Source organism: Calliphora vicina, chromosome 5, assembly GCF_958450345.1.
Source record: "Calliphora vicina chromosome 5, idCalVici1.1, whole genome shotgun sequence".
NCBI lineage: Eukaryota > Metazoa > Arthropoda > Insecta > Diptera > Calliphoridae > Calliphora > Calliphora vicina.
The window spans coordinates 23,197,133-23,319,028 of record NC_088784.1 but is presented as its reverse complement, the minus strand read 5'-3'; the positions used below and the strand labels follow the sequence as shown (position 1 = coordinate 23,319,028).

At 28.1% G+C, this 121,896-nt stretch overlaps 2 protein-coding genes across 2 annotated transcripts; both read right to left on the bottom strand.

The window, feature by feature from the left end:
* Positions 1-7,504: 7,504 nt before the first annotated feature.
* LOC135960732 (mucin-5AC-like) lies at positions 7,505-9,735 on the bottom strand. Its single transcript, XM_065512098.1, has 2 exons — positions 9,602-9,735; positions 7,505-9,542 (listed from the first exon to the last, which is right to left on the bottom strand). The coding sequence occupies exon 2, from the start codon at positions 9,522-9,524 to the stop codon at positions 7,710-7,712; it is 1,815 nt and encodes a 604-aa protein (XP_065368170.1). The 5' UTR covers positions 9,525-9,542; positions 9,602-9,735; the 3' UTR covers positions 7,505-7,709.
* GlyT (Glycine transporter) lies at positions 9,735-109,547 on the bottom strand. The gene is made up of 11 exons (XM_065512097.1): positions 109,067-109,547; positions 53,199-54,013; positions 49,506-49,854; positions 49,149-49,427; positions 17,718-17,871; positions 16,456-16,723; positions 12,204-12,307; positions 11,903-12,140; positions 11,709-11,837; positions 11,425-11,634; positions 9,735-10,132 (listed from the first exon to the last, which is right to left on the bottom strand). Exons 2-11 carry the CDS (start codon positions 53,304-53,306, stop codon positions 9,737-9,739), a joined length of 2,235 nt encoding a protein of 744 aa, XP_065368169.1. The 5' UTR covers positions 53,307-54,013; positions 109,067-109,547; the 3' UTR covers positions 9,735-9,736.
* Positions 109,548-121,896: the final 12,349 nt, after the last annotated feature.

The window sequence follows — 121,896 nt, the reverse complement described above, 5'->3', positions numbered from 1 at the left end:
TGATTTATAGCTACATATAAATAACTATTTTAACTAATTATTTTCTTTTTATTATATTTTATTTATTTAACAGTTTATAAACATTTTTTTTTTTATAAAAAAAACTTAATATTTTTCCAACTTATATTATTATTAACAGAAAACATTTTATAAAATAAACAAAATATCACAATATATTTAATTTTTTTTTTTTTTCTTTTCTTTTAAGTAATTATTTTCAGGGTTGTATTTTTATTTATTTTGTTTTTTTTTTTTAATATGTCTCTAACTATCTCTAAAACACTTATAAAACATATATATATATTTTTTAATATAAATTTTATTATTTACATTTAATTTTTTATAATTAATATTGTAATATTTATGCAAACTTATATAAATTATTAAGCAACCAAACTTTATTTTAAGGTACTTATTTGTTGTTAGTTTTTTTTATTATTAGTAATTTATTTATGCTAAATATTTATATTTTTCTGTTTAAAATATATAAAAAAATACAAAAAAACAAATTATATATAATTTCAATCCCTGACTAAACTTGCTGTATAAATCAATTAACAAACAATTCCAAAATTTTGAATAGAAATTTAAGTGTGGTTTAACGGGCTATTAATGAATTTAGTTTAGTTGGTATTTAATTTCTTTTTAATCCTTTTTATCCCGTTATTTCATATAGATTTTTAGCTATTGATTGTGAAAGCACTTTTCTTTGTAAACTTTGAGACAATATGCAAACATTGTACAACAAACAACTAAAATATGGCAACATCCTAATAATTGCATTCCTTTGCTTGTTTCTTTTCTTCTTCTCTTCCTGTCTGTTCATTATTTTAATACCGCCATATTGCAAAAGAGAGAGAGAGTGTGACGCAAAGCGAATTTATATAACAGTTGGTGTCTATGGCGAATTCAGTCAAATACGAGCGAATTCATTAATTTGTAACGAAAACAGAGTTAGTACTATTTACCAGGAAATATAGGGTAGGGACTTTATCAGAGGGTACCAAGTAATTAGGGCCTTCCTTGATAACAAATTATCATGGAAGAATACTCAGGAAAGGCTTAAAAGGCGTATCAATGCCTACAACACATGCAGGAATTCTATGACTCCGACTCGGCATGGAAAACTGGATTTACACATCGGTTGTAAGGACCATTATTACTTATGGTTGCACGGTTTGGTAGGAGGAAATCAGAAAAAATAGTTATAGGAAGTTAGTCAGTAAAGTTCAAAGATGTGCTTACTTTGGCATAACTGGTGGCATCAGTAGCACACCTCAGGCTGCATTGGATGTAATCCTTAACTTACTGGCAATTGAGGACTATGTGGCATACTTAGAATCTTTGAGCCTTCTCTGGTAAGATCAAAGCGGGTAGGTCACATACACATTTTGTACGAGGTAGTAGTAATTGGTCAGGCTAGTTTCCTTACTGGGATTTCGGACTATGGGGTAACGATTTTTGACTTCGATATTTTACCCCTAATTGTGTTTCCAAGTAGGGACGAGTGGGTTGGATCTGGACAGCAATGTGAAGGGGCTGCAGTTTTCACTGATGGGTCCAAGATGGAATCTGTCACTGGAGCCGGAGTTTATGTAGTAGATAAGGCAGGCGTGTATCCAGAGGGGGTGATATAGGAAATCCCACCCCCCCGAAATTTGTTCATATAAAAAAGGAGTAAATAGAAAAATGTAGAACAAATTTTAATTTAAAAAAAGGGTTGAACTGGATCCGCGCCTGAGATAAGAACATCAAAGTGTAATACAGATACCCAGACAAATGCAGCGACTTTAAGGCAGATATCCTAGCGATCTGAAAAGCCACGTCACAGAGGGGTCTGTAGTGACAATTTATGTAGATAGTCAGGCAGCACTGAAAGCTTTGAAATTTCTCATGTCGCAGATCTTTAGTAGGAGTGTCTTTATTGGTAAATGGGATATGGCGCACAGGACTTTTGTGCGAGGATATTATGGAACTAGAAACAGTGCAACATATTCTGTATAACTGTCATAGATTACAGGATCTCAGGCAAAAATGGCTAGGGGAAAGATTCCATGATGAACATTGATCCCAGTGAGTACTTATTTCCCCTCCAGTCTTATTTTTTGGACTGGATTTTCATTGTTCTTCTCTTTATACCATCTTACGAAATTTCTTTTCTTTTCTTCTCTTCACATATAGCTCTATTTCTAAAGGGTATCACAATGGATCCTATGGGTCTCCGAGTGAAAGGTTACTTCTTATAGTACGACGTACGATTTTACGAAGAGAAAATTTAATGAAAGTCTTTGGCTGTTGCTTTTTACTTTTGCATGATACGTATGAAGTAAGATGACAAGAGCTGTTAGTGTTTTTTTGCTTTGTTTACATACAAATGCAACCCTGATTTAATGACGACTGACACATTTTCATCCATATTTACTCTCAATACCAAATGGTTTCATTACATATTACGTCCACCCCTCGCTGCGTCAACGGTTCTTATTTCTTTGAGAACGACGTTAGCCAACCCTAATTTATGTTTTGTTTTTTTGGTTTTTAGCTCCGATTAGGAAAAACTAAGCTTTAAAGTCAGTTGTTGTCAACAGGTACATCAAGATTTCAAAGAGAAGTGTATTTTTTGTGTGACTTTGGTTTATGATTAAAAAGGCTACGGTGATTTGATGGTCATCTCAAGTGGAGGTGATGTGAACTGGACACCAAGATCGTGCAGGTCTATGCGAATAAGCCACAAAACACAGCGGCCGTCAAAGCTAACATAACCCATGCCATCGGTCAAATTCAGCCTGATTTATCCGCCAGAGTCATGGAAAATTTGACATTTCGGATGAGCGCCATCCAGCGCACATCAATATGCCTTTCAAATTAATAAAAAATGTCGATGATATCTCACACACACTTAGTTTTATTTAAATTTGATGATAGGAAGCGCTTAATGAAACACCCTTTATATGAAACAAAAAATAAGATATTTTTAAAAACAAACAGGAACCATTTCCATAACTTAACGTTTTTCTCCACAAAATAAAAGGGATCAATTTATGAAACTCGGTGCGTATGAGTGTTATTCATTGATGAATTAAATATTGTTCATACGCCTATGTTTAGTGAAGAATCACATCTAATCACAATAAAAACGATAGTGGCACACAGTGGAATCAATCGCAAAAAATAATGTGAGCGTAATAAATCTGAATCTTTTAAACTGCTGGTCCGATTGCCGGCTGTCTCTTAATGAGATGGAGAAACATTCTAAACTGGAGTTATTCTGGGTGCCGGGTGATTTTGGTGTACTCGTCTACTATACTATCGCGGATGAATTCATATACAAACTTAGTGTTATAATCATCATATATAGAACTTCGTAGTAATTAATTCAATTTGAGCTTAATTCACTAAAATCTTAATCCGTAATTAAAAAATGTCAGGCTTTCATTTCATAAATCCATTCCCAATATCTAATTCTTTAGCTTCCTTCAAAAGCTTCATTTAAATTGAATTAATTTTGAAGTTAATTAATAACAGAATTTATTCAAAATTTGAATGATTAAATTTTTGTTGATTCAAATCTACTACAAATTGAGTTAGAATGTTTTTCCTTCATTCTGTTTTATTTAACTTTTAAACATTTTCAAAATGAATTGAAAAACATTTCTTAATCATTTTAGTAAAAGGAATGAATTCAATACATTTAACTGAATAGTTAAAAGATAAAATTTATGTTGATCTCGAAAATTTCCAAATTATTGGATTCAAAGGTGAATTTTTATAATACAACATCTGAAAATATCAGATATTTCACACTCATTATAAAGCTGACATTGTTACCAAGGACTATTGCTGTGTTTCCTTTCAAGGCCAAAATCAATTCTATACAATTCTGTAAAAAAAACTTTTCACTTTTTTTTTTTTTTTTTTTTAAAATAGAGTTCTAACATATTTTCTTTGTAGTTTCGTCAGTTTTTAATTATCGGGAATCCCAACTAAAAATCCCGGGAATCGGGTAGTGAAAAATTGGCAAAATTCCCGGGATAAAAATCCTAATTGTTAGTGAAACTTCAGGAATCCCTGTAAGTTATTCTAAACAAAGTGAAAAAAAATTTGTTTTCCTATTTTTTTTTTCTTTCAAAAAAGGACACGAAAAAGCAATTTTTTGGCAAAAAATATTAAAAAAATTAGTTTGGTGGACTCTTAGCTATATTATTGCCATATATAGTTAAGCGGTATAACTTAGTCTAAATTAGCTGTTTGCCAAAAACTAATGACACCTTTTTTTGAGGGCTTACTGATTTTCAGAAACTTTGGAGGCCCATAAAATCGCCGAACTGAGTATAGGATTTTACTATCCTTTGGTAGTACAGTCGAACCTATACTGTCTTCATTTGTTGCACAGTGTAATGACTTCTGTAGAAGTTGTCATGACGAAGAGAAGGAGGAAACGCATAGTTGCGCCCGTAGAACAAGTGAGGTTGCAAAAATCAAAACTTCATGTGTCCCTAAAAAATATTGAATAAACCTATTTTACAGTAAATTGTCCAACGATTTCAAAAATTCTACTCTTATTACAATCAGATGTTTGGTTCAGATGGCCTTTCAAAGATGACTGATTTTCAGTTTTCAAAAAAAACAGCAAATTTTTAGGTAATTTGGTTCACTTTCAGATACAATATATCGAAAACTATGTAACTGATCGTCATTATTTTTGATTCTTTTAATAGATATATTTATTAAGAAAAGAATAAACAAAAATTTTACTGTTTGCTTTGTATTTGTCCAGGTAAATCGATATTTACCAACTAACCATTTTTTCAATATTTCTCAACTTTAAAGGAAAATAAAAAAACTTCAATTTCTATATTTGCATATTTGTCATATTTTCAAAATAAGTTCTTTGATTATTCCTTTACCTAATGTAAAAATTTCCAGCTGCCCGTTCTTGCCCCATTTTTTGCTAGAGGTAAAATTTTGAAAAAAATACATGGTTTCAAAAATGACATATCGAGCCCTTAGCGCCAAATTATCGTAAGCGACAAACACAAATTATACAGGAGAAGGTTTTTTCGATTATTTTGAAATTTATACATAAAATTAAAAATGTTATGATGCGATATAATATAATTTCGTTCAAGCTATTTGTCTATTTCTCAAAAATATTTATAAATTTGACAATTAAAAATTCATGGAATACTTTATTGAAAAATATGACAAAAAAATGTTTTTTTTATTGAATTTTTGCATAGATACAAATTTTTCGAATTGAAATAAAATTGTTATTTATAAATAGTTTTTAATGAAATTTCACAGTTATGTAAAATTTTCTATTTAAAATGGAAAAATAAAAACAAATTTTGAAATTTATTATCAGCAATTCCGCAATTCCCAAAAAGTGTTGAAAAATTCCAAAAATGGTAATTTTTAGTTTTTTGGCTATAATATCCATACCAAGGTCGGAGTTATCGGAACCCTTTACAAAATAATTAAAAGCATATTGGGCCATCTAAAATCGGTTACTATATTTTGATATCGAATATGTGATTTGAGAATTTTTGCCCTAAATTTTAATTTTACATAAAAAATAAGTGTTTTTTTAATGGACCTGGTCCCCTCGGTAAGAAAAATTTTTAATTTTTTTTTCAATTAAAATATTTTATGAGAACTTAGCTTTCAGAAAGTATAAATCCCTTTACATCCTTTTAGAAATTTTTTGCGATAACTTAAAAAGTAAAAAAGTTCTTTTTTCCCAAAAAATTAGCGAAAAATCGGCTTTTTAAAATTTTTTAAATTAAAATGCATATAACTTTGGACTTAGTCATTATTTTTAAACAGTTCTTTTTCTATTTGACACATACATATGTCGTTATTCTAATGAAGGAAAACTGGAGAAAATCGGAAAATATTTGGATACGCGTGTTATCAAAAAACTGGAGTAGAATATCGAATGCGAATATCTCATCAGATAATTGATAGCTACGAATAGGACTTTTGTAGCGCTCGATGAAAAGATTTTATATATGTAATTTTTTTGAAATCGGAACACAAACGAAGAAATAGGATCGTTTTAAAATTGTAACATAGCCGAGGTGTCCTACTTTGAGGAGCCTTGGTAGCGCCCATGAGGTGCACCTTCAGAACTTAAACTCGACAACACTTCTTCCTTGCGCATGTGAAATTTCATTCAAACCAATCCAACCATTTAGAAGTTACAGATTTATTTCCCCCTTTCTTTTCTATACCACTATGTGTCGCTTACGATAAAATTCGTTTACTGTAAAATGTAAACATTGACTTACGATAATATCTTACCCCCTATAATTTTGAAGTTATTAACAATTTTGATATTCTGTGAACGCTAAAACATCAGTCGGTCCATAACATTTTAATTTTTGCAATAAAAAAAAAATTTGCAAATGTCGCTTACGATAATTTGGCGCTAAGGGCTCGATATGACCGTGAAAAACCAACCAAAACAATTTTTTTTAATCTTTTCTGGAATAATTTTAAACCATAAAAGCCTTTAAAAAGAAACATAAAAGATTCAAAAATTTTAAAAAATATTTTATTTTACTTCCCATAAAATTGATTTGTCCACAAATTTCAACTTTGCTAACCCATAAGTATGCAACTGAAAGGCGTAGAACCATTTTCGAACACTCATTTCATAGGCTGATCAATTATGTATCATATGAATTTTAAATTTTTTGATTATCTCATTTGGTTCAAAAGTTATGACTTTTGCAACGAAAAAACTCAAGTGGCACCACTGTGAAACGGGGATCCGGACTACCACAATGGGTAGTCCTTTTATGCACGGTTTAGCGGATTTCCGACATGTGAAGGTCCTTTTGAGAACCTGAACATGATATTTTAGGGTATCACAAAGGGACCAATTCATGGACCCAACTGCCTTTATAACCTAACTTATCTTGTAATAAAGTGGGAAGGTATAGAAATTCTTTTTTATTTCACTTTTACTTTTTAAGTTACAGTTTAAAAGATATTTAAATTCAAATTTTGAAATCTTCTCCATTTATTAGTATTATTGTTTCGTTATGTCAAAATTGTTAGTCAAATTTGTCTTGACAGCAAACGTCATTAATTGTTATGATAAATATTTGTCAAGTATAGACAGGGGGTAACTGATTTAGTTTTACTGTAGAAGTACTTATTGTTTTAAAAATTAGAGAGATCAAGTTAAGTTTATACTATTAAAATGTTAATGCTAGATTCCATTTTATAGCTCAAGGTTTATTAACTAATGTCACTTCACTTACATTTAGTTTAAAAATTTAAATTAAAGTCAGTTTTTAAAAAAAAAAAAAATATTGCAAAATGTTCTCTTTTTGACAACTAAACTTCTGGAAGAACATTTAAACAAAGTTCCCTCAAAACATTTTCTCTTCAATAATTAAAAAAAGTATTATAAATTATTGGAACTGAAAGTAAAAAAAAACTCTTTTTGATTGCACTTTTATTTTTAATTAAGTACTAATATTTAACGCATAATTCTTATTACATAATTTTAATTTAATTTAGGTTTAAACTCAAATACTCACGTGTTGAAATGTTGATTTATTTCATATATTTTTTTAAAAAACAAACTTATATAAACTTACTTTTAAACGTTTAAAATTGCAACCGCTTTCGTTATGTGTCGAATATTTGTTGTCAGCTACAGTAAAGTAATTATTAAATTTCAACTAGTTACAAAACTACTTTGTAGTTTTGGGTATTGTTGTTGTGGATGACGTTGAGGTTTTTGTTGTTGTTGCTGTTGTGGTGGTGATAGGTGGTGGTATTTGTTTTGTAGTAGCTGCTGTTGCCGTTGTGGCTGAGGATGATGTTGCCAAGGAAGTTATTGTAGTGGCTGGTTGCTGGTTAATAGCTAATGTTGTTGGTTTTTGTATTGTTGTGGTGCTAATGGGTTTCTCATTAGCTGTAACAACTGTAGTTTTGGCAATTTTTGTTGGCACATTGGAAGCTTTTGTAGCTGTAGTGGATGATGTGGTGACAGTGGTTGATGATGATGCAGCCGTTGTAGCGCTTGCTGTAGTTACAGCTTTTTGTTGTTGTTGTTGTATTGAAGACGTTAAGGTTTTTGCTGTGGAAGTTGTTGGAGATTTTGCATTATTTTGTGTAGTTGTTGCTAAAGTAACACTTGTGCTTAATGTGGTAGTACTAGGTTTTGTTACTTGTGCAGCAATTTGTGGTTTTGTGGTTGCTGCTGTGGTAATTTTTGCTGCTGATATTGTTTGTGGTTTAGCTCCAGAAGTTGTCATAATTGTGGCTGCTATTGTTGTCTTAGCCGCTAAGCTTGCGGCAGTCGTTGGAGTTTGTGGTTTGGTGGTGTGAGTTTTTGTAGTAGTGAGTGGGACTGTTGTTGGAGTTTGTGGTTTGGTGCTGGAAGTTGTAGTGTCAGCTTTTGTAGCTGCCTGTGTAGTTGCTGTTGTTTTACCTAATGAAGTTGTGCTTACTACAGTTTGTGGTTTTGCCGCTGAGGCTGCTGTTGTTGCTGTAGTTGTAGTTTGTGGTTTTGTTAAAACCGTTGTTTTTGCTAATGATATAGAGCTTAATACAGTTTGTGGCTTAACTGCTGTAGTTGTGGTTTGATTTGTCACTGCTGCTGCTGCTGCTGTTGTAGCCGATGCTGTGGTATAAGCTTTAACGTTTATACTAGTTGCAGGCAATTTATTATTATTACTATTCACTACAATTGCTGTAGTAGTAGGTTTCATATTTGCCGTAGCTAATGTAGCTGAAGTTGTAGTTTTAATGGCAGCACTTGTTTTATTTATAATTTGATCATTTGATTTTGTTGATACAGCTGTTGTAGCTGTAGTCGTCATCGTCGTCGTGGAAGTTGGAGGTTTCGTTATACAGTTGGCTACTGTAGCCACTGTTGTGGTTTGTGTTTTTGTAGCTAGTGTTGCAGCTAGAGTTGTAGGTGTTGTTGTGGTTTTACTTATCATGGCTGTGGGTTTTGTAGCCGTTGTGGTGACCGAAGGCAACATTGTAACCGCAAATGTGGTTGTAGTGGGTGGTACATTACTGCTTGCGGCAATGCTGGCCATGGTGGTGCTAACAGCTGGTTTTGTACTTACTATATCGGTAATGGTAGGTTTAGTTGTGGTGGTAGCAAAGGTGGTTAAGCTTTTAAGTTCTCGTCCACTTTCAGCTGTGCCAGCAACTACTCGCTTTGTCGCCGCTGTCGTTGTGGTTGTGGTTGTTAGAGTTTTAGATTGTGTTGTAGTTGTTGTAGTGGTGGTGGGCCCTGTTGTGGTGGGCAACACTATTGTGGCAGTTACTTTGGTTATTTTATCATTAAAATCTTTGGATTTTAAAGTCGAGGTCTTTTCATTTAGAAATGAGACCACACTATCATTGGGTCTTAGCTCCGCTTGTATTAAAGGCTGTTTGCTGGGGCTTTTCTCCGGCGGAGGCTTGCCATTGTCGGCTGTTTTACTAGCCTTTAATATGCTGGGACCCGGCAAGCGTGAAGAGACTGTGGCGGTTTTTATGGCCACCATAGAGGTGTAATCATTCTTCTATTAAAATAAGTATTATAATAAGTATTAAAAATAATATAAATTCAATTAAAACTTACGCTAGCTACTGCTGTTGCTGGCGCCTTAGCTTCTGCTGAATTTTTGCCATTTATATTGGAAGTAGTAGTAGCAGTAACAGTGTTATCACCACATTGTTTGGGCGCAAATGTAGACGTCGATGGCGTAACTCGCTCTCAGAGCTGCATCATGTCTTTTTGGGTTTCCCCACCACCACTACCGCCATTACTACCTCTCACATAAGTATCGGCATTATCATCATACGGTATTACCTCCGTAGTTATGCCCTCCATTAAACTATGCATATTCTCATTTTGATAACGTTCTGGATAGAGATTACAACAGGGTCGGCCGGCGGGACCCCATTCCTCGGTGGGCTTTAGCAAATGAACAATACGATCTTTGATACCTAAATGCGAAGGTCCACTATAAATTTGCTTAAATGCCACCAAGAATATAACCAAAACTGGCAATAAACCAATTATCCAGCCCACAGCATCGGCCCACAAAGGATACACATAGGGGCCATAAGTGGCGGGCTTGTATTCCACCCAATTGAAGAATAATATAAACTGTAATAATTACAATATAATAAATATTATAGAAATAAGCTTGAATTTATTCTAATAAGCAATTTTACGGGAATTCAAGTGGAAAACAAGTGTAATTCAAGCCTTGAATTATAGTCAAGCAATTGATTTACAGTTGTATTATATTTTATTTCAATAGCATTCTCCAGTAAAAAAGGAAACAGAAATTCAAGCCATATGTTGTTTTTTGCAAAATATTTTTCATTTGAATTCAAGTCAAATTTCAACAAAATTTTCAAGTGCTTGAAATTTATTTGAATATAAATTATAGAAATAAGCTTGAATTTATTCTAAGAAGCAATTTTACGTAAATTCAAGTGGAAAGCAAGTGTAATTCAAGCCTTGAATTATAGTCAAGCAATTTATTTATTTCTCTAGTAAAAAAGGAAACAGCCATATATTTTTTTTCAAAATAATTTTCAGTTGAATTCAAGTCAAATTCCAAAAAAAATTTTCAAGAGCTTGAAATTTTTTTGAATATAAAATCACAACGTAATAAAACTTATAGAAATAAGCTTTAATTTATACTAATAAGCAATTTTATGGAAATTCAAGTGGAAAGCAAGTGCAATTCAAGCCTAGAATTCAAGTGAAGCAATTGATTTATTTCTCTAGTAAAAAAGGAAACAGAAATTCAAGCCATATATTTTTTTTAGCAAAATATTTTTCATTTGAATTCCAGGCAAATTCCAACAAAATTTTCAAGTGCTTGAAATGTTTTTGAATATAAACTGTAATAATTACAATATTATAAATATTATAGAAATAAGCTTGAATTTATTCTAATAAGCAATTTTAGGGGAATTCAAGTGGAAAGTAAGTGTAATTCAAGCCTTGAATTATAGTCAAGCAATTGATTTAAAGTTGTATTACATTTTATTTCATTGGCATTCTTCAGTAAAAAAGGAAACAGAAATTCAAGCCATATGTTTTTTTTTGCAAAATATTTTTCATTTGAATTCAAGTCAAATTCCAACAAAATTGGAATTTATAATAATCACAACGTAATAAATATTATAGAAATAAGCTTGAATTTATTCTAATAAGCAATTTTACGGGAATTCAAGTCGAAAGCAAGTGCAATTCAAGCCTTGAATTATAGTCAAGCAATTGATTTATTTCCGCAGTAAAAAAGGAAACAGAAATTCAAGTTATATGTTTTTTTTGCAAAATATTTTTCAAGTTTAACATTTGAATTCAAGTCAAAATTTCAACAACATTTTCAAGTGCTTGAAATTTTTGGCTTTGAACCTATTTATTAATCTAATACTTACCAATAAAGTAGCTGGTGTTATATAACGCCACATAACGGACCAAAAGCAGATCCAAGTTTTTGATTTTTTGCCTATCATGCCCTGTATATCGTTCAAAAAACGTTGCGAGCCATAGATCCAAGCAATCAAAACACACTCTGATATGGCTATTAATAAAACAGACCAATTGGCAGCATATTTATCCATTAATTGCAGCCAATACATGCCACTCTATTAAACAAAATATAATACAAATTAGGAATAAATATATCCAAATTATTAAAATATATTTTTAAAATGCTTACATTTGTTGTAAAACCCAGTCCTCCTATATAACCAAAAATACCCACAAAAAGCACAACCCATGTTTTATATTGTCTTAAATTCGGAAATTTATCCAAAATGGCAGTAGTAACGGTTTCCATTAAAGCAAACTATAAAGAAATTGATTCAAGATTCAAAAATTATGAATTAAATTTAAAAATAAAAAAACACCCACCTGGGAGTCCAAGCCTAAAGTTAAGAGCATAACAAAAAATAATACCGACCAAACGGGTGATACCGGCAAACGTGTTACCACCTCAGGATACACTATAAAGGCTAAGCCAGCACCTTGATCCACCACCTTTTTCACCTCCACATCTAGCTCATGGGCCAGAAAACCAATTATGGAAAATATAACCAAGCCGGCAAAGAACGAAGTGGCTATATTGCAAAAAGCCACTATTAAAGAATCTCTGCAAGGATAATTATAAAGATTTTAGTTTCTGGTTACAGCAATTAATGTAAAAAAAACCTACTTATAACAATTATTGGAAAATTTATTGTACGAAGACAAGGTTATTAAACCTCCCCAGGCTGGACTTAAGGCAAAAAATATTTGTACTGCAGCATCACCCCAAACCTAATAGAAAAAAATGGAAATAGATTTTAATATAAATATTATGATGGTAATGAAAAATCAATATATTTGGGCAGAATATTGTGCCACTTGATATAAAGCTCACATGCTGAAAATTTTAACAAAATCAGATAACTCTAAGCCTTGAGGTCAACGAGGTCAAAGTTCAAATATGTATATTTACCTAAAATTTGATTAAAATAAAACAGTGCAACACGAAAAAAAAAATAACCATATACGGACACCACGACGTGATAAAATAAAAAAAGTCATGCACTTTTTTCTATGGGCCCCCAAAGATTTGAGGCCTCGGTGTAATTTTTGCATAAAAGTGATCATTTTCTCATGCTCATATCTTGCAAACATTTCGAAATTTTGATTTACTCTCTGAGGCAAAGTTGTAGCCCTTGGCATAAAGAACAAAAATTGTGAACATATAAAATCAAAAAAACTTAATTTTCAAGCTCAAAATCGCAAAAAAAAAATAAAAAAAATCGAATATTTTTCTCCCCTAGAGGGTTAGAATTTCAAAAAAGTAGGAAACATATTTCTACCAATTTGTATAATTTTTACCCCATAAAACTTCAAATTTAAAAAAAAAACAAGTAAGAGTGCTATATTCGGCTGTGCCGAATCTTATATACCCTTCACCAAATTATACTTTAAAATAAAAATTTTAAATATTTTTAGGTAAACAAAATTTTTTTTTATTGTTTTTAAAATTTTTTTTTTTTAATTTTTTTTTTTTTTTGGAAAAAAATGTATGACAAAAAAAATTTTTTGATGAAAAAAAAAATTCGGGTTAAAAAATATTTTTCCCGATTTTGACCCATTGTAGGTCCAACTTACTTACTATAGCCTTATATATATCGTTGCAATGGACTTTGAAATATCTATCATTAGATATACATATTGTCTATATTAATGACTTAGTAATCCAGATATAGATGAAAAATATGCCAAAAATCGGAATTATCCCGGTTTTTTCCTTATATCTCAGCCATTTGTGGGCCGATTTTGTCGGCAATTTTCGGAAAAAATGCAGATTCTTGAAGTTTAACTGACAATAAAATATATAGTTTTTAATTTAATAATCAAAGTAGAAAACAAGTAAGAGAGCTATATTCGGCTGTGCCGAATCTTAGATACCCACCAAATAATTTTTTCAGAAATAATTTTTTTTTATATATTTTTAGGTAAACAAAATTTAATTTTTTCTTTTCGTAATTGTTTTTAAACATTTTTTTAATTTTTTAAAAAAAATTTTTGAAAAATAATTTAGACAAAAAAAAAAATTCGGTTTATAAAATATTTTTCCCGATTTTGACCCATTGTAGGTCCAACTTACTTACTATAGCCTTATATACATCGTTGCAATGGACTTTGAAATATCTATAATTAGATATCCATATTGCCTATATTAATGACTTAGTAATCCAGTACCGCAATTCCGCAATTCCGTAACTTTTTATACTTTCCTACCGATGTCGTTAAGAAACGAAAAATATAGGTTGCTTTAACGAATTTAATATTCACTATTTGAAATTAACGATATCTCTCGGTAATACATTTTAAAGACGAATATAGTTAAAAATATAAATGTCAGTATTTTTAAAATTAAAAAAAATCATAAAAATATTCACTATTTTTTCGCGTTTGCAGATAAATTCGCACTCTTGTGAATAAATAATCGCATTTATATATAAAAATCAAGCATCAGCTCACCCAAATATGTTCGCGAAACCTACTGAAAACAAAAGAACAAGAGTTTTTTTCTAAAAATAAAAGTAACCCAGTGTAATCCATATGTATATGCCACCACAAGTGATCATTGATTTAGAATTTAGATATATGTTGTTATAAGGACAGTCGACAAATTCCGATGAATTTCCTTCTTAGAATACTTATATAAGTTTATACTCTTATCACATCGCCAAATATGGTTTAAAATGCTCACTAGGAAATTTGAATATAGGTTTAAACATTATAAACTCCAGAAATGTGTTAAATATGGATATTATGCCCCAAATAAAAGTTGCTCTTAATATTCGAATACTATTTTCTAAAATTAATATAATTGGTCAATTCACAAGGTCATATTGTCATAATGTCCTAATATTTCACAATGGTTTTTATTGCTTTTCAAGCAAACAATATCCTAAAATAATACTACTATGCTATGTTTATTGTGTTATCGTAACCAACCAGCAGAGACCTGCGCCGAATGCCTAAGAGTCGGTTATGCCGACGAGTCGGGATATATTTGGTCATTATGACAATATGACTGATAAGAGACCTTGTGAATTGACCAAATATATGTCCAAATTTATTTTAAAAAGATAATTAAAACATGTTAATTTTGATATTTAAAACTCAAATCAGTCCGTATATAACAAATACAAAATAGTTTACCAATCGTACTTTCAAAGAACAACTAATTTCGAATATTTATGTTACAAAACTAACTCCTAAACAATTATCGTTATGTCTTAACTAGAACATTTTATTTGTCGTTAACCGACCGACAAATTTCGTCATCTACCGACTATTTTTAACGAAAATAATCGGTAAAATTTAATTCGGAATATCTCTTAACGATAAATATTGTTAACTAACGAATTTTGATTACTTAACGACAAAATTTTGTTATTAAAAGGTTACAGAATTGCGGTACAGATATAGATAAAAAATAGGCTAAAAATCGAGGTTGTCCCGGTTTTTTCCTTATATCTCAGCCATTTGTGGGCCGATTTTGTTGATTTTAAATAGCAATCGAGTCGGAAATCCGAAATATTGATGTATGAATCATGTATTTATGTAAGTTATTTGGGGGCTACGGAAAGTTGATTTCAACATACAGACGGACAGACGGACATGGCTTCGACTTCGCTATCTGTAATGATCCAGAATATATATACTTTGTGAGATCGCTAATGAAAAATGTAGAAATTTCAAACGGAATGACAAACTTATATATACCCTTGCTACTCATGGTGAAGGGTATAAAAATAGATACATATTAGAATATATAGATTTTAGCAAGAGGTTCGTTTCAATAAAGGGTTACAAATTCTGAAAATATGTCCCAATGATTTGCAAGAAATTTAAAACATCGTTATTATACCCTCCACCTTCGTGAGAAGTTTGTCATTCCGTTTGTAATTTCCACAATATAATTTTCCTACCCCATAAAGTATATGTATATATTCGGGATCATTGTAGATAGTGGAGTCGATTAAGCCATGTCCGTCTGTCTGTCTGTTGAAATCAATTTTCTGAAGATCCCATATATCTTCGGGATCCAAATCTTCAATAATTCTGTCAGACATGCTTTCGAGAAGTTTCCCATTTAAAATCAGCAAAATCGGTGCATAAATGGCTGAGATATCAGGAAAAAACCAGGACAACCTAGATTTTTGACCTACATATATCTGGATTACTAAGTCATTAATATAAACAATATGGATATCTAATGATAGATATTTCAAAGACCTTTGAAACGACTTATATAAGACCATAGTAAGTTGGACCTACAATGGGTCAAAATCGGAAAAAAATTGAATTGTTTTTTTCACCCAAAAAAAATTTTAAAAAACCAAAAATTTAATTTTTTAAATTTTAAAAATTTAAAAAAAAAATTTTAATTAAAAAAAATAAAAATTCGACAAAAAAAAATTTTCCAAAAATGAAAAAACAACTTTGGGAAAAAAAATAAAATTTGTTTACTTAAAAATATTTAAAATTTGTATTTTGAAGTATAATTTGGTGAAGGGTATATAAGATTCAGCATAGCCGAATATAGCTATCTTACTTGTTCACCAAAAAATAAAAAATTTAAAAAACCAAAATTTTTTTTAATTAAAAAAAAAAAATTTAAAGTAAAAAAATAAAAATTCGAAAAAATTTTTTTCCAAAAAATTTAAAAAAAAACAACTTTGATTTTTACATTTAAAAAATATATGTATATTTTTTTCTCAATTAAAGTTCAAGAATCTGCATTTTTTCCGAAAAATTTAACTATGACCTCTAGAGTTTACAGATTTTGCTCAAATTTTCAGCCTACAAATTGTATAAATTGAAAAAAAATCATCATCATCTCATTGCCACCCTATTAAACATATTTAATTCTTAAGAATATCATAAAATATTACCTGGGCATTGCCTAATTGCTTCCAATCTGGCGTAAGATAAAACAAAATGCCTGTACCGGCTCCCGGTAAAGTGACACCTCTAAAAAACAGTATAACTAATACCACATACGGAAATAGAGCTGTGAAATAAACAACTTTGCCCGAAGATTGAACACCCTTGCACAGACACAAGAAAACGATGATCCAGGCGCAGAGAAGACAGACGGCCAGGGATAGTTTTATGCCACCAGTTTCCTCAATACCAGAAGATAAGCCTAAAACATAATTGCTGGAAAAAAATGAGAAAAGAAACAAGGTGCACAAGTTATTAAATTAATTAGAATATAAATTTGAGATATAAGAGAAAAGAGACTGTTTGAAACCACCAAAAATCTGAAAAATTTTATGACAATTGTTCTGCCAACATTGTTCGAACCAAAACATAACATCAACAAGAGTTGTCCACACGAGACAAATACATGTGCGGGTAAGAGATTGTTCGCTGCTTGAACATATTGATGTCTTGTCAAGACCAGGGGTTATGACATAAATATTTACTATCTTATACAACTATTTACTTAAGAACTAATTAATGTTTTCTATAAAAAATTAGTCTGCTTTTACACACAGCAAGTTTACTTGAAGCAAGTCTCTTCGATTCCCTTTTAAACTTGCTCGACTGTTTACACAAAGCAAGTCTGTGTTCAATTTTGTATGTCAAAACCTAAAAGACGCCATAGTGAAAATCATAAAACAAAAGAGAATTGAAGAGACTTGTCAGTACAAGTAAGTGTGTACCTCTCTTCTTTCTTCTTGTCTCTCTCTCCTATAAACTCTAGACTTGCGCAAGAAAACTTGCCCCGTGTAAAAGCAGACACAGTTATCTTTGTAATTTTTAAAAATTACATTTGATGACATAACATCAACAAGAGTTGTCCACACGAGACAAATACATGTGGGGGTAAAGCTACGTATACACGGTTGTCATATTCTTACAAAATTGTCAGAAAATGTTCAATAAATGGTTAAGAACCATATGTTTCAACATAAGTTCTCCATTCTTCATTTTCTGACAATCTGACAACCTTTTATACGTAGCATAAGACATTGTTCGCTGCTTGAACATATTGATGTCTTGTCAAGACCACAGATTATGACAGAAATATTTACTAACTTATACAACTAATGTTTTCTATAAAAAATTAAATTTTTCAATATTAATTTGACCTTGAAGACAAATTGAAGCAAAAAAAAAAGAAAAAAAAATCCTTAAAAAAACTTACGTAAAATACTCTTCCGCTGGCGGCTTCTTTAAAGCGTGTAATGCCATTTCCGTTATATTGTGTTCATCAGCATAAGTGGCATTGTAGCAGGTTCTCAGATAATAAGTTCCATTTATGGAAATGCATTCATCACTCAGTTCATAGGAAAAACAATCTGCAACAAAATAAAAAAAATAATGTTAAATGTTCTTTTTTATATAATAATTTAAAACATTTTAAAGCAAAATATCCTTGGAAACTTCTGGAAAATATAAAAATATGAATAACTTTTTTAATAACTAATTAATGTTGATTTCGTTTAAAAATTCACTATTTTAGAAAAAAACACAGAAATAATTAAATCATAATTTTCTCTTTCTAACTTTTCATCTTTCTGCCCTCATTAAACTCAAAAAATACTTAAGTTATTTTACCTACAAATATCAATTCCGCCATTTTGTTTTGTAATAGAAAGATTGGGTAACACTACACTGGGAATTTGTTATGGCCCAGATTAAATTTCCCAATTTAAGTAAATCTCATTATTATTTCATTACATATTAACACAAGTAACATAATTTAATTAATTTGCAGTAATTTAAAATAAAAATTTCAAATATAATGAGCTATAATTTACAAATGAGTTGTTTGTGTAGGTTGAAGGGTTATTCTTTGGTTGAAGAGATGGATGGATGGGTCAATTGTGGGGTGGTTTTATTTACAATATTTAAAAAAAAAAATATTTATTTATTAAGCCATAAAGTTAATTTAATGGTTTAACCTTAAGTACATGTGTATGTAACTTTAAATGTGTTTTTATAAATATTTATGTACCCGGTAGGTTTAAAATTAGCAACTGTCAATTACTGCATCTACTGTCACAAAACTATTTAGCTACTTATTTAGGTAATGCAAAAGCTGTCAATTTAGGTTAGGTTCCATGGGCAGCCACTCTTCAAGCAGCTCACTTGGGTCCATTCATAACTGATCCCAATGTGATACCCAATGGGTAAAGAGCGGGGTATTTATTATACGTCCGTTGTCTCCAACCAGATTCCCTGATGAAGGAGTAGATTCTTCTAAGACTCATCCTTGATAGCTCATCGAAGCATGATAGGAATGGGATTCCGAAGATGCGTTCCCTCATTTTTATCAGAGACGGGCATTGGCAGAATAGGTGAGCTACAGTCTCCTCCTCTTCTTTATTATGACAGCTCCTACAGTAGTCGTTGTACCCAGTCTTCTACCATGTGTCCCAATTATACAGTCTCCTGTAATGGCCTTACTTGTTCACGACGAAACTACATAAGTAGATTCGTTCTGCTGGCATCATATACGGAAGAAGTAGACCTCGTTTTGTGCAGTCTCATATAGTTTCTGCTGTACAGCCATCTTGCATCTAACAAGGGAAATACCAGAAAAGGGTTCGAGGGTTCACCTCATCATTCATCATCGCACCCCTTTTGGCCAATTCATCTGCTATACAATTACCCTGATTTCAATATAAGCATTATCCTTGAATGTCTCGCTATCTTATTAAGAGATACCCGGCATTCCTCAGCTAACCTAGATGTCATGAATTCCATAAATATACATATATCACCAGACACTCGATAAAACCTCAGTCAATTGGATGCACGTTTAATGGCAGTAACTTCCGTTTGAAGAGCCGTACAAAAGTTAGGTAGCCTGAAGTTGGATTTTATCCCAAAGTTATCAATAAGGAAACCTACCTAAGAGTCCGCGCTGCCATAAATCCCTATTCGGCATTATAATATGGAAATACCTATCGAAAAAAGGTTTTGCGATGCAGTAATCAACATTACCATGTATGTGTCCATACTAATTCAGTATCTTACAGTGCCCATGGTCCTTACCAGACCACGAACAGCCTGCATTCAGTCTCACAGAAGAATTGAGGGTCATTTGTATTACCATCAAATTAACTGGTAAGTAGTTTAAAATAGTAAAAAGTACCTTAGAGGGGTAGACTTATGGCGCCTGTAATCAGTATCGCCACAGCCCTTAGAACTCGTTCAACGGCCTTCCGGTGAGTAGCATTACCCAAGGAGTGCCACCACACCAATACTCCATAGCACAATATAGGTTTAACAACTGCTTTGAATATCCAATTGATACCCTTCGGCATAATACACCAGTTAGTACTCATAATCCTGTTTTTAATGTTTAGATTCCAGGATAATCTTTTATCTAGAATGATGCCAAAGTAATCAGTCTAGGTGGTCGAAAGTCATCGATCTTGTACCTCCTAGTGAAGACAACTAATTCCGTTTTTATGGGGTTCACACTAAGTCCTCTCGAAACACTCCACGCACTCAATGTACTTAATGCCGATGTCGATTCCATACAACTAGATATTGTATCCAGAAATTTACCAGATTTTAATACCCAAAAACGTCAGAAAACGCGACTGTTTTGATCCTTCTGCTATCCATCTTGACCAACAGGGTATTCATAGCCACTTTCCACAAAAGAGGCGATTTTTGAAGCACTCATGCCACCTAAGGTAGCAATTTCTAAGTTTTTTATTTGCGATCCCATAGCGGAGTCATTTTTAAAATCAACTTTGATTTATACATCAATTGGTATCGGAGGATGAAGTTCCACGGACGAAACTTTTTTTGTAGGATTTATTCCTGAAGCGCATGAAACACCTACCAACAGTATTCAATTACTCATTGAAGGTCAGAATGTTGACCTAACGTTAGAATACTGGAAGGTCTTGAATCGGGTCAGCAAGAACAACATTGATGAAATTACATTTGCAATTGACGCTAAGTCCAAACTGAAGGCATATTATGCCTACAAATCACCAACACGGAGACAGAGAGCGTCTAGCACAGAGGACATTAAGTGTCCTAAAATGCTAATAGACCAACCTTCTTATACTGATGCAATCACCAAGCCCGATATTCAATAGAAAGACGTACCCAACTGAACGGAAACTAAAAGGACAATATTGCCAACAAAAGGTCCTCTGATGAACCAGCGAGTTCTAGGAAAGGTATAAAATCTCCAGCAACCAAGCGAAACTCCGCAAATATGAAAAGAAGCTTTGGAAATAGGCCACAAAAGAGCTTTGGAAATAGGCCACTGGGGCTAGTATTTATGGGCCCAATTTTCAATCTATATTTCAGGCGGAAATTTCCGACATTCTATGAAATAAGCTTATTTCATATGCCCTGAACCATTCTTTGGTTTTGTGAACTTCAAGCTGAAACCTCTGAACAAGTTCTATGCGACTGCCCACTGCTGCCAATACCCAGAACAAAATGGCTCGGAAGGGCTTTTATGGCACCGGAGGATTGATCTCTCATCAAATAGAATAAATGGCTTAATACGAAGCCTAAATCTGTTATGATGAAACTTTAAGGCTGCTCAAAAGATCCTATGGATCGTATTGCATAAAGCCTCGCTAGTAATAATAATAATAATACATCAATATAGTCCCAGTTTAGTTGCTATTTAAATTCAGGAAAATCGGATCACAAATGCCTGAGATATAAGCAGAAAACCACGACTATCTCCAAACCATGTTACAAGTAATCTTGTCGTCGGCTGAGGTCGAGTCCATAACGATAAAACGTTCGGATGCAGTCGTTTTAGGTGATGCGTATCTCTAATTCTTCGGGACTTCAATAATCGTAGGCGGTACGATTATCTATAGCGGTAGTTATGGATTTGTTGCGCAGGTACAGGATCGGGTGATTATTAACACTATAATTCCTTAGGAGGGGGGGGGGGTTGTTAGTTAGCCGATACTACTGTGTTAAAAAGTTAGACGAAACCTTGTATGTTTTTAACAGTTGACCGAAGTCACTGTATTGAACAGTCGATTGAAGTCTCTGTCTTGAACAGTTGGCCGTGAAACAGTGCTCCGAAGTCTCTGTCTTGAAAAGTTGATCGAAGTCTCTGTCTCTGTCTGATCAGAGGACCAAAGTCTGCATTGAACGGTTAACCGTAGTCTCTGTATTGAATAGTTGGCCGTATCCCATGTTGGTCGAAGCCTCGGTCTTGAACAGTTGACCGAAGTCTTTGTATTGAACAGTCTGCAGAAGTCCCTGTTTTGAATAGTTGGCCGAAGTATCTGTCTTGAACAATCGACCAAAATCTCTGTATTGAACAGTCAACTCAAGAACCTGTACTGAACAAACGACCGAAGTCTATGTATTGCACATTGCCTAAGTCTGAAGTTGGTGAAGGATATATAAGAATTATATTGAATTTATCTAGAATTTATAAATCTCGATTATAAAACCAATCAAGTTCTCTAGATTTAGCTCAAAGTTCTTTGTTAAACACATAGAAAAACTATATTATTAAAGTCTTTAAGTAGCATTTCATTGTAAACCAAACATAATGTTTGGAATACACTCTAAATGATGAATCATCTTAAACATCATAACGAAGATTATAATGAAAAAGAGGATTTATCTGCAGCCAAGTAATTTAATATTAGACCCGAAAACAAAAAAACTCATTTTTAGTTAATGAAAGGGTTAAAATGTAAAAACAATGAAATATAAATGAGTTGAAATATGAAAAATGCATAAAACAACAACAAAACGGAAATTAAAGACAAAAAGGATGAATAGAAACACACAAAAGCACTTTAACTAAGATTCAGATAATGATGTTAAATGTAGATAATTATGAAAAGATATCAAATGTGTTGCTGTTTTGTGAAATATTTATGGTTTCTTTTCACAAAAATTTTTGCGTTTTTTTTGCTGGCTCATGTTGCCTTCATTTGGTGTTTGGCTTTTTTTTTTTCTTAATTTTTAGCTGCAAATTAAAATCTCATTAAATAAAAAGTTAAAAAAAAAAATGTTTTAATTGGCGATGTTAAAGGGGAAAGTAGGTTTTCTCTTAAGTCTTAAGATAATTAAAATTGTTAAAATTTAAAGTTATAAACAATTTTTTTAAATAAAATAGAATATCACAACGAAATTTTTAATGAAAAAAATGTCTATACTTCAAAAGTCTTGCGAAAACTGGATCAAGGTCTTTATGATTTTTCCTTGCTCTTCAGGGAGTATTTAAATAGCTCCAGAGAGAAATTAGATTTTCTATGCACTGTCCAAATATTGAAGAAATATTTTAGGTTTTCCATAAATATTCACTCCTATCGTGAAAAACATTTGAAATTTTCCCTTGAAGGGTAAATTGATATTCCCATGAACTTTTCATTCACAATAGTTGATTTTGTTCGTAACAGCTGTTTATTGTTTACAAAATTCCATCTAAAAATTTCACAACATTGGGAATTTTTTTACGTGATTTTTAGTTCATGAACGAAAAATGGGAAAAGGAAACATATGTCATGTGGAATATTTGATTCGCGATAGGGGTGATTACTTTTTAACAATAAATAATGGGGTTTTTGTTAATTTCCCTAAGAAAAATTGTAAATTTCCAAATTTTTTAAAAAATATTTTTCCCGATTTTAACCCATTTTCTGTCCAAATTTTTATGACTCTTTAGACATTATTGGAAAGGTCTTTGAAATATCTTTCATTTGATATCCATAGTATTTATGTACATTACTTAGTAACCGAGATATATCAGTTCAAAAATAGGACAAATAAGCGAGGTAGTCATGGTTTTTTGTTTATATCTCAGTTATTTGTGTACCGATTTTCCCGATTTTAAAAAGCAACTGAACCAGACCTATAACCGATATATTGATATAGCAATCATGTTTGTAAGTTGTTTGGGGGTTTTTGAAATTGGATTTCAACAGACACATAGGGCATATTTCTTTGAGAACATCGCGATGTTGGCCTACTCTACTCTGGTAGATTCTATATATTGTTACGAAATTGTACTTGAATTCTAATATAACTATTTGAAAGCAGTGCCTCTCAAACTGCAACATATCTGTGGGCATTATTAACATTAAATAAAAGCTTTGATTTGATCATTGATCGTAAGTATGGCAATGCTGAATGTTTGCTGCGACTCGTATATTCAAATTCGAATATTCGAGTTTTGACAGTTAAAGAACATTGTAGAAAGTTCACCAGAGATGGCGTGTGTATTCGAAAACTCTAGGCTTCGAATATACGAGCTTTGACAGTTAAAGAACAATCTAGAGTGCAGATGGCAGTGTTATAAATAGTGGCAGAGGTTGCAGTCGTTAGTGAATTTATCAGAGACGCTATTCGAATAAACATCAACTGAGTGCCTTAAAGTGTGCTGTATTTTCAAGTGAATTCGTGTACATTATAAAGTGTGTCTGTATTTCTGCGAATTTATAAACGTGTAAAATTCTGTTTTTTTTTTTAAAACAAACACAAACTGCGAAGCGTTTTGCTTGTCTGCAGCTACACCCAGAGTCTCTGGCGGGAATCGAACCCGCAAACCTCAGATTAATAGTCCAGCACACTATCGACTAGTCTATCAGGGCACCCAATAAAGAGTTGTTACAATTTTTAAACTACTAAACGGTTTTTATTTGCAATCATAAGTATCCGGTTTATTTAAAGGAAATAAACCAACGTTTTGAAAAGGTTAAAACGTAACAATATGTTAAGATGTATACATGTTATACATCAATGGTTAGGGAATTTTATCTATTTTTCAAATAAATATAAAAAATTTGAGAATTCAAAAAGTCATTGAATACTTTTTTGAAAAATATGACAAAAAATGCTTTTTTTGGATTTTTTGCGAAAATTCAAATTTTTCAAATTGAAATTAAATTTTTATTTATGAATATTTTTTAATGAAATTTTACAGTTATATAGATTATGCTATTGAAAATAAAAAAATAAAAACAAGTTTTGAAATTTATAATCAGGAATCCCGTAATTCCCAAAAAAGTGTTGAAAAATCCAAAAAATGGGATTTCTTAGTTTTTTGGCTATAATATCCATATCAGTGGCGGGGTTATCGGAACCCTTTACAAAATAATTAAAAACATATTGGGCCATCTAAAATGGGTTACCATATTTTGATATCGACTATGAGATTTGAGAATTTATGCCCTAAATTTGTATTTTACATAAAAAATTGTCGTTTTTTCGATGGACCTGGTCCCCTCGATATCAACAATTTTGAAATTTGTTTTCATTTAAAATATTAAATGTAAAGTTAGCTTTTCAAAAAGTATAAATTCTTAATACATCTTCTTAGAAATTATTTAGATAATTTAAAAAGAAAAAAAGTACTTTTTTCCAAAAACTACCGAAATTTAATTTTTAAATTCAAACGCATATAACTTTTCAGCCAATAACGATTTTTAAACAATTCTTTCTTTGTTTGACATATACATTAGTTTAATAAAATAAAAATGGAGAAAATCGGAAAATATTTGGATCCACTGTTATCAAAAAACTGGAGTAGGGTGGTTAAAAATTTTTAAAATTTCATTTTCAAATGCGAATATCTCCTAAGCTATAAGAGATAATTGATAGCTACAACTAGGTTTTTTGTAGTGATCGAAGAGGAGATTCTACATATGAACGACGAAGAAATAGGATCGTTTTAAAAATTGAACATACCCGAGGTGTCCTACTTTGGGGACCCCTGGCCACACTCATGGAGGGCCCAAGCGGTCGAAATTAAAAAATTGGACTAACCGTTCAGAAGTTACAGATTTATTTCCCTAATTTTTCTTTCTATACCACTGTGCATCGTCAAGGTCGAGCTGTATAGGTCGCTGATTACAAACTTGTTTTGGCCTGAATTGTAACTTTTGACATGTGATTTAAACGTGTGACATTTGATATTCTGCACGAGGGATTTGAGGGCATGATCATCTCATGTGGAGGCGATATGAACAGGGTTTTCTTAAGTCGCAGCTCTAAGAGAATAAGCAACAACACACAGCGGCCCTCAAAGCCTGAAGGAGGAGGTTACCCAATGTAAATTTAAAGTATAAAAGGAATTACAAATGCAGCCGCAATTAAAGTATAAAAGGAACAACGATTGAAGCCTAATTTAAAGTATAAAAGGAACTACAGATGAAACCTAATTTAAAGAATAAAGGGAAATACGATTGAAGCCAAATTTTAATTATAATAGGAACTACGAATGAAGCCTAATTTAAAGTATAAAAGGAACTACAAATGAAGCCTAATTTAAAGTGTAAAAGGAACTACAGATGAAGCCTAATTTAGAGAATAAAAGGAAATACGATTAAAGTATAATTTAAAGTATAAAAGGAACTACAGATGAAGCCCAATTTAATGTATAAAAGCAACTGCAAAAGAAGCCTAATTTAAAGTATAAAAGGAAAAGCAAATGAAGCCAAATTTTAAGTATAAAAGGAACTACAAATGAAGCCTAATTTAAAGTATAAAAGGAACTACAAATGCAGCCTAATTTAAAGTATAAAAGAAACTACGTATGAATCCTAATTTAAAGTATAAAAGGAACTACAAATAAAGTATAAAAGGTACTACAAATGAAACCTCAATTAAAGTATAAAAGGAACAATAATTTTAGCCTAATTTAAAGTATAAAGGAACTAAAATTTAAGCCTGATTTAAAGTATAAAAGGAACTACAAATAAAGTCACATTTGACGAGGGATTTGAGGGCATGGTCATCTCATGTGGAGGCGAAATGAATAGGGTTTTCTTAAGTCGCAGGTCTAAGCGAATAAGCAACAACACACAGCGGCCCCAAAGCCAATATAACCTGGTAAATTTCAGCCTAATTTATGCGAAGTCGCATAAATTGATAGGCCTTTCAAACGAATAAAATGTTGATGTTATCTCAGACACACTTTGTGTTATTTAAATTTATAATTAGGAAGACCTTAATGAAAGACCCTTATATTCTGAGTCCATAATATTGGTGTTGGCTATGTAAAATTTGTCATAAATTGTTGTTGCCTTTTATTGTTTTCTTTGTTTTAATTTTAAAAATAAAAAATATATTTAATCAATTTTCCTATTCTTTACTAGCTCTACCTCTACCCACAATAATTTCTAGCTGAATTTTGTTATTATTATAAAATTTAGGTCACATTTTATAGTCAACAAAATAAATATAATTGTTACATCCCAACCTTGTTAAGGTTTTTATCTCATTTTTATGATCCTTGTGTGGCTACGAAATAAAATTTTTGCAAAACCAATACAGACACATAAATATGGGAGGTATGTACATTAGGAAAGTCCCAACTAAATTGTGAAAGTTAAATTAAATCTCGCTTTCTCATGATACCAAAGTCCTATATTATTACTTTCATACAAATATGACAACAAATTAGAAAATCCTTAAAATATTTTTTTTAAAATTTAGTTGGGACAATTGACCACAGTTTGAAGTCCACACTAATGTTTCAATGAATATGTACACAAATAAACTATAAAAATTAATATAGGTAGGTGAGCGAGAGTCTGTATACTCTCGAGCCTTCAAAAACTTTTATTGATAATCATGTGGTTTATTTACTACAGACATTTATATTATTTACTTAACACACTTGCTCTAGAGGGATACTAACACTCATATTCATATCTATACGTAAACACCAATACTTTCCTAACTACCCTAACTGTACATCACACATATTCTCATTTAGTTTTGTTTACTATATAACTGTAGTTCTTCATGGCTCTCTGTCTCCTTACCCCTTACTCACTCTCACTCACTACATGTTTGTTTTCATAACTGTATGTATTTACTTTTGTTATTGTATTTAAGGTGTCAGTTGACTTTTTTGTTGTTTTTGTTAAATACAAAACCACATACTTTCTCTTCTAATACTAATAATAATGTCTCAATTGTTTAGAGGTCCTTTTGTACTATTTGTCTGTCTGCTTGAACTATGTATTTTATCACATTTGTTCGCCTATACTTGAAATTATTTTATTTAGCTGTAAAAACATAAAACAATTTAGATAAACTCGTACTTATTTAGTACATAATTAAAACGCATAAGAATATTTGGGTCAATTTAAATTGATTTAAATAGATTAGATTAAAATCTTAATTTGTGCAAAAACCGAATGTGTGAAATTGACAGGTTATTTAAATGTTGTTGTAAAAACCAACTAAAAAAAATTAAATTGAATTTTTAAATTTAATCGCTATAATTTTTAACTTATTTTAAAAGTTTTTGAATAAAAGATTATGAAAATAGTTTTTTCTGTGAACAAATTATTGCAAGAACGATGATTGAAGCTTAATTTACAGTATAAAAGGAACTACGATTGGAACCTAATTTAAAGTATAAAAGGAACTACAAATGCAGCCTAATTTAAAGTATAAAAGGAACTACAGATAAAGCCTAATTTAAAGAATAAAAGGAACTACAGATGAAGCCTAACTTAACGTAAAAAAGGAACTACAGATGAAGCCTAATTTAAAGAATAAAAGGAACTACAGATGAAGCCCAATTTAAAGTATAAAAGCAACTGCAAATGAAGCCATATTTAAAGTATAAAAGGAAATGCAAATGAAGCCTCATTTAAAGTATAAAAGCAACTGCAAATGAAGCCATATAAGTATAAAAGGAACTACAAATGAAGCCATATTTAAAGTATAAAATGAACTACAAATGAAGTCATATTTAAAGTATAAAAGGAACTACAAATGAAGCCTAATTTAAAGTATAAAAGGAAAAGCAAATGAAGCCAAATTTAAATATAAAAGGAACTACGAATGAAGCCTAATTTAAAGTATAAAAGGAACTACAAATGAATCTTAATTTAAAGTATAAAAGGAAAGCTAATTTTTGCCTAATTTAAAGTATAAAAGGAACTAAATTTAAGCCTAATTTAAAGTATAAAAGGAAAGAAAACTGAAGCCTAATCTACAGCATAAAAGGAACTACGATTTAAGACTAATTTAAAGTATAAAAGGAACTACAAATGAAACCTAATTTAAAGTATAAAAGAAACTACAAATTAAGTCAAATTTAAAGTATAAAAGGAAGTACAAATGAAACCTAAATTAAAGTATAAAAGGAACTACAAACTTAGTCTAATTTAAAGTAAAATAGGAACTACAAATTAAGCCTAATATAAAGCATAAAATGTACCTCGATTGAAGCCTAATTTAAAGTATAAAAGAAACTACAAATGAAACCTAAATTAAAGTATAAAAGGAACTACAAATGGAGTCTAATTTAAAGTAAAATAGGAACTACAAATTAAGCCTAATATAAAGCATAAAATGTACCTCGATTGAAGCCTAATTTAAAGTATAAAAGAAACTACAAATGAAACCTAAATTAAAGTATAAAAGGAACTACAAATGAAACCTAAATTAAAGTATAAAAGGAACTACAAGTGAAGCCTAATTTAAAGTATAAAAGGAACTACAAATGAAACCTAAATTAAAGTATAAAAGGAACTACGATTGTAGCCCAATTTACAGTTGTATTTTTTGATGAATCATGTCGGCGTATGCGTAGTATTAACCTAACATAGCAAGTATACGCACTAGAGTATGTGAATTTTCAAACGGTTTATTCTACTTGACAGCTGTTGAAATTTTCTGATATTTCGAGCAGCGCACAACACGTTTCCTGTTAAGAAACCCCGGTTTTTTGTACATATTTTCAATTGTTCCTTAAAATAAAATACCAGTCCTAGAGCAAATCTTAGCAATACCAATATGAATTGCCAAAGTTTGTCAAATTAACTTTCCCACGTTTACTTTCAATAACAAAACTTTATATTAAATAACTTCAATAAGTAAATAAAAACATATTTCCCACCTTAAATAAACTTCTTTCTGACTTGCCAAGTTAAAGGGCTCTTTCACTGTCAATAAACGTTTTGTTTTATCTAAACACACATGTTAAATTTGATTATAAGTATACGAAATGAAACGTATTTAATCTTAAGAGATTATGAAACTAATTTCCAATTCACAACACAACAAACTCTCAATTCTATTCTGTATATTTTATCTTCAATCACTTGCTATTTATTTTCCCCCAGCTCTTTAATCAGTTAACCTTCGTGTTCATCTTCTTCGTCTTGCGTTCCTTAATTAAACTAAACCAATAATTAAATATTTATTTAACTTTCTTTTAACAATCCTAATAAATCGATAATATTTATTTACAACTGGTTAAATATGACTTTGATGTCTTAAATATCAATTTGTAACTTGTAACGCAACGAGAATGATACCCAATAGATGGGTGGTGGATGGGTGGTGTTCACTAGCTGTAAATTATATTCCCCTTTAAACCTCGACATTTTCTAGATACAAGAAAAACGAAAAGAGAACACAGCAACAAAAAATTAATACTGATTAACATCTGTTTGTGTTTTGAAGACGACAACCCAAATAAAGTTAACTACCTCCTTCCTTAAGAGCAAAGAGAAGAAGAAAGTCTTAGCAAAATATGTAGAAGATGCGAGAGCATAAATAAAATACAAACAAAGACAAACGCTAACACAAATATGTACATAAAGGAATACAACAACAAAAACCAATGATGTCAGCTATTTCTGAGCAAAAAACACGAGAATTACCTTCAAAAATATGCAACATTTTTCATTGTTTGACAAAAAGTAGTATTTTAAATACTATTTTAAATAAATTTAAAATTTGAAAATTATTTTTTTAAGATGTAGTATTTCTACTACTATTTTCAAATTTTGTATCTGATTTAAATTTGTTTAATTGAATAAACAAGTTTGCCTTATTTTTTCAATACTTTTTCCATAATTTAGGAATTTTTTTGCGTTTTACATCTTTATTAAAAAAGTAGTATTTCTACTACTATTTTCAAAAGCTTTTAAATTGAAATTTTTTATCTGATTTGAATTTGTTTAATTGAATAAAAATGTTTGCCTTGTTTTTTCAATATTTTTTTTAATAATTAAGTAATTTTTATACAAAAAAGTAGTATTTTTAGTACTAATTTGAAAGTAACTTAAATAAAAAAATTTTATATTTTTCATTATAAATCAATTAAAATCATTATTTAGTACGTTTTTTTTATTTCTTTGACAAAAGTAGTATTTCTACTACTATTTTTAAAAGCTTTTAATTTGGAAAATTTTATCTGATTTAAATTTGTTTAATTGAATAATAATGTTTGCCTTATTTGTTCAATACTTTTTTCCATAATTTTGGAATTTTTACACAAAAAGTAGTATTTTTAGTACTATTTTGAAAGTAGCTAAAATTACGAAATTTATTATTTGTCAGTATAAATCAGTTTAAATTATTATTCAGTGGGTTTTTGAAATTTTTTATGAAAAGTAGTATTTCTACTACTATTTTTAAAAGCTTTTAAATTGGAAATTTTTACCTGGTTTAAATTTGAATAAAATTGAATAAAATAGTTTGCCTTATTTTTTCAATATTTTTATACCCTTCAGCTTCGTGAGAAGGGTATATATAAGTTTGTCATTCCGTTTGTAATTTCTACATTTTTCATTTCCGACCCTATAAAGTATATATATTCTGGATCCTTATAGATAGCGGAGTCGATTAAGCCATGTCCGTCTGTCTGTCTGTCTGTCTGTCTGTCTGTCTGTCTGTCTGTCTGTCTGTCTGTCTGTCTGTCTGTCTGTCTGTCTGTCTGTCTGTCTGTCTGTCTGTCTGTCTGTCTGTCTGTCTGTCTGTCTGTCTGTCTGTCTGTCTGTCTGTCTGTCTGTCTGTCTGTCTGTCTGTCTGTCTGTCTGTCTGTCTGTCTGTCTGTCTGTCTGTCTGTCTGTCTGTCTGTCTGTCTGTCTGTCTGTCTGTCTGTCTGTCTGTCTGTCTGTCTGTCTGTCTGTCTGTCTGTCTGTCTGTCTGTCTGTCTGTCTGTCTGTCTGTCTGTCTGTCTGTCTGTCTGTCTGTCTGTCTGTCTGTCTGTCTGTCTGTCTGTCTGTCTGTCTGTCTGTCTGTCTGTCTGTCTGTCTGTCTGTCTGTCTGTCTGTCTGTCTGTCTGTCTGTCTGTCTGTCTGTCTGTCCGTCTGTCTGTCTGTCTGTCTGTTGAAATCAGTTTTCTGAAGACCCCAGATATCTTCGGGATCCAAATCTTCAATAATTCTGTCAGACATGCTTTCGAGAATTTTGCTATTTAAAATCAGCAAAATCGGTCAACAAATGGCTGAGATATGAGGAAAAAACCAAGACAACCTCGATTTTTGACCAATTTTTGACCTATATCTGGATTACTAAGACATTAATATAGACAATATGGATATCTAATGATAGATATTTCAAAGACATTTGCAACGACGTATATAAGACCATATTAAGTTGGACCTACAATGGGTCAAAATCGGGAAAAAAATTTTTAACCCGAATTTTTTTTTTCAAAAAAAAAATTTTTAAAAACCAAAAAAATTTTTTAAAATTTAAAAAAAAAAAATTTTAAATTTAAAAAAAAAAAAATTTAAATTTAAAAAAAAAAAATTTAAAATAAATTTTTTCCAAAAAATGAAAAAAAAAACTAAAAAAAAATTAAATTTTGTTTACCTAAAAATATTTAAAATTTTGAAGTATAATTTGGTGAAGGGTATATAAGATTCGGCACAGCCGAATATAGCACTCTTACTTGTTTTCCCTAATTTAGGAATTTTTACACAAAAACTAGTATTTTTAGTACTATTTTGAAAGTAGCTTAAAATACGAAATTTCTTATTTTTCATTACAAATCCGTAAACATTATCATTTAGTACTTTTTTGGAATTTTTTAACAAAAGTAGTATTTCTACTACTATTTTCAAAAGTTTTTAAATTGGAAAATTTTAATTGATTTAAATATGTTTAAATGAATAATCAAGTTTGTTTTTTTTTTCAATATTTTTTTCCATAATTTAGGAATTTTTATCCAAAAAGTAGTATTTTTAATACCATTTTGAAAGTAGCCTAAATTTCAAAATTTATTATTTTATAAATCAGTTAAAATTGTTATTTAGTACGTTTTACATCTTTAATAAAAAAGTAGTATTTCTACTACTATTTTCAAAAGCTGTTAAATTGGAAATTTTTACTTGATTTTAATTTGTTTAATTGAATAAAAATGTTTGCCTTATTTTTTCAATATTTTTTTTCCCTAATTTAGGAATTTTTACACAAAAATTAGAATTTTTAGTACTATTTTGAAAGTAGCTTAAAATACGAAATTTCTTATTTTTCATTACAAATCAGTAAACATTATCATTTAGTACTTTTTTGGAATTTTTTAACAAAAGTAGTATTTCTACTACTATTTTCAAATGCTTTTAAATTGGAAAATTTTAATTGATTTAAATTTGTTTAATTGAATAAAAATTGTTGCCTTATTTTTTCAATACTTTTTTTTCATAATTTAGGAATTTTTATACAAAAAGTAGTATTTTTAATACTAATTTGAAAGTAACTTAAATTCAAAAATTTTATATTTTTCATTATAAATCAATTAAAATCATTATTTAGTACGTTTTTTTATTTCTTTGACAAAAGTAGTATTTCTACTACTATTTTTAAAAGCTTTTAATTTGGAAAATTTTATCTGATTTAAATTTGTTTAATTGAATAATAATATTTGCCTTCTTTTTTGATACTTTTTTCCATAATTTAGGAAATTTTACACAAAAAGTAGTATTTTTAGTACTATTTTGAAAGTAGCCTAAATTACAAAATTTATTATTTTTCATTATAAATCAGTTAAAATTATTATTTAATACGTTTTTTTAATTCTTTAACAAAAGTAGTATTTCTACTACTATTTTCAAAAGCTGTTAAATTGGAAATTTTTACTTGATTTAAATTTGTTTAATTGAATAAAAATGTTTGCCTTATTTTTTAAATATTTTTTTCCCTAATTTAGGAATTTTTACACAAAAAGTTGTATATTTAGTACTATTTTGAAAGTAGCTTAAATTATGAAATTTATTATTTTTCATTATAAATCAGTTAAAATTATTATTTAGTACGTTTTTTTATTTCTTTGACAAAAGTAGTATTTCTACTACTATTTTTAAAAGCTTCTAATATGGAAAATTTTATCTAATTAAAATTTGTTTAATTGAAAAAAAATGTTTGCCTTATTTTTTCAATACTTTTTTCCATAATTTAGAAATTTTTACACAAAAATTAGTATTTTTAGTACTAATTTGAAAATAATTTAAATTAAAAAATTTATTATTTTTCATTATAAATCAGATACAATTATTGTTTACTACTTTTTTTAAATTTTTTAACAAAAGTTTTTCTTAGATGTGAAAAAAAACGATTCAATTTAAAACATATCTGGCGTGAATTTTGGTATCTAGTATGAGCTGTTTGTTTGAAAAACTACAAATATAACCCGTACACGTGTTCCCCCCACTCACCAGAACAATTGAAGATTTCACGCCAACCAAAATAAGAAAAGGTTAAATTTGTTTGTCTGTATTTTAACAGATTTTCTTTTCAACGTTTCCTTTTTTTACAGCTTCTAGGCAAAGAAAAGTGCTGTTTAGCAATAAAGCATAAGGAAAATAACAAATACATACACATTTATTAACATTAGGAGGGCTGCAATAAAAAAAAATATTAACAAAGTTTACAAACAAAATGATTTGATGAAAATCTTGAAATAGTTAAGAAGTTTTCTAAAATCCATATAAACCTGACCCCTACTAATTTCCATATATAGATAATAAGTGCGTTTGTATATGTTTACAAACTAATACACACAAAAAGCAAAACAAAAATGGAAAGTGTTTCCTTCCTTAAACGTAAGAATGAAAAAAACACAATAAATAAGATAATAATGATATATACTCTGTGTCAAACGCACTCCAAAAGACAGACAGTCTTAAACAGAACAGACAATGACGATAAAACTGAAATTTAAACATTAGCGCACATATTCATACATACCCAGCGGGATAAAATGAAAGGTCTTCAGTTTGTAGGCCTTATAAAAGACCTTCATGAAGAACATTTTCACTAATAACCCTCTTAAAAGGCTTGCTTCAACAGTCCTTCAATTATGCTTTCATTTTGAAGCCTTTCAATAGTGAATCTTATGTAGACATTCTATGAGGCATTGCGCGTTAGTTCTTTTTACAGGACTTCAACGGAAAACCTTTTAATATGACTTCTAAAGTAGGCCTTATTTCAGCGCTTTAACAGAAGCGAATATGAAAGGCCTTGTCTCCCAATGACGATTTTGCAATACAGCTGGCTATCCTTGAGTCTGCAAAATAAGGCCTTTATGAAGGCCTATTTACTTCATCTTTTTCCCGCTGGATATAAATAACGTTTTTTTGTATTTAAATGTATGTGTGTAATCATGGCTGTCTTTTAAAGAGAGTGTGAGAGGAGTTTGTTGTTTTTTTTATTGAATAATCAAATTGTGTAGGAAAAGCCAAGTCAGCATTTCGAAAACGAAGAAAAAAATAACAATAATTTTAACTAAAAATTATAGAGGAGTTTCTATATAACTGTTCTCATGTTTAAAAAACGTAACAAATAAATGACTGACTCTGAAAATGATAAGTGGACCACTCACTAACATTCGCTCTCTCAAACAAAGCACAGTATTTTAGAAACATTTTATATTGGAAATGTAGTATTTTTAGTACTGTTTTGAATGTACATATCTTAAATTACAAAACTTATTATTTTTCATTATAAATCGGTTAAAATTATTATTTAGTACATTTTTTAAATTGTTTAACAAATGTAGTATTTCTACTACTATTTTCTAATGCTTTTAAATTAGAAGTTTTTACCTGTTTTAAATTTCTTTAATTGAATAAAAATGTTTGCCTTATTTTTTTTCCATAATTTAGGTAGTTTTACACATAAAGTAGTATTTTTAGTACTATTTTAAAAGTAGCTTAAATTAAAAAAAAATATTTTTTTATAACCTTCACCTTCGTGAGAAGGGTATATATAAGTTTGTCATTCCGTTTGTAATTTCTACACTTTTCATTTCCGACCCTATAAATTATATATATTCTGGATCCTTATAGATAGCGGAGTCGATTAAGCCATGTCCGTCTGTCTGTCTGTCTGTCCGTCTGTTGAAATCAATTTTCTGAAGACCCCAGATATCTTCAGGATCCAAATCTTCAATAATTCTGTCAGACATGCTTTCGAGAAGTTTGCTATTTAAAATCAGCAAAATCGGTCCATAAATAACAGAGATATGAGCAAAAAACCGGGACAACATCGATTTTTGACCTATTTTTGATCTATATCTGGATTACTGAGTCATTAATATAGACAATATGGATATCTAATGATAGATATTTCAAAGTCCATTGCAACGATGTAGATAAGGCTATATATAGTAAGTTGGACCTACAATGGGTCCAAATCGGGAAAAATATTTTTTAACCCGAATTTTTTTTTCATCAAACATTTTTTTTTTCAGTTTTTTTCCAAAACAAAAAATTTAAAAACTAAAAAAAAAATTTTTTAAAAAAATTTTGAAAAAACTCTAAAAAACAATTTAAAAAAAATTTTTTTTTGAAAACAATTTAAAAAAAAATTAATTTTGTTTACCTAAAAATATTTAAAAAAATTTATTTTAAAGTATAATTTGGTGAAGGGTATATAAGATTCGGCACAGCCGAATATAGCTCTCTTACTTGTTTCATTATAAATCAGTAAATATTATTATTTAGCACGTTTTTTGTAATTGTTTACCAAAATTAGTAACTTGAGAACTACTTGAGATATTTAAAACAGGTAGAGCTGAGGTTATTTGAAACAGGGGATAGTGGGTGGGATGTTGCTCTCCTCGGGCCTACAAAAATGTTAAAAAATCAACAAATTCTTCTCCGAATGTTAAGAATTTCGTGCATGTAAATACAAATCAATCCAGAAATTTCATTAATATATTTCCTATCGTTCACGAGCTGAATTATTTCTAAAATAAAAAGTTTCTTAACCACTGTACGATGTTAATATGTTTAACGGGTGGTATGAGTTATTTTTTTACTCTGTATAATAAAATATCACTCATACCACCCGTACTCCATATTTACCAATTACGAATAGAAACACAAGCTAGCGAATAGTAGGAATTCTAACTGATCAAATATTAATCCATTGTCTGTTCCAATGTTCAAGGTTATATATTGTTGTAACCCTCTTGATATAGTTAACGAAGTAATGCGTTTTTGGTGAAAAGTAAAGTAGAGGGTATCAATAACCATAGATAAATACACTTTGATTGCAAACTCTCCTGTCAAAGACCTAACTCAGTTGTCAAAAACCAAAGTGGTTAGGATGAATTATAAAAAAAGTTATGTTTGTTATTAAAAGTTTGACGAGAAGATCTTCTCATAGATAAATACACATAGATCGGAAACTCTCATGTCAAAAACCTAACTCAGTTGCCAAAAACCAAAGTGGTGAGAATGAAGATCTTATCATAGATAAATACACATAGATCGGAAACTCTCATGTCAAAGACCTAACTCAGTTGCCAAAACCTTAGTAGTGAGAATGAATTATTATTTACCAATTACGAATAAAAACACAAGCTAGCGAATTTGTATGCGGCTTCCGCTTTTCAGAGAAAATGCTAATATAACATAGAGACGAGACGTAATTGTCAAAAACCTAACTCTTGCAACAACAAAATACATGATAGCCAATATATCTTGTTGGTGTATCAGGCATATGATTTGGTGTATATTTCTTTGACAACTCTTAGTGTATCGTTTCGATGTAAATTTGACCGATTAGATATTTTGGCAGCCCTGATCTTGAGCTTATTTTTCTACTAGAGATAGAAAATTATTACAATCGTGTGCACACATGTGCAGTTTCCACGGCAAAAATCTATGAATTAGGCTACGAATTGCTCCCTCATCCGTCCAATTATCCGGATTTAGATCCGAATGACTATTTCTTGTTTTCAAACCTGAAGAAGTGGCTGGGCGAAAAGACACCTACAATGAAATCATCATAAAAAAACATATATTTCTGACCTCTACCAATCTTGTTTTTTAGAAGGTATAACAAAATTGGGGAAACGTTGGACAAAGTGTATAAAATTAATTTTTATTAAAAAAAACTGTGTTTCATTCAAAAAGACAAGGGCGGGTCAATAGCCCTCGAGTATAATTTTGTGTAAAGCTATTTTTTTTATAAAAAAATTGTGTATAACAGTTAGTTTTTTTTAGTTTAGTTTTTTACTGAAATATTGTGCGTATAATAGGGTGATCGATTCTTCGACATTTTTTAGAAACCGGTTTTCGGTTTCTTCGAAAAATTGCAATTTAATATAAACCGGTTTCGATTTTTTAATAATAACCGGTTAACCGGTTTTTTGACAAAATATTAAAACGCATAGAAATAAGAAGAAAAAAAGTTTTTCAATTTATTTTTTAGAAAAATAAATTGACAAAAAAATATCTATAAAATTTTTTGCACTTAGGTCTTGGAGTCATATTTGACCTGGAGAAAAATCTTGAATATTTGTTTCGCAAAATTAAGTTAAATGTTTTCGGAGCTTTGGTAACAATAATCTAAATATATCAGTCTCTTTTCAGCATATCATACCTGAACATTTTACTTCTATGAAAACTGGGTTTCCCCTGGTAAATACCAAAGCTACATATGTATGTTTTTCTTATCCTTCTTCGGGTCATATTTGACTCATTTTGAAATTAAAATTGAATTTTTTCAAAAAGTTGGTGGTTGATATTTTTAATAAATTAAGACTTTTATTTAATTTCAAATGTCAAAAACTACGTTAGCTTTTTTAAAAAATATATATGGGGCATTTCATGTCAAGTGAACCAACTTTTGAAATCGATGTCTTCCGATCGGGATGAAATTTGCACCAAGGTTAGCTCTATTGGATAGTAACTCAGACACAATTTTTCAACAACATCGGTCGAGAACTCTCTGAGTTATAGGGGGTAAAATTTTGACAATTTGGTCAAACAGGGGTTTTTTCTTATCCATGTAACTTATTACCTATTGTTCTTAGCAAAATGTGTCCCAAATAGTATAGATAGCTATTTCTTCAATCTTTCGAAAAAAAATATTTAAAAAAAAAAAAAAAAAATTTTTAATATTTTTTTTCCGAAATCAAAAACTTTTTTGACTTTTTTTTAAAATACGCTATTTTTTTTTATTTTTTTTTTTTTCTTAAAATAAAGTTTAGATATTTTTCTTGAACACCTACTTGGTCGCTTAGTGGGATGCGAGTGGGATATCTATCAAAATAAATATTTTGTAACTCAAAACATAAAATTTTTGACTTTTTTTGCAAAATCAAAAACTTTGTTGACTTTTTTTTTTCAAAATGGACCCTTTTTTAATCTTTTTTTTTAGGTCAAACAAAAGCTTAGATATTATCCTTGAAGACCCTTTTGGTCGCTTAGTGGGATGCGAGTGGGATATCTATCAAAATAAATATTTTTTAACTCAAGACTTACAATTTTTGACTTTTTTTTTTGCAAATACGATTTTTTTTTCAAATGGGCCCTTTTTTTAAAATTTTTTTTGTAGTCAAAAGAAAGCTTAGGTCCATTCCTTTAAGATATTTTTAGTCCCTTAGTGGGATGCGAGTGGGATATCTATCAAAATAAATATTTTGTAACGCAAGACATACAATTTTTTAATTTTTTTTTGCAAAATCAAAATTTTTTCCAATATGGGCCCTTTTTTAATTTTTTTTTTGCTCAAAAGAAAGCCTAGGTCCATTCCTTTAAGATATTTTTAGTCCCTTAGTGGGATGCGAGTGGGATATCTATCAAAATAAATGTTTTAACACAAAAATTGTATGTCTTGAGTTACAAAACATTTATTTTGATATATATCCCACTCGCATCCCACTAAGCGATCAAAACCATCTTAAAGGAATAGGCCTAAGCTTTCTTTATAGCAAAAAAAAAAATTACAAAAAGGGCCCATTTTAAAAAAAAGTCAAAAAAGTTTTTGATTTTGCCAAAAAATCAAAAATTGTATATCTTGAGTTACAAAATATTTATTTTGATAGATATCCCACTCGTATCCCACTAAGGGACCTAAAATATCTTAAAGGAATGGACCTAAGCTTTCTTTTGACTAAAAAAAAAATTTTAAAAAAGGGCCCATTTTGAAAAAAAATTCGAATTTGCAAAAAAAAGTCAATAATTGAATGTCTTGAGTTACAACATTTTTATTTTAATAGATATCCTACTCACATCTTCCTAAGTGACAAAATAGGTCTTAAAGGAAAAGACCTAAGCTTTCTTTTGAGCAAAAAAAAAAAAAAGTCCCATATTGGAAAAAAATTTCGATTTTGCAAAAAAAAATTAAAAAATTGTTACAAAATATTTATTTTGATAGATATCCCACTCGCATCCCACTAAGGGACTAAAAATATCTTAAAGGAATGGACCTAGGCTTTCTTTTGAGCAAAAAAAAAAATTAAAAAAGGGCCCATATTGGAAAAAAATTTTGATTTTGCAAAAAAAAATTAAAAAATTGTATGTCTTGCGTTACAAAATATTTATTTTGATAGATATCCCACTCGCATCCCACTAAGGGACTAAAAATATCTTAAAGGAATGGACCTAAGCTTTCTTTTGACTACAAAAAAAATTTTAAAAAAAGGGCCCATTTGGAAAAAAAATCGTATTTGCAAAAAAAAAAGTCAAAAATTGTAAGTCTTGAGTTAAAAAATATTTATTTTGATAGATATCCCACTCGCATCCCACTAAGCGACCAAAAGGGTCTTCAAGGATAATATCTAAGCTTTTGTTTGACCTAAAAAAAAAGATTAAAAAAGGGTCCATTTTGAAAAAAAAAGTCAACAAAGTTTTTGATTTTGCAAAAAAAGTCAAAAATTTTATGTTTTGAGTTACAAAATATTTATTTTGATAGATATCCCACTCGCATCCCACTAAGCGACCAAGTAGGTGTTCAAGGAAAATATCTAAACTTTATTTTAAGAAAAAAAAAAAAAAAAAAAAAAGAGAAAAAATTTAAAAAAAAAGTCAAAAAAGTTTTTGATTTCGGAAAAAAATATTAAAAATTTTTTATTTTTTTTTTTAAATATTTTTTTTCGAAAGATCGAAGAAATAGCTATCTATACTATTTGGGACACATTTTGCTAAGAACAATAGGTAATAAGTTACATGGATAAGAAAAAACCCCTGTTTGACCAAATTGTCAAAATTTTACCCCCTATAACTCAGAGAGTTCTCGACCGATGTTGTTGAAAAATTGTGTCTGAGTTACTATCCAATAGAGCTAACCTTGGTGCAAATTTCATCCCGATCGGAAGACATCGATTTCAAAAGTTGGTTCACTTGACATGAAATTCCCCATATATATTCTATTATTAAAAGCCGGGTCGATATAGTGTATAACAATTTATTTTATAAAACATTTTTGTATAATAGTTTTTCTAGAGAAAATGTTGTGTATAACAGTTTGTTCTACGTTATATTGACTGTATTATAGTTTTTTCTATGAAGAATTGCATCTATAACAGAAAAAATTTGTGTATAAAATATTTTTCTATAGAACACTTTGTGTATAACTGTTTTTTTATATAAAATGCTGTGTGTAACAGTATTTTCAATTGTGTGTATAACAGTTTTTTGTATAGAAAATTTTCAATTTTGTGTATAACTGCTTTTATATAGAATATTTGGTGTATAAAAGTTTAGTCTATAGAAAATTGTGTGTATATCAGTTTTTTATACAGAACATTTTGAGTATCAATGTTTTGTTCTATAGTAAATTTTTTGTATAGCTATATTTTTTATAAAAATAAGCTGTGTATAACAGTTTTCATATAGAACATTTTGTTTATAACTATGAACTATTTTGTGTATAACAGTTTTTTCTATAGAATATTTTCTGTATTTCTAGAGAAGGTTTTTTTTATAACAGTTTCTTTTACGAAATGTTGCTTGTATAACACTTTTTTATGAAAAATTTTGTATTTAAGTTTTTTTTATCAAACGTTTTGTGTGTAATAAAATAATATTTTTCTATAGAAAATGATGTTTACAACAGTAATTTCTATACAAAATTCTGTGTATTACTGTATTTTATATATACAATTTTGAGTAGCAGTTTTTTTTCTGTATAAAAAGTTGTGTGTAACAGTATTATGTATTGTGTGTATAACTGTTTTTTTCTATAGAACATTTTCTATGGACAATTTTGTGTATAACAGTTTAGTCTATAGAACATTGTCTGTATATCTGTTTTTTATATAGAAAATTTTGTGTTCTATAGTAAATTTTCAATAGAAAATTTTTTGTTTTTGTGTATAGCTATATTTTTTATATAAAAAAACTGTGTATAACAGTTTTCCTATAAAACATTTTGTTTATAACAGTATTTTATACTGAACTATTTTGTGTATAACAGTTTTTTGTATAGAATATTTTCTGTATAATAGTTTTTTCTAGAGAAAATGTTTTGTATAACAGTTTCTTCTACGAAATGTTTCTTGTATAACAGTTTTTGTTTATGGAAAATTGCATATTTAACAGTTTTCAAACGCTTTGAGTATAATATTTTTTTCTATAGAACAGTTTGTGTATAACAGTTTTTTCTATATAAAATGTTGTGTATACCAGTATTATCTATACATAAATTTGTGTATAAATGTTTGTTTCTATAGAACATTTTTATATAAAATTTTTATCTATAGAAAATATTGTGTATAACAGTTTTTTCTATAGACAATATTGTGTATAACAGTAGTTTCTATAGAAAACTCATACAAAATTCTCTATATAATAGTATTTTCTATAGAAAGTATTGTGCATAACATTATTTCTATAGACTTTTTAGCATATAACAGATTTTTATATCGACAATTTTGTGTATAACAAATTTGTAATCAAGAATTTTGTATATAACTGTTTTTTCTAACAACAATTTTATGTGCAACAGTTTTTTCTGTAGAAAATTTTCTGTATAACAGTTTCACTTATGAAAAACTGTCTATATACAAGTTTTAAGGGAATCATAATGGGAGGTATTGGAAGCTATGGAACCCACGTCATCCTTATAAATTAACCTAAGAAGTTTTTTATTAAAAAAAATGTGTATAATAGTTTGTATATCAAACATTTTGCATATAACGGTTTATTTTATAGAATTTTTTGTGTTGTGTATAACAGATTTTTCAATGTATAACAATTTTTTCTATAGAATATAATCTGTATAACAGCATAACTCTAAATTAAAATTTTTATAATCTGAGGTTGAACACTGTACTGTTTGAATATTATTTTGATACAAAACAAAAATTTAATTTATGAATTACGGGTGGTATGAGTGATTTTTTATTAAATTAAATATCACTCATACCTCAAGTAAACCATATTTACAGCTTATTAGAGAGCAAAAGCAAATGTCTCTCTTTGATGCCATGTAGCTCAATCAGATTCCAAATTTGATATCTCTGTAATAATCAGAAACCTTAACTCTTCCTCTAAAACTATGGATCGCATTAGTAATTTCTTTATTTACAATAATTTATTTTTTATTTTCTAATATTTCTCTTATACAGCTTCCTAAGCTATTGAGTTGAGCAGTGTAACAATGAAACACAAAGTTCAATTCTATATTGTTGTTTTTGTTGTTGTTATTTTATTGTTATGTGGCGTAAACATCTTTATCACAAACTATTTATCCGTCTACATATTTAGGGTATTATGAAGAGATGGTTGGTTTTACTTATTATATTTTTGTAAGAGAATAGCTGAGTGTACAATGTCAAATGATTAGACATTTCAATGGCATTTTTATGTAGCCATTATTATAAAAACATAAACAAATACATATGTATAGAAAAAACAAATATATAAACATACATAATTATGCCAGGCAGGAACGAGGACCAAGTTCTGGCTAGAAGAAAATGAACAATAGTAACTCATCAACCATCAAAACGAACAATAGTTACTTACCATCCTAATAGTAGGAACTCTAACTGATCAGATATTAATTCATTAGCTGTTCCAATGTTCGAGGTTCTATATTGTTGTAACCCTTTTGATATAGTTAATGAACTATTACTTTTTTGGTGAAAAGTAGTGCAGAGTAAATCAATCGACACTTTTTAATTGAAATTGAATTACTAGTTTGTTATAAAAAGTTTGACAAGCAGAAATTACCATAGATAAATACACATAGATCGGAAACTCTCCCGTCAAAGACCTAACTCAGTTGCCAAAAACCTTAGTAGTGAGAATGAATTATTAAAAAATGATGTGGAAAGAAATACAACACTCGAGTTTCACAATCAGGTCCTAAGCAGCACTAAAACTATTGCCTAGTAGTTTAATGCTACCTTTAAAACTGCAGGGTTCTTCAAGTTTTTCTCCTTTTTTTGTCTGTATATATAAAAGTCTGTCTGTGTGTGTGTGAGAGAGCATATCTCATTCATATCAATCACAATCATAATCAAGTCTTTTCTTTCCTTCGTTCTTTTTTTTTACAGTTTTTCATTCTATGCCTTCTTTATTCATTCAATCATTTGTTCATCTACTACTGTCGCTTTCATTTAACTTTCGATACTGAAGTTTACAGCAGAAGCAGCAGGAGTCGGAGAAGATGTTGAAGGAGGTTACAAGTACAACAATTTTCTAGTCATGAATTTACAATAACGCAACTCAAGTGTATCTTTTTTTGTCTACGTTTAATGATTGTGTATGTAATACAGGGATGATAATTTTACTTTAATGGTACTTTTTTGTTGTTTTGGTACTATTTGGGAAGATTTAAAGATTTATTTGAAGGAGTTTTGTGGAATTTGCCATTGAAAACAAATCGAATGTCATCCATTTGATGCTTTGGAAGATTTGTTATTTAGTTACTTGTGATTTTTACAACTGAGTTAGGTATTTGACAGCAGAGTTTCCGATCAATGTGAATTTATTTATGGACTAGAAGCAAATAAACTTGGATCAACTAGAATATTGCTTTTACGCCCATTGATAGGCCCTTTAAGAGGCCGTTTATATGTTACTGAAATTACATATTGTTGAATTGGAACAAGTAGGATGATCAGGGCTTAAGCCAAAACAAACATACTTACAAATGCTATTTTAAAACTAATTAAAGTTCAAATTTAGTAGCATATATTAAGGCTTTTTTGGCTCTTTTCAAATGAGGACTTCCAAATGTATGTACATCATTGTAAAGTGTGTTTAGAATTCTTGTAGTTCCTTCACATTTCCCACACCCTCCCTCTCATCATTTGTATGTTCATGTGTTCCTGTGTTTTAGCATTTCATTTCATCAAGCTGTATTAATTTTTTGCTATTCATTAAATTTGTTCCTTTTGTTTTGTGTCGCATGTAGAATTAAACTAAACATTTTTTGTTTTATTTGAATTGTATTGTTATTATTTCCGAAAATGACAGGCGGGAATAGAGAGTAAAAAAAACAAATTTAATTAGACAATGGGGACCAAGATTCTTATGAAGCATTTTACAAAAGAAGGGGAAAGAACGATAATTTAAACTAATTCTAAATCTTAGAGACAATTTACTTGGGAAATAATTTAAAATTTTAGTTCCTTTTATACTTTAAATTAGGCTTTAATCGTAGTTAGTTTTATACTTTAAATTAGGCTTCATTTGTAGTTCCTTTTATTCTTTAATTGAGGCATCCATTGTAGTTCCTTTTATACTTTAATTGAAGCTTCATTGGTAGTTCTTTTTATACTTTAAATTAGGCTTGAATCGTAGTTCATTTTATACTTTAAATTAGACTTCAGTTGTAGTTCCTTTTGTACTTTAAATTAGGCTTCATTTGAAGTTCATTTTATACTTTAATTGAGGCTTCATTGGTAGTTGCTTTTATACTTTAATTGAGTCTTCAATTGTAGTTTCTTTTATACTTTAAATTAGGCTTCAATAGTAGTTCCTTTTATACTTTAAATTAGGCTTCATTGGTAGTTAATTTTACTTTAATTCAGGCTTCAATTGTAGTTCCTTTTATACTCTAAATTAGGCTTGAATTGTAGTTCCTTTTATACCTTAAATTAGGCTTCAATCGTAGTTCCTTTTATACTTTAATTTAGTCTTCAAATGTAGTTTCTTTTATATTTTGTATTAGGCTTCAATCATAGTTCCTTTTATACTTTAAATTAGGCTTCATTGGTAGTTCCTTTTATACTTTAATTGAGTCTTCAATTGTAGTTTCTTTTATACTTTAATTGAGGCTTCAATCGTAGTTCCTTTTATACTTTAAATTAGGCTTCAATGGTAGTTAACTTTACTTTAATTCAGGCTTCAATTGTAGTTCCTTTTATACTCTAAATTAGGCTTCAATCGTAGTTCCTTTTATACTTTAATTGAGTCTTCAAATGTAGTTTCTTTTATATTTTAAATTAGGCTTCAATCGTAGTTCCTTTTATACTCTAAATTAGGCTTCAATTGTAGTTCATGTTATACTTTAATTTAGGCTTCAATCGTAGTTCCTTTTATACTTTAAATTAGGCTACATTGGTAGTTCCTTTTTTTACTTTAAATTGGGCTTCGTTTGTAGTTCCTTTTATACTTTACATTAGGCTTCAATCGTAGTTCCTTTTATACTTTAAATTAGGCTTCAATCGTAGTTCATTTTATACTTCAAATTAGGTTTGAATCGTAGTTCCTTTTACACTTTTAATTAGGCTTCATTGGTAGTTCATTTTATTCTTTAAATTAGGCTTCAATCGTAGTTCCTTTTATACTCTAAATTAGGCTTGAATCGTAGTTCCTTTTATACTTTAAATTAGGCTTCATTGGTAGTTCCTTTTTTTACTTTAAATTGGGCTTCATTTGTAGTTCCTTTTATACTTTAAATTAGCCTTCAATCGTAGTTTATTTTATACTTTAAATTAGGCTTGAATCGCAGTTCCTTTTATACTTTAAATCAGGCTTGAATCGCAGTTCCTTTTATACTTTAAATTAGGCTTCAATTGTAGTTCCTTTTATACTTTAATTAAGACTTCAATTGTTGTTCCTTTTATACTTTAAATTAGGCTTCAATCATAGCTAATTTTATGCTTTAATTGAGACTTCAATGTAGTTCCTTTTATACTTTAAATTAGGCTTCAATCGTTGTTCCTTTTATACTATAAATTAGGCTTCATTGGTAGTTCCTTTTATACTTTAAATTAGCCTTCAATCGTAGTTTATTTTATACTTTAAATTAGGCTTCAATCGTAGTTCCTTTTATACTTTAATTAGGCTTCATTGGTAGTAAATTTTATATTTTTTTCTTTTATACTTTAATTGAAGTTTCAATCATATTTTTATAATTTTAATTAGTTAGAAAGCTTGCTTCCTACCCTCAGAATATCTAGTAATTTTCTATGCCTTAAATTAGAAAATTTGTCGTCATGTGTTATGTCAACAAACCTTTCCTAAAAAATAGTAATTCATATTTTAACAAATCTCTGACTTAATCCCATTTGCATTTTATATCCAAAATTTATTACTTTCTCTTTAACACTTTTATGAAGCCAAAAAAAAAAAATTATTACTAAAAAAATATTAAAATGTCTGAAATACTACATGTTTCTGCCCATAAAAGTCTGTTACTTGTAATTTATATGGTTATTTGCCTAAATGTATGCTGTAGTTGTGATATATAGCTGGTTGTTATTGTTTGGAATGTGATTTAAAAGCAATTGATGACAAAATTATTTCCACGAATATGTTTTTAAACCATAAACATAAATGCAAACTCATATACATAGACAAATATTTATTTATTTTTGTTTTGTTTTGTTTTGTTGAAAAATATGTTTATATGACCTAATTTATCACACTCTAACCCATATATACATATGCAGCAGTATTAGGGTGGATCCTTTTAAAGAGAGTTATTGAAAAATGACACATGTTTAGACTTCAAGATTAAATTTCTCGAAATGTTTTTTCCAGATAAAATTACAAAAATATTCAGATCATTTTAGACATGTTTAGTCATGCAGGGAAATTGTGTTCAATCAGCGTGAGGATAACTAACTAACTTCGATCATATTTACAAAATTCTCTGAGACAAAACCTTTCATTTTAGTTAATTTTTGCAAATGTGTCTCTATTAATGAATCGAAACACAAGCCACTTAAAAAGTAATTGTTGTTGGTGGCAAAATATTGGCAGAATATGGATGACAGACACATCTACATACATTTGCATACAGTGCCAAACATGACTGTGCATGTAGACAAACAGAATTTAAAGAGAATTCTTTAATTGAATTTACAAAATTTTCTATAGAAACAAAACCAAGTTAATGATAATAAAAAATTCTATAGAAAGCTCAATTAACGAGGAACAAAGTTTTCTATCGATAGCTGGGTTTTCTTAGAAAATATTGTTATCGATAACTGGGTTTCTATAGAAAACGTTGTTGTCATTAACTGGGTTTTCATAGAACACTTTATTATCGTTAACTTTGTTATCAATAACTGGGTTTCTGTAGAAAACTTTGATATCAATAATTTGGTTTTTATAGAAAACATTTTTATCGATAACTGGATTTCTATAGAAAACTTTGTTATCGGTAACTGAGTTTTCATGGAAAACTTTGTTATCGATAACTGGGTTTCCATAGAAAACTTTGTTATCGATAACTGGGTTTTCATAGAAAACTTTGTTATCGATAACTGGGTTTTCATAGAAAACTTTGTTATCGTTTACTGGGTTTTCATAGAAAACTTTGTTATCGATAACTGGAGTTTCATAGTAAACTTTGTTATCGATAACTGAGTTGTCATAGAAAACATTATTATCGATAACTGGGTTTTCATAGAAAACTTTGTTATCGATAACTGGGTTTTCATAGAAAACTTTGTTATCGATAACTGGGTTTTCATAGAAAACTTTGTTATCGATAACTGAGTTTTCATAGAAAACTTTGTTATCGATAACTGGGTTTTCATAGAAAACTTTGTTATCGATAACTGGGTTTTCAAAGAAGACTTTGTTATCGATAACTGGGTTTTCATAGAAAACTTTGTTATCGATAACTAGGATTTCATAGAAAACTTTGTTATCGATAACTGGGTTTTCATAGACAACTTTGTTATCGATAACTGGGTTTTCATAGACAACTTTGTTATCGATAACTGGGTTTTCATAGAAAACTTTGTTATCGATAACTGGCTTTTCATAGAAAACTTTGTTATCGATAACTGGGTTTTCCCAAAAATCTTTGTAATCGATAACTGGGGTTTCCCAAAAATCTTTGTAATCGATAACTGGGTTTCAATACAAAATTTTGTTATCGATTTTCATGAAAACCTTGTTATCGATAACTGGATTTTTTATTGAAATCTTTGTTATCGATAACTGGGTTTTCATAGAAAACTTTGTTATCGAAACTGGATTTTCCCATAAAACGCTGTGTCCTCTCCGATGAACCAATCACGTCGCTAGTTCTTTATGAATAACAATGTGTTAAAAATTAATTATCTTTAATACAAACTTAGTGCTATAATTATCGATATTTAAATTGTTATCTACTAATCTCGCTATTATTACCTACAATTGCTATTACAATTGTTAGCTTATAAAACGTTTAATAATCTTTTTAAAAAAATGCTAATTAAACTCACTTTCTGTACTCCATTCTTTTTCGCAATTCTGCCACGGCAGCTCTGTGGTAAACGAGGCAAACATGTAGAATATTGTCCAGGCAATAATGAGATTATAGTAGAGCATGACAATGGCCGAAACAATTATCATGCCAGTGCCCAAACCGCAAAGTAATGGACAGAAACGTTGATAGATGGCAACGGGACCCAATGCGGCATATTGACCAAACGATAATTCCATAAACATTAAGGGCAGACCAGCAATGCACAGCATAATGCTAAAGGGTATAAGAAAAGCACCTGGCACAAACGAAATTAAAAACACAATATGAACATTAAGAGTAAATTACTATGTATGTAATGCTTAGGACAACTTACCTCCGCCATTATTGTAACATAAATAGGGAAAACGCCATACATTACCCAAACCCACCGAATAACCTAAGAGTGATAGCAAGAAATCAAAACGTCCCGTCCAATTGCCTCTTTCGGGCTCATTTGGATCACCTTGTGCCGTTACATCGAGCGTTAGTAGAGCAGCATGCGAATCAACGTCACGCAGTGTGGCCACCGTTGGTATGGAGGTCAATTGTTCCTTGCTGGGTGTATGTTTGTCCACCTTGGCGGGTTTGGGAGTGGGCGGTGCAGGCGCTGGTGGTGGTGCATTAATGTAGGGCATTTTTTGACCCGGTGGCAATTCGATGGAAGTAAAACGATCCTCATTTTGCTGGGAATTAATAAGAGAGAAAAAAATATTTAAAGAAAATTAAATTATATGAAATTATGTTATTAAGATTAAATACAAATTAAAGTAAATTAAAACATGTACGCTCTAATGACAAAACTCTATAGATGAGGAGACTGTAGGCTCCTCTATTAACGAGACTCTATACTCCTCTAGTAAAGAAACCGTAGTCTCCTATATAGAGGAGACCGTAGTCTCCTTGAAGAGACTGTAGTCAACTATATATAGGAGACCGTAGTCTCCTATATTGAATTGACTGTAGTCTCCTCTATCGAAGAGACTGTAGTATCCTCTATTGACATGTCTTAGTCTCCTATATTGACGAGACTGTAGTCTCCTCTATTGACGAGACTCTAGTCTCCTCTATTGACGAGACTCTAGTCTCCTCTATTGACGAAACTATTGTCTCCTCTATTGACGAGACTATTGTCTCCTCTATTGACGAGACTCTAGTCTCCTCTATTGACGAGACTCTAGTCTCCTCTAGTCTCCTCTATTGACGAGACTCTAGTCTCCTCTAGTCTCCTCTATTGACGAGACTCTAGTCTCCTCTATTGACGAGACTCTAGTCTCCTCTATTGACGAGACTCTAGTCTCCTCTATTGATGAGACTCTGGTCTCAGCTATTGACGTGACTCTAGTCTCCTCTATTGACGAGACTCTAGTCTCCTCTATTGACGAGACTCTAGTCTCCTCTATTGACGAGACTCTAGTCTCCTCTATTGACGAGACTCTAGTCTCCTCTATTGACGAGACTCTAGTCTCCTCTATTGACGAGACTCTAGTACCCTCTATTGACGAGACTCTAGTCTCCTCTATTGACGAGACTCTAGTATCCTCTATTGACGAGACTCTAGTCTCCTCTATTGACGAGACTCTAGTCTCCTCTATTGACGAGACTCTAGTCTCCTCTATTGACGAGACTCTAGTCTCCTCTATTCACGAGACTCTAGTCTCCTCTATTGACGAGACTCTAGTCTCCTCTAGTCTCCTCTATTGACGAGACTCTAGTCTCCTCTAGTCTCCTCTGTTGACGAGACTCTAGTCTCCTCTATTGACGAGACTCTAGTCTCCTCTATTGACGAGACTCTAGTCTCCTCTATTGATGAGACTCTAGTCTCTCTATTGACAAGACTCTAGTCTCCTCTATTGACGAGACTCTAGTCTCCTCTATTGACGAGACTCTAGTCTCCTCTATTGACGAGACTCTAGTCTCCTCTATTGACGAAACTCTAGTCTCCCCTATTGACGAAACTCTAGTCTCCTCTATTGACGAGACTCTAGTCTCCTCTATTGACGAGACTCTAGTCTCCTCTATTGACGAGACTCTAGTCTCCTCTATTGACGAGACTCTAGTCTCCTCTATTGACGAGACTCTAGTCTCCTCTATTGACGAGACTCTAGTCTCCTCTATTGACGAGACTCTTCTCTATTGACGAGACTCTAGTTTCCTCTGTTGACGAGACTCTAGTCTCCTCTATTGACGAGACTCTAGTCTCCTCTGTTGACGAGACTCTAGTCTCCTCTATTGACGAGACTCTAGTCTCCTCTATTGACGAGACTCTAGTCCTCTATTGACGAGACTCTAGTCTCCTCTATTGACGAAACTATTGTCTCCTCTATTGAAGAGACTATTGTCTCCTCTTATGAGGCTTAGTCTCCTCTATTGACGAGACTCTAGTCTCCTCTATTGACGAGACTCTAGTCTCCTCTATTGACGAGACTCTAGTCTCCTCTATTGACGAGACTCTAGTCTCCTCTATTGACGAGACTCTAGTCTCCTCTATTGACGAGACTATAGTCTCCTCTATTGACGAGACTATAGTCTCCTCTATTGACGAGACTATAGTCTCCTCTATTGACGAGACTATAGTCTCCTCTATTGACGAGACTCTAGTCTCCTCTATTGACGAGACTCTAGTCTCCTCTATTGACGAGACTCTAGTCTCCTCTATTGACGAGACTCTAGTCTCCTCTATTGACGAAACTATTGTCTCCTCTATTGACGAGACTATTGTCTCCTCTTATGAGACTCAGTCTCCTCTATTGACAAAGGTTGTGGCTGATCATAATAAACCTTACCTTGAGCAGGTTTCTAAAATTTTCTGAATTCTTTAAAAATTTATACAATAAATGATATGGAATCCAAGACATTGATTTCTTTAGGAAATATTTAAAAAATCTCATTGAACTTAAGTGTTGACATTAGTAAACACATTAAAATTTATGCACAAAACTAATAAATGTTAGAGAAAAGAATTCGTTAATTTAGAAAGCAACTTTGAGGCGCTAATATTTTATTAATACGATTATTTTTTTTTTGTATAATTTATGATTAAATTAATATGCTGCCACTTGAAATACGACCATGGCCTCCACAGCCTCAATTGTAGGTTACTAAAAAAATGAATATGTATGTTTGATCTAACAGTAATTAGCAAAAGTAGGCAGACACCAATGTATAACTAAATTTTTAAAGTTATTTGAAATTTGGTTGAATACTTTTAAGGCATAGTGTAATTGTAGTGGATGTAAGTAACCTTGCTTTGATTATTTATACCAAAATTGCCAACAATTGACGTTGACACTTTTTCTCTTTGTTATTGTGGCAGCAGCAGTATCAGCAGTAGCAGCAACATTCATGTTCTGTTCTATTCTGTAATTCATCCTGCCTCTTTATTTTCAACGAATTTGTATGAAATTGTATAAGTATGCCTGACTGCCTGCTGCCTGGCTGCCTTTTTGTGTCTGTGTCTATAGGTCTCATTTTTTATTACGGGTGTAAAGCCGAAGGTGGCGAAGGAGGCCATCTCAAATGCATACATATAAATCTTTGTCAATTTCTGTTATTTTTTTTTGTTGTATTTTTAAATGCTAGTTTTGTGGAAAAAATATTGTACACCACGTCAACAACAATTTGGCCAACAGCCAATTCAAACATTTGATATTTTATAACTAGGTTGTTGTATTTTTGTGTGACAAAAATACTTTAATTTTTTCGTTATTATTTTTATATTTAAATAGCTGCAGGGAAATTTTCTACATATGCTGTAAATAGTTGCCAGAGTTCTTTAATAAATGAGTATTAGATATTTGTAAATAAATAAGCAAATAATTGATAAATTAAATTAAAATTTTCTTTGATAATTTTAAAGATTTTGTTGTTAGGCAACAGCTGAGGTTAACAGATATTAATGGGAAAATACAATATTTGAAAAGCGTTTTTTTTTGCAAGGACACAAATAAAGGCAAACATAATAAAAATGTATTAAAACTGAGAATTTTTCAAAAATTAGTTTTTCTTGTGATTTTTAATAATTACTTACCTCCCACAAATCAATATCCAATTGTGTGCTCGATTCTTTATTTGGTTTCAATTTCTTTTGTTTTGATTTCGTTTTTGATTTAGATGTTGAACCCGATTTCTTATCCATGTTGTTCAAACAAGAAAAACTCGCTGTTTTGTTTACGTATATTCCTCTTTAACCTTTAACTAGTTTAACAACACTTTTTTTTTTTGAACGGTATATATGCAAATGGCTGGGTTACTACTCTTTCTTCTCTCTTTCTCTTTGTTGTTTACTAATATAATGTTTGTTTGTGTGAGAGTGTTTGGGTTTTGTTTACATAATAGTTTAACAAATTATAACCGTAAAACAGAGTTGCTTATCAAAAGTAGTAGGGGAAATAAGTACGTGTGTATGTTTTAGTTTATTTTCTTTTTTAGAAAAATATTGATTGAAAATGTGTATTAATGAAACTAAGTGAGTTTTTTTTTTATATTATTTTTGAAGTAGTTGTTATTAAACTGTAGTTTAGTTTTGTATTATTTACAAACTGTTGCAATTTATTTGAAAATTGAAAAAAACATCGGATGCTTGTTATTCTATATATTTATTTCAGTTGTTGGTGTTGTTGTTGTTTTTTAAATTGTTGCTGCTCAGTTGTGTATGTTGTTGGTAAAAAGAACATCATAGTTGTTGTTATTGTGATCATTGACATTGTCAGGTATTGAAGGTTTTTTATTTATTTTTTTTTTTTTTAATTTTATAGTAGACGTTTTTGTTTGTGCATATAAAAGTGATATATAAACAGAATATTCTTGTCAATATGATGATGATGACCTTTTACTGCAATCAATCTGAAAAATACACAAAGCAGAAAAAAATATGTAATAAATATAACAATTTTGAATTTATTACAAAAAAATAAAAAAAAAACTTGTAGTATTGGAGTAAAACTAATAAATGTTAAGTTATAATTAGTTTTTTAAATTAAAAACATGTGTAAGCCTTCAAATATGTTTGTATAAATATGATTTTTTTAAGAAATTTTTTATTGCAATCTTATCTGTGCAAAAATAATAAATAAATTCCATTGTTCAAATGTTGTCATTATTAAAAGTAAAAAATTTTAAGAAAAATGTGAACAGGAAATAGTTTTTCATATGTGAGCTAATTTCAAGTTCATCTCAAGGGTGAATGACTCAAAAATAAGAAATTTTTTCAAATGTTTAGCTTTTATTTCAAACATTTGCACACTATAAATTAATTCAAAGTAATGGCCATTGTTAGCTATAACCTTCGGACATGCAAAATCGTCTTTCAAGATCCCAAATTCCCTGCTTTTGAATTAATCCTGCTGCTTACAAACGTTTTGAAATTGCTGATTGAGTAGCTCCCAATCGTTTTGAAAGCTATTGTAGAGTTTGACAAAAATCTTCACGGAGTAATGCTTCCAATTCCTGGTCTTCAAACTTTTTGGCTGGTCTGCAGCTCATGTCACATTGGACATTATGCACAAGCGAGTTGAGGGCATGGTCATCTCACGTGAAGCTGGTGTGAACTGGCTGATGAGATTTGACACTGTTAGATTTTTTTCTTGTGGGGTCTTCTTAAGTCACAGGTCTATGCAAATAAGCCAAAAACCACAGCGGCCCTTTACCCATTTTTAAGGCCAAAACTATAAGGAAACATTGAACATTCCAGGTTTCTGATTTCGAATCTGAGGTAAAATTTTTCAAATTGAAAATGGCGGATCCAATATGGCGGCGTAAATTTTAAAATGTCTTCTGATTTACATGAAAATTTGGTATGCAGGAGTATTCAAGATTGCTGATTTCGAATCTGACGTAAAATTTTTCAAATTCAAAATGGCGGATCCAATATGGCGGCGTAAATATTAAAATGTCTTATGATTTACATGAAAATTGGTATACAGGGGTATTCAAGATTGCTGATTTCGAATCTGAGGTAAAATTTTTCAAATTCAAAATGGCGGATCCAAAATGGAGGCTTAAATTTTAAAATGTCTTATGATTTACATGAAAATTGGTATACAGGGGTATTCAAGATTGCTGATTTTGAATCTAAGGTAAAATTTTTCAAATTCAAAATGGCGGATCCAATATGGCGGCGTAATTATTAAAATGTCTTCTGATTTACATGAAAATTTAAAATTTTCAAGATTGCTGATTTCGAATCAGAGGTAGAATTTTTCAAATTCAAAATGGCGGATCCATCAAAAAAAAAAATTTTTTCCTTCATTGGAATAGGCTTATTTATCCTCATTCAAAATATTGCCGCATTCAACATTAGAAACAAAAAATTGTAAATAGCATTCTCTTCTAATTCTTTTATTCATTCAACCAAACTTCCGCAAGTTCGTTATTTTGCAAGCGGAGGCTGCCTACGAAAAATTATATTTCTCAAAAAGTGCAACATGAAATTGACAAAAATGGGTAAAATAACCTATAGTGCATTGGTCAAATACAGCATGATTTATGTGCCAGAGTCATGGAAAATTGGACATTTCGGATTGGTGCTTCCCAGCGAAAACGCAGCGGACATTTGCACGATGTTAAATACCAGAAGTAATAAAATCGATAGGCCTTTCAAACTAATAACAAATTTCCATATCTCACACACCATTGTTTTATTTAAATTTAAAGAAAGGAAGCGCTTAATTAAAAACATTTTATAAACAGAAGACATGTCACCTAATTTTATGACGATAGCTACATAATTAGTAATAGTCCTGTTTATACTCGGTGTAGGGTATCATATGGTCGTGCTTGACCCACTATAGTTTCATACATGTTTATTTTTCATTTAAAATCTTCCTTTACAGGACCTGGCAGTTTAAGTTGGCCAATTTGAGTTCTTAAAACGAAAAAAAGGCGAACTTGTCTAGTTTTCATTCCTTTTCTTTTTGTTTTTCCTATTTTGCTAAAGAGTATTATATATTTGTCATCTCTTTGTTTGTCTGACCGATGAGACAATAGCTTTTGTTGTTGTTGTTGCTGTTTTTCTCATCTTTTATTTGATGTTTGTGTTGATGTTGTTGTTTATTTTTCTGTACAGTTTTAAGTTCAGGGATTTGTGTTGTTTTATTATCGTTGTTGTTGTTGTTGTAGTTATTATTTGTTCGTTTCAATTATTGTTGTCTTTTGTTGTTTGAGTGTGTGTGTTTGTGTGGGAGGGTAATAGGGAGCAAGAGATTATTTTACTAACAACAGCAGGAATGGAAAATTCAGTGCTATTGAACAAATATTTAAGTAAATCTCTATTTTTCATTAGAAATTTTAGAATTTTGTATGAAAAACGTATTTATTTAATTAATGTTTATACATAATCCAAGAATTCATTTAGTTTGGTAAATAAACTTTCGTTAAATTTGTTTTAATTGCTAAAAATAAGAAATTATTTTAAAATTCATTTGCAGTTTAACTTTTTGAAACTATTAATAAATAATATATTTGTTATGTTATATAAGTGACATTAAATCAAGATTTTCTTTAGAATTGCATTACAATTCAACTATAGAAAACATAATAAATTTCATATAAAACAATTAAGAAAAAAATTTTCGTTAATTTCGATAAAATTACTAGAAATAACAACTAAGCTAAAAAAATATTGTGTTTAAAAAAATAAAGTTTCGTTAAGTTTTTTAAATGTCTTTAAACATACTATTTTTTTCAACATTGAAAAGCAATTTTACTAAATTCAACAAATCTAAAAGCAAATAACTTTGTAAAGTTTTTTTTCAGAATTTAATAAAAAATATTCCATAAAAATAAAAAATATTTCCAGTTTTGTTTAGTTCTAATGTAATTTCAAAAAATAAAGAATTTGTTTCCAATTCTTTTAAATATTTTTAATTTTGAAAATTAAGTTTCGTTATGTTTTTTTAAATTAATTTCCAGATTTAGTTTAGTTTCTAGTCTAAATTAAGAAATTATATAAAAAATCTTTTTAAATATTTTGGTTTTTTTAAAAGTGTTTCGTTAATTTTTTTGAATAAGCAGAAAAACAAAATTCCTTAAGATTTTTAAGATAGAATCTTGAGCAAGTTACACAAATATTTCAAAATTTTAAATTTATTTTTATTAGTTTAAAAAATAAAGTTTCGTTAAGTTTTTTAAATTGACAAATTCATTAGAATTTTAAAGAATCGTATTCAACTTCAACAAATATGGAAAAAATTTTAATTTATTTTCATTGGTTTAAAAAATAAAGTTTCGTTAAGTTCTTTATAACGGACAAAAAAACTAAAGTTCTTTCGAATTTTAAAGAATCTTATTCAAGTTAAGCAAATATTGAAAAAATTAGAATTTATTTACATTGGTTTAAAAAATAAAGTTTCGTTAAGTTTTTTAAAACGCCAAAAAATATATTTTTTTCTAGTTTCGAACAGAAATTTAAATAAGTTAGATGAAAATATAAAAATGTGGTTCTAAATGTCTTTAGTTGCATAAATAAAGTTTCGTTAAGTTTTTTTTAATCACCAAAAAACTAGATTTCTTAAAATTTTTATAGAATCTTGGGCAAGTTACAAAAATATTTCAAAATTTTAAATACATTTCCATTGGTTTAAAAAATAAAGTTTCGTTAAGTTTTTTTAAAAAGCACAAAAAAATATTTTTCTCTAGTTTTAAACTGACACTTAAATAAGTTACACGAAAATAGAAAAACCTTGCTCGAAATGTCTTCAGGTTCTTAAATAAAGTTTCGTTAAGTTTTTTTTTACTACCAAAAAACAATTTTTTTTTAAGAATTTTAAAGAATCTTGTGCAAGTTTAACAAATATGTTAGAAATTAAATTTTATTTTATTCAGTTCAAAAAATAAAGTTTCGTTAAGTTTTTTTTTACTACCAAAAAATAAAATTTTTTTAAGAATTTTAAAGAATCTTGTGTAAGTTTAACAAATATGTAAGAAATAATTTTTTATTATATTCGGTTCAAAAAATAAAGTTTCGTTAAGTTTTTTAAGTCATGAAAAAAAAAAATTTTTTATGAACTCTAAAATATTAACTCCAAATTAAACAAATATAATATAAAATTATATATTACTTTCATCGGCTTAAAAATTAAAGTTTCGTTAAGTTTTTGAAAACGTTAAAATAACAAAATTTTCTTATTTCTAAACAGATGCTAAACTAAGTTAAACGATGAAAGAAAAATATATTTCTTAATGTTTTTAGAGTAAAAAATAATGTTTCGTTAAGTTTTTTTTATTACCAAAAATCGAAATTTTGTAGGATTTTTAAAGAAGCTCATGCAAGTTAAACAAATATAGAAAAAATTAAATTTTATTTCAATCGTTTAAAAAAATAAAGTTTCGTTAAGTTTTTTAAACAGTCGAAAAATATAAATTTTTATTTTTTGAAATAAGTTAAGTTTGAAATAAGTTAAAGGAATAAGTTAAAATAACTTTTTATATAATTTAATTAGAAAAAATAAAGTTTCGTAAAATTTTTTAAATGATCAAAAACTACAAAATTTCTGTGAAATCCTAAAGACATTTATATTATTTAAATAAATATTGAAAAAAATTATATTCTATTTCAATCGTTTTAGAAAAAAAGTTTCGTAAATTTAAATTTTAAATTTAAAAATAACAAATTTTTCTACATCAAAGCTAAATCTTTAATTAAATACTCTTCCAGCTTTGTTCTCTTTTGCTTGTTGAAAGAAAAATTACTTTTGTTCTGCAAATTTTCCAGTTTTTTTAAAGTTTTTTGCTTAATTTTTTTTTAGTTTTTTGTGCAACTTTCATTAGTAATTACTGAATATAAATATTAATACTAAAAAAACCTATAATAAGAGATTGCATTAAAATTGTGTTGGGTAATTTTTCCAACCCTGATCTACAAATTTACACACTTGGAGATAAGCTGTGTATTTATTTGTTAAAAACGATTTCCATTTGTTTTGCTGTGATGAGAGTGACTGACATTTAGAAAAGAGAATCTCACAGGTTTATTAGTTTATAAAAGGTTTTAGATACGAAAAAATGGTTTAAATTTAAAGTATAGTTTTAGGCGCACTAAAATACTGGGTTTAAGTTATTGTTTTTTAATAAAATCTCTATTTAAACGGAATATTTTCACTTTAATAATTGAAATTAAATGAATTAACAAAATATTAAATTCAATTTAAACAATTTGCTAATAATAATCTGTTAGTTTAACTTTTAATCTTATAATTGTTATCATTTTTATTTAAATTATTTTAATATTTATTTAAAATATTCCATTTCATGTTACCTTAAACTGTGTTTATCCTAAATATGCCAGTAAGTACGAGTATGTTTCATTTTACTAAACTTACAAATTTTATATCTTACAAATATGTATAATATATAATAAAAACGTAGCTATCTCTACAATATAATACCTGGTTATAGTTAAATGAGGTAAAGTAAAGTTCATAACAATGCAGCTTTTGGTTGAAATTCTATTGGTTTTTCTGGTTAAGGTGAAACAGCAAGGATGTCCCTTTAGAAATTTATTAAATAAATTTTAATAATTAAAATAATATGATAAAACTAATAAAAACTTAAGAAAGTTTTTTAAATTGTTTTCTAAACTAAAGAAAAATTAATATTAATGATATGCAACCTTGAAAAAATGTTGGTATTTTAAAGAAAACTACTAAAATTTAATAATTTTTTAAGAATTTTATATCAAAAACTAATAAAATACTTCGTATTGTAAAAGTAAAACATTTTGAAAGATTTTTTTTTTTGAAAACTAGATTCTGTAAAATTGAAAAATTAGGAATATCAAAATATCAAAATATAAACATTGAGCAAATGACATAATTTCAATAACAAAACTTTAACTTTATTGTTTTTAATTATACCTAAACATTCTAAAAAGAAATTTAACGATTTTCTAAGATATAGACAAATTAATATTAATCATACGCACCCTCGAACAAAATTTAGTGTTTTAAAGAAAACTATGAAATTAAGTAAATTTTTAAGAATTTTATATCAAAAACTAATGAAATACTTCGATTTCAGTTATTCAATATTGTAAAAGTCAAACATTTTGAAAGAATTAAAAAACAATGATTTCTTTAAAATTGAATAATTACCAATTTCATAAATGGCTCAATTGAGATAATAGCAATAACAAAACTTTCACTTTATTGTTTTTAATTATACCTAAACATTCTAAATTATTTAATGTTATAGTAAAACTTATTAAAATTTCAGAAAATTTTAAGAAATTTAGCGATTTTCTAAGATATGGAAAAATTAATATTAATCATACGCACCCTAAAACAAAATTTAGTGTTTTAAAGAAAAACACTTAAATTAAATAAATTTTTAAGAATTTTATATCAAAAACTAATGAAATACTTCGATTTCAGTTATTCAATATTGTAAAAGTCAATAATTTTTAAAGAATTAAAAAAAAATATTTCTTTAAAATTGAAAAATTACAAATTTCATAAATAGCTCAATTGAGATAATTACAACAACAAAGCTTTCAGTTTATTATTTTTAAAAAGAGCTAAACATTCTAAATTATTAGATTGTATAAAAAAACTTATTAAAACTTAAGCAAATTTTCAAAATTTACATGACTTTTTAAAAATAAACAAAAATTAATATTAATCATACGTACCCTTGAACAAAATTTGATATTTTAAAGAAAACTACTAAAATTAAAAACTTTTTCAAGAATTTTGTAACAAAAACAAAGAAATTACATCAATTTAAATAAATTAATGCAAAAAAGAAACTAAATATTTTGATAGAAATGGATTATTTGACTTGAAAAAATTTAATCAATTTGAAGAATTTTTTTTTAAGAATTTTATAACAAAAACTAATAAATTACTTATTAATAAAGTTAGTTTCTACTGCTCATTTGATTATTGGACGTTAAGTTCAATAATAAATTCTTTTAAATTTTAAAAATTTTGATTGAAATCGACTTTTTTAAAGCAAAACTTAAATTTGAAAGGCCATATTATGCGATTTATTAATGCCCTCATACTCGCAATCAATTTTTAAATTTATCATGGTTCTGTTAAACTGATTTTGAATGGAAATTTTGTTTTATAAACCTTTTATAAATTGAATAATTGATTATTGATATGAGGACAATACTAAATCGAATACTTTGAGCAACATATTCTGGTATGTGATGAAAAACGATTTAGCTGCAAAAACGATTTCAAAACGACAAAAGCTGTGATGTGTTTGTTTGAATCGTTTTGTCATATTAGTTTCAAATTCCGATTTGTTTCAAAGGGGATTTATTGAAATTAAATGTTCACATTAATTAAGGTAAACAAATGCAGACTTGCTTATTTTGTTGTTTTTTGGTATAAAAATGATACGGAATGAAACAGAAATGAAATGTGAAATCAATCGAAATTCATCACACCTAAATCGTTTTTGAGATTGATTTCAGTTTTGAAAACGATCATTTTTCATCACATGCCTGATTACAATTTTACTTAAATCCTTGTATTTTTTTAACCCAAATTTTATTAAAATAGTCCCAAAAATTTTAAAGTATTAGATTTTGTTGTAAACATTATTAAAACTAAAGGAAATTTCCAAAATTTCTATGATTTTCTAAAATAAAGAAAAATTAATATTAATCATACGCACCCTTGAACAAAAAGTTAAAATTTTGAAGAAAACAACTAAAAAATTAAATAAATTTGCCATAATTTTATAGCAAAAACTAATTTCTGTTTTTTAACAATACAAATGAAAAACATTTTTAAAAATTTTTTTTTAAAAAAATAAAAAGTTACAAAATAATTTTATATTTTCCCCTGTAAATTTGAATTATTTTGAAAACGATATTGAAAAACTAAAATCACATTAAATTTTTGGAAATTTAGTTAGTTTAAGGAATTTTCATCGATATACAAAATTTTGTTTAGGGGTGCGTATGATTAATATTAATTTTTCTTTATTTTAGAAAATCATAGAAATTTTGAAAATTTACTTAAGTTTTAATAATTGTGACTATTGAAATTGAAGTAATTTATTAGTTTTGGTTGTAAAATTCTAGTAATTTTTTTTTTAAAGAATTTTCTTTAAAATATCAAATTTTGTTCAAGGGAGCGTATGATTAATATTAATTTTACTTTATTTTAGAAAAAAGCATGTATATTTTGAAAATTTACTTAAGTTTTAATAATTTTTACTAATGAAATTGAAGTAATTTATTTGTTTTTGTTATAAAATTTTTGAAAATTAATTTTTTTGTTGGAATTTTCTTTAAAATATAAAATTTTGTTTAAAGTAAAATTCAAGTTTTCTTTTAAAAAATTAATTAATTTTCAATATCTTCTATTCAAAATTAATAAAGTAAAAGTAATATTTCTTGCTAGGAATTTTTGAATTTCAAAAGTAAAAAAAATAATTTTTCATCATAAACTAAGTCAAATTATCAAATTTCACGAAAGATTTTTTTTAATTCTTTGCAATTATATTATTTAAATCTAACCCCCTGTCTATACTTGACAAATATTTATCATAACAATTAATGACGTTTGTTGTCAAGACAAAGTTGTCTGAGCAAAAGCACTAACAATTTTGTCATAACGAAGCAATAATACTAATAAATGGAGACTATACCTCATAATTATTTATCTTGACAACCATTTTGAAGTTTATCATGATAAAAATGTATCAGGTGTATACAAGGGGTAAGTAATTTATTCATTTTTGTTATAAACTTCTTGGAAATTTAATTAATTTCTGAAATTTTCTTGAAATTGACAAATTTTGTTTAAGGGTGCGTATGATTAATATTAATGTATATTTGTTTTAGAAAATCATGTAAATTTTCAAAATTTACTTAAGTTTTAATAATTGTGACTACTGAAATTGTAGAAATTTAATAGTTTTGATGGTAAAGTTATTGAAAATTATTTATTTTTAGGAATATTGTTTAAAATATCAAATTTTGTTCAAGGGAGCGTATGATTAATATTAATTTTACTTTATTTTAGAAAAAAACATGAATTTTTAAAATTTACTTAAGTTTTAATAATTTTTACTACTGAAATTGAAGTAATTTATTAGTTTTGGTTGTAAAATTATTGAAAATTTATTTTTTTTAAAGAATTTTCTTTAAAATATTATATTTTGTTTAAAGTAAAATTCAAGTTTTCTTTTAAAAAAATAAGTCAATTTTCAATAAAGTGAAAATAATATTTCTTGCTAGTAATTTTTTAATTTAAAAAGTTCAAATAATTAATTTTTCATCATCAATCCATAATGAAATTTATTAATTTTTTGCAATTATATTATTTAAATCCAAGTAATTTATTCGTTTTTGTTATAAACTTCTTGGAAATTTATTTAATTTCGGAAATTTTCTTCAAATTAACAAATTTAGTTTAAGGGTGCGTATGATTAATATTAATTTTCATTTATTTTAGAAAATCATGTAAATTTTGACTATTTGCTTAAGTTTTAATAATTTTTACAACAAAATCTAATAGTTTTAAATGTCTAAGATAAATTTCAAAACAATAAAATGAAATTTTTCTTTTGCAATTATCATTATTCGGCTATTAAGAAAATATCCTCAAGTTTAATTTGTAATTTAAAAAAAACAGGAATTATTTTTTAGCTTTTTTAAAATTATTTATTTCTCCATAGTATTAAAACATTTGCTACATTTTAAAGCACTAAATCTCAATTCTTAAAAAAAATAATTTAAACCCTTTTTTCTTCATAATAAAGCCTTTTTCCAACATTTTAACTCAATATCCCTGCAGTTATTTTGGCAGCTAGCAAAGCTTTTAACATGAGTTCTATATATAATATAAATTAATATTAGAAATAGATAAGAATAGTTTTCCATATCAAAAAAGAGATGTGAATCATTTTCTTAAGCCCAATAAAATGTTTAAGAAAATTGCAAAAAAGTAACTCAAAAATTTTATTGTTTTTGAAGGTATGGAAAATAAATTCCTTTTCTAAAACAAACTGGTTAAAATCTCATTTCTGTCTCCAATATAAAAATTAAAAATTTAAATCACTCTAATTTTCATATTAATATCCATTTACACAAAGACACACCGGCATAATTGTTGTTTAATGAAGAAAATATTTAAACATTTTCTCATTTAATTGAAATTTTCAACAAATTTTCTAACAAATCCAATTTATAAAACAACTTATATTATTTAACCGGTTATATTTTCTTAATTTAAAACAAAAATATTATTAAATTGTCCTCAACATTTTAAACTTTTAATATCTGTCGTAGAATTTATTAAAACTAAAGAAAATTATTAAAATTTACATGATTTTCTAAAATAAAATAAAAATTAATATTAATCATACGCACCCTCAAACAAAATTTTGTATTTTAAAGAAAATTCCTAAAATCACATAAATTTTCAAGAATTTTGTAACAAAATCTAAGAAATAATTACGGTTTAATGTCTGGCCGCATATTCCCGTGATTTTTTGGTCAGATTTTAAGAATTTTGTAACAAAATCTATAAAATTATTGAGTGTATTATTAAAAATTGCGGGATTTTTTTTAAAATTTTTAGTATTTATGTGGGTTTTTTAATGAAAAACCATTTATATTTAATTTTAATTATTAAATTGTTTTAATTCTTTATTGGAATTGTGCTTAAATTATTTACATTTATTTTAAAGGTTTAACGTGCTTAAATTATTTAGTTTTAAGTATTTAATGTGTGCTTATCGAGCCTCTAATCTCAACTGATCTGTCCTGTCATTAGTTCGTCCCTGTCAAGTCTTGACTCGTTCGAGCCACACCCTAAATCTCGTCAGTAATCTCTTCTCGTTCGTAACATCTTCTCGTTAGTCACTTGCAGAGTTGCATTTGCTAAAATGTGCAACCACTTCTGGTGGTTCGGGCGTTGCCACGTAATCCCACATTCGGCCCTCCTGCACGGTCTTTCGACTCGAATGACGGATTCCATTTCTTCATATATTCTGCCACTGTATTGGATCTTCTTGGACCTTCACATTCTCCAATCTTCTCAACTTCATATCTGTCGTGTTTCAATGCCTTCACTACCTTATATGGACCAAAATATTTGGGTTTAAGTTTGAGCCCTGCACCAAATTGGGTTCGCTTAATGGCTACCAAATCATTTTCGCGATATACAGGGGCTTTTACTCGCTTCTTGTTAAAAGTTTCCCTGTTCTCTGCTTGTATTTTGGCAATATTATCCCTGGCATCATTGCGAATTTCATTCCTTTCCGCATCTAGTTCCATTATCGAAAATTCCTCAATAAGTTTTCTTATATCCTCATGTTTCTCCGTTCTCATTTCCAAACCTGTGAGTATCTTAAATGGCGATACCTTGGTACTTCGCGGTGGTGTATTGTTGATACATTGTTGAACCCTCTCTACATACCGATACCACTGCTGAGGATTTTCCGCACACAATTTGGACAGCAATGAAACAACTATTTTATTTATACGCTCTACTTGACCATTACCCCTTGGAACACCTGTTGCAATTAGTAGATGTTGTATATTCTGTCCCTCACAATATTCCTCAAATGCATTCGATGTGAAGGCAGTTCCCCTGTCCGAGATTATTCTCTCTGGATTCCCAAAAATAGCTGCTTGGCGCTTCAATCTGTCTATTACCTCTTCGGTACCCGTACTTCTGGTAGGGTATAGCCAAACAAACTTAGAAAATGAATCGACCACTACCAGTATATGGTTATAGCGTTTTGGCGTTTGATCCATTGGACCAACATGATCAATGTGGTACGTCCTTAATGGTCTATCAGATTTGTCTATGGGATTTAATAGACCCTCACTCTTTCCTGCTTTCGCCTCGTTAACTATGCATTCGATGCAGCTGCGGACAACCTTTTCAATCTTCTTCGTAATGTTAGGTATATAAAACTCCCTCTCAATCAATTCTCTAGTCTTCTTACTACCGAAGTGTCCTTCACGATGTGCAATTTGAATAATTTCCTCTTCCATATTCGTTGGGATCACTATTTGTTCCCGGTTTGGATCCTTGTAGAGTAGATCATGCTTCAAATAAAAATCTTCATAAGTATCCTTCTCCATAACTTTCCTTATGGCCTTAATCCAGTCATCCCTTAATTGAGCTTCCTTAAGGCGATGTCTTATAGAATCCTTTACCAAAAGACAAGATACTCGGCTTAGTGCATCCACGTGCCGCATTTTAGTTCCAGATCTGTGCTCTATTGTATAATCGAATTCCTGAAGGAACATTGCCCACCTGGATACCCTCAATGGCACATCCTTCTTCTTAATTGTCATCGCAAAAGCATTGCAGTCTGTAACTATCGTTATTCGGTTACCCATTAAATAAACCCTCCACTTCTTCAATGCCTCAATTATGGCCAAAACCTCGAGCTCATACGAATGATATTTCCTCTGGGCGTCTGTTGTCTTACGACTCATGTATTCTACTGGGTGTAGTTGTTGGTCCTCTGCATTCTTCTGAAGTAAAACACCTCCGTATCCATACATACTCGCATCTGTGTGTACCTCTGTTATTGCCCTGGGATTGTACAAATTTAGAACTGGCGCATCCATTAGATTTGACCTTAGTTGATTAATGGCTATCATCTGTATATCTCCCATTTCAAAAACAGCTTCTTTTCTCAATAAGTCAGTCAAAGGCCTTGCTATCATGGCATAATTGGATACAAATCTTCTAAAATAGGATGTAAGACCCAAAAATCTTTGAAGTGACTTTTTGTCTCTTGGAATTGGAAAATTTGCGACTGCAGCTGTCTTCTCCGTCGATGGTCTAATCGTAGAATCTTCCACTATATATCCTAAAAAATTAACCCTCTTCTGTAAAAATTGGCATTTCTCCCATTTAATTTTCAATCCATGTTTCTCAGCAACGCTTAGCACCTTTCTCAATTTTACGACACCTTCTTCCTCGTTTAGTGACGGGATTATAATATCGTCGATATATACTATAATAGTACCATCCTGTATTAATTCTCTATAAATCGAAAAAATAAATCGGGAAAACACTGCCGGCGAATTCGAAATACCAAACGGCACATATAAAAACTCGTACTGCCCATTATGCGTCACAAATGACGTATACTTTCTCGACAGCTCCTCTACTGGTACATGAAAGAATCCATTTCTTAAGTCCAATGTCGTAAAAATCATTGCGGACTGCAATTTGTGCATGACGTCATCTATCAGCACCATTGGAAAATTATCCCTCATTATCTTTTCGTTCAGCTTACGATAATCGCAACACAATCTCTTGCTTCCATCCTTTTTATTTACTAATACAACTGGTGAGGCATACTCTGAGCTGCTTAATTGTATGATACCGTCACGCAACCAGTCATTCACCTGTTCTTCTATAATATGTTGATCTTCGTATGATAGTCGTCGAGGTCTCTGATATATAGGAATATCATCCGATAAAATAATTTTCATTTGGATTGGCGATGGTTCCTGTCTATTTGGAGTATAATTTTCAATTAAAGCCCTAATTTCCTCAGCTCTCTCTTCATTCATATGGGATAATTCCAATCTCTCATCGTAGTTATCAATCATGACCGTATAACAAAATTGTTCAAACTCATTTTCAATTCCACAAGAAATCGAGTTATTACTTCCTGCATGTCCATCCAATTCTGTCTTCCTAACAAATGTTGTACCACTAGAAGTCATCATGATATCAGCCTGCTGTAAAATATCGTTACCGATTGCTGCCGGATAAACAAAATTTTCTGCTACGAAAAACTTCAAATTAAAATCAGCCCCATCAATGTTGACTGTCCTCTCAAAGCTACCAATACAAATTAATCTATAGTCCCCAGCCGTAATAAAACATTGCTCCTCTCCAACAAAATCCACGTCCCCTAAAGTATCAAAAATGTCAAGTCTTACTATAGAAATGTCACTGCCTGAGTCAACTATCGCCGAAAACTTTACGCCATTAATCTCTATATCCTTGAAATTACGATTTGCCGACGACTTATATCCATCAGCATTGTAAAAATTGCTCACCATGCACGAATTGTCCCCTTCAGTCTTCACGTTAGAACTTGTCTGGTCCTTGCACTCAAAAGATTTGTGACCTTGCTTTCCACATTTAAAACATTTAATACCGGTCGACTTACAGTCCTTGGCGATGTGATTCTCCTTACCACACTTGTAACATTTTCTTTTCACCTTTGAATCCTGCTTTGACTGCTCTTCCTTAACCGGTTCTGGTGGCGACTTTGATGTTGGGTTTGTCCTTGAGGTTGTTGCCTGTTGGACAGATCCGCGAATTTTCTCGTACGTTTTCAATTTCTCCTTTAAGTCATTCACATCCTTTGCCTGGTACAAAATACTCTTACCGAATTTAGAATCAGGAATTCCATCGACAAAATATTGAATTAAACTTTCCTCATCAATTCGTATAGGTTTTCCCATCTCCATTAGCGTGTAGAGGTATTCCCTATAAGTTTCATTGCCCTTCTTTTTGCGATTTCCTAACATTCTATGGATCTCAATGGCTGGTAGCTTAGTGCCGAATTCTTCCATTAGGGATTCCTTAAGTGAGCTCCAGCTTTTCATGCCGCTCTGGCTGCGAATAAACATTCGAGCTGCTCCCTTCAATAATTGTTTGGCGTAAATAAATTTTTGTAATTCTGACCACTCAACCGCATCAGCGTTGTCCTCAAAATCATTGATCCAATCACGAACTTCCAAACTATCAGTACCACAAAATGTTGAAAGTGAATCCTCAATATCCCTAAGTGTGAATACATTTCTACCAACGTTATTGGAAGGAACTTGCTGTGGTCCAACATCATGGTACTCCGAACCGGAATCCCCTGCATTCAGGCCGAAGTGGTCCATTAGCCTATTCCTAAGTTCATCCTTCAGTCCCACTGTATTCAAACCTAACTCACCCAATTTCCCTCTCAAACCCTCGACATTCAATCCTAAAATCCCTTGTCTGTCCATTGTCCGGTAAAAATAATATAATATGTAGCAATATAATATATAAGAAATATAAAGATTTATCAATATAAAAATAGGTATTAAATTATATAAAATATATACAGGCAAAATCAATTTAATATATTATTAAACTTGACAAAAACTTTTTCAAATTCACAAAATTATTCAACTCTCAAAAAAAATAAAGTTTACGTTACAAATTAAATTTCAATTCAATAATCGTATCACTAAGCAAATAAATCCTAAATGTTCACTCTAAATTTCAAATATAATAAAAACGTTACGTTACGATTTGATTTTCTTTTTAACAGAAGCAATTAAATATTTACGTTAAAATGTTTACTCCAAAATATAATATAAACGTTACGTTACAATTTGATTCTCTTCTTAACAGAACAATTACATTTAACTAAAAAAAAACATTACAAAATAAAATTGAAATCAAGTCTCTTGGTTTCAAAAAATACAAAGACAAAAATGCAATATAAATAAAAAATATAACTTAACATTCAACGATCTTCTCTTCCACTTCAGCTCCACCCTTTTTCATCTCATAGGCATACAAAAATTCTCTTGGCAACTTCTTCAGCACTGCACAACTCCAACCCCTTTTGCTGCAAAACTTTATGTTGAAATGTTCCTTGTTGCTATGTGTATTTGATCAATTATCAGCTTAATGTTCTTGTTACTATGTTGTGTGTTTGTTTTTCTTATTCTGTTTCTCAATAATTATGCTCTCTCAATTATCTCTCTCTATTGTAATATTTTATAGTCACTTTTTTGCACACAAACACTTGCTGACATTCGTTGTTTAGCTGTCTCGTTGTTTTTATATATATTTTTTTTATCTTTCTTTTTTATTTATACACAACTCGTTCAACTAGTCTCTCTATTTTATTTAATTTTTTCTTTTTCACTCATATTTCAAATTAACGAACTTTTGTATAGTAGTTGTTGTTGTAGTTTTTCTTTATTTTAACACTCAGTACTCTTTACACATTTTCTCGAAAACATTGTTGTTTCTATTTATTCAATGAATTTTATTTTATTTCAGTTTTTCTCTTATGCGCTGTCATCTCTTTAACACAAGAGCAATTGTAAATTTTGTGTTCTTTAACTAGATTCGTATAGTTTTAATTTCACTTCTTTCTTATTTTAAATTTTAGTGAACTTAATATTTTGTATGATAACTTTTATAGCACTCTTTAACTTTAAATTTCAAAATAACGTTCATTTCATCTATTTGCAGTTTCCCAAATTCTAGTGCAATTTTTCTCTTACGGAAATTACGTTTCTTATAAATTTTAATGAATTTAATTTTATCGGATCTTTTTGTTAACAGATTTGTTGCACTCAATAACACTCAGTTGTCCAATTACAGAATTTTTAATTTTCTCTTGACGACACTCAGTCTTTTACTTCTTATATTTATATTTCATTGTGTTCACTCAGGAGTTTTTACTTGACGACACTCAGTTGTCTTAATTTTAATATTTTTTTTCCTTTTTAATTCATTCAGAATTTTTCCGATGACGACACTCAATTGTCCTAATTTCGTTATTATTTTTTTTTTGTTTAAATTCACTCAGAATTTTTCACTTGACGACACTCAGTTTAATTTTTCTAATTTTCTTATTTTTTGTTAAAATTCACTCAGAATTTCACTTGACGACACTCAGTCGTTTTAATTTTCCTAGTTTTCCTATATTCACTCAGAATTTCGCTTGACGACACTCAGTCGTTTTAATTTTCCAAGTTCTTTGTCAAAATTCACTCAGAATTTCGCCTGACGACACTCAGTCGTTTTAATTTTCTTATTTCTTTTTTAAATTCACTCAGAATTTCGCTTGACAACACTCAGTCGTTTTAATTATCTTATCTTCTTTCCTGTTTTAAATTCACTCAGAATTTTTTAAAAGTTTAACTTGACGGCACTCAGTCGTCCTTATGACTTTCTAATTGTCCACTTTCTAATTGTCCGCTCAGGAGACTTTACAACAATTTAAATTTAAATTACACTTTAAGCAAATCTAAGCACATCCCGGACGAGCCCCCAAAATGTGGGTTTTTTAATGAAAAACCATTTATATTTAATTTTAATTATTAAATTGTTTTAATTCTTTATTGGAATTGTGCTTAAATTATTTACATTTATTTTAAAGGTTTAACGTGCTTAAATTATTTAGTTTTAAGTATTTAATGTGTGCTTATCGAGCCTCTAATCTCAACTGATCTGTCCTGTCATTAGTTCGTCCCTGTCAAGTCTTGACTCGTTCGAGCCACACCCTAAATCTCGTCAGTAATCTCTTCTCGTTCGTAACATCTTCTCGTTAGTCACTTGCAGAGTTGCATTTGCTAAAATGTGCAACCACTTCTGGTGGTTCGGGCGTTGCCACGTAATCCCACATTTATTTTGAAACATTTGTATAAAATAATGATCATTGTTAGCTATGACCTTTTTCCATCTTTCTGGCAACATATGGATTCCGTGACAAAAGAACTGCCAAGAACGAATCAAGTCAATTTCGGATACTCTGTTCTGAAGTGAATCGTATCCCAAAATGAGCGTTCTGCTTCGATAGAAACAAATATTAGTAGGATGGGGCAAGGTCTGGACTATAAGGCGGGTGAGGCAAAACTTCTCCACCACTTCTTTCTAAATACTTTTCAACAGGTATTTCAACATGTGGCCGAGAGTCGTCATGATGGAATATTACGGTTTCATGTCTGGCCGCATATTCTGGACAAATGCTCGCTACTAACGAATCAGTTGCATTAGGTACTGGTTCCCTGTGATGATCTAGTCAGATTTCAGCAGCTTATTATAGATAAGAACCCTTTTTCTTCCACCAAATACAGAGCATTACCTTAGCGCCATGGATATTTGGCTTTGGTGTCGATTCGGCTGGTAGGCCGGCCTTCACATACGATCTCTTACGCTTCGGGTTATCGCAAGTAATGAGTTGGTGCAAAAATGATTTTCTTGTATAACGTTCAATCTGAATTTCGGACATACAAAATCCTCTTTCAAGGTCTATCAGGTTCAGTTCGTCTGGTACCCAATTTCCCTGATTTTGGATTAAATCTGCTGCTTGCAAATATTTTGAAATTTCGGCTTGAGTAGCACCCAATGATTTTGCAAGTTCTTGTTGAGTTTCACAACAATCTTCATGGAGTAATTCCTACAATTCTTGGTCTAAAAACTTTTTTGGCTGGCCTGGGCTATCTTTGTCTTCTGTATCACTTATTATATCTATTGTGATTATTTTTCTAAGTCTATTGTGAATGTTTGTTTTTAGTTAGTTTTATAAAGTTGCCATATTGTTAAGAGAAAATCTATTGTAAACAAATTCTTTAACAGGGACACCCTGTTCAGTTTACCAGCTACTACTATTCTAGCCATCTTTGAGGGGAGAAAAATAGTTGTAGATTGGTAGATAGTATAACTATTCATGTTTATATGCATATCTCTATGAATGCAAGAATATATCCACCTATAAGTTTCAATAAATGTTTATCACACTGTGTAGTTTCCCTGCATGCATAGCATTTAAATATTATACATATTCATAGGTCAAAGGTAACTTGAAATCTAAAAAAAAAAATAAATTAGAAAAAATACCTAAAAAACTGAAAATAATTTCAAACTGATGGAATATTATTTAATTTGTTTTCGTTTGCCATAAAGATGATGAAAGTTTTCTATGCCATTAAATACAGATTAGATTTACAACAAGATTTGTTATTTATTTTTTTTTTTCTCAACAACAAAATTTAATAAAGAAATTTAAAAGGTTTCTCCAATCATTTGAAATTTAAATGTTTCTATTTAATTTATTTATTTGCCTGTGTTTTTTTTCTTAAATAAATAATGGAAATATGTAAAAAAAAAACTAAAACGTTTTTATGGTAGTTTACAAAACAAGCATTGTTGTGGAAAATAAGAAAGAAAAGCTGGAAAGAAAAAAGCATGATTTAAAGGAAACTAAAATACAGCAACTTAAACAGGAAGGAAATTTATCTGCATCACACACACACATTTCAAATACTTATTCTTCAACAATACAATGTGGTGCAAACACAAAAAAAAAAACAAAAAAACGTGGTAAATAATAAACTAAATAGAAATTTAATTTTTTTTTGGGATTTTTTTAAAGATAAAAAGGTAGTTTTAAGTTTTCTTTAAGAAACATTAAATTTAAAATACCTGAATGTAAATATTATCAGTTATTTAATTTTAAAATATTTAAATTTGTTTAATTATTTTATACACTATTGTGAATGTTTGTTTTCAGTTGATCTATTAATGTTGCCATATTATTGGTATAATACTTATTAAAATAAATGCAAATAAATTTAATAAGTCATCAATTTTTGATATATTTCAAATAAAGGAGCTGCCCAATATTAAAAATAACCCCCTCTGACATCTTTCACATGTCAGCAAAATTCCATATTATTCCTTTCTGAACCTGCTTAATACACATACACTTGGCCGCATAAGTTTGCGTACAAACTACTTTATATATTTTAACATTTTTTGTTTCAAATTGGAATAATTTCAAGAAATGGCAAACAGAAAATTAATTAATATAGCTGAACGTAAAATTATTATACATTTACGGAAACAAGGGAAAACTTTGCTCGAAATCGATCAAGTAGTTGAACGCACTCACTTCTCCATCCAGAGAGTGATAAAAAATTTTAAAAAGACTGGAATTTTTGTCTCAAAGCCCTCGTTCTGGTCGTCCACCAAAATTAACTGAACTCGAAAAAAGGGTTATAATGCAATCTGTGAAGGAAAACCCCAGATTTACTGTATCGAAAATGGCTGAAAACTTAAATTCACAATTTAATAAACATGTGTCCAAAGACACTGGCTCAGAATTTTGAAAAAGGCCATCTATAGAAGCCATGTAGCACGGAAAAAGCCTCCAGTTTTGATAGTTAATAGGCAGAAACGAATTGCTTTCACTACAGAACACATAAAAATGCCTCCAGAGTTCTGGAAAAATGTTCTGTTCACGGATGAATGCAAGTACTGCATCTTTGGCATAAAAGACTGACAGTTTGTTTGGAGAAAGCCTTGTACAGTGCTTAGTCCCAAAAATTTAAAACCAACAATTAAACATGGTGGTGGTGCAGTGATGGTACGAGGCTACGTGATAAGTGAAGGTGTGGGAAATTTAGAATTTATTCCATCGACAATGGATCATAAGGTCTATTTAGACATTCTAATGAAAAATCTTACCGAAACTGTTAGCAAATTGGTCATTGAAGATGATTATATATTCCTGCAAGACAACGACCCAAAGCATACTACACACAACACAAGGCTTTGGTAGTTGTTTAATAAAACAAAAACAATTGAAAACTCCTCCGCAGTCATCAGACCTAAATCCCATAGAACATTTATGGGATTTGCTGGAGTGAAAAATACGAAACCATGTAATAACATTGAAGGAAATGCTTCAAGCAGTATTAACTGAGGAATGGAGAAATATTAGTTCCAAATACACCGAAAAACTGGTTTCATCAATGACAAAACGCCTTCATGATGTTCTTGGTCATCGAGGTTATCCACCTAATTATTAAAATACAGTTTAGTTTATAAAAATCAGTAATACTTTTTTTTTTATGTACTCAAACTTTTGCCTACATGTGGAATTGAATTTTTTTATGAATTGAATTCTTATAAGTTTTGTTGATTCTTAAATATGCATTTTGCAACGCAGTTGTGTTCTTAAATATTTAAGAGTTTTATATACAAAATTTCAAATGAGTAGCGTTTATTTTTATATCCAAAATTAGAGTATACTTTTAATTTTCGTTCTTGTACGCAAACTTATGCGGCCAAGTGTACATATGTATTTCCCAGCCTTTTTTATACCCTTCACCTTATTGAGAAGGGTATATATGTATAAGTTTGTCATTCCGTTTTGTAATTTCTACATTTTTCATTTCCGACCCTATAAAGTATATATATTCTGGATTCTTATAGATAACGGAGTCGATTAAGCCAAGTCCGTCTGTCTGTCTCTCCGTCTGTCTGTTGAAATCAATTTTCTGAAGACCCCAGATATCTTCGGGATCCAAATCTTCAATAATTCTGTCAGACATGCTTTCGAGAAGTTTCCTATTTAAAATCAGCAAAATCGCTGCACAAATGGCTCAGATATGAGGAAAAAACCAGGACAACCTCGATTTTTTTACTTATTTTTGTAAATATGACGTATATAAAACCACAGTAAGTTGGACCTACAATGGGTCAAAATCAGAAAAATATTTTTTAACCCGATTTTTTGTTCACCAAAAGTTTTTTTCGCTAAATATTATATAAAAAAATTGAAAATAAAAAAATTTAAAAAACAAAACAAAATTTTAAATTTAAAAAAAATAAATTTTGTTTACCTAAGAATATTTAAAATTTTTATTTTGAAATATAATTTGGTGAAGGGAATATAAGATTCGGCACAGCCGAATATATGTAGCTCTCTTACTTGTTTATTTTTCACATTAAACATCAATTTATTTAAAACTAGTACCGGCTTCGCCCGGTAGCATTTACTAATATTAGTTCTTCAAGTTTCTCCAACCCACATACACCTGCCTGTTCTTATTTATTTGCAAATAAAATATCTACATTTGTACTGCATACTTTAGGGAGCTTTTTTATTACCGTTTACCGGACTTAAAAAAGCCAGTTTTAGCCGGAATTTTTTCTTTACAAACCATCTCCTGAAAATTTCGAATCGAATAAAAAAAAATCAGCCGGTCGTTCTCACGTGATGCCAACATACATGGATCATTTCAGTTTTATATATGTAGATTAATATATTGCAACCCAATTTTTTCTTACCAAAAGTTTTTTTTCACTAAATATTATAAAAAAATTGAAAAAACAAAAAAAAAATTTTTAATTTAAAAAAAAAAAATTTTAATTTAAAAAAATAATTCGAATTTTTTTTTTCCAAAAAATGCAAAAAAAAATATTGTTTACTTAAAAATTTTTAAAATTTTTATTTTGAAGTATAATTTGGTGAAAGGTAAATAAAATTCGGCATAGCCGAATATACAGTGAGTGTCACTCAAAATCGTACAACATATTTTTTTCAAATATTATGAAATTATACAAATTTAAAAAATTTAAATTTTTTAAAAAAAAATTTTTTAAATTTAAACAAAAAAATTAAAAAAATAATTCGAAAAACTGCAAAAAAAGAATAAATTTTGTTTACCTAAAAATTTTTAAAATTTTTATTTTGAAGTATAATTTGGTGAAGGGTATATAAGATTCGACGCAGCCGAATATAGCTCTCTTACTTGTTTATTTTTCACATTAAACATCAATTTATTTAAAATTCTATAGAAGTAAATAAATAAAAATATTGAAATAAATGTTCTATGTATGTAGTATGTATGTATCTATCTACAAACAATACAATCAATTTAAAATTTATATATGAACAACACTCATCTACATAAACATACATATATGGATATTTTTTTTATGTTTTTATTTATTTTATTTAAAATACTACACGTGTATTTTATAATAAAAACAATAGCAATACGTGTAATAAATAAACATATACAATATAAACTGATATTATTTCCTTTACATAAAAAACAAAATCGTAAAAAAAATAAACAGCATTAATAATAAAATACATAATATTAAACAATAAAATAAAAATTGATTAACTGAACTGACTGACTGACACTCAATATAATCAACAGTAATACAAAATGTTTAAGAAAGGATACAACACACTTATATAAACATATAAATATTTATTTTAAAAGGACTTCAAGGGAAGTTGTTTTCAGTTTTATGAGAGTTTTATAACAGGACTAGGATTTGTTAATAAAACACCACTACGTGATAAAACCCCAATGTCTCCCAGTTTTGCCCAAAGTCATGCACTTTTTTTTATGGGCCCCAAAGATTTCTTGGGCCCTCTTTGTCTTTTTTGCAAAATAGTGATCATTTTCTCAGGCTCATATCTTTCAAACAGTTAGGAATTTTGATTTACTCTCTGAGGCAAAATTGTAGCCCTTGTCATAAAGAATCAAAAAAACTTCATCTTCAAGATCAAAATCGTAAAAAACTTTAAAAAATTAAATTTTTTTTAACTTTTTTCCCCTGTTCAGGTCCATAGGTAGCAAACCGTTCAAAATTCAAGGAAACAATCAACTACAAAAATGTAGCTAAGATCTCAATAAACAACTTTCTAGAACATATGAACTTGCTATGAATGATTCTTAATACCGTTTAGGTAGGTTAATAAGTGCTTTGGGCCATAAACTATTAAATTATTATAAACTAAAGCATACTTTTAGGCAGCTTTAAAAAAAATCTATTTGTAAATTTATTTTGAATGTTTTACAGTTTTTTGTGATTTTGATCTTGAAGATGAAGTTTTTTTGATTTTATATGTTCACAATTTTTGTTCTTTATGACAAGGGCTACAACTTTGCCTCAGAGACTAAATCAAAATTCTGAACTGTTTGCAAGATATGAGCCTGAGAAAATGATCACTTTTATGCAAAAATTACCCCTTGGGAGCCCATAAAAAAGTGCATGACCTTGGGCAAAACTGGGAGACAAGGGTCTTTTTTTTGTCTTTTATCACGTAGTGGTTTCCGTATATGGTTATATTTCCATGACTCAAAAAATTACACAGTGTTATAAAGCTTATACACAGTGTTATAAAGCTATTAACAGCAATTCGCTGTTAATATTTATATACACCGCGCCATCTTCTAGCAAATTCCAGCATTTTCTATTTGTACACTGATCTCCCAAGGCTTTTTATGCTGCTTCACAGCTAATGTCATACTTATAAACAATGTTAATAACAGCATGTTATCAACATTGTTCATAAGTAGATGTTTCTACTGATGGAAATGTTGATATATGATAATGATGAATGTTACAGACCGTTAAATTAAAATTGATAATGCAATTTCGTAATTTGGTGATTTATATTATTCAGAAACACAATTTTTGCAAAAATTACCCCTTGGGAGCCCATAAAAAAGTGCATGACCTTGGGCAAAACTGGGAGACAAGGGTCTTTTTTTTGTCTTTTATCACGTAGTGGTTTCCGTATATGGTTATATTTCCATGACTCAAAAAATTACACAGTGTTATAAAGCTTAAATATAAAGTGATGGAAACAAAAAATTTCTCAAAAATAAATAAAATAGCAAGTTAGTATTATGAATGTTCTCTTTATGCCTACCACTGATATAGAGTTGTAGAGCAGTGAAAAAAGTCAGCTTGCTGGTGAAACAATAATCATTTCTTTTAAATTAGCTTTTTGTCCAACTAAAATGATTCCTTTGCCAGTGTATAGACTTGTATGTAGGCATCAGTCAACTAAAATTGTTTGAAAAACAATAAGACATTAAATACGGCTAAACCGGAAGTGCCAACTGTTTTTGTTTTCTTTCCTTTTCAAAGGTATTTCCTTTGTTTAGTTTGTTATTGCTAACAAATAAAAGAAATTTAAAAAGTCTTTTAGATTTATATTCCGACAAGGTTGAGTTTGTGAATTTAAACAATGAAACTAATTAGAGTAAAAGAAAACTTTAATTGCTGGCTATTTTCAGCAAAAGGAACAATATGAAAATTTGGTAATATATTAAAGGCAGGTTAATCTAATAGAGAATCATATTGTTACGAAATCATTATAAATTGCAGCTTTAAATTGCAAGTAAATCTGTATGAAAGCCCCAAAAATTATTAAATATTTATGATACATTTAAAAATTTGGGAGTTTTTGTAACAGTTTTGAAGCTTTATTAGATATATCTTGCAAAAAAACTCCAATTTCATGTTGTTTCTTAGCAGCAAATAAGGAAAAAATAACTGGACCTACATTTCTTTTATATAAATTTAAGCTCAAAATGTATTGTTACGTTTTTACCTTTTAAAAACGATGGTTTATTTCCTTCTAATAAACCGGATTATATTAATTGCAAATAAAAGAGCCAATTACTCTTTTTTTATTCAAATCTACACAACAACAATTTCAATAGTCTCTCTTTTAATACACTCACATATATTGCTCTCTTTAAAAACACACTGGTAATACAGTTTGATGTTAAATCAAGCAGTGCTTATTCCTAGTAACTCACTGTTAATATTTATATACACCGCGCCATCTTCTAGCTAATTCCAGCATTTTCTATTTCTACAGTGATCTCCCAAAGCTTTTTAAGCTGCTTCACAGCTAATGTCATACTTATAAACAATGTTAATAACAGCATGTTATCAACATTGTAGATGTTTCTACTGATGAAAATGTTGATATACATGATGAATGTTGCAGACCGTTAAATTCAAATTGATAATGCAATTTCGTAATTTGGGAATTAAATAAATTCAGAAACACAATTTTTGTGTAATTTGTGTAAATTTTGTGTGTTTTTTATACAAACATTTGAAAATTGTTTGCCAGTCGTGTTTTTGTATCAGGCACAAATTGAAAAATGTTCAATGTAATCATTTTCATGTCTCATTGTGTAATTGATTGTGTAATTGATATCCCTATTATTGGGTATTATAAACCGAAAACTTACTTGAAATTTAATTATTTAAAATCAGTGCAAAAAATAATTGATTAGAAATATTTAGAAATTGTATTGAAAATGTAATATGTATGTATTTCTAGTTACATTTTACAAAATTCTTCATTCGTCATAAATATCCTTCCAACTAAATTTTATTTTACACATTTTCCTATGCCTTCAAATGGGTACGTGCCAGGTTGTGTGGATTGAAACAAAAAAAAATCCCATCATGTATTCGCACCTGATCATGAGATTTCCTTTTTTTTTTTTGTAAAAAAAACTCATAAGAAATTTATTTTTTGAATGATTGTCAGCAGGACTGGAAAATAAATTTTTTGGTTTGGGTATTAAAAAATACACAAATTATTTGTAACATTATTTATATATTAGCATCGTATTGTATAGTGATTCTATAGAAAATTCAGTTGCACATAAATATTTTCTATAGAAAAAACTGTTAGAGACAATTTTATTATAGAACAAGTAAGAGAGCTATATTCGGCTGTGACGAATCTTATATACCCTTCACCAAATTATACTTCAAAATTTTAAATATTTTTAGGTAAAAAAAATTTAATTTTTTTCCAGTTGTTTTTTCATTTTTTGGAAAAATTTTTTTTTCGATTTTTATTTAAATTTTTTTTTTTAAATTAAAAAAATTTTTTTTTTAAATTTTAAAAATTTTTTTTTTTTTTTTTAAAAAAAAAAAATTCGGGTTAAAAATTTTTTCCCGATTTTGTCCCATTGTAGGTCCAACTTACTATGGTCTTATATACGTCGTTGCAAATGTCTTTGAAATATCTATCATTAGATATCCATATTGTCTATATTAATGTCTTAAGGTACGGTCACACACAGCTAATATTTGACGTTTATCGTCAAATATTTCATTGCCTGAATCTGACCACAAATAAAATTTAGAGCAAACAACAAAACAGATGATTTTAGTCAAACAAAATTATTTGTCGGCAAACAAAATATTTTCTTAATGTGAACAAAGTGTGACCACTAGCTACATAAATACCTAAAAAATATATAATTTGATCTTGCAAATATTTTTAAGGTTAAAGCACTTATTTCGAATTGTAAAGTCATCATTTTATTAGAGATTTATTGAATTTTGTTATCATATATTGAATTTAATTTTTCACTTTTTGTTTGACCAAACTGCTGCGAAAAAGAATCAGTAAATATATTTGCCGTGTGGTCACACTATATCAAACACTTTCATAAAATAATTGTTTGATCAAATAGAAAAAAACAGAAAATTATTTGCTCAGCATGGCGGAAAAATAAGAGGAGATTATTTAAATATTTTTCGTACTAAATTAAAGACACAAATTCACTATTTTTTTTTAAACATAAATACATATTCAATATTTCTTTAATATTTGTTATTTAAATTATTTTCACTAAATAATTGCATCAATAAATGAAGTCTTCTTCTTCACATAAAAGTCATTCAGCCTAGGATGACATACTGGGAGAAAAACTAATTGAAGACATGAAGTCTATGTTGCGATTTTTGCAATTTTATGCGATTTATATTTTTATACGTGGAGTTTGTCTATTTTCAAAATTTAAAATTGCTCATATGTACATATGGAATATTAACTGAAATTTTATACAGATTGAATTTAAAATCAAAGAAAATTTTTTATACATACATAAATGGTATGAATTGATTGTAATTAAAAAATAATTCTTAAACAGTATGATCTGTTTAAATTTTTTTCTACTGCAGAAGAAGAATATCTCTAATAGCATATTTTACTTTTCTGATTTTGGTATCATATAAAAATTTTTATTATAAATTTTTAGATAATATGATTGAATTGGAATTAATTAAAAATTTATGTAAAAAAGGTAAATATTTCCGTAAAATTTTATAATATTTGTAAACATGTTCTTATTCTGAATGAAAAAAGTTTGGAAAAAGTCGTGTTCGATTAATAATATTTATTAAAAAAACAATAAGCATTTTTACTGGAATTCAAGTTGATAGCAAGTGTAATTCAAGCCTTGAATTATAGTCAAGAAATTGAATAAAAGTTGTATTACACTTTATTTCAGTAGCATTCTCCAGTAAAAAGGAAACATTAATTCAAGCCATATGTTTTTTGTTTGAATGATATTTAATTTTTCAAATATTTTTCAAGTTTAAAACTTAATTACATCTGCATTCAAGTCAAATTCCAACAAAATGTTCAAGTGCTTGAATTTTTGGGTGTTTGGTGCTTACTGGGATAAAACATAATTACATTTCCATTCAATTTCAAATATGAATTGTGATAGTAATATAATTTAATAAATAAACATTTAATAATTATATTATTAAATTGTTCAAGCTTGTGTTCTTTTCGCGATTTGTTTTCATTATTTAGCGATTTTTAATTTAAGATATAGCAACACTACTTTTGCGATAACACATGATGCAACAGCTGTTATTTGACGCTGTTTGATCTTGCAAATGAATTGCAAGATCAAATAAAAAAATACCCAAAATGCAGGAAAATATTTGCTGTTTAGTGGTCACACATTGGTCACATTACAAGAATGTTTTCATATTGGCAAATAAATTTGTTTGACCAAATTCAGCTGTTTTCTTGTTTGCAGTGCAAAAATATTTTGTGTTCAAACTAGAAACATAAAATATTTGACGCTTAAATAAAAGTACTGAAATTTCATAATTCTTTCAAATGTAAAGCAAAATCTGGTAATATTTTACTTTCTAGAAATGTCTTTTTTATTGATGAAAGAAATTAAAGTTGTTTTGCAGCTTTATTTAATAATTATTTAGAACAAATATTACCATAAATGTGACCACAAGTCAAATATATTTTCCCCTTTGTGTGTTTGATAGTATTTCGGTGTACTTTGATTAAACAAATATGGCAAATAAATGTGTACAGTGTGAACACAAAATCAACCAATGAATTATTTGATGTAGTTTTGATCAAACACATGAAACATCTTGTGTCAAATAATTTGCGTAGTCTGACCCTACCTTTAGTAATCCAGATATAGGTCAAAAATAGGTAAAAAATCGAGGTTGTCCTGGTTTTTTCCTCATATCTCAGCCATTTATGGACCGATTTTGCTGATTTTAAATTTTAAACTTCTCGAAAGCATGTCTGACAGAATTATTGAAGATTTGGATCCCGAAGATATCTGGGGTCTTCAGAAAACTGATTTCAACAGACAGACAGATAGACAGACGGACAGACAGACGGACATGGCTTAATCGACTCCGCTATCTATAAGGATCCAGAATATATATACTTTATAGGGTCGGAAATGGAAAATGTAGAAATTACAAACGGAATGACAAACTTATATATACCCTTCTCACGAAGGTGAAGGGTATAAAAATAGGTCAAAAATCGAGGTTTTTTCCTCATATCTGAGCCATTTTGTGGACCGATTTTGCTGATTTTAAATAGGAAACTTCTCGAAAGCATGTCTGACAGAATTATTGAAGATTTGGATCCCGAAGATATCTGGGGTCTTCAGAAAATTGATTTCAACAGACAGACAGACGGACGGACATGGCTTAAGGATCCAGAATATATATAGTTAATAGGGTCGGAAAATTACATTGAGGAAATTACGAAGGTGAAGGGTATAAAATGGTTGGCTACTGATTCGAAACGGTTTAAGTATAGTATTTTTTCTGAAATTCAAGTTGAAAGCAAGTATAATTCAAGCCTTGAATCCAGTTCAAGCAATTGAATTATAGGTGTATTACATTTTATATCAATAGTATTCTCCAGTAAAAAGGAATATAAATTTATTTTAAAAATATTTACCCAATAAGCTGCAAAGCCCAAAAAAAAATCAAGCACTTGAACATTTGAAACTTGAAAAATATTGAAAAAAAAAATATATTTTTTAATACTTAATTTTATTGTAGAATATTATTGATATAAAATGTAATACAACTATAATTCAATTGCTGGATTATAATTAAAGGCTTGAATTACACTTGCTTTCAACTTGAATTCCATTAACAAGTAAGAAAAGATATACATATTATATATCAACGTGTAGGAAATTATGTCCTCTTTTCAAATATGTACAAATTTTTTAAGAAATAAAAAAATTATAGAAGACTTTCTTCAAAAATATGGGAATAAAAAATTATAGCTGATTTTTTTTTTGAAAATTTTAATTTTTAAAATGCAATAAAAGTTTTGTTTACGAATAGTTTTTAATGAAATTTTACACTTATATAGAAACTTTTAATCCAAATCCAAAAGTGAAAAAGATATTTGTGAATTGTTAATGATAATCCCACAATTCCCAAAAATCCCAAAATTGGGATTTTTTAGATTTTTTGATTTATTGAAGGCACCAAGATCGGGGCTATGAAATCCCTTTGCACAATATTGAAGAACATATTGGGACACACAAAACAAGTCTTAATTTTTTGAAATCAGCAATGCGATTTGAGAAAATGTTGTCTTAAGTTGAAATTTATATAAAAAATAGGTCTAATTCGGAAGGCTCTGGATCACGCAATAATACGAATTTTGATATTATTTTGCTTTTATAATATTTCCCGAAATGTTGTCTTTCAGAAAAATATAAACACACTATTTATATTTTTCTTATTTTCTGTATAATTTAAAATTAATGTAAGTACTTTTTCAAAAAAATGGCGAAAAAACGACTTTTTTTATTTTTTTTAAGTTTGAATGCACATAACTTTTGAATCAGTATAGGTTTTTAAACAATTCTTTCTTTCTTTCCAAAAATTATATTTCAAGAAATTCGGGAAAGAATTGGATCCGTTATTAGCAAAAAACAACACCAAGGTAGGTAAATAAAATAAAATTTGACTTTTCAAATGCGAATAACTCGTAAACTATAAGAGATAAAATATGGCTAAAGCAATGTTTTTTGTAGATCTCTAGTAGATTCCATATATATAAAAATCTTTCAAATCGGATCGCAAACAAAAATTTGGCATCATTTTTAATTTTTGATATACCCGAGGTGCCCCACTTTGGGGCATTGTGGCTCGGTTAAAAGCCCAAATTCAAAACTTAATCTTATCAACACCTCCTTTATCGCCATAAGAAATTTTATTAAAATCGGGCTATTCGTTTAGAAGTTACAGATTTATTTCCACTTTTTTTCAGATCCCCCACTGTGCAGCGTTTGAATTTTTAGGGATTTAGTGCTTATTGGGAGAGGATCATCTGTCGAATTGATTGTCATTTATTCAGTTTGTTTTGCCAACTTACAATGGAGGGATATAGCGATCAACAAGACGAGCAAATTTTGCTTATAAATATTGCTTTATCAAAATGGATGTGCTGTTCAGTTTGTTTTTCATAAAAAAAATCATCTCTTCGCTGAAGACAAACAAATAAAATTGTCTTGAGACGATACCAGTCCATTGAAAATTGTTTAAAGTTATCAGGCAAATAAACAAAATTAAGAGCAGTGGAAATACTACGGCTTTTTGGTAAAAACACTACGATTGCTATAAACTTTTCCATCTCTGATTGAGAGTGAATGTGTGGCTGTGTGTGTTTACACGTTACAAGTAGCGTAGTTTTGTTGCTATTGCCGTTGTTGTTGCTGTTGTTGCATATTTACGTTGTTTACTTAAGCGTACAACTCATTTCCATCATTTCGAAATCTACATTTATTCCGATGTCTAGTAGAATAGTACGAGGAGTAGGTGCAGTCACACTCACTCCCATTAACACATGACTACATTTAACGATTTACCCGGTCGATCATGGATTTACATCGAGCCTTAACCGCTAAAATATCTTAATCAACAATGTATGAGATTTTAATTTTTTATTGCAAATCGATCATTTAGAATCGTTTAAATAATCTGTTGAAATTTCATAGGTTTTCCGAAGTATCCCGAAAGTTTAATATTTATCTTTAAAGACCTGTTTTTCACTAATAACAAGTATCTATCTCTAGAACTATCTACCTCACTGGCTACTTTGCACCAGCTACAAGAGTTTTAGGGTCGATAAGCTGCTGGTTAGTTAAGACTCTACCAGTGGTTTCATAGTGTTCTATAGTAAATACTTATTGTAGTGTGAACAAAGTTGGCAATTATTACTTTTAGAACTGCTGGATACATCTGCATAAATTGTTGTTGCGTTAGCTTAAATCTACACTGGAGATTCATATTTTCATTACATTTTTATACACACAAAAAAAAACAACAAAATACATACACTTATACAAATAGACAAAACGTAAATGTAAGCATGCATGAATCCTATGCAAACTGGATACAACCAGGCACAAGTTATATTAGCCAGGATTCAAAATGGAAAATAGAAAAAAATAAATAAATGTAGGAAAAATTGTTATACAGAACATTTTCTATAGAAAAAACTGTTATACACAAAATTTTAAAGAGAAAATACTGTTATAAACAAAATTTGCTATATAGAAAACTGTTATACGCAAATATTTTCTATAGAAAATACTGTTATACATAGAATTTTCTACAGAAAATAGAGTAATACATAAAATCTATAGTAACAACTGTTATATTTTCTATAGAAAAAACCTGTTATACAATATTTTCTATAAAACAAACTGTTATATTTTCCATAGCATTTACTGTTATATACAAAAATTTTTATAGAAAATACTGTTATACACAACATTTTCTATAGTAAATACTGTTATAAACAACATTTTCTATAGAAAATACTGTTATACACAACATTTTCTATAGAAAAAACTGTTATACACAACATTTTCTATAGAAATAACTGTTATACACAGATATTAAATATTTTCTATAGAAAAAACTGTTATATTTTCTATACAAAACTATTATATTATTTATAGACACAATTTTCATAATTTCTATAGAAAAAACTGTTATATTTTTCATAGAAATTACTGTTATATACACAATTTTTTTATAGAAAATACTGTTATACACAAAATTTTAAAGAGAAAATACTGTTATAAACAAAATTGGCTATATAGAAAACTGTTATACACAAATATTTTCTATAGAAAATACTGTTATACATAGAATTTTCTACACAAAATAGAGTTATACATAATATCTATAGTAACAACTGTTATATTTTCTATAGAAAAAACCAGTTATATAATATATTTTAAAACTGTTATACAATATTTTCTATAGGGGGGATTTCATGTCAAGTGAACCAACTTTTGAAATCGATGTCTTCCGAAGTCAAAAATTCAAGACATAAGTCTTGAGTTACAAAATATTTATTTTGATAGATATTTCACTCGCGTCCCACTAAGCTACCCAAAATTTTTTTAAGGAAAAGTTCTGAACTTTATTTTGATCAAAAAAAAATTAAAAAAAAATCCATTTTGAAAAAAAAAAATGTCAACAAAGTGATTTCGGAAAAAAAATTTCAAAAATTGTTTATTTTTTTCGAAAGATTGAAGAATTGACTATTTGGGACACATTTTGCACAGAACAATAGGTAATAAGTTTAATGGACAATAAAAAACACATGCTTGGCCAAAAGGTCAAATTTTGACCACCTCTAACTCAGAGAGTTCTCAACCGATCTTGTCGGAAGACATCGATTTCAAAAGTTGGTTCACTTAACATGAAATCCACCATAGAAAAAACAGTTATACAGTATTTTCTATAGAAAAAAAACTGTTATATTTTCCATAGAAATTACTGTTTTATACAAAAATTTTTATAGTAAATACTGTTATACACAATTTTTTTATATAATGTTCTATTTATACCCTACACCACCATAGTTGGAAGGGTATAATGCGTTTGTGCAGATGTTTGTAACGCCCAAAAATATTAGTGTAACATATTATTAGTATACCGATCGACTTAGAATCTCTTTCTGAGTCATTTAAACGATGTCCGTCCGTCCATCAGTCTGTCTGGCTGTTCATATAAACCTTGTGCGCAAAGTACAGGTCGAAATATTGAAGATATTTCAATAAAATTTTGTACATATATTTGTTTCAGCCCAAAGACCAATCCTATTGAAAAAAAAAGTAAAAAAAAAAATTTTCTTCCTATTTTTTCAACAAAAGTGCACGAAAAAGCTACTTTTTGTAAAAAAATGTTAACAAAATTTATTTGGCGGACTCTTAGCTATATTATTGCCATATAAAGTTAAGCCGTATCACAAAGTCTGAATTAGCTGTTAACCAAAAACTGATGACACCTTTTTTAGAGGCCCAACTGATTTTCAGAAACTTTGGGGGCCTATAAAAAAAAAATCGGTCACCAAAATGTACAAACTGAGTATAGGGTTTTACTACTCTTTGGTAGTAGAGTCGAACCTATATAGTCATGATCGTGTGTTTATTTCACTGTTGCACTGTGTAATCAGACATATTCATGAGAATTTTGTTTAACTAAACTTGACTGTTTTTTTTTTTTTTGGCTACATTCAAACTGGACCTTCCTACTATTCCTATTTACGCGTATATTTTTGTACCAAAAAAATATATATGGGCATTTCCACTGAAAGGTCCTCCGAGACCATCAGATTACAAGTTTTGTGGTATCATATTTTCATAGGGAAACATCAAAATTTTACCTTTAAACCATACAATGTATGGATGAGATGGATTCACTTTGAATGGAGCTGCCCATATGTATTCTGTTTCACATGTGTGCATGCATATTTCAATGACCTTGGCGTTTATTCAGTAGAAAAATAAAATACATGCTGCACTAAAATATATAGAGAATAAAATAAAGCAGTCGGGCTTAACATAACAGGGATGTGAAATAAAAAAAATTAGAAATTGTACCAAAGGATTTGTAAAATTGTACCAATTAATCCTTGAAACTGTTGATAATAAAACAATGACATCAACAGGTTGTCACAAGGACTGAAAATTTTAAGAACTTACTGCTGAATTGGGGAAAAACGGATTGACTGGTTGGTCCTAAAGGAGAAATTAAGTAAAAAAATCATTAAATTTTTAACTAAGATGTATGTAGATGGCATCTAATTAAATAATTTATTTAAGTTTTTTAAATATCTATCAACAGTTTTTTCTGCTCTTTTTCAAAAAGGTCTTTCTTGAGGATAAATTTTCATATACAAATTTTAAATTAAAATCAATTCTAACTAGTAGATAATGCTTGTTAATGATAACTTCCTGCTTTAATTACTGAAATATACAAATTTATACAGGAAAATTGTTAAGTTTCTGATTAAATTATAAAAACCAACCTATTACTCATTCAATGACTTCACTGTTTTAAATTGTACTCAAAAAACCAAAACGAGTACAATTGTACCAAAATTTTCTCATCTCCTATGCACGAATAAATCTGGTTTGTAAACAAACAACAACAACTGCAACAGCAATAATGACAGAGCACAAAAAAACCGTAAACAAAACAAAAATAAGCAACAACAATAACAAAAGCAAAGGAATAATACTATTTTTCTCTCACTTTAGTTTCAAATGAAAACAAAACACAGAAAAAGAAGAAGAAGAAAAATACTGCGTCTTCACATATTCATATTAATATGTATATGGAGGTTTTTCTTATTGTTGTTGTTGTTTTTCTGCACAAAACTGTTAGAAAAACATGCATAGAGAAACACACAAATATGTACAAGAAATTAATAAGAAAAACTACAAAATGAAAAAAGCATTTCCGTGTTAAATTTAAGTGCTTATGAACCTAAAGAAACCAAATAAAAAAATATGAAAAATAAAGAAACAAAAAAATCCACTACAAAAACTTAAAATAATAAAGTGTCATAAATCTAAAATATGCTAAATAGTAAAGAAAGACAGGAGGGGAAAGAGAGGAAGGCAGGCAATGTATTGTTAAACGAGGGTCATACTAATAAATGAACATGTTGAAATGTTTCCTTGACTTTTAAGTTGAAACATAAATGTTTCCAAACAAGCTGTAGCTTTAGGCTTATTTTTATGAAATATGTATAAAATAACTTAATTTTGAGGCCCACTTTGGAAACACTTGAACATAACAAATTCTTAAGACACTCAAAGTGGCCCTCGTATTTTGTGTTATGAGCATGAGTACGCTTTTGTCATGAGTTTAGTGTGTTTAAATGTTTTTCCAGGTGAATAAAATGCCATACAATTTTTATATTTAGCAGTACCAACACCCCTCCTCGGAGCTTATTTTTTTATTTTTTTTATGTTATTGTTATTAAATAAACAATTTACAAATTACTTATACGCAATAAATTTTGAAGTACTTATTACATGGTCTAATGCTTCTTCGAATTTCTTACATAAGGAAGAGGATAAGAAGCTGAATAGCAAACGTAGTGCAAGACATGATTTGGTATGGTAAGTAACTGTTTTAATCATAGCATTACTTTTCTCGCTTACAATTAATCGTTTATTCGCTTACACTTCTGCTTCTAGGAAGCGCTTCTTTCGAAGTGAGCGAAAAAATGCTTTTTATTTTAATAGTTTTAAAAGGAAGATATTTTCTAAAATTAATTAATTCATTTCACATAAACTCCGATATTTTTCCATTAAATTGTTTACAAATTGCCAAAGTTGTGGTATTTTTACCAAACAAGGAATTTTATGTAACAATTTGAGTACATTTCTACTTTGATGGCAATTATTTGCAAAATTTTGCTACAAATAACCATATTTCGAATAAATATTCTTAAATCTTGATGGTTTACAAATAAATTCGGATATATTTCCATAAAATTATTTAAAAAATATCAAAGTTGTATTAATTTTTTTAAGCAGGGAAATTTAAATTTGATTTCTTATTAAATGTCTACTTTGGTGTCAATTTCAAACAAAATTTTGTTTGAAATGATCATTATTTTAATAAATATTCTAAAATCCCGATTTGTTTTGCATAAAATACAGTTTCATCCACTTCAATTAATTGCAAAATGTCAAAGTTGTGGTGCTTTTCCTAAGCAATTAATTTTATGTCCTAACAGCTATATATTTCTATTTTGGAGGTTTCTATTTCAAAATTTTGTTAGAAATATTAAAAATTTCAATAAATATTCTAAAATGTTGATTTATTTTAAATAAAATTAGCTATATTTCACTTAAATTGTTTATAAAATGCCAAAGTTTTGGTACTTTTTCTAATCAGGGAAATTTTAATTTTATCTCATATTTAATATCTACTTTAGAGTCAATTAATTGGAAAATTTTATTTGAAATAGTCCCCATTTGAATAAATATTCGAAAATCCTGATTAATTTTGAATAAAATGAGGTTTATTTCACTTTAATTGCTTTAAAAATGTCAAAGTTATCAAACTTTTTCTGACCAAGCAATTTTATCTTCTAGCCGATATATATTTCTAGTTTGGAGGTTTTTATTTAAAAATGTTGTTAGAAATATTAAACATTTCAATAAATAATCTAAAATCCTGATTTATTTTAAATAAAATCAGCTTTATTTCATTTAAATTGTTTAAAAAATGCCAAAGTTGTGGTAGTTTTTCCAAACAAGGAATTTTATCTACTAAACGATATATCTTTCTATTTTGGAGGCTTTAATTTCAAAATTTTGTTAGAAATATTAAACATTTCAATAAATATTCCAAAATCTTGATTTATTTTAAATAAATTAGCTATATTTCTTTAAGATTGTTTATAAAATGCCAAAGTTTTGGTACTTTTTCGAAGCAGAGAAATTAAAAAATTTTATCTCATATTTAATGTCTACTTTAGAGTCAATTAATTGGAAAATTTTGTTTGAAATGGTCCCCATTTGAATAAATATTCTAAAATCCTGATTAATTTTGAATAAAATGAGGTTTATTTCACTTTATTGCTTAAAAAATGTCAAAGTTATCAAACTTTTTCTGACCAAGGAATTTTATCTTCTAACCGATATATATTTCTAGTTTGGAGGTTTTTATTTAAAAATGTTGTTAGAAATATTAAATATTTCAATAAAGATTTTAAAACCCTGATTTATTTTAAATAAAATCAGCTTTACTTCATTTAAATTGTTTAAAAAATGACAAAGTTGTGGTACTTTCTCTAAGCAAGGAATTTTATGTCCTAACCGCTATATATTTCTAGTTTAAAGGATTTATTTTCAAAATTTTGTTAGAAATATTAAACATTTCAATAAATATTCTAAAATTCTGATTTATTTTAAATAAAATTAGCTATATTTAACTTAAATTATTTATAAAATGCCAAAGTTTTGGTACTTTTTCTAATCAGGGAAATTTAAATTTTATCTCATATTTAATGTCTACTTTAGAGTCAATTAATTGCAGAATTTTGTTTGAAATGGTCCCCATTTGAATAAATATTCTAAAATCCTGATTAATTTTGAATGAAATGAGGTGTATTTCACTTTAATTGCTTAAAAAATGTCAAAGTTATCAAACTTTTTCTGACCAAGCAATTTAATCATCTAACAGCTATATATTTATATTTTGGAGGTTTTATTTTAAATTTTTGTTTAGAAATAATAACAATTTGTACAAATATTCTGAAATTTTGTATTATTTTAAATGAAATTAGCTTCATTTCACTTAAATTGTTTAAAAAATGTCAAAGTTTTGCTAGATTTTCTAAGCAGGGAAATTTAAATTTTATCTCTACTTTGGTGTCAATTAATTGCAAAATTTTGTTTGAAATGGTCCCCATTTGAATAAATATTCTGAAATGCTGCTTTATTTTGAATAAAACCAGCTTCATTTCACTTAAATTGTTTAAAAAATGCCAAAGTTTTGGTACTTTTTCGAAGCAGGGAAATTTAAATTTGATCTAATATTTAATGTCTACTTTAGAGTCAATTAATTGGAAAATTTTGTTTGAAATGATTTCCATTTGAATAAATTTTCTAAAATCCTGATTAATTTTGAATAAAATGAGGTTTGTTTCACTTAAATTGTTTAAAAATTGTCAAAGTTATGGTACTTTTTCTAAACAGAGAAATTGAAAATTTTATCTCTTATTTAATGTTCAATGTTTAAAATGGCCCTTATTTGAATAAACATTCTAAAATCCTATTTTATTTTGAATAATATCAGCTTTATTTCACTGAAATTTTTTAAAAAATGCCAAATTGTGGTACTTTTTCTAAGCAAGGAATTTTATCTCCTAACCAAAATATTTCTAATTTCTAGGCTTTAATATTCTAAAATCCTGATTAATTTTAAATAAAATAAGCATTATTTCACTTAAATTGTTTAAAAAATTACAAAATAATGGTACTATTCCTGAGCAGGGAAAATTTAAATTGTATCTATTTGGTGGCAATTAATATTTTGGGTAATCTGACACGTATCTGCTCTTTGTAGTGCAGAGAGAATTCAATTGTTTACTTTATACATCCCAAGTAATCTGGAGTGAAGTCAATCGCCTCTTAAGTGTCTCTAAGTAATCTAGAGTGTAGTCACTTTAAATGTTATGCGAGTAGTTCGTACAAACTATTTTTAAACAAATTGTGTTAATTAAATTCTCATACAATTGATTTTCTTTTTCCTTAAGTATTCTGACATCCCATGTAACCAAGCGTGAAATCAATTGTCACTTTAGTGTCTTTAAGTAAACTAAAATGTAGTCACTTCACTAGTTCCAGACGGTCTCCTAGAACTGCTGGGATGTTCTATTTTTTCCATTATTTAATTTCCTTATTCTCAAAGGTTAATGTTTAAATAATAATATTCTTCCTTTCTTCACTCCCTTCCCCTGTTTTAAACCTTTACTTATAAATACATTTATTTCACAATTACTTAAATATATAGCTAGAATAGAAAATGAATTCATTATTGTTAAAATAAAGGTCGTTTTAATAATTAATTCACTCAATCTACATTTATAGAAAAAAACACACAAAAAAAAAATGCAATGGATTTTTAAATTTATTGATTTTCAATTAAATGTAAATCAAATGTTACTTGGTTGAATGCAAACCCCTGAAGCTCAATTGGGAAGAGGGTGGGTTTGATTTTTTTTTATTATAACCTTTAATAATTTACATGGAAAATAATGCTGCTAAATGAACCATTTTTATAAATGGAACAATTTGAAACTTTGATATTCTAAGTTAAATGCAAAAGCACAGTGCAGCAGTAAGAAAAACAATAAGAAAATTGGTAAAAAGTGAAAAAGAAATCTTTTCATAATGGTTGAAAATATAAGAGAACAAGTTTGAACAAGATAGGTCTGCTATATTAAAAATATTATAAAAGGATATATGTATAACCTTAAAACTATGGAGGTTAAAAAAATTGAAATTTAAAGTTTTTTGCTGAAAATAAAATTTTTTTTCTAAAAAAGGATATATGAACAGCTTTTAAACCAACCTAGCTACATTATTGAAATGTAGTACATAGAAGCTTGAATTAATACCACATATTGTACTAATCAAATTTTAGGAAAAATTTCAAAATTTAGAAAAATTATTTATTAAATTTTTTTGAAATTTAGATTTTTTTTAAAAACAAATCTTCTTGTTATATTTTATTGAGAAACATTAAATTTTAAAATTATAACACAAAATTTTTAATTTTAAAAAATTTTCCAAAAAAGGATATGTGAGTAGCTTTTAAAGCTATCAAGCTACATTAGTGAATTTTAGTGCATAGAAGCTTGACCTAATACCACATGTTGTACTAATAAAATTTTAAGAAAAAATCTAAGTTTAAAAAAATAATTTATTAAATTTGTTGAAAATTATTTAGATTTTTTTAAAAACCAATCTTCTTATTATATTTTATTAAGAAACATTAAATTTTAAAATTATAACACAAAATTTTTAATTTTAAAAAATTTTCTCAAAAAAGGATATATGATCAGCTTTTAAAATAAGCAAGCAAAATTATTGAAATTTGGCATATAAAATCTTGATTCAATACTACATAATGTGTTGTATAAATTTAGGAAATAAAAAACAAATTTTACTCAAAATAATTGCAAAATTTTTTGAAAATTATTTCTATTTTCTTAACAAAAGTTATTCTTTGTATATATTGTTATAGAAAGTAAAATTTTAAACAAAATTACTAAAAAAAATTATTTTTAAAAAATTTCCAAAAAAGGATATATGAGCAGCTTTTAAACCAAGCAAGCTGCATTAGTTAAATTTGACATATAGAATCAAGACTCAATAGCAGATATTGTATTGTACAAATTTAAGCAATAAAAAACTGATTTTACAAAAAATAATTGGAACAATTTCTGAAAATTATTTTGATTTTCTTATAAAAATTTATTCCTTGTATATATTGTTATAAAATACACAATTTCAAATAAAATTGCTAAAATTAGAATTTTTAAAAAATTCCAAAAAAAGGATATACGAGCAGCTTTTAAACCAAGCAAGCTACGTTAGTGAAATTTGACATATAGAATCAAGACTTAAATACCAGATATTGTGTAGTAGAAATTGAGGCAATAAAAAACTAATTTTACAAAAAATAATTGGAAAAATATTTGAAAATTATTTTGATTTTCTTAAGAAAATTTATTCCTTGTATATATTGTTATAAAACACACAATTTCAAATAAAATTGTTAAAATTTAAATTTTTAAAAATTTCCAAAAAAAAAAGGATATACGAGCAGCTTTTAAACCAAGCAAGCTGCATTAGTGAAATTTTACATATAGAATCAAGACTTAATACCAGATATTGTGTAGTAGAAATTGAGGCAATAAAAAACTAATTTTACAAAAAATAATTGGAAAAATATTTGAAAATTATTTTGATTTTCTTAAGAAAATTTATTCCTTGTAAATATTGCTATAAACCACAAAATTTTAAACAAAATTACTAAAAAAAATTATTTTTAAAAATTTCCAAAAAAAGGATATACGAGCAGCTTTTAAACCAAGCAAGCTGCATTAGTAAAATTTTACATATATAATCAAGAACCAATACCACATATTGTGTAGTAGAAATTGAGGCAATAAAAAACTAATTTAAAAAAAAATAATTGGAAAAATATCTGAAAATTATTTTTATTTTCTTAAGAAAATTTATTCCTTGTATATATTGTTATAAAATACACAATTTCAAATAAAATTGCTAAAATTAGAATTTTTAAAAATTTCCAAAAAAAGGATATCCGAGCAGCTTTTAAACCAAGCAAGCTGCATTAATGAAATTTGACTTATAGAATCAAGACTTAACACCAGATATTGTATTGTACAAATTTAAGCAATAAAAAACTGATTTTACAAAAAATAATTGGAACAATTTCTGAAAATTATTTTGATTTTCTTATAAAAATTTATTCCTTGTATAAAAATTTTAAAAAATTCCAGAAAAAGGATATATGACCAGCTTTTAAACCAAGCAAGCTAAATTAAAGAAATTTATGGTATGGAATAATGACTCAATATCTCAAAATGTGTTGTATAAATTTCGGGAAAAAAAACAAAATTCTCAAAAAATAATTGCAAAAATTTTTGAAAATTATTTTAATTTTCTTAGAAAAATTTATTCCTTGTTATAAATTGTTATAAAACACATAATTTTTAATATAATTGCTAAAAATTAGATTTTTTTTTAATTTCACCTTAATTTAAAAAAAATTTAAAAAAAGGATATATGGCCAGCTTTTAAACCAATCAAGCTGCATTAATGAAATTTGACGTATAGAATCATCAATCAATACCACATATTGTGTTGTACAAATTTAGGCAAAAAAGTAATTTTACAATAAATCATTTAAAAAATTTATTAAAAATAATTTTGATTTTCTTAAGAATGTGAGTTCCTTTTTGTTCCTTTTATTAAACCTAAAATTTTAAACAAAAAATGCCAACAAATTTTATTTTCTAGAATTTTTCCATAAAAGGATATATGAGCAGCTTTTAAACCAAGCAAATGATATTAATAGAATTTATCGTATGTAATCATGACTCAATGTTACATATTGTGTTATACCAATTTAGGTAAAAATTTTCCAAAAAAAATATAAAAAATTTATTTGATTTTTCTTAAAAAAAACTTTATTCCATGTTTGATTTGCTTAAAACGTTTGATTATAACAATAATTTTTTAAAATAATTATTTTTCAAATTTTTCTAAAAAAAGGATATATGACCAACTGCTAAACTAAACAGGCTATATAAAAGAAATTTTGGTTATAGAATTTTAATATAAAGATATAAACTTTTGAAACAAAAGTATGAATTATCAATGTTAATTTTTCAATGCTTAATTTTTTTCATTTAATATAATGTATGTAGTATACATATTTAAATAATCGTTTATACATGTAGCATTTCCTAGGAAAATTAAGATTTCAACAAAAGAAAACAAGCAAAAATAAGAAAAAAATAAAAAAAAAATAGATAAAAACTACAACAAATAAAAAAAATAACACACATGTATGAATATACTCGTGTATACCCAGCAGATCATGTAACAGAATAGTTAGTTTTGCCAACAAGAACAAAAGAACTTCATACCATTAGCCACCAGGGACTCAACATCGGTTATTTAACTGTAAACAACACGAATGTCAACGAAGTTCATAAAAAAATTATCAAATAAGAAACAAAACTTTTTTTTATCATTAACTGGGGAATTTAAAATTCGGAGTATTCAATTGAAACTCTCTGCTCTATTATTCTCTGATATAATCACTACTGGTTGGTGTCTAAGTTGTTTATGATTATGTTTTTTAGTTAAACTCACTGAACTCTAAACTACAGATTGCTCTTTTTAAAGAGTTAAGCAATAAACTATGTTTAAAACTGCAGGGTTAACACAAGTAATACTGAATATGTCATGAAGTCCATAGCAAACATAAACATACAAGTGTTTTTGTTTATACATATTTATACATTAGGTGAGCTTCCAAATTCCGTTAAAAATCGGGGTTCAATCACCCTCTTTACTAAAAAAAATTATCTTTTTTGTCCTCAGTTTTAACTCATCTACAGTTAGTGTTAGAAATAATATTTTCTGATTAATGATTGGATTTCCAATATTTAGTGAGCCGGTCTAATATTCATGTTTAGAAAACGGCAGTTAGTTACAAGGATAAACACTATTTCCCTATTCATAGCTATGGATTTGTTTTGCACATGTAAGAGTGTGTATTAACAAGTCTACATATGTACATCCTTGTTTGCCTGTTAGTGTTGCAAATTATTCGAATTTGTTAACAACATATGCAAGTATTAATTATTAAATTGTTGAAATTTCATTAAAATTTATGAATAACAGGCCATTAGCTGTGTTTTATTTGGACATTTTCAAAAAACATGGCAATGTTTTTCCCAAAAGGTCATGAAATTGCTTGCAAATTATTGCATTCATACAGTGAGTGATATTACAATGGAAACTTTTGCAAATAGTGAATTAAAAGATCGAAATCGAAAAAAAATATTATTTTTACATATTTGATAAGAACTGGCTTGAAAAATTACTAATAAGAAACTATAAATGTTGTAAAAATTAAAATTTTAGTTTTTTGTTAAAATCAAAATTTTTCTAAAAAAGGATATATGAACAGCTTTTAAACCAAACTAGCTACATTAAGTAAATTTAGTACATAGAAGCTTGACATACTTCCACATGTTGTACTAATAAAATTTTAGGAAAAATATCAAAATTTAAAAAAATAATTCATTAAATTTATTGAAAATTTTTTTGATTTTTTTTTTATTATTTTTTTAATACGTTGTTCTTGGTATATTTTATTGTGAAACATTAATCTTTATGATTATAACCCAAAATTTTTAATTTTAAAAACTTTTCCAAAAAAGGATATATGAGCAGCTTTTAAAACAATCAAGCTAAATTAATGAAATTTGTTGTATGGTATCAGGAATCAATACAACATATTGTGATGTACAAATTTAGGCAATTAAAAAAAAAATACAAAAAATTTGTTGAAAAATTTATTGAAATTTTTTTGGATTTTGTTTTCCTTGAACATTCAGTCATTAAACATTGAACTTTACAGATATTTGTTAAAGTTAAAAATTGTAATGTTGCTGATGTTTGTTACACCCATGAATATTTGTCTAACGCCCACCTTAAATTATACCGATTGGTTTGAATCTTTCTCAAAGTTTTGTTTTTAAAAATCTATACTATTTTTACATAATTGATTAGAACTGTCTTCAAAAATAACTATTAAGAAACGATAAATGTTATCAAAATTAAAATTTTAAGTTTTTTGTAGAAAATTAAATATTTTCTAAAAAAGGATATATAAACAGCTTTTAAACCAATCCAGCTACATTAGTAAAATTTAGTGCATAGGAGCTTGAACCAATACCACATGTTGTACTAATACAATTTTAAGAATAATATCAAAAATTATTATAAAAAAAAAAAAATTTAAAAAAAAATAATTCAATAAATTTGTAAAAAATTATTTTGATTTTTTTTTAATACGTTGTCCTGTTATATTTTATTGTAAAACATTAATTTTTAAGATTATAACTTAAAATTTCTAAATTTAAAATTTTTTTCCAAAAAGGATATATAAGCAGCTTTTAAACCAATCAAGCTAAATTAATGAAATTTTGAGTATGGAATCAGGACTCAATACCACATATTGTGTTGTACAAATTTAGGCAATAAAAATAATTTTACAAAAAATTATTTTAAAATATTTTGCAGTTTATTTTCCTTGAGCATTCAGCTATTAAACATGGAACTTTATAGATATTTGTTAAAGTATTGCAATGTTGCGGAGGGTATTATGCGTTTGTGCTGATGTTTGTTACACCCATGAATATTTGTCTAACGATACCGATTGGTTTGAATATTTCTCAAAGTTTTGTTTTTAAAAATCTATACTATTTTTACATAATTGATTAGAACTGTCTTCAAAAATGACTAATAAGAAACTATAAATGTTATCAAAATTAAAATTTTAAGTTTTTTGTTGAAAATTAAAATTTTTCAAAAAAAGGATATATGATCAGCCTTTAAACCAACCTAGCTACATTAGTAAAATTTAGTGCATAGATGCTTGACCTAATACCACATGTTGTACTAATACAATTTTATGAAAAATATCAAAAATTATTATAATAAAATAATTTATTAAATTCATATATTGAAAATTATTTTTATTTTTTTTTAAACGTTCTTTTTGTTATATTTTATTGTGAAAAATTAATTTTAAATATTATAAATCAAAATTTTTAATTTTAAAATTTTTTCCAAAAAAGGATATATGAACAGCTTTTAAACCAATCAAGCTATATTAATAAAATTTGGCGTATGCAAACAGGATTCAATTCCACATATTGTGTTGTACAAATTTAGGCAATAAAAATAATTTTACAAAAAATTATTTGAAAAATTTATTGAAATTTTTTTGGATTTTCTTAAGAAAATTTATTCCTTGTACATATTGTTATAAAACACAAAACTCTAAACCTAATTGCTAAAAAAAATAATTTTTTGAGCATTTTCAAAAATGTTCAAAAAAAGGATATATGAGCAGCTTTTAAACCAATCAAGCTAAAATAAATGAAACTTGGCGTATAGAATCAGGACTCAATACAACATATTGTGTTGTACAAAACAAAAAAATTTTGTAAAAAACAATTTTACAAAAAAATATTTGAAAAATTTATTACAATTTTTTTAATTTTATTTTCCTTGAACATTCAGCTATAAGCAGCTTTTAAATAAAAGCTGTATAAATGAAATTTGGCGTATTGAATAGACTCAATATCACATATTGTGTTTCATTAATTTAAAAAAAAAAATAATTTTGGAAAATTATTTTGATTTAAGCAATAAAGAACTAATTTTACAAAAATTACTTTTCAAAACTATAGAGTTTTTCTAACTAGAAAACTCTTAGAAATTCCTTAAATAAATTAAACAATTTTAATTCGAATAATTATTGCAATAAAGGCGAATCGTTAATAACGGAAATGGCGGAAACACTAATACACAGTATTTAGTACAATAATTTTTCATAGCTACAATTTTAGTTTTGGTTGTTTGTCTTGTTGCTGTTTTAACTGATAATGATGGAAATACAAGCAGCAACATTTACACACACTCAGACGGTGAAAGTACCCAGCAGTTCAGGGATTTGATTCAGTATTGATGTAAATAAGCAACACTATTTACCTCTAATAAGTTCCCACGAAAATTCAATCTTCACTCGGCTAAGGATAGTCAACTCAGCGACGGCTTAATTTAGCAGAAGTCTATTTCCCCAGGGAAGACTGCAGACCTGTTACAAAACCCACCAAGCTACTTGCTATTCTAGGATATATGAACAACTCTTAAGCCAATGGATGGAATCAATACTCAATACCACATATTGTCATATACATATTTCGACAAAAACCAAATTTTGCAAAAAATTATTAAACAATTTTGTTGAAAATTATTTTTATTTTCTTAAGAAAATATCTTCTTTGTATTTATTGTTATAAAATATTTAATTTTAAACAAAATTTCTGAAAAATTTTAATTTTATTGAATTTCTCCATAAAAGGATATATGAGCAGCTTCTAAACCAACCAAACTAAATTAATGAAATTTGGTGTATGGATTTATGATGCAATACCACATATCGTGGTATAGAAATTTTGGCAAATGAACAAAATTTAGAAAAATTTATTTGAAAAAATTAATGAAAAATATTTTAATTTTCTATAGAAAATATCTTCTCTGTATATATTGTTATAAAATTGCAAATTTTAAACAAATATTGCTCAAAAATTTAAATATTAATAAATGTCTCCATAAAAGGATATATGAACAGCTTTTAAACCAACCAAGTTAAATTAATGAAATTTGGTGTATGGATTTATGATGCAATACCACATATCGTGGTATAGAAATTTTGGCAAATAATCAAAATTTAGAAAAAAATAATTGAAAAAAAATAATTGAAAAAAAATATTAAAAAATATTTTTATTTTCTTTAGAAAAGTAAAATAATAAATATAGCAAATTTTAAACAAAATTTGCACAAAAATTTAAATTTTAATGAATATCTTCATAAAAGGATATATGAGCAGCTTTTAAACCAACAAAGCTAAATGAATGTAATTTGGCGTATGGATTTATGATGCAATATTACATATCGTGGTGTAGAAATTTTGGCAAATATACAAAATTTAGAAAAATTTATTTTAAACAAATTAATAAAAAATATTTTTATTTTCTTAAGAAAGTGTCTTTTATGTATATCTTGCTATAAAACATTTAATTTAAAAAATGTTACTGAAAATTTTAAATTTTACTGATTGTCTGCATAAAAGGATATAGAGCAGATTTTAAACCAACAAAGCTAAATTAATGAAATTGGGCGTATGGAATCAGGACTCAATATCACATATTGTAATCTAGAAATTTTGGCCAATACACAAAATTTAGAAAAATTTATTTGAAAAAATGAATGAAAAATATTTTTATTTTCTTTAAAAAATATCTTCTTTGTGTATATTCTCATAAAATAGTAAATTTTAAACATAATTGCTGACAAATATTTATTTTTTTTTTTAATTTTTCCATAAAAGGATATATGAGTAGCTCTTAAACCAAGCAAGCTAAATTAATGACTTTTGGTGTATGGAATAAAGACTCAATACCGCATGTTGTGTTGTACAAATTTACACATAAAAACAAAACAATTTAGTAAAATAATCAAAATTGTCTCAAGTTCCCCCTTAAAACTGCCGGGTACCTATCCTTGTAACAGTAAACGACTGACACTCTTCTCTCTGTGTTTTTCTCTACACGAACACAGATGTTCGTGTTATTTTGTAACGGCAATGACAACAACAACAACAAAACAAAAAAGGTTATGTTAAGGCAAACAAAAACAACCAAAAATAGCAACAAATTAATGTTTAAAATTTGACTATAAGGAAAATGGGTGATGTTGTTAGTGTATTTTTAGTTGCTGTAAATAGTAAATTAAATTAAAATTTAATTGTGCTGCAACATACAAGTCATACTAGCAAGAAATATGTAACAAATTTAGCAAAATTATTGCTACAAAATGTTGTAATAACTATGTATAAGTTTTTGCAAGCCTATGTAGTTCTATGTATATAATGATGACCCCGTTAGTAAGGCCCCCAAAAAAGCAATAAAATGTTCTTAACCAAAATGAAGGGACTAAAAGTTTTTAGTATAAAGACTTGATAGTCTTTAGTATAAAGACTAATAGTCTTTAGTATAAAGACTAAAAGTCTTTAGTATAAAGACTAAAAGTCTTTAGTATAAAGACTAAAAGTCTTTAGTATAAAGACTAAAAGTCTTTAGTATAAAGACTAAAAGTCTTTAGTATAAAGATTAAAAGTCTTTAGTATAAAGACTAAAAGTCTTTAGTATAAAGACTAAAAGTCTTTAGTATAAAGACTAAAAGTCTTTAGTATAAAGACTAAAAGTCTTTAGTATAAAGACTAAAAGTTTTTAGTATAAAGACTAAAAGTTTTTAGTATAAAGACTAAAAGTCTTTAGTATAAAGACTAAAAGTCTTTAGTATAAAGACTAAAAGTCTTTAGTATAAAGACTAAAAGTCTTTAGTATAAAGACTAAAAGTCTTTAGTATAAAGACTAAAAGTCTTTAGTATAAAGACTAAAAGTCTTTAGTATAAAGACTAAAAGTCTTTAGTATAAAGTCTTTAGTATAAAGACTAAAAGTCTTTAGTATAAAGACTAAAAGTCTTTAGTATAAAGACTAAAAGTCTTTAGTATAGCTGACAAAAAGTCTTTAGTATAGCTGACAAATACTAAAGACTATAAGTCTTTTTCTGTAGTATAAAGACTGTAAGTCTTTAGTATAAAGACTGTTAGTCTTTAGTATAAAGACTGAAAGTCTTTAGTATAAAGACTGTAAGTCTTTAGTATAAAGACTGTAAGTCTTAAGTATAAAGACTGTAAGTCTTTAGTATAAAGACTGTAAGTCTTTAGTATAAAGACTGTAAGTCTTTAGTATAAAGACTGTAAGTCTTTAGTATAAAGACTGTAAGTCTTTAGTATAAAGACTGTAAGTCTTTAGTATAAACACTGTAAGACTTTAGTATAAAGACTGTAAGTCTTTAGTATAAAGACTGTAAGACTTTAGTATAAAGACTGTAAGTCTTTAGTATAAAGACTGTAAGTCTTTAGTATAAAGACTGTAAGTCTTTAGTATAAACATTGTAAGTCTTTAGTATAAACACTGTAAGTCTTTAGTATAAAGACTGATAGTCTTTAGTATAAAGACTGATAGTCTTTAGTATAAAGGCCGAAAATCTTAGTATAAATACCACAATCTTTATTATAAAAATCGCTGTCATATTTTCTTTGATCACTCCTAATATTTAGTAACTACATGCATGCATACACATGTTTGGCTCTGCACGTACATGTGCGAGCCATTTATAATTCCAAAATACCAGAAAGATGAAAAAAAACTAACAGAAGGACATGAAATTATATTATTCTATTCACACTTTTGCTTGCTTTTGTAGCTGATGTTAATTTCCTTTAGTTTTTTTTTGATATTTTGCTGTTGTGTGATTATTTAATCTCTATAGTTTTATATTGCACAAACAATTTAAGTTTGACATGTTTGGAATATTAACAACATTTTGTAACAAAACTTTCTTTTTATAGACTGGGCTGGTATTTATCACAAATTTTACAGGGATTTGGAGTATTAGTATGGAGGAGTATTTGAAATACTCTAGATGATGAGAAATATTCGGCTCATGTGATAGATTTTTGTAACAGGTAGAATAATTAACAAAGTGGAAAAATAACTAGTTCTCCGCAAATCAAGTTTTTGAAATTAGCATTTATTTTTGATTGAAAAATATATAAAATAATTAAAATGAGTATAATTAATTTGTCTTGTATATATCTCTGAAATATTTATCAAACCTTTTTAACATAAAATTTTCTCTTAGTCTTTAGTATAAAGACACAGAGTCTTTAGTATAAAGACACAGAGTCTTTAGTATAAAGTCACAGAGTCTTTAGTATAAAGACACAGAGTCTTTAGTATAAAGACACAGAGTCTTTAGTATAAAGTCACAGAGTCTTTAGTATAAAGTCACATAGTCTTTAGTATAAAGACACAGAGTCTTTAGTATAAAGTCACAGAGTCTTTAGTATAAATACACAGAGTCTTTAGTACAAAGACACAGAGTCTTTAGTATAAAGTCACAGAGTCTTTAGTATAAAGACACAGAGTCTTTAGTATAAAGTCACAGAGTCTTTAGTATAAAGTCACAGAGTCTTTAGTATAAAGACACAGAGTCTTCAGTATAAAGACTTAGTCTTTAGTATAAAGTCACAGAGTCTTTAGTACAAAGACACAGAGTCTTTAGTATAAAGACACAGAGTCTTTAGTATAAAGTCACAGAGTCTTTAGTATAAAGTCACAGAGTCTTTAGTATAAAGACACAGAGTCTTCAGTATAAAGACTTAGTCTTTAGTATAAAGACACAGAGTCTTTAGTATAAAGTCACAGAGTCTTTAGTATAAAGTCACAGAGTCTTCAGTATAAAGGCTTAGTCTTTAGTATAAAGTCACATAGTCTTTAGTATAAAGACACAGAGTCTTTAGTACAAAGACACAGAGTCTTTAGTATAAAGTCACAGAGTCTTTAGTATAAAGACACAGAGTCTTTAGTATAAAGTCACAGAGTCTTTAGTATAAAGTCACATAGTCTTTAGTATAAAGACACAGAGTCTTTAGTATAAAGTCACAGAGTCTTTAGTATAAATACACAGAGTCTTTAGTACAAAGACACAGAGTCTTTAGTATAAAGTCACAGAGTCTTTAGTATAAAGACACAGAGTCTTTAGTATAAAGTCACAGAGTCTTTAGTATAAAGTCACAGAGTCTTTAGTATAAAGACACAGAGTCTTTAGTATAAAGTCACAGAGTCTTTAGTATAAAGTCACAGAGTCTTTAGTATAAAGACACAGAGTCTTTAGTACAAAGACACAGAGTCTTTAGTATAAAGTCACAGAGTCTTTAGTATAAAGACACAGAGTCTTTAGTATAAAGTCACAGAGTCTTTAGTATAAAGACACAGAGTCTTTAGTATAAAGTCACAGAGTCTTTAGTATAAAGTCACAGAGTCTTTAGTATAAAGACACAGAGTCTTTAGTATAAAGTCACAGAGTCTTTAGTATAAATACACAGAGTCTTTAGTATAAAGACACAGAGTCTTTAGTATAAAGTCACAGAGTCTTCAGTATAAAGACTTAGTCTTTAGTATAAAGTCACAGAGTCTTTAGTACAAAGACACAGAGTCTTTAGTATAAAGACACAGAGTCTTTAGTATAAAGACACAGAGTCTTTGGTGTAAAGACTTAGTATAAAAGCCACAATCTTTAATTTTCTTTAAGATTCCATAATAATTGTTTAGTATCTCATGTTTTATTATTAATTTTAAATTGCTTACACATTTGAAAAAGCAACCTAAAACTTTATAAAGGTTTATAAAACAAATTTTGTTTTATTGACTGTTTATGAATATGGGGGTTATATTTTATTTTTTTTTCTTAAAAATCCCCAAAAATTTAACTACAAGCTGAATTCCAGCTAAAAACTATAGATACAAACGCCCCAAAAAGTAAAAAAAAAACGATTATTATGCTGTTTTTGACTTCAAGGTTGTTTCAATTTTCCTCCAAAAAAAAGGCCTCATACATATACATTTAAGGACACTTTTATACTTTTGTACTTTTCAACTTTTTTCTCGTTATTTTTTTTGTACTTTCCTGTTGTTTTTTTCTTTTATATTATTTTTAAACTTTATGTAGTTTAAACTTAAAGTAGGTACAACAAGGTTTTGTGGACATTCACAAAAACTTTGTTCTTTGTATTTTTTTTTTTTTTTATTTTGGGGTGAAAACCAAGAACCTGATTAAGATGTACATATATACGAATGCATACATGTTTCAACATGTTTGTGCAGGTTTTCGTTGGCAAAAAGTGGCCATAATAAATTCTTATTTATTTTGCAGCAGTTCTATTTTTTAAAGGGGAAAACTTAATACCGTGAAGCAAATTAATGGATTTTATACAAAAAACCCAGAAAATTATTAATGGTGGTTATAAGAAATTGTATAAAAATAGACGAATTTCGTGTAAGGCTCAAAAATAAATAAAGACTTTTTTAATATAAGATTCTGATTTTGTTAATTACATGCTAAATATTTTATATAGAATTTCAGAGGCCGGCTTGTAAAGAGTATTTGTGATTGATAAGATATTTCAGAAATTTATAAGGAATAATATAATTATATTTGTTTTAATTTAAAATCTATTTTATATTCAATGAGATAGAGAGATAAAATATCGAAAGTCTTTAAAATAAAGACTAAAAGTCTTTAGTATAAAGACTGAAAGTCTTTAGTATAAAGATTAAAAGTCTTTAGTATAAAGACCAAAAGTCTTTAGTATAAAGACCAAAAGTCTTTAGTATAAAGACCAAAAGACTTTAGTATAAAGTCTAAAAGTCTTTAGTATAATGACTAAAAGTCGTTAGTATAAAGACCAAAAGTCTTTAGTATACAGACCAAAAGTCTTTATTATAAAGACTCAAAGTCTTTAGTATAAAGACTAAAAGTCTTTAGTATAAAGACCAAAAGTATTTAGTATAAAGACCAAAAGTATTTAGTAAAAAGACTAAAAGTTTTTATTATAAATACCAAAAGTCTTCAGTACATAGACTAAAAGTCTTTAGTATAAAGACTAAAAGTCTTTAGTATAAAGACTAAAAGTCTTTAGTATAAAGACTAAAAGTCTTTAGTATAAAGACTAAAAGTCTTTAGTATAAAGACTAAAAGTCTTTAGTATAAAAACTAAAAGTCTTTAGTATAAAAACTAAAAGTCTTTAGTATAAAAACTAAAAGTCTTTAGTATAAAAACTAAAAGTCTTTAGTATAAAGACTAAAAGTCTTTAGTATAAAGACTAAGAGTCTTTAGTATAAAGACTAAAAGTCTTTAGTATAAAGACTAAAAGTCTTTAGTATAAAGACCACAAGTCTTTAGTATAAAGACTACAAGTCTTTAGTATAAAGACTAAGAGTCTTTAGTATAAAGACTAAAAGTCTTTAGTATAAAGACTAAAAGTCTTTAGTATAAAGACTAAAAGTCTTTAGTATAAAGACTAAAAGTCTTTAGTATAAAGACTACAAGTCTTTAGTATAAAGACTAAAAGTCTTTAGTATAAAGACTACAAGTCTTTAGTATAAAGACTAAGAGTCTTTAGTATAAAAACTAAAAGTCTTTAGTATAAAAACTAAAAGTCTTTAGTATAAAGACTAAAAGTCTTTAGTATAAAGACTAAAAGTCTTTAGTATAAAACTAAAAGTCTTTAGTATAAAGACTAAAAGTCTTTAGTATAAAGACTAAAAGTCTTTAGTATAAAGACTAAAAGTCTTTAGTATAAAGACTAAAAGTCTTTAGTATAAAGACTAAAAGTCTTTAGTATAAAGACTAAAAGTCTTTAGTATAAAGACTGAAAGTCTTTAGTATAAAGACTGAAAGTCTTTAGTATAAAGAATGAAAGGCTTTAGTATAAAGACTGAAAGTCTTTAGTATAAAGACTAAAAGTCTTTAGTATAAAGACTAAAAGTCTTTAGTATAAAGACTAAAAGTCTTTAGTATAAAGACTAAAAGTCTTTAGTATAAAGACTAAAAGTCTTTAGTGTAAAGACTAAAAGTCTTTAGTATAAAGACTAAAAGTCTTTAGTATAAAGTCTTTAGTATAAAGACTAAAAGTCTTTAGTATAAAGACTAAAGTCTTTAGTATAAAGACTAAAGTCTTTAGTATAAAGACTAAAAGTCTTTAGTATAAAGACTAAAAGTCTTTAGTATAAAGACTAAAAGTCTTTAGTATAAATAATGAAAGTCTTTAGTATAAAGACTGAAAGTCTTTAGTATAAAGACTAAAAGTCTTTAGTATAAAGACCTAAAGTCTTTAGTATAAAGTCCAAAAGTTTTTAGTATAAAGACTAAAAGTCTTTAGTATAACGCAAAAAGTCTTTTAGTATGTATACTAAAGACTTTTAGTCTGTATACTAAAGACTTTAGGTCTTTATACCAAAGACTTTTGGTCTCTATACTAAAGACTTTCAGTATTTTATACTAAAGACTTTTAGTCTTTATACTAAAGACTTTTAGTCTTTATACTAAAGACTTTTAGTCTTTATACTAAAGACTTTTGGTCTTTATACTAAAGACTTTTGGTCTTTATACTAAAACTGCCGAAAACTGCTGGGTATGTATCAGTAAATTTGAATAAATATATGTTAATTTTCCAAATTATAATAATAAATTTTGTACCACAATACACACGAGTTTGTTCTAATAATGACTGAGTATTGAGTGAAAATGTCTATTGAAAATAGTTTTTGTTGTATTTGATAATTATTATGTATATATGTATAAGTAGAAGTGTGTATGTGTGTATTGTTTTACACGTGTGTTCTACTTACCCATTTAAAATTTATGATCTAGATTTTTGTTGCTGCTATTGTTAAGCTTTATTGTATGTAGCATCATTTGAAAATTTTAGGCCAAAAACAATATGAATTAATTTCGTTATTACACACCAAATGAAAAAAGGATGTTGGTGCTGTTGCGGTAACAGCAGCAGCAGAAGCAGCAGCGGATTATGCAAAACAGCCGTTTCAAATTAGATTTGGTTTGGGTTTTAAGTGTTTTTTTTTGTTTGTTTATTTTTGTTTTATGGCTACACCAAAGTAATTATTAATTTAATTGTTAACAAATGTTTATTAAATTTGGCACCGCTTAAAATGTTTTTTTCGCGTTCTTTATGGTTTTATCACTTTATAAATATTTTATTAACATTTTTTATTGTATTTTAACACAGGTACTTAAATTTTTATTTTAAATTTTTAATGTAATTGTTATTTTTTTTGCAAAATTATTTATAGTTTTAGAGCTAGAGTTTTAAATCAACTAGAAATTATAGAATTTGAAATATTTGTAAGAATTTTAAAAGACTTTTTCAAGAATTGCACTACGTTTATACAGCTCATGCCACATTGGTCATTCTGCACTAGCGATTTTAGGGCATGGTCATATCACAAGGTGATGTACTGGTAATCGGAATTGAGCTATTATAGTTGGACCGATATTGCCCATTGTCAATACCTTATCAATGGAGAGTATTTGTGGAATATTTCAGCCAGCTAGCTCCTTTCGTTTGGGCCTTATCGTGTTTTCAACAGACGGACAGATGGCCTGATCGTCTTAGAATCTTATGAGGTCTCAGAATATATATATTTATGTGGAACTGCAACATATATTTTGATGTGTTACAAACGGAATGATAAAATCATTATACCCCCCATCTTTTTTGATGGTCAGTTTAAGAATTGGTTTCAAACAAACATATTTATGAAGTTGTAACTTTAAGAATGAAGTTATTTCGAAGTGATCGAGACAAACTATAAGTAAAGGGTCTTTCATTAAGTGCATCCTATCTTTAAAACCATTTTCCAACTAATTTTCAAAAAATCTCCTCTGTTTGAGCCTAATTTCTGAATAAATAGCTGGGAATTTGTATAGAATTTTTTTTCCATTTGCTATATAAATCGTTGCCCATTTTCCTTACACATCGTTTCACCTCTGCTTTAGTATAAAATGTAGTATTTAGTATAATATTTTGCATTTTAGTATAACACCTTGTTTTTAGTATAAAACGTAGTTTTTTTTTTGTAAAAAAAAACTTAGTCTTTTGGTTTAAAATGTTGTCTTTTTTCTAAGTCGTTGTGTTTAGTAATTTTTTTTTTAACAAAGTGAAGAAAGTGAAGAAAGTGAAAGCAAGAATATTTTTGAATTATTTAGTGCTGATTCACACACGTCAAGTTTACAGGAGCAAGTCTTGAACATAGAATAAACGCATAGAACGGAAGGAGAAAGTAAAAAATTACTCTCTTTTCACAAATACGGGTGATCAAAAACAAAATACATGCAATACATTCTCATGAATTAGGTTTTTGACAACCGACTTAGGTTTTTGGCTCTCAGTTACCTGTCTAATTGAGACAGGTAAAAGAGAGAGAGAAACTTTTCTTCCTCTCTCTTCTATATACGTAAGACTTGATCAAGTAAACAGACGTGTCTTTTTCTGCTTATTTTATTGAAGTTTGGATAGTACATTTGGTCAATTGGTACCTTTTCACTATATTTATTGACAATTGGTACTCTTATTGACTCTTGCTCAATTGGTACTTTTTCTTTATATTTCTCTGCGGTACTTATTGACATTTGGTACTCTTATTGGCTCTTGGAGAATTGGTACTTTTTCTCTATATTTCTTGGAGGTACTTATTGACAATTGGTACTCTTATAGGCTCTTGGATTCTAGTACAATTTGTACTTTTTTCTCCATATTTCCTGGCGCTACTTATTGTAAATTGGTACTTTTATTGACTCTTGGACAATTGGTACTTTTTCTCCATATTTCCTGGTGGTATTTATTGACAATTGGTACTTTTATTGACTGTATTTTTTCTTTATATTTCCTGGCGGTACTTATTGATAATTGGTACTCTATTGTCTATATTTACTGGCTGTACTTATTGGAAATTCTTATTCTTATTGACTGTTGGACAATTGGTACTTTTTCTCCATATTTCCTGGTGGTACTTATTGACAATTTGTATTCTTATTGAATCTTGGACAATTGGTACTTTTTCTTTAAATTCCCATGCGGTACTTATTGACAATTGGTACTCTTATTGACTTTTTAATAATTGGTACTTTTTCTCTAAATTCCCATGCGGTACTTATTGTCAATTTGTACTCTTATTGATACTTGGTCAATTAGTACTTTTTCTCCAATTTCCTGGCGCTAATTTAATTTTTAAATAAAATAATTTCGTGCTCACAAATGCTGTGTCCAACTAGAGCAGTCTGTAAAATGGAGATCACCTTTGTACCTAACGTCTATAGACTTAGAGAAGGTTATTTACACCCTAAATCACGCAGCCTATCCAAATTGAAATCCCCAAACTCAAATGGAATTGCATTGGATATACACTGTGTAAAGAGCCCAACGTTATTGTTATAACCCGCAAGGCAGTCAAAGTATTGGAAGACCAACACACGTTTGGAAACGGCAAATTGAAACTGAAATATACCATTTACAGCTACGTTGGAATGAAATCAATTTAACAGAATCAAGTTTTTAGAAAAAAAACATTTTTTATTTTTTCAATACGGAGTATTTCATTAGTTTTTGTTAAAAAAATCTTAAAAATTTCATTAATTTTAATAGTTTTCTATAAAATATAAAATTTTGTTCAAGGGTGCGTATGATTAATATTAATTATTCTTTATTTTAAAAAAATCAATAAGTTTTGAAAATTTGCCTAAGTTTTACTTTAAATCTTTTACTTTTACAATATTTTATAAGTTTTTGTTATAAAATTCTTAAAAAATTCTTTAATTTCAATAGTTTTCTTCAAAATACCAAATATTGTTGAGGGGGGCGTATGATTAATATTATTTTTTCTTTATTTTAGAAAATCATGTAAAATTTTGCCAATTTTCTTAATTTTTAATAAGTTTTACTATAAAATTTAATAGTTTAGAATGCTAAGGTCTAATTAAAAACAATAAAGTGAAAGTTTTGCTATTGCAATTATCTTAATTGCCCTCTTAAGAAAATATATTCAAAGTCTATATATTGAAATTGGAAATTTTTTAATTTTTCTTTAAAATTTTTTTACTTTTACAATATGGAATAACTGCAATTCTTAAAAATTTCTTTAATTTTAATAGTTTTCTAAAAAATACCAAATTTTGTTCAAGGGTGCGTATGATTAATATTAATTTTTCTTTACTTTGGAAAATCATGTTAATTTTGCCAATTTGCTGAAGTTTTAATAAGTTTTACTATAAAATCTAACAGTTTAGAATGTTTAGTTCCAATTTAAAACAATAAAGTGAAAGTTTTGTTACTGCAATTATCTCAATTGAGCTATTTATGAAATTGATAATTTTTGAAAGAAATCATTTTTAATTCATTAAAAATGTTTGACTTTTGCCATATTGAATAACTGAATTTGAAGTATTTCATTAGTTTTTGTTATAAAATTCTTAAAAATTTACTTAATTTAAATAGGTTTCATCAAAACAAAAATTTTGTTGAAGGGGGCGTATGATTAATATTAATTTTACTTTATTTAAAAAAAATCCTGGAAATTTTTTCAAAATTGCTTAAGTTTTAAAAGGTTTTACTATAAAATCTAATAGTTTAGAATGTTTAGTTCCAATTAAAAACAATAAAGTGAAAGTTTTGTTATTGCAATTATCTTAATTGAGTTACTAAGGAAATATACTCAAAGTCTATATTTGAAAATTGGTAATTTTTAAATTTTTCTTTTAAAATATTTGACTTTTGCAATATTGAATAACTGAAATAGAAGTATTTCATTAGTTTTTGTTATAAATTTCTTAAAAATTTATTTAATTTATGTTGTTTTCCTAAAAATATTAAATTTTGTTGAGGGGGCGTATGATTAATATTAATTTTTATGTATTTTGGAAAAACACGGAAATTTTGACTATTTGCTTAAGTTTTAGTAATTTTTACTATCAAATCGAATACTTTGGAAATATGTTATCTCATATATTTGAAAGAATTTGGATATTTATTAATTTTTATATAAAATTTTTTGTTTTTAAAAAAAATTCTTAAGAAAATTTAAAAATCTTTAAATTATTTTGAAGTTAAAGTTACCTTTTTAAATAAAATAGGTATAAAATCATTCATTAATGAAAATTATATATTTTTTAATTTCAATTTCATATAAATATTTTTTTCTTTTTAAACTTTCATTTTCATCTTTGTTTCTCTCTCTCTCTCTTTTGCTCTAGTTAGTGTTTCAACAGATTTTCTTTTTACGTCTTTGAAAAAAATTATGATAATATCCACAAAACTGGAAAAAAACTTAGAAAATCTTTTAATAAATAAAGTATTTTCTAACAACTGCCATAACAGCAAAGAGAAATAGATAAAATTATGAGAAAAAACTAAATAGAAATGGAAAAAGAAAAAAAATTTTGACTTTGGCATAAATTCGAGAAAAAGCAGCAGCAGGAAAAATATGTTAAGTATAGAATAGAAACACCACTACCGCCTACAAGAACTTCAAAAACAAGGAATACATTTACACAAACAAAAAAAAACACACATACATACACATACATTGTCCAATACATAGATACAGCTATACAAAAGGATAGACAAGTGCACCCAGTAAATCTCAGTGTATGAAAATGAGTTTAAATGTATTGGTAGAGGATACCTTCATGCATTCATAGTTAATACAGGCACACTTATACAACGCAAACCACCATCATCATCATCATCACCATCAGATGCTCTATAGAAATTTATCCTTAAAATTTTGAAAATATTCACTCACACACACACACATTTTACTTTTACTCTCACAAAACACACACATACATTCACATTTACCAGAACAAAAAAACTACTAACATTATACAAATACAATGTAATAAAAGGCAAACAGGAGGATAAGGAAAGAAAATTTAGCCTTCATATAAAGTTTTTGCAAAACAAGTAAAAAAAATTAAGGATTTTTTCAAAATCCTTTTTCTTTTTTTTTCAAATAATTTCAATTACTTTTTAATTAAATTATTTTTAAATTGTTTTTTTAATTTTTTATTAACTTTTTCTTTTATTTTTACAGAAAATTATTTTTTTTTTCTTCTTTAAAGTTTTCTTATTATTTGTAGTAGTATGTGGCTGTTATTTCTAAATAATTCCTTTTTTTAAATAGTTAAACACGCGTCGTATGTAGTTTGAGCAACATTTCGTAGGCAACTGATTATTAAATTGTTGTAGTCCCACTAGACGTATGAGTGACAATGATTTTATTATTGTAGCTAAAATGTTTAACCAACAAAGCTTTAGCATTTATACTCTCTATCTCTATGACGCTCTCTACAACAACAAAAAAGATCCCCTTTATCAAATGTGTGAGGGAGTATTTTAAACAGCTTAAGCTTGAAACGGAAATCCGTTAATGTGTGTTACTGCTATAAAAACACCCGCACATTTTATTAACATTAAAAAGCTTTTGCTCTTTTCTCACTCTCTCTCTCACTTATAGTGTTTATCATATGTTTTAACAGTTTACTGCTAAAGCATATGGTTTACCCACACATTAACAACGACATAAAAGAGCTTAAAATATACACAGCATCCTTTTTATGACTTTTAATATCCCTTATATTCATTCTGTATCTGGTTTTTTATTATTTTCTTTTAATTGCTATGAATGTTAATGTTTAAAAATCCTTTTGTTAGCTTGGTTTTTGTGTTTTTGTTCCGCATAAAATCAAGTTAAGTAACCTTGTCTTTATATTTGAAAATGTTGTTTTTGTTTTTTTGCTTTTGCAAAACCATTCACAGTAATGCTTGTATAACTCACAAGTGTTTTAACTCTCACTCACACACACTACTTAGTTTTGTTGTTTATATGATAAATGTACAACTATTTACTGTTGTTTTCGGTGCTACCAGACCGGAAACTTTTGTAGAGATACAGAAAATTGAACAAAATATCTTTAAATTAAAGTTAAAATTTACTAATTTTATAGTTTTTCCATGTTACAATTTGAATTAAATAATACAATTTGGATTAAATATTTCCCTTGAAGGGAAATTTTATTTAAGAACTATTTTGCTTGTTTTTTTATATATGTATATAATAATAATAATACCGATTTCTAGACAATTTTCTTTGAATATTTTATAAATTTCCCTTATAAAAAAAATGTCCCTTAAAGGGAAATTTTATTTAAGAACAATTTTTCATATTTTTTTAAATATTTAATATTAATATTGAGATCTATACACAATTTTGGAAATATTTTATAAATTTCCATTATAAATAAAAATTTCCCTTAAAGGGAAATTTTATTTAAGAACTATTTTGCACCTTTTTTATATACTTAATAATAATACCGATTTCTAGACAATTTTTTTTAATTATTTTAAAAATTTTGTTTAGAAATTAAAATTTCCCTAATGGGGAAATTTTATTTGATAACTATTTTTCATAATTAAAAACAATTTTGGAAAAATTTTATAAATTTCCCTATTAAAACAAAATTTCCTTTAAAGGGAAATTTTATTTAAGAACTATGTTGCATCTTTTTTTACATATATAATATTAGTACCGATTTCTAGACAAATTTCTTTGAATATTTTATAAATTTCGCTTATAAATAAAAATTTCCCTTAAAGGGAAATTTTATTTAAGAAAAATTTTTAATTTTTTTTAAATATTTAATATTAATATTGAGATCTAGGCACAATTGTGGAAATATTTTATAAATTTCCCTTATTAATAAAAATTTCCCTTAAAGGGAAATTCTATTTAAGAAAAATTTTTCATATGTTTTTTAAATATTTAGTATTAATATTGATGTCTAGACACAATTTTGGTAATATGTTATAAATTTCCCTAATTGAAAAAATTTCCCTTAAAGCGACATTTTATTTAAGAACTATTTTGCATCTTTTTTTATATACTTAATAATAATACCGATTTCTAGACAATTTTTTTTAATTATTTTATAAATTTAGCTTACAAATAAAAATTTCCCTAATAGGGAAATTTTATTAATAACTATTTTTCATATTTTTTCCCTTATTTATTAATATCGAGGTCAAAACACAATTTTGGAAATATTTTATAAATTTCCCTAATTGAAAATAATTTCCCTTAAAGGGAAATTTTATTTAAGAACTATGTAGCATATCTTTTATATATATAATATTAATACCGATTTATAGACACATTTCTTTGAATATTTTATAAATTTCCCTTATTAATAAAAATGTCCCTTAAAGGGAAATTTTATTTAAGAACAATTACTCATATTTTTTTAAATATTTAATATTACTATTGAGATCTAGGCGCAATTTTGGAAATATTTTATAAATTTCTCTTATATACTATAAAATATTAAATTTCCCTCATAAATAAAAATTTTCCTTAAAGGGAAATTTTATTTAAGAACAATTTTTCATATTCGTTAAAATATTTAATATTAATATTGAGATCTGGAAACAATTTTGGAAATATTTTATAAATTTCCCTTATAAATAAAAATTTCCCTTAAAGGGAAATTTTATTTAAGAACTATGTTCATCTTTTTTTATATATATAATAATAATAATGCCGATTTCTAGACAAATTTCTTTGAATATTTTATAAATTTCCCTTATAAATAAAAATCCCCCTACTTAATAATCATACCGATTTCTATACTATGTTGCATCCTTTTTTATATATATACTATTAATACCGATTTCTAGACACATTTCTTTGAATATTTTATAAATTTCCCTCATTAATAAAAATGTCCCTTAAAGGGAAATTTTATTTAAGAACAATTACTCATATTTTTTTAAACATTTAATATTACTATTGAGATCTAGGCGCAATTTTGGAAATATTTTATAAATTTCTCTTATATACTATAAAATATTAAATTTCCCTTAAAGGGAAATTTTATTTAAGAACTATGTTGCATCTTTTTTTATATATATAATAATAATACCGATTTCTAGACAAATTTCTTCGAATATGTTATAAATTTCCCTTATAAATAAAAATTCCCCTTAAAGGGAAATTTTATTTTTAAATATTTAATATTAATATTGATGTCTAGACACAATTTTGGTTATATTTTATAAATTTCCCTAATTGAAAAAATTTCCCTTAAAGGGAAATTTTATATAAGAAAATTTGTTCGTATTTTTTTAAATATTTAATATTTATATTGATGTCTAGACACAATTTTGGTAATATTTTAAAAATTTCCCTTAAAGCGAAATTTTATTTAAGAACAACTTATTTTATATACTTAATAATAATACCGATTTCTAGACATATTTTTTTAATTATTTTATAAATTTTGCTTAAAAATAAAAATTTCCTATATAGGGAAATTTTATTTGATAACTATTTTTCATATTTTTTTAAATATTTAATATTAATATTGAGATCTAAGCACAATTGTGTAAAGATTTTATAAATTTCCCTTATAAATAAAAATTTCCCTTAAATTTAAATTTTTATTTAAGAACTTTTTTTATATACATACAATATAATAATACTGAGTTCTAGATACATTTTTTTTGAATATTTTATAAATTTCCCTTAAACGGAAATTTAGTTTAACAAAAATTTTTCATATTTGTTAAATATTTAATATTAATATTGAGATCTATACAAATTTCTTTAAATAATTTATACATTTCAGTTACAAATTTTTTCCCTTAAAGGGAAATTTTATTCAATTTAAATTTCCCTATAAGGAAAATATTTTACATATTTTTTTCATATTTAACATTAATATTGAGATCTTGATTTTTTTTGGAAATTTTTTATAAATTTCCCCAATTAAAAAAAAAATCCTTTAAGGGAAATTTTATTCAAGATTAATTTTCCATAATTTTGTCCATATTTAATATTATTATTTGAAAGAACAACAAAGAATATCACTGAAAATTCCTAAACGTATATTTCTTAATAGAAATACTTGAATTTTCAAACTAAAATTTTTTTATCTATTAACTTAAACAAAGTCAAATAATTAAATTTATATTCCAAAAAATATGGAGCATTTTTTTAATAATTTGTTATAAATACGGATTTATATGCAAATGCATGTTTTTTCTCGAACGTCCAAATACAATGTAGACCAATTATCTATACGAATCGCACATTTTGCTGTAAAATGGCATCGACTTGTTAGTGCATATTTTTGCATATTTTGTTGATAATTCATATTTTGTTATATTTTACTTCAAAATGCATATTTATATGCATATAATCCAAGTTTTTAATAAAAATATAATTTTTTGTCGACAATGGGCAATATATTGTCTGGACAAAATGTTTTTTGTCGACTTTGTTATAGAAATAGCATTGAATGTTATAGACTTACTTCTTTCGACATCGAGAAACTGGCATTAAGTTCTTCATTTCTCTATCAGCAGTTGACAATTACCATTTCAAACATTTTGCTTAAAAAAACTTTAGATTTTTTTCTAAGTATCAAAAATTCATTAAATGTATCGAAAACAGTCATAATAGTTTTCATTGCAATTCCGATTAATAAGAGATTTCGTTATCGAATGACTTCTTAACTCTACATACACAGTTACCGCTCCTTACAGTCATTTCCCAGCAGTTATACTGAACTAGTGATTTTCCTATCATTTATGGTGACAACCGGTTACATAACTAGCTACGTGACTAGCATATCGTAAGCTGGGGATTAATTGACCCTTTTGGATAACTTAGAGACAAATGCAGTAAACAATTTAAAGTGACTACACTATAGATTACTTAGAGACACTTCAGTGACAATTGTCTTTACGCTAGATAACATGGGATGTATAATGTAATAGCACATAAAAAATTACCTAAAATATATAAATTGGAGTCAGCCAAGTGATCAGACATTAGTGACAATTACTGTATATAAGGGAAACATTTACTACTTGCTTAACTGAGATCAAAATTATGATTGTATGCTACTTTACATCACGATCAATATACTGACATTCATTCATACCAAGATTAATTAATATATATATATATATATACTCTACCAAATTGTGAATTAACATTTGAATAAAAAAAAATCACTCATACGCCACATTTTGATTTTATTAGCAGGTAATTTTAAAAAATCATGAAAATAGATTTAGATAATATTAATTTTTATGAAAATTGGATAACTATGTAATAAAAATGAACCAATTTCCCTTTTCACTCTTGATCTCTCATCGAGTTTGAATTTTCAAAATACTCCATTTTGCGGACATTTTTGGGAATACTGATAACGATGAATGATTCAAATCTGTATTTTTGGTTAAAATATGAGTGATTACAGATTGAGCTTTCTTTTTTTAGAATCGTATTATTTACAAAGTTATTAACGATTTCAGATATTTAAGTTTTTTATACTAAAAATCGATATTGAGCTTATTTTCCCTAGAATCAAGGTCTAAAGTGTATTCTACAGTCTAGTCTAAAGTCTAGTCTAAAGTCTAATCTAAAGTCTAGTCTAAAGTCTAGTCTAAAGTCTAGTCTAAAGTCTAGTCTAAAGTCTAGTCTAAAGTCTAGTCTAAAGTCTAGTCTAAAGTCTAGTCTAAAGTCTAGTCTAAAGTCTAGTCTAAAGTCTAGTCTAAAGTCTAGTCTAAAGTCTAGTCTAAAGTCTAGTCTAAAGTCTAGTCTAAAGTCTAGTCTAAAGTCTAGTCTAAAGTCTAGTCTAAAGTCTAGTCTAAAGTCTAGTCTAAAGTCTAGTCTAAAGTCTAGTCTAAAGTCTAGTCTAAAGTCTAGTCTAAAGTCTAGTCTAAAGTCTAGTCTAAAGTCTAGTCTAAAGTCTAGTCTAAAGTCTAGTCTAAAGTCTAGTCTAAAGTCTAGTCTAAAGTCTAGTCTAAAGTCTAGTCTAAAGTCTAGTCTAAAGTCTAGTCTAAAGTCTAGTCTAAAGTCTAGTCTAAAGTCTAGTCTAAAGTCTAGTCTAAAGTCTAGTCTAAAGTCTAGTCTAAAGTCTAGTCTAAAGTCTAGTCTAAAGTCTAGTCTAATGTCTAGTCTAAAGTCTAGTCTAAAGTCTAGTCTAAAGTCTAGTCTAAAGTCTAGTCTAAAGTCTAGTCTAAAGTCTAGTCTAAAGTCTAGTCTAAAGTCTAGTCTAAAGTCTAGTCTAAAGTCTAGTCTAAAGTCTAGTCTAAGGTCTAGTCTAAAGTCTAGTCTAAAGTCTAGTCTAAAGTCTAGTCTAAGGTCTAGTCTAAAATCTAGTCTAAAATCTAGTCTAAAATCTATTCTAAAATCTAGTCTAAATCTAGTCTAAAGTCTATTCTAATGTCTAGTCTAAAGTATAGTTTAAAGTCTAGTCTAAAGTCTAGTCTAAAGTCCAGTCTAAAGTCTAAAGACTAGTGTAAAGTCTAGTGTAAATTCTATTATAAAGTCTAGTGTAAATTCTAGTATAAAGTCTAGTCTAAAGTCTAGTCTAAAGTCTAGTCTAAAGTCTAGTCTAATGTCTAGTCTAAAGTCTAGTCTAAAGTCTAGTCTAAAGTCTAGTCTAAAGTCTAGTCTAAAATCTAGTCTAAAGTCTAGTCTAAAGTCTGTTCTAAAGTCTAGTCTAAAGTCAATAAAAGCCTTTGAAAATTATTCATTAAAGTCTAGTCTAAAGTCTAGTCTAAAGTCTAGTCTAAGGTCTAGTCTAAAGTCTAGTCTAAGGTCTAGTCTAAAGTCTAGTCTAAAGTCTAGTCTAAAGTCTAGTCTAAGGTCTAGTCTAAAATCTAGTCTAAAATCTAGTCTAAAATCTATTCTAAAATCTAGTCTAAATCTAGTCTAAAGTCTACTCTAAAGTCTAGTCTAAAGTATAGTTTAAAGTCTAGTCTAAAGTCTAGTCTAAAGTCCAGTCTAAAGTCTAAAGACTAGTGTAAAGTCTAGTGTAAATTCTATTATAAAGTCTAGTGTAAATTCTAGTATAAAGTCTAGTCTAAAGTCTAGTCTAAAGTCTAGTCTAAAGTCTAGTCTAATGTCTAGTCTAAAGTCTAGTCTAAAGTCTAGTCTAAAGTCTAGTCTATAAAAGCCTTTGAAAATAATTCATTAACTCATTTCTTGACTTTGAACAGAGAAACTCGCATTTAACGGCATTAAATTAATAATAACATGGCAACTTTTGTTTGTACTCATTTCATTTGTTGTTGTAGTTTTTTTTTTTTGTTATTTGTTTTTACTTTCATTTTGTTGTTTGCATCTTAAAAACTCTCAGCATGAATTTGTCTGGCTAAATATTAATGTGAGCAAGTAAGTATGCACTCGTCTGCAGCCATGTGTGTCGCTGTGTGTGCAAATGAGAATTGCTTTGTTTATCGTGTGTTGAGTTCGTGCATACGTTTAGTTGTTTATGTGCAAAATACGAATGCAACTTCGTAAGAGCATAGAATAATGGTAAAAAGTACAAACATGTATACATATATGTATGTTTCTATATTGAGTTAGGTTCACTGATGCTGTTTTTTGTTGTTGTTTGTATTACCTCTTTTTTCCCCATTTTAGTAATGAATGTTTTTACTGTTGTTGCAATGTGTGTATTTGGGTTTTTAATACATATTTTATTTTATTTGTTAGAGATGGTTGTGAGCCATTGTTACAAATCGTTTTTTGAATAACAAAGAAACTAACAACAACAACTACATAATTACAAACTAACCTTGTCTTTGAAG

Bases quoted from the DNA above. Each gene is read 5' to 3' on its own strand.
- GlyT (XM_065512097.1), bottom strand. From the start codon at position 53,306: ATGGATAAGAAATCGGGTTCAACATCTAAATCAAAAACGAAATCAAAA. The intron at 49,855-53,198 runs GTAAGTAATTAT...ATTAATTCCCAG, and splicing joins TGGATATTGATTTGTGGGAG to CAAAATGAGGATCGTTTTAC. The intron at 12,141-12,203 runs GTAGGTTTTTTT...TTATCCTTGCAG, and splicing joins TTTTCCAATAATTGTTATAA to AGATTCTTTAATAGTGGCTT.
- LOC135960732 (XM_065512098.1), bottom strand. From the start codon at position 9,524: ATGGTGGCCATAAAAACCGCCACAGTCTCTTCACGCTTGCCGGGTCCC.